This window comes from Hyla sarda, chromosome 3 (genome assembly GCF_029499605.1).
Source record: "Hyla sarda isolate aHylSar1 chromosome 3, aHylSar1.hap1, whole genome shotgun sequence".
Classification (NCBI taxonomy): Eukaryota; Metazoa; Chordata; class Amphibia; order Anura; family Hylidae; genus Hyla; species Hyla sarda.
In genome coordinates, this window is record NC_079191.1 from 132589683 (window position 1) to 132733861 (window position 144179).

The window sequence follows — 144179 nt, forward strand, 5'->3', positions numbered from 1 at the left end:
CTCAATGTAGCGCATATCAATACGGGTAGCCAGGTGGATTAGTTCAGTCAGGGAGGAGGGTATCTCTCGTGTGGCCAGACAATCCTTGATATGGCTGGATAAACCTTTTTTAAAGGTCGCGCAGAGAGATTCATTGTTCCAGGCCAACTCAGTGGCCAAAGTCCGGAATTGTATGGCATATTCGCCCACGGTTGAGTCTCCTTGGACAAGGTTCAGTAAAGCAGTTTCTACGGATGAGGCACGGGAAGGTTCCTCAAAGACACTGCGGACTTCAGAAAAGAAGGACTGGACTGAGGCAGTGGCAGGATCGTTGCGGTCCCAAAGCGGCGTGGCCCAGGCCAAGGCCTTCCCGGAAAGTAGACTGACGACGAACGCCACCTTAGACCGTTCAGTGGGGAATTGGTCAGACAACATCTCCAAGTGCAGGGAGCATTGGGACAGGAATCCCCGACAATTTTTAGAGTTCCCGTCAAACTTATCTGGGAGAGACAGGCGTACTCTAGCGGAAGAAGCAGCAGCTCGGAGAGGAGGAGATGCTGGAGCTGGCGGTTGAGGCTGTGGAGGCAGAAGCTGTTGAATCATGGCAGTCAACTGCGACAGCTGTTGTCCTTGTTGAGCAATTTGCTGGGACTGCTGGGCAACCACGGAGGTGAGATCAGCGAGGCTTGGCAGCGGTACCTCAGCGGGATCCATGGCCGGATCTACTGTCAGGATGACAGTACTGGGGAATGACGCAGGCCGTACTGGGGAATCGGTTCTAAGCAGTTACTGGTGTTCACCAGAGCCCGCCGCAAAGCAGGATGGACTTGCTGCGGCAGTAACTACCAGGTCGTGTTCCCCAGTAGCGACTCGACCTCTCTGGCAGCTGAGACTGGCGCGGTACACAAGGACTAGACAGAGGCGAGGTCAGACGTAGCAGAAGGTCAGGGCAGGCAGCGAGGTTCGTAGTCAGGGGCAACAGCAGAAGGTCAAGGTACACAGGCTTGGGACACACTATAACGCTTTCTCAGGGCACAAGGCAACAAGATCCGGCGAGGAGAGGAAGGGGAAGTGGGTTTTTATAGGTTAGGGAGTGATTGGACCAGGCACCAATTAGGGGTGCACTGGCCCTTTAAATTTAAGCAAGTCGGCGTGCACGCGCCCTAGGGAGCGGGGCCGCGCGCACCGGGAGGAAGCAGACGGGGGCGAGAGGTGAGTGAGACGGGGCGCAATCCGAGGGCGGACACGAGCCGTGCCTCGGATCGCGTCCCCTCAGGGGACCAGAGAGCAGCGCTCGCGGTCGGCAATGCCGACCGGAGCGCTGCAGCCAGAGGAACGCCGTGAGCGCTCTGGGAAGGCAGCGGGACCCGGAGCGCTCGGCGTGACAATGAGTCTCGTGATGTGCGTGTCTTCCGGACATGCGCAGAACGAATGTATACAAACGCTGGAAGGAGGAAGCGGACATGGTGAGTGTATGATTAGAAACTGATAATTCCGCCTATGAGACATGCCCCTAATTAATATAATAATGTTTATAATGGTGAATGGAGCGCACTGACTACATTAAATTGCACATTATAGGAGAGTAAATTCATTATATTGTCATATGTTATGCACTGATGTTGACACTTAAGTTTGATTGTGAGATAATACCGATGTTTACAACTGTATTTTGACATGTTTTCATGAATTATGAGTGATGTCACTGAGGATCCCTCCCATTGGGGGAGGTTACTTGTCTAATTGTCACCCCTATAAATGTGTGTAAAGAATCACTGATTGTTATGCTTGAAAAAGACCTCATGGAGTAGGTTGAAACGTTGCACTTTATACAGATGTGTGAATAAATCATCACCTTTTTTTGGACTTGGAGTGCCGCCTTTTTCCTTTATTTGGACGTCTATCTATATTGGAGGGGTCTCTTGATCAGGACCTCTGGAGTCGGCTGAGCACCCGATGGTCTGGACTTGAAGTCCTTCACAGTGCCACTTATCTTTGTTACATTATATATATATATATATATATATATATATATATATATATATATATGTGTGTGTTTAAAAGTCCCACAGAAAACCCCTCCCCCTTTTAACCCACCACCCAACCTAAACTAAACCCAAACGCAAGGTGGCATCACACAATATATACAGTACATAAAATATACACAGACTAACAATACATACAGTACATAAATATACACATAGACTACAACAATAAATACAATAAAAAAAATACATATAACACTATAACCCAAACAACAAAGAGGCTTTTCAGCCACACAAACCCCTGAAGCTCAAGTTCAGCGCCTGCAAGCCCTATATTACCATATACAGTACCTACAGCACAAAACAAAAAGACTAATGTGCAAGCTTCAGCCCACCACCAGGGGGAGACAACAGGCTAAGGCACTTTAAAGGCAGAGCCCCTCCACAAACAAAGAGGCCCTGCCAGCACCCAGCCTCTTGTACTCCAGAGAACGCACCTTTACCAGGTCACTGAGAATGTTCCTAACCACCTCATCCATAGGGAAGATTTTACGCTGCGTCAACACTAAACACTGTGCGGTCCACATGTAGTACCTGACCACAGAGCTGACTAGGAATAAAGTGCACGGGTCCCAGCCTCCAAGGTTTCTGAATTCCCCATAGGCCTATTCCGCATAGGAGAGACTGGCCAGCCTAGGCCAAGCAATGGAAGCACCCACCCTGTTGCAAACCTCTGTGTTAAAGGGACAATGAAGCAGAAAATGCTCCATGCTTTCCAGCATGCCTCCACACTCCTTTTTGGGACATCCCCGGTCCTCACAGCTCCTGCACTTCAGATTGTCCCTCACACACAGTTTCCCATGGAAGCAGCACCAAGTCAAGTCCTAAAACTTCAAGGGGATCCTTATAAAATTCAAAAGCTCTAAACTCACCTCCAGATCCCGACTTGGGCAATCCTTGAGCGCCAATGGCTTCTGGAAATGAGAAGACAGGACCCTCTTGTCAAGGAATTTCCTCGATAGAGTCATAATCTCCCACATCCCCAGACCCCACGACGCATAACCTTCAGAACCGGGGTAGTATAAGCCGGAAGATGCCCATGTGGTGTGCGAAGATCTTTCACTTGCCCTCCTATCTCCGATTCCTGGAAGAAAGGCTGAAACCATCCCCTACAGGGGGATACCCACGGAGGAGCCCTCTCTTTCCAGAGATTTGCTATATTGGACTTAAGAAAGGTATTCACTGAGAATAACATGGGGTTGACCATACACAACCCCCCTAGTCTCCTCGTACAGTAAGTGACCTCCCTCTTCACTAGGTTCAGTCTATTCCCCCATAACATTTGGAACACACTGTAGACCTGCGTCCAGAGAGGTTCTGGCAACATGCATACACTGCCCAGATATATCAGCAAAAGAAGCAGGAATGTTTTTTTTTTCAAATTCAACAATGATTTTATTGAAACAGCAGAAGGAAACAGAGTAGCATACAATCGATCAAAAGAGGCGACGGCCATGTGGGCCGGTGTAGCTGGGTAAGTAGTTGACATATGACACATATAACAGGAGCATTCCAAAAAGAGAAAAAAACAGCAGACATCAAATGTCAGACATATGGAAGGGAAAGAAAAAAACTGTCAGTCTCAGCTCCGAACTTAACGTCTGGAGGGCACAACCAAAGTGGTGTGTAACATTGTGTATAAGCAAGTAAAAAACATAATTATGTGAAACAAAAGTGAGAACCAAGACAAGTGAGAGATCAGGGCACGGGTAAAGAACCCGACAAAGAACCAAAGAAGAATATAGTAGGGAGTGAAGGAAAGAGGATGAGGGAGACCGAGTGCGAACGGTAGGGGACATACAACAGACAAACGACAAGTAAAGAGCAGAGCTGAGGCCAGACGGTATGTAGCGTAGATCGGGCAGACATCACCAGCGAGGCAAGCTACAACCCCACTAGCCCCTAACGGGCCACAGGGTAACATTACAATGAGTGAAAACCAGGGAGGAGCAGAACTCAGACCACGGGAGCCAGGTCGCCCCGAGTCTAGTCACGTCAGCAGGCTGAACTGCTAAAAGTTCCTCCATGCGGTACACCTGTGCAATTTCGCTAATCCAGTCAGCCACTGAGGGGGGGTCGGGGGATTTCCATTTTCTGGGAATAACAGTTTTAGCTGCCTGAAGGGGATGACAGGCTAGCGACTTTTTATATTTGTCCTGGGATAAGGGAAACATATAAAGGAGAGCAGCTTCAGGGCACCAGGGGATCTGGATCCCCGTAGTGTCTCGAATGACCACGGAAGACTGTGGACCAGAAAGGCTGCAGTCTAGGGCAACCCCACCACATGTGCACCATCGTCCCCCCGCCAACACCACACCGCCAGCAAGAATCCGATACAGAGGGGTACCAATGATGTAGGATCGCAGGTACGAGCGGGACAAGATTTTAAAGCTGGTTTCTTGAAGTTTAGTGGCGATTACTGCCTTATGAGTCAGAAAGAAACATCTGGCCCATTGTTCAGGGGTGAAGGATTTATCCAACTCGGTCTCCCAGGCTTGACAGAATGCGGGGAGGGAGTCAGACCTGGGAGACAACAATAGGCCATAAATGGAGGATATGGTGTGGCGGGGGGGGGGGGGGGGCGACGGGTCCATGCACAGCTGTTCGAAAGGAGTCAATGTGCGGTGTAATGATAAACGGTCAGGATGGTGAGAGTAGAAATGATGCAGTTGCAGATAGGCAAAGGGGGCCTGCCTAGTGGAAGGACGATTGCACAGGAGGGTTTACAGGGCTTTGATACCCGCTCCGGTCAATAAGTGATGGAAACGAAGGGGCTCCAAAAGGGATGCCCCGAAAAAACTATTGGAAGAGGAACCCGGGGGAAACTCAGGATTATCCGTGATAGGGAGCAGAGGGCCCTTACGATCTACGAGGGCCACAGAAGGCCCCGGGCAGGCCAGGCCAGCCAGGGTGTGGCGAGTGGAAAATGAAAAATGGGAGGGGAATTGAGACGGTTGGGACAGAGTCCATGGCAGGGTAGATAGGGCGAGGGGACATATGTCCTGCGACAGACGGACCCACAATTTAGAGGATACATTGTGAAAATAATCCAATACTCGGGCATGGACACAGGCCAAATAGTATGCACGGCAGTCTGGGAGTCCTACCACCCCTTGTAATTTAGGACGTGTCAGGGTGAGCCTATTCAATCTGGGGCAGGCACCGGCCCACACAAAAGAGCCAAAGCATGCCTGAATTTGCTTCCAATAAGAGGAAGGGATATACAAAGGAATAGTTTGGAGTAAATATAATAAGCAAGGCATCAGGGTCATTTTAAGGATATTTATGAGGCCAAACCATGAAAAATCCTTGTTATTCCACGCTGCGAGGTCCGTACGGAAACGAGCCAGCAACAAGGAAAAGTTGAGGGTAAATAGTCTGGAGAGGTCTGACGGGATCACAGCCCCTAAATAAGAAATACTACCCGGGGGCCAGCGAAAGGGGAAGGAGGACTGGAGCATGGACACTGTACGCCCTGGTAATAAGACGTTCAAAACTTCCGATTTGGAGTAATTAATTTTGAAGTTCGACCAGCGGCCAAACTCAGAAAGGCGGGCCAAGAGATTCGGGAGAGACGTCAAGGGATCTGAGATATAGACCAAGAGGTCATCGGCAAGAGCCGAGCATTTATAAGTGTGAGTCCCGATGGTCACCCCATGGATGTCAGGGTCCGCTCTAATACTGGCCAGCAAGTGCTCCATCACCAGAGCCATACAGGAGAGGGGATAGGGGGCAGCCCTGCCGAGTGCCATTATGTATGGGGAAGGGGTCAGAGAGAGAGCCATTAATTTTGAGTCACGCTATGGGGTTACAATAAAGCGCCATAACTTTCCCACTGAATGTAGGACCAAGGCCAACATTCCGTAGGGTACAGATCAGAGAAGAAAGAATGAAAAACGGACCTAATTTCCTCCATGGTGTGCAGCATCGTACCAGAGGGGGATCTAATAGATGGAATGTGTATTTGCGACAAATGAGACCGGACTGCTGGGGAGATCTCGGGACCGGGCGTTTCGGGGCTCCAGAGGACAGCTGAGGCCAGTCCAAGAGGGCAATATCAGGCAAGTCCAAGTCACTTAGGAAAGCAGGAACATCAGCAGGAGAGCGCAGGGTGAAGGTCTTGCCATTCCTCCGGACCGACAGGGCAAATGGAAATCCCCAGCGATAGGGAATGTCTCTTTCCCTCAAGGCTTCCAAGATGGGTTTGAGCGCCGCACTTTGAGCTAGAGTGTGTCTGGACAAGTCCGGAAACAATTGTACCTGAACGTCTTTGCAGTAAACACTGTAAATATCGAAGGATATCCTCCTTTAGGGCGTAATAATGTACCCTGCAAATCACATCCCTGGGGTGCTGGTCATCTGGACTAGGGGGACGCAAGGCCCTGTGTGCACGGTCCAGCTCAATATGAACATCTGGGGGACGTTCCAGCAGATCATTGAATATTGTTGCGCCTATTGCCATTTTCGACATCATCAATATGCTGCTGTAAAGCAAAGATCTGATCACTGTGCTGCTTAACCGTCTCTTGTAAGGCTTGGACTGAAGAAGAGGAAGATACATGTGCCACCTCGACCGCTTCCACTCTAGTAGTTAAGGCAGAGACATCATGGCGCAGTTGAGTAAATTCCTCCTTGCACTCTGCAACTATCTGTTTAGCTAAGGATGAGAGGTCAGTCTTAGTAGGGAGTGAGGCAACCAGAGCTTGGAGGTCAGCTAAAGTAACCGGACGATCCATTGATGAGAATGGAGAGTGTCCTGGGTGCACAGGGGTCCCCCATACAGCTTGGGACAAGGGTGGTGCAGCAGCTGTGGGGGAAGGAGCCCTAAACACAGCTGGAGTTCCTGCCAGGCTAGGAGGGGGCCCCTGGGATGATGGTATGGGGGGCCCGTTGTCTCCTAGGGGTGCATAGGGTGCAGTAGAGGGCGAGGGCACCAACAGGGCAGTTTCCTGGGGCTGATGAACGGGGGAGTCCCAGGGTGATCCAGAGGCCCATGAGGGTGAGGCTGCAGGTACTGCATCCAGCAGGGGTGCAGGGACCAGCATATTGTAAAAGGCCTGCAGCAGGGGATGAGAGCCACAGTGGACATTGGGCCAATCCCCAGGGGCAAGCTCCCTCCCCTGGGCTACTGTAGATGTTGCCCCCTGAGAGGCACTGTGGAGGTGAGGAGCACGTGCGTGGCCAGAGGAGGGGGGACCCACACCACTCGCAGGGCCACGTGGAGGGAAGGCCTGAGAAGCGAATGAGGTCAGACCCTGAGGGCTGACAGATCCAGGCAGGACACAGGTATGTGTGGGGAGGGGAGGCATACCTCCAGCCGCCGGTCCGGGATGCTGCTCTTGCGCCCCGACAGGGGAGCGTACTACTGCAGACAGGCACTCACTTGTTCGCGGCATGGCACCGCCATCTTTAGAGGGGCTGTCAGCGGCTGTCGCCAGCGGTGCATGTCGTACAGGCGCAGCGGTTCCCCGAACAGCCCCAGGATCGCAGGCCGCAGGGTTCACAGGAGGTGAAAGCAGGGACGAAGAACACGCGGCCATAGTGCCTGGAGGCAAGGAGGCGCTCCTGCAGGGCTGCGAGCGGGTCAGGTAGGGCACCAAATTCCGCACAGGAGAAGGGGGTCCTGAGCAGGATTTCCTCCTAGGTTTTTTGGTGTGTCCTCCCATAAATGCAGGGTATAGTCCTCACAGATGGCTGGTGCAGGACCGGAGCTCCAGCAAACACGTCTTCACTCCGCCATATCTAGCCACGCCCCCGGAAGCAGGAATGTTTTGATCAGGTTAACCCTTTCCTGGAGGGTTAAAGACTAACCCTTCCACTGATCCACCTTCTGAGCGGCAATCTTAAACTTGCTGTCCCAGTTTTGTTTGGGTTAATCCCCTTGGCCATATTCGATGCTGAGGACTTTTTGCAGATTCCTGGGGCTCTGAAAGGGCATCCGGGAGATCAAAACCAGGATCTACCCCTCCCAGCATGAGACTCTCACACTTATCCCGGTTGATCTTGGATCCAGATGCCTCCAAGTAGTGGTCCACCTCTGACATCACCCATCGGCCTTCCTCTTGTGAGGAGACAAACACGGTGGCATGATCAGCATACAAAAAAGAAGTCCAGCGCAGGATCTTGTGCAAATAAAAGTAGATTCTTTATTCAAGCCACGAGACAGCAGGATACGTAGTAACACGTTTCAGCCGGTGTAAATAGCCATACTCATACAATAGTACTAATGGTGCAGCCATATTTTTATAGGGGAAAGGAATCGACGGACCGCCCAGGTAAGAACCTGAAGCAATCATTACATATTCATTAAAAATCTGAATTAGAAAACATATTTCAGATATTGCTCATTTCAATTCTTGTCACACATCTTTGGTCACACAACATTGTGCAGAGGTTCATCAGGGAGATTATTCTTCTATGACCCTGTGTGGAATTGAAAGGGTTATTCCCCCGAAAAGGAGTAGTAATTATAGACAAAAAAATCCTTGACCGCGAGGTCTATTGGATTTTGGAACTTGACACTCGCTTTCCTAAAGGGTTAAATCGTAGACAGGATGTCATTCTACACTATTATGTTTCTCTTCATGCTGTCTGTATATATAGACATTCATTATGGGTTTTTATAATGTATAATTTTCTTGTGATTTTTTTCAATGTTTATGTTTTTTTTCTATTTCCCTGTGGGAGTGGATTCGACTGATTGCTACAGGTTACCTGGGTGGTCCATCGATTCCTTTCCCCTATAAAAATATGACTGCACCATTAGTACTATTGTATGAGTATGGCTGGTTACACCGGCTGAAATGCGTTACTATGTATCCTGCTGTCTCGTGGCTTGAATAAAGAATCTAGTAAAATATGTATTTAGGTTTTGTGCAGCTCACAGAGTTGGGAGTACGAGATTAACTGAAAGTTCTCACCCTATGAGAACAAAAATTCGCTAAATAAATCAGTAATATGGATTCAGTCCTCAGCACACCCCTATACAAAATAGTATTGGGTGGGTGTCTGTGTTGCCCAAAGAAAAAAGAAGTATTTAGTACATACCGTATATATTTATTCCACAATAGAATATATAAAAATAAATTTACTTAGAAGTAAAGCGTTTCCCGCAGGGCCCTACGGTAACACAATAAGATATTAAAATTCCAATGAATAAAAACAGATCAGTATGACACTACAGAGCGGTATTCCCATAGATAGGACTAATGCTAGAATTGTGATGCATATGGACACATATATTGACACACTCCTTGATTTCAAGTTATATATATGATAGTGTGTCAAGAAAGTAACACCTGTAAAGAAATACAATAAGTAACCTGTAAGAAAAAAGATGTCCTATGAATAATGACAGTCTTAAAGATGGGATTGTTCCTGTAGAAAGAGATTTGCAAATGTCCTGGAAAGATAGTGCAATATAACCTATAGGCCGTTGAGGTCGGCGATATAGGTGGTGCTGACACCAGTTTAATAGTACCGGTTGGTCTACTCCATACTGACAATACCTGTATAAAGAAATATATGATTTTGGCACTGGTGTGCCACTCACCGCACCGCTGACGGGACAGATGGATGGTAGTCAGATATGCTCCAGCCGGGGCGGCATGATGTTTGTACAATGTACAGCCACTCTCTGCCAGCAAGCTCGGACATGGCGTCTGACGTCAGAGTCAGCTGACGGCAAGTCAGCTGACCAGGTACGGGAGTCCGCGCTGGATTGTAGATTGGGCTCTGGATGCCGGAAATGCAGATAGATACAGGTATTCAGTGGCGTGTTGGTAAAGTGGAACTCCAACCGTTTTGAGGCAATGATCCCACAATGGAGGGTTATATACCGGTCTTGGCTGGTTAGCAGCGGTACAAGAATTCGTGAAGTGAATAGAATAGGTAGCACTATAATAGTTTCTCTAGGTGCAATAATAATAAAAAAACGCTTGAAAGCCGCAACTGTAGTTTAGACTGACGCTAATGTACAAAGTCTCTAATTCAGTCATCAGATGCGTTTCGGGGTGTCAAAGCGCAAATGTAAACCCCTTCTTCAGTGGTGTATAAAAAACTGGACTAAGGGTCTGTTTTTATACCCTTACTAGGGTCACACCCACTGTCCAAAGTAGAATAGATACAAGTTGTGTCATGGATCTTCTCCAAGATTTTACTAAACCATGTACTGGATTTTCTATTATTATACTCCTTAATGTGATGGTGGAAAAAATAAATTAACAGTAAACATTTGTATTCCACATGGGAAAGGTACCAAAAATGGGTATATACATAAATAATGTGTGTTTGTGAGATAACTGAACTAAAAAGTGATAATAATAAAATAATAATATAAAATATATATATATATAATAAATAAAAATAAACATTAAAGATAATGAAAAAAAATCAAAAATCAAAAATATAAAAATAAATAAAAATAAAAATAAAAATAGTAAATAATAAATAATAAATAAAAATAAAATAAAAAATAAAAATAAAGATAAATAAAAATAAAAATATGAAAATAAAAATAAATAATAATGAAAGTGAAAATAAAAATAAGTAAAAATAAAATAAAATGAAATAGAATGAAAATAAAGGAAAATAAATACAAATAAAATATAGATACCGTATTTATCGGGGTATACCACGCACCGGTCTTTAACACGCACCCTCATTTTACCAAGGATATGTGGGTAAAAAAAGTTTTTTACCCAAATATCCATGGTAAAATGAGGGTGCGCGTGTGCGCGTGTATACCCCGATACACCCCCAGGAAAGGCAGGGGGAGAGAGGCCGTCGCTGCCCGCTTCTCTCCCCCTGCCTTTCCTGGGGTCTAGAGTGCTGCTGCCGGCCCTTCTCTCCCCCTGGCTATCGGCGCCGCTGCCCGTTCTGTCCCCCTGACTATTGGTGCCGGCGCCGACAGCCAGGGGGAGAGAAGGGGCAGCGGCACCCATTGCCGACGCCGCTGCCTCGTTGCCTCCCCCCATCCCCGGTGGCATAATTACCTGGGTCGGGTCCGCGCTGCTGCAGGCCTCCAGCGCGCGTCCAGTGCGTCGTTGCTATGCGCCGCGCCGTGCAGTGCATAGCAACGACGCCGGGGACGCACGCCAGAGGCCTGCAGCAGCGCGGACCCGACCCAGGTGATTATGCCACCGGGGATGGGGGGAGGCAAAAGGGCAGCGGCGCCGGCAATGGGTGCCGCTGCCCTTTCTCTCCCCCTGGCTGTCGGTGCCGCTTCTCTCCCCCTGGCTGTCGGCGCTGGCAACGGGGCGCCGGCACCGATAGTCAGGGGGACAGAACGGGCAGCGGCGCCGATAGCCAGGGGGAGAGAAGGGCCGGCAGCAGGGCTCTAGACCCCAGGAAAGGCAGGGGGAGAGAAGCGGGCAGCGACGGCCTCTCTCCCCCTGCCTTTCCTGGGGGTGTATCGGCGTATAACACGCACATAGACTTTAGGCTAAAAATTTTTGCTTAAAAAGTGCGTGTTATACGCCGATAAATACGGTATGTGAAAAATGTGTTGTGAATGTGCTAAAATCATGAATATATCTAAATTAAGTGAAATAATATATACAAATGAACATACAACATATCTCCTTTTTACAAAAACTCCTCCCTCCCCTATAGGAATCCAAATAGCTCCATATTTGAATTGAGGACCTTTGGCTCCAGGCATTCAAACTCAAATATTTTTTGGCTCTCCATCCTCGACATTTTTATGAGAAAGCTGCCCCCTCTCCAATCCTTTATCACTACCTGTATCCCTACATACGACAAACTTTTTGGGTCTCTAGTGTGATATTGTGCAAAGTGATGTGATAGTGGATGTTTCGGGCATCCTTTTTTAATGTTATATATGTACTCAGCTATGCGTACCTTTAAAGCCCTTTTAGTTCTGCCCACATATTGCCCTTAGTTGAAAACGTGATTAAATTAGGAATCCTCCATCTGTAAGAATTTACAGTGGAGTTGACCTCCTGAATTTTTCTTGGTCCTTCCGTAGTGTGGCAGTTGGAACAACTGCCACACCGGAAGAAACCTTGTGTATATTAACACATAACTATTTCTATTTTGAGGATAATTTTTATTTACAGTTGAAGGCAACGGCAATGGGCACCAGGTTCGCGCCGAGCTATGCCAACCATGTTCATGGCAGCATGGGAACAGGATACAATCACCCCTATACTCGGCGCGAACCCGGTGTTCTGGAGACGTTATATCGACGATATCATTTTAATTTGGAAAGGTGCCCAGGGCGAGCTGGAAGATTTCATTGTAGGTCTGAATGCCAACAACCAAAATTTAACAATTAGCAAGGAGAAAATAGAATTTCTAGATTTGGAAATGTTCCCTTTGGATTCCAAAAACTTTTATGAAACCCACAGTCCGTAATAGTTATATTCAATATAACAGTTGCCACCTACCAAGGTGGCTAATAAATGTCCCCAAGGGACAAAACAGACGATTAAAGCGCAACTGTACCTCAAACGTTCATTTTCAGGAAGAAGCTTTAACTTTAACCACTCAATTTCTGGAGAAACAATATCCTGCACAAATACTGGAGAGATCTCTGAATCAAGTCAGGGACATGGATAGGACATCCTTCTTTATACCAAAAGAAAGGGATCAGGAGATCAGCGATCAACAACCAAAGTTAATTCTCCCATTTAACACCAACCACAAAAAAGTTGAACAGATAATTTTCAAACATTGGCACTTAGCACGTAGGGATAAAACAATAGGTGATCTGCTTCCCCCTAGGCCTCAAATAGTTTACAAAAAAGCACCAAATCTGGGATTAACTATAGCACCATCTATTAAGAAACCAAGTGAGAGCAAGAAATCTCAAACCTGAATGTCTACCCAAGGTTTCTTCCGGTGTGGCAGTTGTTCCAACTGCCACACTACGGAAGGACCAAGAAAAATTCAGGAGGTCAACTCCACTGTAAATTCTTACAGATGGAGGATTCCTGATTTAATTACGTGTTCAACTAAGGGGGTCCTATACCTCTTAGAGTGCGGTTGCCCCAAGCAATATGTGGGCAGAACTAAAAGGGCACATATATAACATTAAAAAAGGATGCCCGAAACATCCACTATCACATCACTTTGCACAATATCACAAAAAGTTTGTTGTATGTAGGGATACAAGTAGTGATAAAGGATTGGAGAGGGGGCAGCTTTCTCATAAAAATGTTGAGGATGGAGGGCCAAAAAATATTTGAGTTTGAATGTCTGGAGCCAAAGGGCCTCAATTCAAATATGGAGCTATTTGGATTCCTATAGGGGAGGGAGGAGTTTTTGTAAAAAGGAGATATGTTGTATGTTCATTTGTATATATTATTTCACTTAATTTAGATATATTCATGATTTTAGCACATTCACAACACATTTTTCACATATCTATATTTTATTTGTATTTATTTTACTTTATTTTCATTCTATTTCATTTTATTTTATTTTTACTTATTTTTATTTTCACTTTCATTATTATTTATTTTTATATTTATTTTCATTTTTTATTTTATTTTTATTTATTATTTACTATTTTTAATTTTTTTTCATTATCTTTAACGTTTATTTTTATTTATTATATATATTTTTTATATTATTATTTTATTATTATCACTTTTTAGTTCAGTTATCTCACAAACACATATTATTTATGTATATACCCATTTTTGGTACCTTTCCCATGTGGAATACAAATGTTTACTGTTTATTTATTTTTTCCACCATCACATTAAGGAGTATAATAATAGAAAATCCAGTACATGGTTTAGTAAAATCTTGGAGAAGATCCATGCCACAACTTGTATCTATTCTAGTTTGGACAGTGGGTGTGACCCTTCTATTCACTTCACGAATTCTTGTACCGCTGCTAACCAGCCAAGACCGGTATATAACCCTCCATTGTGGGAACATTGCCTCAAAACGGTTGGAGTTCCACTTTACCAACACGCCACTGAATACCTGTATCTATCTGCATTTCCGGCATCCAGCGCCCAATCTACAATCCAGCGCGGACTACGCCATCAAGCAGAAACTCGGCTCCTGTACCTGGTCAGCTGACTTGCCGTCAGCTGACTCTGACATCAGACACCAAGTCCGAGCTCGCCGGCAGAGAGCGGCTGTACATTGTACAAACATCACGCCGCCCCGGCTGGAGCATATCTGACTACCATCCATCTGTCCCGTCAGCGGTGCGGTGAGTGGCACACCAGTGCCAAAATCATATATTTCTTTATACAGGTATTGTCAGTATGGAGTAGACCAACCGGTACTATTAAACTGGTGTCAGTACCACCTATATTGCCGACCTCAACGACTTTCTACTCATTCCTATAGGTTATATTGCACTATCTTTCCAGGACATTTGCAAATCTCTTTCTACAGGAACAATCCCATCTTTAAAGGGTAGCTCCCACCATCCTATTTTTTTTTTTGCTAGCCCGTTCCCCCCCCCCCCCCCGCTAAGGCACTAGCCCGTTCACTCCTCCCCATCCAGCCCCCCCCCCGCCCCGCATACCCCGTTCCCTCATTACACTTGCAGTTACTGCAGAGTCTGGCAGCGGGCGTGCAGGGACAGCGGCAGCAACAAGGAGGCGGCTGCGGCGATGTGCGGGAGGAGTTGCCTCCCAGCCAGTGGCCCGGGAGCCAATGTGCTCGCTCCCGCCTGTCTGATTCACAGGCAGGGAGCGAGTGCAGCCTAACTGAAAAAGGACTGATTGCCACTCCAAAATCAGTCCTTTTTCAGTGGCTGCTTTTTAAATGTAAATTAAACCTTTTTAATGAAAAAAAAAATTATAAAAGTATATTAGAGATATGTTGTAGTACATAAGTACTACAACATATCAAAAAATAAAGTTGGTGACAGTGCCCATTTAAGACTGTCATTATTCATAGGACATCTTTTTTCTTACAGGTTACTTATTGTATTTCTTTACAGGTGTTACTTTCTTGACACACTATCATATATATAACTTGAAATCAAGGAGTGTGTCAATATATGTGTCTATATGCATCACAATTCTAGCATTAGTCCTATCTATGGGAATACCGCTCTGTAGTGTCATAGTGATCTGTTTTTATTCATTGGAATTTTAATATCTTATTGCGTTACCGTAGGGCCCTGCGGGAAACGCTTTACTTCTAAGTAAATTTATTTTAATATATTCTATTGTGGAATGAATATATATGTACTAAATTCTTCTTTTTTATTTGGGCAACACAGACACCCACCCAATACTATTTTGTATAGGGTGTGCTGAGGACTGAATAAAGAATCTTCTTTTATTTGTACAAGATCCTGCGCTGGACTTTTTTTTATATTGCTTTGGTGTTGGTTCACACCGTACCGTGTGCCAGGGCTGAAAAGGGGAACTGAGGAATTACCTGTTTGCCTATTGTCTTGAACCTTTCTCGTGCTCCCTGCCTCTCAGCAGATTTCTAATAGACTGTGATATACTGACGGATATTCAACATGTCTCATAGCATTTGTTTGCAACCGCTGGAGGATCGGCAGACACGTGCAGAATGTATAAGCCATATTTTCAATGCCACTAACACAGACATGCAGGATACTGTGGATCACAAGATTCACATGGACAATTTGGAGAATGCACATCATCTGAAACCAAAATCTGGTGGGATGTCTCCACCTTAAAAAAATACATGGAGCAAGCTATGATTCCACGGGGACTACGCATCCGTAAATTCCCGACTACTATATTTTGTCAACGTTTTAAAGAGGAGTGGGAACATCTTCCCAAGAGGTGCAAGTAAAAGGATCTGACAACCTTCAGGATCCCTGATCTGGACCTTTTCAAGGATCCCGTACTATCAATCAGTCCTGAGACTACTTTACTACTCACTGACATCTTGCAGTTTCTGTAAGGGTCAGGCGAGCGGTACTTCCCCTAATCCCTCTCAAAAACCAAAGATGCGTGTCTTTCGTACTGGCACTTCATCAGCAAGGACTTCACTCTGGAGATATCATCACAACTACCTCCAGTCGAGACAAGGGGCTCAAGTTTCTTCTTCAGGCCCTGGTATAAGCTGTACCTGTTTAGGCTTCTGAGGCCTGAGAGCTGGCGGAAGAATCTCGCAACCCTTTTTTGAACATCTCCCACTACTGACTTCTACAAAGACACAGCAATGGTACCTGGCTCTGAAGAAAATCCTCAAAGGACTATCTTATCTCCGCTTCTTCCAAGAGAGACGAATTGAGCTTCCAATAACCTCTGCCCATCCAGGGGGTCTCTATCACATTCAGAGAAAACAAAATCATACAGTGGTCGGAGAACTCCACCGCAACAACAGACACTGCTGAAAAGAAGGCTTCCTCCTTTAAATAAAACCTGTCTATTCTGGACCTACAACTACCTCTATGATAGGTGAATCCTGTGTGGCCTGGGGTGTGCCGGATGTGGACATCCACCAGGCGAGCCTCACTCGCTATGCTATTAAGCTATCATAAGTCAGCTTGTCCCCTGTTTTTGGGCCTCGTGACAGCAATAAATTCCCCTCCAAAGACCACCTACCGACTTGTAAAAAGATAGGGCTTGATCCTCGTAAAGAGACACTTCCGGTCCCACTTAGAATGTGGGCCATAGATGTTAATAAGGCGAAGTTCTAGTCCCTTCATGAGGACATCTAAAATAAGTCACCTCACCATTTCTAACTCAATAACCCGTCGGCATTCTACCGCAGTGGTAAAAAGGACCGCTATACGGCTCGGCCGCAAGAGACCAGTATGAGAGCCCATTCCTCCACTCTCTTTTAGCTATATATATATATATATATATATATATGACATGTCTGTTAGCTTGGTCTCCTGCAAAAATGAAATATCAGCATTAATATGGGCAAAAAAATCAAAGGCTGCAAATCTAGCTGGATCAGACTTAATGCTGGCAACATTAATGGATGCCAGAGTCAACGGAGAGGGTGCTGCCATCGAGGGTGATTAAGTTAGACAGCTTTCTTTTTCCCACCATCCTTCCCATTCACCCCACCACCCTCCTCATCAGATGATGGTTTACCCCTTTTTAGTGAGATGGATGTATCCATTTTCCCTTTATATACATTTTCCTCGTCCTCTGATTCTGGACCAGTCCCCCCCCCCCCCCCCAAAGACATAGGTTCCCCAGGGAGAGATGACTTAACGTCTCCTGTGAGCTCCACCACAACATCCTGAGCCTCATCCCCAGCCTCCTCCTCCTCCAAAGAGGAAATGTCGCGAAGGGCTCGAAACCAGTTGGAGAGACCAATCAGAGGGAGGTCAGTTGTACCTTCCTTTGGAATCTGGCAGGTAGGAGAAGATCTTAAATCTACACTTTTTCTTATTCCGTTTAGTGCCCTGCTTTGTTTCTGACCATCTCCCTCTGTCCACATCTGTGCTCTCACCATGGGAGGACAGTGAGGAGACAGCATTCTCCTCTTTGTGAATCCTCCCAATCTCCTCATCCAGTTCACTATCCCCCAGGGCCTCAGCAGTAAGACTGGCTGCAGCGACAGGATCAGAAGTCACCTCAATTGGCTTACGCTCCTGTGACTCCCTCATTTCCCCATCCCTTTGGTGCTTCTTGAGACGCCTTAGTTGGGCAAGCGCTTTCTGCTTTTCGTCCCTGGTCCCTGCACCCCTTCATCCCCGCCAGCCGACCCCCAACAAAATCCACCTCATGGCTTACTCCCCCAGGGCAACAACCGCGTTGACAAAGGAATGAGAGAAGCAACTGAATGGGTGACCTAAGTCACCACACAGGTGACATCTAATCCCTCCACAAGATGCAGCGAGATGGCTTATTTCCCCACATCTGTGACAGAGATTCGGCTGACCCTGGTAGAAGATCTGGATACGATCTCTTCCGAGGAAGGTCGCAGATGGTATATGGGTAACGGTGTTTCCTGAATGCCTAAGCTTGACCATAAACGTCCAGGCCCCTGACCAGATGCCATATTCCTCCCTGTTCTTTTTTGGGACCTCAACCACCTCTCCATTCTGACCTAGCCAAGTCATGATGTTAAAACAGTAACTTTCTTGACATGTTTTGGCGAGACACCGCCTGAATGGCAAAGTCTCCCCAGCCAGGCCCGTTCTTTACCAGCTCATAATTCGACCAGAAGAGCTCAAGCCCCTCTGGCCGAACAAAGCTAATATCGAAATCAGGGGTACCATAAGGATGTATCAAGACGTAGATGTTAGCTGCCTTAAAGCCCAATTTCAGAAGAAGCTCAACAACTTTAGATCTTGGAGAACATGTATCACTGCCTCTCCACCTCAGTTGGGCCACATTCCTTTGGAGACTACCTGGCCTGGCTGTTGGGAAGGACCACACAGTTCCCCCTTTCCTCTTGGAAGGCTAAAAGACCATGTCTCTCTATCCAGAAGGATAGATCAACCTCCCTACCCTCTACATTTATCGATCTCTTCCCTCTTCTTAAAGGGGTATTCCAGGCAAAACCTTTTTTATATATATATCAACTGGCTCCGGAAAGTTAAACAGATTTGTAAATTAATTCTATTAAAAAATCTTAATCCTTCCAATAGTTATTAGCTTCTGAAGTTTTCTGTCTAACTGCTCAATGATGATGTCACGTCCCGGGAGCTGTGCATGATGGGCGAATATCCCCAAAGGAACTGTACAGCTCCCGGGACGTGAGTCATCAGAGAGCAGTTAGACAGAAAACAACAACTCAACTTCAGAAGCTAATAACTATTGGAAGGATTAAGATTTTTTAATAGAAGTAATTTACAAATCTGTTTAACTTTCCAGAGCCAGTTGATATATAAAAAAAGTTTTGGCCTGGAATACCCCTTTAAGGCCCCAGAAGACGCTGCTGCAAATTGCTCTCCTCAGAGCCAGAGGACGAGGAAGGTGCCCCCCTGCAACTGGACCAGGCCCTACATCCCCACCACTAATCTGTGTCACCTATTTTAGCTGATGTGCCCCCCATACCTCCAGACAGATTTTTTTTCCAGATGCATTCACTCCTTCATTCACCCTTACATTAACCTCGTCATTAATACTGGCTGGACTGGTGTGTTCTGGTGCAGATTTTGTACCATCAGCATTGGGTACCAGAGCTGGAGCCACTGCCACAGGACAGGTCACTGGTCCCTTATACAAGGACTGGGAAGCCTGCCAAGCCTATTTATTAGCGGCCCCAGCCCTATTTTTATTGCTCCTGGGTGCCGTTGATCAGGATAAGCAGCGCCAATACAAAATAAAGATTTTAGTCCAGTCTTTTTGGGAGGCGAAGGCATCTTAGCCCCCACAGCTCTTTCACAATGACACCGCTACATTCAGAGCCACGAGAGCCCCCACAGCTGACTCTGGCACAGAGCTGCCCCCTCCTCAACCTAATGTGCCAGAGCCTTTCCTGCCCATCGCTGGGGCAATATCACTGTCCGACCTCACAGCCAATACTTTATCTGCTCCACCACTGTTACTGCAAACAGCGACAGAGCACACCACCACACTAGACTCCATACTCTCCCCATTCTCCTGCACCACAGCAGAACTCAGGCCGGGCTGAGAAATGGGGTTCACACAGTGAGCTGACCCTGCGGCCAGTCCGGGGGCTTAGGGAGGGGCCCACGACAAGGAAATAATCCTACCACTGTACAAATCACTAGTCAGAAAAAAAAGAAGGCTTAGGGGAGACCTAATAACTATATATAAATATATCAGGGGGCAGTACAGAGATCTCCCCCATGATCTATTTATACCCAGGACTGTATCTATAACAAGGGGGCATCCTCTACGTCTTGAGGAAAGAAGGTTTCTACACCAGCACAGATGGGCGTTCTTTACTGTAAGAGCAGTGAGACTGTGGAATTCTCTCCACGAGGAGGTGGTCATAAAGGTGGTAAAAGAGTTCAAAAGGGATCTGGATGCATTTTTAGATAATTATAATATCGCTGGTTATGTATACTAGATTTATAGGGACAGAACGTTGATCCAGGGATTTATTGTGACTGCCATATTTGGAGTCGGGAAGGAATTTTTACCTCTAGTATGAGAGTTTTTTGCCTTCCTCTAGATCAACTCAGTAGGGACTCATTATGAATATAGGTTGAACTTGATGGACTCTGGTCTTTTTTCAACCTTATGAACTATAAGGGTATGTTCACACTGAGGGTTTGGAGAGGAATTTCCGCAAGTAATTCTGCTCGCTTATTCCTCTCCAAATCATTCAGCAGTGAAAAACCCATAGTATGTAATGAAAATTCTGCTCCTCAGTTCACACTGAGGAATTTCCGCTGAATTCCATTCCGCATGAAGAATGAATATGTTCTTTCTTCATGCGGAATACGCATCATAACTCCATAGAAGTCAATGTAAATTTTTTTCAGGCCGTCACACTTCCGTGTGGAATTTGAATGGAAATTGCGCGAATTTTGCGCGGAATTCCCGCAATTTTTTTTTTTTACAATGTCTCCTATGCCGCGCTGAACTCCGCACTGATTTCTGCGTGGAATTCCGCACGGAAAAAAACTGTCATTTCTGAGCGGATTTGTTCAGCGCAAATTCCTCGCACATATTTGTCAGTGTGAACTTACCCTAAATCTTACCTGCTCCTGGAGCTTGGTCTTCTTCTTTCTCCTTCCCCCAGGTGCCTCCTCTGGTAAATAATCTCCAAACATGAAGTCTTGGAGGTGACCTGGGGACTCCAGGAGCTTGATCTGGGCCATCAGCGCCCCTCCCTGGTGACGGGTGCTGCTCTTGTCCCCCGAACCGCCAGAGCCACGGCTAAATGACATTGTCACTTGCCCTGCAGGGAGCCCACTATATGGGGTCAGATGTTGCAGACCCAAGGGTGTATTCAGCTCAACATTATCGGCCTCGGCAGCGTCTCCTTCCTCCTCCACCCGTGGCTGAAGCCCCCTCAGCTGTCTATGCCTTTGTTTTTCCATTGTCACAAAGCGATCTTGATTTAACAGTTTCTCTTTATATGGTCCACTATTCTTCAGAATAAACGATCTTCTTTTCTGCAAGTTTCTGATGTCAGCTTGAAGTTTTTTTTTTATGCCGACAGCTCAGCCTTTTGCCACTTGGGCACAGTGTTCAACAAAGCTTAAACTTCCTCCTGGAGCTTAAATAAGGTGTTTCTTGCATCCTCATACCCATGGAGGTATTCTGCAACCTGGGAGCTATAGGGGGTTCCAGGCTCCCGTGCCCTTGGCATTCCCCAATCCTCCTCCACACCTACATGGGCATTTACCCTCCAGGATGAGTGTCACAGACCACATTTCCAGGGCTTTCCACAGTACCTGTAGCAGAACTTGCACTTACAGTTCCACAGCTTGTAAGAGCAGCCTTGGGGCTACTCTTAGACTCCACAGGGTCAGGAGGGGTTGGAGATACATTGCTGCATCTCCTGGCAGAGCGCCTCAATCCAGTGAGCTCTGATAGGCTTCCTGATGTCAGTCCATCAACAGCTGGTCGCTGGCTTCCCCTGCCCCCCCGCGGACCTGATTCGGGGACAGGTGTTAGGGTTCTCCTCGCTCATACCGGAACACACGCTCTCCCTCTGGGGAAGGAAGCAGGATGTCCAGCACAGATGACATGGCAGAGCTCAGAGCACACACACACACCAAACGATTCACCAAATGACCCACACTCCACACTCAGCAGGCTCACAGGAAGATGCTCCCTCTAGTGGCCACACTCCAGTACTGTACTCACTAGTCTGCTGGTGGAGTCACTGTGTACATACATTACATTACTTATCCTGTACTGATCCTGAGTTATATTCTGTATAACTCTTTCATAAAAGTGACATCCCTGGGAAATCTGCTAAGCAGATTCTGGCTGCTGTGTTTGCTGAGATCAGGCGATGTAACTTCACTCTTTCAAACTTAAATGGGCACTCTCATTAAAACTAACTTTTGCTATTGCACTCCTTATATTAATGTTTTGTGTTTAACCCCTTAACGACGAAGGACGTAAATGTACGTCCTGGTGAGGTGGTACTTAACGCACCAGGACGTACATTTAAGTCCTAAGCATAACCGCGGGCATCGGAGTGATGCCCGGATCATGCGCGGCAGGTCCCGGCTGTTGATCGCAGCCAGGGACCAACCTGTAATGGCGGACATCCGCGATCCCGCTGATAACGCTGATCAGTGCTATGTCCTATACATAGCACTGAACAGCATTAGCAATCGAATGATTGCTATAAATAGTCCACTATGGGGGCTATTAAAGTGAAGGAATAAAAGTAAAAAAAGTAAAAAAATAATGTAAAAAAAATGTGAAAAACCCCCTCCCCAATAAAAACGTAAATTGTCCCATTTTCCGTATTTAACCCAAAAAAAGTATTACATTTTTTTTATATACATATTTGGTATCGCCACATGCGTAAATATCTGAACTATTAAAATAAAATGTTAATGATACCGTACGGTGAACAGCGTGAACGTAAAAAAAAAAAAGTCCAAAATAGCTGCTTTTTTATAACATTTATTCCCAAAAATTTTTATAAAAAATGTATTCAAAGTTTTATATAAGCAAATATGGTATCAATAAAAAGTACAGATTAGAAGGGGGCGTGTCTGGCCATGCTACTGCGTGGACGCTAACGCAGTGAGCTCCGTCCCTGACCGCCGAAGTTTTGGGGAAACCTCCTGCTTCACGATGACCTGACGCACTAAAAAGCCACCAAAGTCTGGGGGAACCCCCGCTGCCTCGGGGACCCCCATCTCTAATTTCTTTACACCACTCCTGGAGGAGCCCCGGTCCCTGGAACACCGCGGCCCCAGCCAGGCGCCATCTTCTTCCCACCACCGGCTGCTTGATCAGACCCTCGCTCCTGCAGACACCTTACCTTATCAGCTGCCTCCCGGAGCGCAGCGAAAAGCACCGAGACCTGCCGAGGGTGAGTCCGCGGGTCCCCGGCTGGATCCCTCCATCCCCCTGCTGGATATAGCATCCCCGGAGTGTCTGGCCCCTGTCCTTCCCTGCATGCAAGCGCCATCTCCTTCTCAGCCTGGAGCGGACCGGCTGACCCCGTCCCCTGTCTCCTCGGTCCCACGGCGGCCATCTCTGCAGGCTTCTCTCCTCCTGCTGAACCCGGAGCTCCCCTCTACAGTGTGCCAGCCTTCTCCAGTGCAGACACCCTCAGTTTTCCCACCTGGCCCTCTAACTGCCCTGGTCTTTGAGGAGCCAACTGAACTGGCCACTGTTGCCCCTGGGTCACCCGTACAAGAACTTTCTGTCTGCCCTGTTGAATCTCTGAGGGGATCCCCACTGCTATTTAGCTCCATGGAGCCCCTTGAGCCCCCCTTTGCCGCTAACTTGGGGCCACAGGACACTTTGAAGTCACCTCATGGCCACTCTCCCGCCGGGGGTCCACCTGCTATGATTGACCCCTTCTGCCCCCTGCCTTCCCCTGTGGCAGAGCGAGCTACATCACCGGCTCCCTCATGGGGGTCATCCAGCATCTCCTCCTGGCCGGCTGTGGAGGGTGAGGGTCTGCCAGGCCCCCCTCCGCCCTGCGCTCCTGCTAGAGACCAGGGTCTTGAACCCTCTCCTGCACCCCTACATGGGCGGGCACCCTCGGCAGCCAGACCCAAGGCCCACTCACTCACCCAGGTGGCGGACGCTCATCATGTCCTTAAGGACCAACCAGAGCTCCAGGCTCTCCTTATGTTGCTGCCATCTAAACAGGACTTGTCCGCCCTAGCGACGGACCTGAAAACTGCCTGGCGACAGGAACTCCAAGTCGTACAGACAGAAGTGGACTCTCTACGCTCCGCTGTGCACGAGCTTCAGGCTTTCAAGACTTCAGTACAACAATCCATGGAATCTCTCAGATCTGACTTGACCACTCATGTTCACCAACAGCAGTCCCTTCACGCACAGTTTGATGACCTAGAGAACCGGAACCCTAGAAACAATATTCGGATCCGGGCCCTCCCAGAGTCGGTCCGGTCTCAGGATCTCATCCCAACTCTTACGGGACTATTCAACTCTATCCTGAACCGCCCAGCACGTGTGCCCATTGAGATGGACAGAGCTCACCGGGCGCTTCACCCTCAAAATCCTGACCCCTCGAAACCGAGGGACGTGATCTGCCGCTTGAACTACTACACGATCAAGGAGGAGATCTTGAGGAAGCTCGACATCTGAAGGACTTGGATGTTGAGGGGACCCGTCTACAACTGTTCCCTGACTTGTTCCGTCATACGGGCCTCCCTCAAACCACTTTTGACTGCTCTTCAGAATCGGAACATTCCTTATCGGTGGGGCTTTCCATTTGCCCTCTCTGTGCGGATGGACGACAAATTGGTGACCCTCCGTCGCCCTTCAGACCTGCCGTTGTTCTGACAGACCTTGGATCTCCCGCCGATGGACTTAACCCAATGAGGTGACCTCCTTGATAATCCCTACCTGCAACCCCAGATTGACCCACTGCAGGGAATTGTTACCTCTATCCTCCCTTCTACTCCGAGACCACAGAGATCCAGGCGACGACCCCGCAGCTCCTCCCGTTCCAGACAAGGATCTCAGCGCTCCCCATGATCATCTCTGTTTCTTTGCATCTTTATACTGATTCCGGTGCTGACCTGGTGACCTGGCCTGTTGCCGTTATTCCAGCTGGGTTACAGCATTCTGCCCCCAATTGCAGTTGGGATGGCGGACACTATGGACCCTGCCTAATGGACTCTGCTACGTGTCATCAGGACTGATGAGTATACCTGCATTACATTGTCATGCTGTTTTCTTATGTGATTTGATATTTGTATGGTTTTTCCCCAATGTATTACCTGCTGTTCCTTATTTTCAGTATTGGCGGTCATACGGGTTAAGTAAGCTTCCTTTTCTTTACCTGCCTCTAGCCGATAGCGGCTTCCTTTACCCGTATCACCCACCATCCTACGCCCACCGTAGGTCGTTGGCAGTTGTAATTACTGCCGCACTCTAGCCTTTGGCTATTTTGTTAATTGTTGGTGCGCTTTTTATACCTGCACTTCTCCTTCCCTACATCCTTTCCCGTTTCATTTCTCCTTTTTCTCTTCTTACCCCCCTACCTTTTTTACTTCCTTTCCCTTCCCATCTTCCCCTTTCTCCCCCCTTACTGAGGTTAGCTGTATTGCTTACGCCCCTTTCCCAGTGGTGTTTTTCTTCCACCCCTAACTGATAGCCCGATGGCATCGCTTAAGGTTTCCTCCCTTAATGTGCAGGGCTTTAACATTACTGGGAAACGGGCGAAAGTTCTGTACCACTTCCACAAGCTGAAATCCCACATTGTCTGCCTGCAGGAAACACATTTCCGTCAGGATCAGTTAACAGGCTTCCGTAATAGATACTACCCCACATGGTTTCATAGTAGTTCTCCCTCCCAGAAAGTTAAGGGGGTAGCCATCTTTTTTCATAAGACCCTGGCGGTACAAATCTTAGACACCCGTGTTGATGCTGATGGCCGCTATGTGTTCGTGAAATGTTCCATACAAGGCCGCGAATATACCATAGTTAATATTTACGCCCCAAACCATGGTCAGCGGTCATTTATGGAGAGGACACTGGAGGACCTCAACACCTTTTCTCAAGGTTTACTTATTGTCTGTGGCGACTTCAATGTGGCCCTAAATCCCCTGGTTGATACTTCCTCGGGCTCTAGTACACTCTCCTTCGCAACATTGTAGGGCATTAAACGTTCTTTACATGCTCTTCAACTATGCGACGCTTGGCGCCTACTACATCCCTCTGAGCGTGACTACTCCTTCTACTCACATGCGAGGGGAGTGTACTCCAGACTCGATTATATTATGATCTCCCACCATCTGCTCCCCTGCCTTAGATCTGGGGCAATTGACCCGATGATTCACTCAGATCATGCCCCGGTTTATTGCACTCTTGCCCTGCCTGCTTTCCCCCGCAGAGAATTTTCTTGGCGTCTTAATGAGTGGCTTTTGCTAGACCCCCTCTGCATTGCGGATATTAAAAAAGAGATTACAACATTTTCCCTCACACACGCCTCGGACACCACGTCGCCGCAGATCCGATGGGAGACTGAAATGCATCCTTCGGGGTACCTTCATCCGACATGGTGCCAGACGCAAAAGAGAAGCATCCCACAAACTTTCCGCCCTCCTATCCCAGCTCCATATATTGGAGACCCGTCATAGATGGATGCTCGCTGGGGAGGACCTTCGGGACTTCCTGAGGGTGCGAAAGGACATACAGGTTCTTCTTGATAAAAAGCATAATAACAGCAATGCTCTGCGTCTCACTATGAGTGGGGCAATAAGGCCAGTAGGTTATTGGCTAGGGCTCTGAGGAACAAGAGAGCTGCTCTCTTTATACCCTCAATTAAAAATACTCAGGGACGTCTGGAACACCTTACCTCCGATATCCTCGCCTGCTTTCACTCCTATTACTCCTGCCTCTATGATCTGACAGGAGTCAGTGGTCTCCCTCCCCCTTCCTCGCTGGCCACCCACTCTTATCTACAACGTTCCGCCCTTCCCTCCCTATCTCCCGACACTGTCGCTGCCCTTGAGACTCCTTTCATAGTGGAAGAACTGGATGTAGCCATTTCCTCTGCCCCCTCAGGTAAATCTCCCGGGCCAGATGGCTATACTGCCCGCTTCTATAAATTGGTCAAGGCGGACCTATCTCCCTTCCTTTTATCGACCTTTAACGAAATTTCCCCCTCCATTGGCTTCCCTGATTCTTTCCTAGCAGCCCATATCACCGTGATTCCCAAGAAGGCTAAGGATCCAAATCTATGCAGAGCTACCGGCCCATTTCACTCCTTAACGTAGACGCCAAGCTCTATGCAAAACTATTAGCACTGCATCTCACCCCTCTTTTGGAGTCCTTGATCCACCTGGATCAGGTGGGTTTTGTCCTCCATAGAGAAGCCCGTGACAACACCCTGAAAACATTCTCCTTACTCCATCATGCGCAATCTACCAAATTCCCCTGCATGGTGCTATTGCTCGATGCCGAAAAGGCTTTCGACCTGGTTGGGTGGGGCTTCATGAGAGGGGTGTTGACACAGTTGGGCCTTGTTCCGTTGGCCCTGAGCCGGATCATGGCTCTATATAGTACTCTCTCGGCTAGGATTAGAATCAATGGTGCCCTTTCCTCACCCCTCTCCATCCACAATGGCACCAGACAGGGGTGTCCACTCTCCCCCCTGCTTTATGTTTTAGTGATGGAACACCTACTGAAAGCGATTAGGCCGAACCCCCTTATTACTGGCATACCGGTTGGTGATCTTCACCTTAAGTACTCTGCTTTTGCGGATGATCTCCTTCTGTATGTCTCTTCCCCTGAGTCATCGCTCCCTGCCCTCTTGTCAGAACTAACTGACTTTAGTGCAGTGAGTAAGTATAAAATAAATTTCTCGAAAAGCGTCGCCATGAATGTCTCCCTAGATGCGGCCAGAGTACAGAGATTACAGAGGTCTTACCCTTTCTCCTGGCACCCTTCTTCCTTCCGTTATTTAGGTGTTATTATCCCCAGAGACCTCAAACATATCGTTGATCTTAACTCCCCTGCTAACTAGATTTAAAAGTGACCTCTCTAGAAGGGACTGTAAGGATTTCTCATGGCTCGACCGCATTAATATATTGAAAATGAACCTCCTCCCTCGCCTGCACTATCTGTTTTAGACACTGCCGGTAATGCTTCCTTGTGCCTTTTTTAAGCCCGACTGCCCTGTTCAGCAACTTTGTGTGGTCGCACAGGCATCATAGACTAAGGATATTCTGGCACACTCTAAAACAGATGGCGGCCTGGCATTCCCCGACCCCTACACATATTACTTAGCCGCAGTAGCTGCTCGTATTCTTGATGGGTTCCACGCCTCCGACACTAAACTCTGGGTTCGCCTGGAGAACACGATTGCTCCCTATACCCTCACCTCCCTGCCATGGATACGCCCTGCTCATTGGACAGCTGCCAATAAACTATCCCTACCTCTATTAGCTCTGGGTCTCCTTTACGCATGCCACCATCACCTTGTCAGGGTGAACCTTTTCAAACCCTTGGGCCCGCTGACCCCCCTAGTTGGTAACCCGGAATTTTCTCTGGGCTCCGCTTCGGGTGACTTTCTCACCTCCCCAACGTGCTCCCCGTTTCCAGTGGTGCAGGTCCTCCAGTCCTCCTCCCTGAAGACTCTATCTGACCTCCTAGATGTTCCACAATCTCCACAGTATGTCCTCCAATACCTCCAACTCCGACATTTCTACAGCATGTGGCGGGTTTCTGGTGATCTTCATAGGGTACCTACCCTGTTTGAGAAATTGTGCCTCACCTCGAATGGCCCAACTCATACAATCTCTCTACTGTACCCCATGCTTAGTTGCCGGGAATCCCGCTCCCCTTTATCATACCAGCAGGGTTGGTCCAGGGAATTGGGATATACTCCCAGCACCATGGAATGGGAAATCTCCTTTCTGCTCTGCCACAAATCCTCTAGAGCTGTAGCGATCCAGAAGACTAATTATAAACTGCTCTCCCGGTGCTACAGGGTCCTGGCCCTGCTCCATCGATTCTATCCCTTAGTTTCCATTGTTTGCTGGAGGTGTGGCGGTGCAGAGGGGACACTCACCCATGTCTGGTACTCTTGCCCTCTATTGACCTCCTATTGGTCTTCTGTAAGAGACTTGGGTCAACAGATCACAGGCACTAGACTGGCTGATAACACCCAGACTCTCCTCCTTTCCATGTTGCTGGGTTCTCCAACATCCCTGAAGAACTTCACGTCCTCACCTTATTTTCTACAGTTTTGCCTCTCTGCATCCCCGGCCCCCCCTGCCCCTGTGCCCCCCCCCCCTGCTTGGCCCTGACCCCCCTTAACCTGATCTTGTCCTTCCTACCCCATCACTGCTATACCCCTGTCTATCCTACCCTGCCCGCCTCTTACTCACTTATATTTTTTTATCCCTCCCTTCCTTCTCTTTGATTATATATACTTTTACATTATGCTGTAGGTACTATTTAACCTTATTTAAGCGATATATTGACACATTTCGGTTTTCCTTTAACCCCTTAAGGACCAGGCCATTTTACACCTTAAGGACCAGAGCGTTTTTTGCAAATCTGACCACTGTCACTTTAAACATTAATAACTCTGGAATGCTTTTAGTTATCATTCTGATTCCGAGATTGTTTTTTCGTGACATATTCTACTTTAACTTAGTGGTAAAATTTTATGGTAACTTGCATCCTTTCTTGGTGAAAAATCCCCAAATTTGATGAAAAAAATGAAAATTTTGCATTTTTCTAACTTTGAAGCTCTCTGCTTGTAAGGAAAATGGATATTCAAAATACATTTTTTGGGGGTTCACATATACAATATGTCTACTTTATGTTTGCATCATAAAATGTATGAGTTTTTACTTTTGGAAGACACCAGAGGGCTTCAAAGTTCAGCAGCAATTTTGAAATTTTTCACAAAATTTTCAAACTCACTATTTTTCAGGGACCAGTTCAGTTTTGAAGTGGATTTGAAGGGTCTTCATATTAGAAATACCCCATAAAAGACCCCATTATAAAAACTACACCCCCAAAGTATTCAAAATGACATTCAGTAAGTGTATTAACCCTTTAGGTGTTTCACAGGAATAGCAGCAAAGTGAAGGAGAAAATTCAAAATCTTCATTTTTTACACTCGCATGTTCTTGTAGACCCAATTTTTGAATTTTTGCAAGGGGTAAAAAGGAGAAAATTTTTACTTGTATTTGAAACCCAATTTCTCTCGAGTAAGCACATACATCATATGTCTATGTTAATTGTTCAGTGGGCGCAGTAGAGGGCTCAGAAGGGAAGGAGCGACAAATGGTTTTTGGGGGGCATGTCACCTTTAGGAAGCCCCTATGGTGCCAGGACAGCAAAAAAAAAAAAAACATGGCATACCATTTTGGAAACTAGACCCCTCAGGGAACGTAACAAGGGGTAAAGTGAACCTTAATACCCCACAGGTGATTCACGACTTTTGAATATGTTAAAAAAAAATATTTTTTTTACCTAAAATGCTTGGTTTCCCAAAAATGTTACATTTTTAAAAAGGGTAATAGCAGAAAATACCCCCCAAAATTTGAAACCCAATTTCTCCCGATTCAGAAGACACTCCATATGGGGGTGAAAAGTGCTCTGCTGGCGCACTACAGGTCTCGGAAGAGAAGGAGTCACATTTGGCTTTTTGAAAGCAAATTTTTCTCTGGGGGCATGCCGCATTTAGGAAGCCCCTATGGTGCCAGAACAGCAAAAAAAAAAACACATGGCATACCACTTTGGAAACTAGACCCCTCGGGGAACGTAACAAGGGGTAATGTGAACCTTAATACCCTACAGGTGTTTCACGACTTTTGCATATGTGAATTTTTTTTTTTTTTTTTTACCTAAAATGCTTGGTTTCCCCAAATTTTTACATTTTTAAAAAGGGTAATAGCAGAAAATACCCCCAAACTTTGAAGCACAATTTCTCCCGATTCAGAAAACACCCCATATGGGGGTGAAAAGTGCTCTGCTGGCGCACTACAGGTCTCAGAAGAGAAGGAGTCACATTTGGCTTTTTGAAAGCAAATTTTGCTCTGGGGGCATGCCGCATTTAGGAAGCCCCTATGGTGCCAGGACAGCAAAAAAAAACAACACATGGCATACCATTTTGGAAACTAGACCCCTCGGGGAACGTAACAAGGGGTTAAGTGAACCTTTATACCCCACAGGTGTTTCATGACTTTTGTATATGTAAAAAAAAAAATTTTTTTTTTACCTAAAATGCTTGTTTTCCCAAAAATTTTACATTTTTAAAAGGGGTTAAAGCAGAAAATACCCCCCAAAATTTGTAACACAATTTCTCCCGAGTACGGCGATACCCCATATGTGGCCCTAAACTGTTGCCTTGAAATACGGCAGGGCTCCAAAGTGAGAGCGCCATGCGCATTTGAGGCCTAAATTAGGGACTTGCATTGGGGTGGACATAGGGGTATTCTACGCCAGTGATTCCCAAACAGGGTGCCTCCAGCTGTTGCAAAACTCCCAGCATGCCTAGACAGTCAGTGGCTATCTGGCAATACTGGGAGTAGTTGTTTTGCAACAGCTGGAGGCTCCGTTCTGGAAACAGTGGCTTACCAGATGCTTTCATTTTTATTGGGGAGGGGAGGGGGGCTGTGTAGGGGTATGTGTATATGTAGTGTTTTTTACTTTTTATTTAATTTTTTGTTAGTGTAGTGTTTTTAGGGTACAGTCGCATGGGCGGGGGTTCACAGTAGTTTCTCGCTGGCAGTTTGAGCTGAGGCAGAAAATTTGCCGCAGCTCAAACTTGCAGCCAGATATTTACTGTAATCCTCCGCCCATGTGAGTGTACCCTGTACGTTCACATTGTGGGGGGGGGGGGGGAGAAACATCCAGCTGTTGCAAAACTACAACTCCCAGCATGTACGGTCTATCAGTGCATGCTGGGAGTTGTAGTTTAGCAACAGCTGGAGGCACACAGGTTGTGAAACACCGAGTTTGGTAACAAACTCAGTGTTTTGCAACCAGTGTGCCTTCAGCTGTTGCAAAAGCTACAACCCCCCAGCATGTACGGGCAGAGGAAGGGCATGCTGGGTCTTGTAGTTATGCAACAGCCGGAGGCATACTACTTTGGCTGGGGATGCTGGGGATTGTAGTTATGCAACAGCTGGAGACATACTGGTTTGCTACTTAACTCAGTGTGCCTTCAGCTGTTGCAAAACTACAACTCTCAGCAGTCACCGACAGCCAACGGGCATGCTGGGAGTTGTAGTTATGCAACCACCAGATGCACCACTACAACTCCCAGCATGCACTTTAGCTGATTGTGAAAGCTGGGAGTTGTAGTTATACAACAGCTGAAGGTACACTTTTCCATAGAAAAATGTGCCTCCTGCTGTTGCATAACTACAGCTCCCAGCATGCCCTTTTTGCATGCTGGGAGCTGTTGCTAAGCAACAGCAGGAGGCTGTCACTCATCTCCTGCTGCTGCTCCACGATGCCGCCGCACACGTCAGTCCCTCGCCGCCGCTCCTGGGGCCCCGATCCCAACAGGGACGCTGGGGATCGATGTCCCAGCACCCGGGGTCTTCTGCCCGCACCCGCTCACGTCCTCCGGAAGAGGGGCGGAGCGGGTTGCGGGAGTGACACCCGCAGCAGGCGCCCTGATTGGTCGGCCGGGAAACCGGCCGACGAATTAGGGCGATGGTGAAGTGGCACCAGTGCCACCTCACCCCTGCTGGCTCTGGCTGTTCGGGGCCGTCAGAGACGGCCCCGATCAGCCAGTAATTCCGGGTCATCGGGTCACTGGAGACCCGATTGACCCGGAATCCGCCGCAGATCGCTGGACTGAATTGTCCAGCAATCTGCGGCAATCGCCGACATGGGGGGACATAATGACCCCCCTGGGCGATATGCCAGGATGCCTGCTGAACGATTTCAGCAGGCATCCGGCACCGGCTCCGCTCCAGCTAGTGGCGGGGGCTGGATATGCTCAGGGCGTATCCATACGCCCTCGGTCCTTAAGGACTTGGAAACGGGGGCGTATGGATACGCCCTATGTCCTTAACAGGTTAATTTCCCGACACAAATAGTATTTTTTTGGTTGCGCCATACATTTTATGGTAAAGTGAGTGATGGCATTACAACGGACAACTGGTCGTGCAAAAAACAAGCCCTCATACTAGTCTGTGGATGAAAATATAAAAGAGTTATGATTTTTTGAAGGCGAGGAGGAAAAAACAAAAACGTAAAAATAAAATTGTCTGCGTCCTTAAGGCCCAAATGGGCTGCGTCCTTAAGGGGTTAAAAAAGCGGCTACTAGGTGTCTCCCTACTTGTCCAGAGCACATTTCCCCCCCATCTCTTGTACAGACTTTAGACCCTTGCTGGCAGAAGTCCAAAATCAGGAAATGGAGTCTGGAGTGCTGAGGGGGGGGGGGGGTGATTGGGGTGTGCAGCCTTAGCCAATCATAACTCATCTCGCTCACTGAACTGTTCTGGGCTGTGTGTAGCAGAGTGAGGGAGGAAGTTCTCCCCTGTATGACTTCAGTTGATGTCACATCTGCTGGGGAATGTCCGTTCCCAGTCTGTGAATCTGACTGAGGCTGAGCAGAAAATACAGAGCAATATCTAGGTAGAAAACTAAATAATAATAAAAATAAAGGCAGGGGGTGGTTTATCATGATGGGGGCAGTGAACTGGGGGGATTATAACATTTAACAAGATCATGACAGGTACTCACAATGCAAGTGGGCACGGTGCACGCTGATATCTTGCTTATCTACCATGACTTGCAAAAGGTCACAGATCGTACGTCTGCTGCAGAAGGTTGTATCAGTTACTTTGAGGATGCCATGCTTTCTAGGGCTCAAAACCTGCAGATACGGGTGGGAACTGAGTTCCTGCACTTTTTCCACAGCAGGAACACTGTTCCAATTATCAGGAGTCCTGCAGCACCAGCCCTTAAGTGGAACACTTGGGTGAGTTCCTGTACTTTTTTTTCCCAGGACTTGTCCCCTGGCCGTAAACCTACATATGTGGAGAGCAGATTAAAAGAACTGTTTGGCACTTCTAATCTAAATTCACTGTAAGCTGTGGAATGGACCCATAGGGTCTCTACTAGACCGTTGGCTCCTGGGGGTCGGCAAAGACCTATGCTTGTAAAACTGTTGCATTATCGTGACAGGGATGTCATTCTCCGGTTGGCTCAGGAGTGGCAACCGCATACTGGGAATGGACATGTTTTATCATTTATTCCTTATTATTTTCTTCAGACGTCCAGAAGAAGAGTACCACATTCCCGGATGTGAAGAAAAGGCTGCGTTCTCTTGAGGTACCCCTATTTGATGCCTTATCCTGCACTGCACCATGTGGTTGCTGTGAGGGACACACTTCTTTGATGGTGTAGATAGTTACATAGTATGGTTGAAAAAAGACATACGTCCATCAAGTCCAACCAGGGAATTGAAGGGAAGGGTGTAAGGGGATAAGGGAAAGGGATGTAGTTTTATAATTCTGCATAAGCATTAATGTTATTTTGTTCCAGGAATGCATCTAACCCTGTTTTAAAGCTGTTAATTGTTTCTGCTGTGACCAGTTCCTGAGGTAGACCGTTCCATAAATTCACAGTCCTCACGATAAAGAAGGCGTGTCGCCCCTTTAGACTAAACTTTTTCTTCTCCAGACGGAGGGAGTGCCCCCTTGTCCTTTGGGGGGGTATAACCCGGAACAGTTTTTCTCCATATTTTTTGTATGGGCCATTTATATACTTATATACGTTTATCATATCCCCCCTTAAACGTCTCTTCTCAAGACTAAACAATTGTAACTCCTTTAATCGCTCCTCATAGCTAAGATGTTCCATGCCCCATATTAGTTTAGTCGCGCGTCTCTGCACCCTTTCCAACTCCGCAGTGTCCCTTTTATGAACAGGCAACCAAAACTGAACTGCCCATGAATCCCAAATACACTAACAAGCTCGCCAGGGGATGTCCTTGCTAGGATCCTGACTGATCTGGAACATTGGTGTAATATGGAGTTTTTATTTTCTCGTTCGCTCTTCATTGGGGGACACCTAACTGATGGGTATATGCTCTTGCCACTAGGAGGCGCTGACACTAGGAAAAAGAAAAGTCGGCTCCTCCCTGGCAGGATATACCCGCCCACCTGCAGTGAGGCAACCAGTTTTAGCTAGTGTCCGTTAGGAGGTACACACAGGTCTGGTGCTCTCCAGACCTGGTCTTTTTATTATTTTCTAGTAAGGGCTGTTTAGTCAGGTGGTTTACTCCTTTTTGTTTCCCTTTTTCAGGTGGGGGTTCAGGAGCATGGCGCTACCTGTTCCCCCATATGCGGCTAAGGGGCATGGGACATTGACGAAGATTCCAATGCACCGTTAACCCCTTCCCGCCAACAGCCAGCGCCTGGGGTTGCACCGTGGGTCCAGGTCCCCCTATTTTTCCTGCTCGTCTTGGGCTGTAGCAGCATGACGTGATGCAGGTGACTAAAATGCTGGCTGAAGACGTCTCTAGGTGAGTATGTAAAAGATAGGTGAGTATGTTAAGATGATCGGGTGAGTATGTTCCCCTCCCTGCACGGAACTTAAGGGTTTATTCCTTTCCTTGTGGTTTTCAGCGGGACCCCGCTCCCGAACGGGGACTCAGAGTCTAGCTCTGCCCCCATCTTTCTTCAGAGCGGGACCCGTCCACTCCCGGGGACTCGGAGCTTTGCTCCGCCCCCAACTTTCTTCTCAGCGGGGCCCGTCCGCTCCCGGGGACTCGAAGCTTTGCTCCGCCCCCATCTTTCTTCTCAGCAACCTTGGTGTGGTGGGGCGTTGCTGGGCGGGGACTGGTACATGTCCCCGTCCTTACAGCAGTGAAGTGGGGGTCTATATTCCCCAACACAGTGGCTCGCTCCCTTTGGAGGTGGGGGAGTGGGCTTAGCTCCACCACCCTTCCCCCTCTCCCAAAGGGCGGAAACGCAATCTTGCATGAGTAATATTTATATTTAAAAAAAAAAAAACTGCAGCTTTTCAGGCCATTTGCTGTAGTTTGGCACCCTCTTGTGGCCAATCCTTGCATTACATTGTATTGGCTTTAAGTTTCATGCCTACAGCCCTGGGTTCCTAGAGTCACTCCTGTAACCAATGGAGTACCTGCGGCTGGCATTCCGGTACCTCTCTACTGTGCGTAGTGTCCGATGGAGTGTTTCGCTGTCTGCTCTGGACCCATATCTGTAGGCCGGACTGTGGTCTGCACAGTTTCCTCTGCCGCCTGCCACATGTCTCACAGCTGATGTATCATTTTACTGCAGTTCCAATACCCCACTGCTGGGTGCGGTATATGGAGAACTGACCGATGTGTCTTCAGGTCCCATACCAGTAAGCCAGACAGTGTTCTGCATGGTTTCCTCTGCCGTTTGTCACACGTCTCACGGCTCATGTATCTGTTGCTTACGGTTCCGATACCCCACTGCTAGTGTGGTATATGGAGGCCTGACCCAATGTGTCTTCAGGACCCATACCAGTTAGTCAGACAATGATCTGCATGGTTTCCTCTGCCGTTTGGCGCACGTCTCTCGGCTGATGTATCTGTTGCTGCAGTTCCGATACCCCACTGCTGGGTGCAGAATATGGAGAACTGACTGATGTGCCTTCAGGACCCATACCAGTAAGCCAGACAGTAGTCTGCATGGTTTCCTCTGCCATTTACCACACGTCTCACGGATGAGGTGTCTGTGGCGGCAGTTCCGATACCCCACTGCTGGTGCGGTATATGGAGATCTGACCTGCTGTGTCTTCAGGACCCATAACAGTAAGCCAGACAGTGGTCTGCATGGTTTCCTCTGCCATTTATCACACGTGTCACGGCTGAGGTGTCTGTGGCGGCAGTTCCGATACCCCACTGCTGTGTGTGGTATATGGAGGACTGAATCATGTGTCTTAAGGACGCTAAGGCTCGTTACGAAGTCTTCTACGGACCCCTTCCAGTAAGCCAGACAGTAGTCTGCATGGTTCTCAGCTGCTGCATCTGCTACTAGAGTTCCGTTTCCTCACTACTGTTGGTGTGTATGGTTGTCTTCCGTGGATCCATGCTAGTAGGCCAGACAGTGGTCTGGATAGTTGACTACACCGCCGGTCATACATCACATGGCTGATGTGTCTGCGGCTGGTGTTCCAGTCCTTCTCTACTGAGAAAGGTACCAATGGGATGAATAGTTGTCGTCGGTGTATCCCTGCCAGTAAGCCTGACCGTGGTCTGCATGGTTGCTTACGCCGCCTGCCATACATCAGATGGCTGATGTATCTGCGTCTGGGGGTTCCGGTCCCTCACTGCTCAGTGAAGTGCCGGTGGTATGGTTGGTTGTCTTCTGTGGATCCATGTCGGCTAGCCAGATAGTGATCTGCAGGGTTGCCTACACCATCTGTCAAACTTCAAACGGCTTCTATATCTGCAGCTTGAGTTCTGGTACCTCATTGCTGGTGAGGTGCCGATGCGATGCATTGTCGTCTGCTTGGTGGTCTACACCGCCTGTCCTACATCAACCAGTTGTTGTCTCTGCTTCTGCAGTTTCGGTACCTCACTTTTGTGATTGGCATCCGACGGAGTGTTCCATTATCTGCTCTGGTCCATGCCAGTGAGCCAGCCGGTGGTCTGTATGGTTGCCTGCACCGCCTGTCATACATCACACGTCTGATGTATCTGAGGCTGGGGTTCTGGTACCTCCCTACTGAGCGAGGTGCCAATACACTGTCTTGTTTTTCAGTGGTCCTCTACCTGTTAACCTGGTAGTGGTCTGCAAGGTTTCCTGCGCCACTTGTTACTCATCACGTCACCGGTGTATCTGCGACTGGTCTTCCAAAACCTCACTACTGGGTGAGGTTTCCGCTGGGATGACTCGCTGTCCCCTAGGGACTCATACCGATAAGCCAGACAGTTGTCTGCATTTTTTCTTCTGCTGACTATTTCACGGCAGATGTTTTTTTGCGGCCAGTGTTCCAGTACCCCCACTGTGGTGCGTGGTATACGTGGAACTGACTGAGCAGTTGCGGGATGTCAGGGATACGTTACTCGGTTCCTCTGCTTCTCTCTGTCTCTCTCCAGGGGGCGGGGGTTCATGGCCTCCCCGCCCTCCCACCTTTGTCGTAGATGCTCAGTTATCTCCGGTCTGGCTGTTCCCCTTCCCTACGGTCTAGGGGGGTTTCTTGCTCAGCCAGACTGCTGCTTTGGGTCATCTACCATGCATTGTCGCCCCGTGGACGGTAGTTCACCGCTGCCATGGTAGTTTTTGTGGGAGTCTCTCCGATTTGCCCCATGTGCCTTATGCACTGCACCACATACTGGTTTACTGGGTAGCCTGCTTGGCAGGTCCCTCTCTGCATGCCTGCTGCTCTGTCTACGGGCCGGTATCTCTCCCCACTGTGTGTCGTCGTGTACGGGACCAGTAATGGCCATGGTCTTTTTTTGCTCTATGGCCAGACTGTGTCTGCTTGGTGTTCCACTCCACCTGGTCACCTCCCACATTCGGCTGCTACTGCAGCTGTAGTCTGGTGCCTCTCTCCCAGGTGCAGTCCCGCAAAGTGTGTGCATGTGGGTTCTTAGGTCCCTTCTTCCTGTAGGTCACACTGTGTCGGCCTTTTTTCCTGCTCCACATCCGTTCTTCTTCTCCTGAGCCTTGGTGTCTAGAACCATTAGGAGTTGGGGTGTGGGTTTTTGTTTTTTTTGTCGGCTTGTTCTCCTTTTTTAGGTTGCCCTCTTGGTCTGCTGTGGGCATAACTCCTTCCTGCTGGTCCTGTGGATGTTTTCACAGTGCCTGCAGTCTTGGTACGCCGCTGTTGTCGTGGGGTCCTCATGTCTGTGTTCCTACATATGCTAGGACCACTTTGTAGGTGTAGAGCCACCTTATTTGCTCGGTAGTGCGCCCAGAGGCTTCCGGTGCTGTTGTACCCGCAGTTTTGGGGCGGTTGAGCACCTCTGTTCTGACATGGGGCCTGCTGGGACGCCTGTCGGTTCAGCCCCTCCCTGTACTTCTGTGTGTTCTTTTCCAGGGTTTCTGTCCGGGTGACTCAGGTGCCTCCTCGTCACTATCTGGATTGACCCTCAACAGGTCTTGTATTTTTTGCCCAGCTTCGGAGTGCGGTACTCCAATCCCTCTTGGATCGCACGGTGGCTCCTCCAGGCGGCGAGGGTTGCTGCTGGAGCCGGGGGGCCTTGTCCACCCAGTATTTGCATTTCCCTGCTCCTTCTGCACCTAGCACGCTTGCCGCTCTCCTTTTCACTTGGGGTGCGGGGATCAGGGTGCTGTTGTAGGCCTCTACTTCAGTTGTCGTCTCGACCTCTTGTTTTTTCCCTCCTGGGGGACTATTTGGTTTTTGCTAAGATGCATTCAACAGTGGATTTTACAGTCTAGGCTTGTGTGCTTTCTGTCCGCTATCGCAGGGTAGTGCTCTGTATGTCCTTCTTACCCTTTTGTCTGAATCAGTCATACTGCATTGACCCCAGGTCTTCTGGGGTAATCCTTCCTATGCCCGGACCCTGGGAGCCCAAGCTGGGCTCTTATTCATTCTCCTCCATTTCCGTTCTGACGGGATGTTTCTTGAGGCTGCTCAGGTCTTCTCGGACCACTCTGTTCTATCACTGTAGGTTCCCTTGTTTTGTACTCTTCCCTGCACTGCTGCGGTGTGCCTTCTTTTCAGGCAGCTCTCCGATTCCTTGCGCCTTGATGATGGTTCAGTTCTCGGACATTTGTAGCGGCCGGCCCCCGGCTCCTCAGTTATCCATGGTCGGGGCAGTATTCCTGTTCTGCTCTCCTTCCTTTCTTTCTGGAAGTTTTTTTTGCAGGAGAGTTTTTTCGCGGGCATCTGCTTCCCTTTTTCCTGTGGTTTCTTGTCTCTCTATTTGACCCAGGTGCCTTGGGTCTCTACAGAGGATGGACCTTTACCTTGGTGTTCTGGTCCTTCTCCTTGGATGGGAGATCTTACGGGAACTCATTGTTCTGGGCCTAGTATGTCTCCGACCTTGGGACTCGTCCATGGACTTTGCGGGCATGCGGGTTGAGTCTTGGACAGTCTCCTTTTCGCTGGTGTTTATTTTTTCCCACCCTAGGGGACTGCTTTGATACGTCCCATCAGTTAGGTGTCCCCCAATGAAGAATGAATGAGAAAAGGAGATTTTTTTGTACTCACCGTAAAATCTATTTCTCGTAGCCTTCGTCGGGGGACACCGAACCCACCCATTTCTTCTTTTTCCGGTTCTTGGGTTGTTTCCGGGATTCCTTTCTAGGGTCCTTCGGATGTATTTCCTCTCAAGCTTCTACTACTGCTTTGTGACAAAACTGGTTGCCTCACTGAAGGTGGGTGGGTATATCCTGCCAGGGAGGAGATGACTTTTCTTTTTCCTAGTGTCAGCGCCTCCTAGTGGCAAGAGCATATACCCATCAGTTAGGTGTCCCCCCCCAATGAAGGCTACGAGAAAGAGATTTTACTGCGAGTACAAAAAAAATCTCCTTTTCATAGCTGTTTCAGAGACTGTCTCTATTTTTTAGGTTAATTCATACTGAAATGTCATATTGCTCTCATTCAGTGGGGTTGGGAGGGCTAGTGACCTCTTGTATTCTGTTATTTACATGACAGGCAACTTTTCTCTATTTGCTCTATGGGAGTTACCTGCCTTCTGTTTTTAGCAGTGGGTATGCCTATGTTCCAGGATTGTATATACATAACTGTTTATTATTCATATTGATGCTCTACACAACTGTTATGTTCTCTCATTAAATTATTTGTGTGTCTATTGGAGCTCCACAATAGTCTATTGCTCTGTTCCTTCATTTAGGTGCGGGTATTTGGATGCCCCCTCTTGCAGCGGGTATTGTTCTGTGTTTTTTCTGTTTTGTCCACCGTCCTCTATTCTGAATTTCTCTTTTTTATTGGGTTCTCTACTATTGCAGTTAGTTTCTTCTGTGGCAGTATGGTGAGGATGTTTTGTTTTAATTTACTTGAGTGGACTGTTCATGTCCTACTAAACATTACACAGTCTTCAACTAAGTAAAACAATTCCACCCGCCATTTTGAGACTCACTAAGACCCATTTGACATGTCATGCAACCTCTTTTTTTGCATAGAACGCAGATTGGTCACTTTTTATTCCATCTTCTCTACACGTGCGAAAGGGGTCAGATTTTTAATACGCAAGGTCATACCTTTCAGGCAAAATCTATGTCAATTGACCAAAAGAGATGTTTTGTTTGCCTCCCATGCAAAGTATTTGTCAGGATCCGGACTGGTATGCGGAGAGGACACTGGTGGTGGATCCTCTGTGTCAGTGCGGTGATGGCGTGGGCCGTACCAGGGGAACGGAGTCTAAGAGGTTACTGGTTTTCACCAGAGCCCGCCGCAAAGCGGAATGGACTTGCAGCGGCAGGTAACCCCCAGGTCGTTCCACCCGATAGCGACTCAACCTCATTGACAGCTGAGACAGGCGCAGTACACAAGGACTAGACAGAGGCGAGGTCAGACGTAGCAGAAGGTCAGGGCAGGCAGCGAGGTTCGTAGTTAGGGGCAACAGCAGACGGTCTGGGTACACAGGCTTGGGAACACACTAAAACGCTTTCACAGGGCACAAGGCAACAAGATCCGGCAAGGATAGGAAGGGGAAGTGGGTTTATATATGTTTGGGAGTGATTAGGACTGATTGGGCCAGGCACCAATTAGTGGTGCACTGGCCCTTTAAATTCCAGAGAGCCGGCGCGCGCGCCGGGACATGACAGCAGGGGAACGAGACAGGTGAGATGATTGGGATGCATCCCGCTACGCGGATCGCATACCAGCCGGCGATAACAGTGCAGCGCTCCCGGTCAGCGGGTCTGACCGGGGAGCTGCACACAGAAGAACGCCGCGAGCGCTCCGGGGAGGAGCAGGGACCCGGAGCGCTCGGCGTAACAGTACCCCCCCCCTTAGGTCTCCCCCTCTTTTTGGAGCCCAGGAATCTGCGGACAAGCTCCTTGTCAAAAATGTTGGCCTCAGGTTCCCAGGACCTCTCTTCAGGGCCACAATTCTCCCAATCAATTAAATAAATAAAAACTTTTACCTCGGAAAATCTTGGAGGCAAGGATCTCTTTGACAGCGAAGACATCAGAGTAGCCAGAAACAGGAGAGGGAACAGTAACCTTGGGAGAAAAGTGGTTAAGCACAAGAGGTTTGAGAAGAGACACATGGAAAGAGTTAGGAATGCGAAGAGAAGAAGGAAGATGAAGTTTGTAAGAGACAGAATTAATTTGATTCTTGATTTTAAAATGACCGAGGTAGCGAGGACCCAACTTGTAGCTAGGGACACAAAAGCGTATGTATTTGGCAGAGAGCCACACTTTGTCCCCAGGGAGAAAGACAGGAGGAGTTCTTCTCTTTTTATCTGCATGTCTCTTCATTTGAGACAAGGCCAGTAGGAGCGACTTTTGAGTCTCCTTCCAGATAGCGCAGAACTTCATCCACGGCAGGAACTCCAGAAGAAGTGGGAATGGGGAGGGGGGGCAGAGGGTGACGGCCGTACACCACAAAGAATGGGGATTTGGTGGAGGATTGAGAATTTTTGAAACTGTACGAGAATTCAGCCCAGGGCAGAAGGTCGACCCAATCATCTTGGCGGGAGGAGACAAAATGTCGCAAGTAGTCACCAAGAATCTGGTTTACTCTTTCCACTTGTCCATTGGATTGGGGGTGATAGGAGGACGAGGATTTTAATTTGATCTTTAATTGATTACAGAGAGCTCTCCAAAATTTTGACACAAATTGAACGCCTCTATCTGAGACGATATGCGTGGGAAGCACGTGAAGACGAAAAATCTGCAGAAAAAATTGCTTCGCCAACTGAGGTGCAGAAGGAAGGCCTGGAAGCAGAATAAAGTGAGCCATTTTGGAAAAACGATCAACGACCACCCAGATGACGGTGTTGCCATGGGATACGGGAAGATCTGTAATGAAATCCATGGCAATTTGGGACCATGGTTTCTCAGGGACAGGCAAAGGATGGAGGAGTCCAGCAGGCTTCTGGCGAGGAGTTTTATCCCGGGCACAAACAGTGCAAGCCCGAACAAAATCAGTAACGTCAACCTCCAGTGTAGGCCACCAATACAGACGGGAGATTAGCTGAATGGACCTTTTAATGCCAGCATGACCAGCCAGGTGAGAAGAATGCCCCCATTTGAGGATTCTGAGGCGAAGGCGTGGAGGAACAAAAGTCTTTCCAGGGGGGGGGGGTTTGCCCCAGTGAGGCTGGAGCAGAGGAGACCAGGCACTCAGGTGGTATAATATGCTGCAGAGGGGCTTCAGACTCAGAGGCATCAGAGGAACGAGAAAGGGCATCAGCTCTGACATTCTCGTCAGCGGGACAGAAGTGAATCTCGAAGTTGAAGCGGCCAAAAAACAACGACCATCTAGCCTGGCGAGGATTCAGACGCTGAGCGGACTGGAGGTAAGACAAATTCTTGTGGTCAGTGTAAATGACAATGGGGTGTTTGGAACCCTCCAAAAGATGTCTCCACTCCTCGAGTGCTAACTTGATGGCCAGGAGTTCACGATCTACAATAGAGTAATTCTTTTCTGCCGGAGAGAAAGTCTGAGAAAAAACCACAAGTAATGTTACGTCCGGTAGCCTTTTTTTGCAGAAGTATGGCTCCGGCTCCGACTGAGGAAGCATCTACTTCCAGGAAGAATGGTTTCAACGGATCAGGTCTGGACAAAACTGGTGCAGAGGCGAAGGCAGCTTTGAGACGTTTGAAGGCCTCATCCGCTTGTGGAGGCCACGACTTTGGATTAGCATTCTTCTTAGTCAGAGCCACAATAGGGGCCACAAAGCGGGATGGACTTGCAGCGGCAGGTAACACCCAGGTCGTTCCACCCGATAGCGAATCAACCTCACTGACAGCTGAGACAGACGCGGTACACAAGGACTAGACGGAGGCGAGGTCAGACGTAGCAGAAGGTCAGGGCAGGCAGCGAGGTTCATAGTCAGGGGCAACAGCAGATGGTCTGGGTACACAGGCTTGGGAACACACTAAAACGCTTTCACAGGGCTCAAGGCAACAAGATCCGGCAAGGACAGGAAGGGGAAGTGGGTTTATATATGTTTGGGAGTGATTACCACTGATTGGGCCAGGCACCAATTAGTGGTGCACTGGCCCTTTAAATTTCAGAGAGCCGGCGCGCGCTGGGACATGACAGCAGGGGAACGGGACAGGTGAGATGATTGGGATGTGACCCGCGGGCGCGCACGTCCCGCTACGCGGATCGCATTCCCGCCGGCGATAACAGTGCAGCGCTCCCGGTCAGTGGGTCTGACCGGGGCGCTGCACACAGAAGAATGCCGCAAGCGCTCCGGGGAGGAGCAGGGACCCGGAGCGCTCGGCGTAACAGTATTTCACTGGTTTCTGGGGTAAATGTATCACTCAGCTTAACCTAGCTAAGGTTCTGCAGGAGGAAGGTCTTATTGATCTCTGGCGACAGCACAATCCCTCACACACCAATGGAAACACCTTAATAAAATGGGAATGGTTGGTGATATTATCTTCCTGTTTGTGGCACATTAGTATATGTGAGGGGGGAAACTTTTCAAAATGGGTGGTGACCATGGTGGCCATTTTGAAGTCGGCCATTTTGAATCCAACTTTTGTTTTTTCAATAGGAAGAGGGTCATGTGACATCAAACTTATTGGGAATTTCACAAGAAAAACAGTGATGTGCTTGGTTTTAACGTAACTTTATTCTTTCATGAGTTATTTACAAGTTTCTGACTACTTATAAAATGTGTTCAATGTGCTGCCCATTGTGTTAGATTGTCAATGCAACCCTCTTCTCCCACTCTTCACACACTGATAGCAACACCGCAGGAGAAATGCTAGCACAGGCTTCCAGTATCTGTAGTTTCAGGTGCTCCACATCTCGTATCTTCACAGCATAGACAATTGCCTTCAGATGACCCCCAAAGATAAAAGTCTAAGGGGGTCAGATTGGGAGACCTTGGGGGCCATTCAACTGGCCCACGATGACCAATCCACTTTCCAGGAAACTGTTCAACTAGGAATGCTCGGACCTGACACCCATAATGTGGTGGTGCACCATCTTGCTGGAAAAACTCAGGGAACGTGCCAGCTTCAGTGCATAAAGAGGGAAACACATCATCATGTAGCAATTTCGCATATCCAGTGGCCTTGAGGTTTCCATTGATGAAGAATGTCCGAACCACCTTAGTACCCCATATAGCACTTACAGTAGGCTGTTGTGGATACTGGGGGTGGTTATATTCTGGATCCTACTGATGTGGTGAGAGAAGAGCGAGCAACTTGATATAAGAAGCACCTAGGAGGTTACTGCTGAGCATAAAAAAAAAAATTCTGCAGCAGTACCTGCATGAGCCTGCATCCCTGCCAGGGCTCAACAGGTGGGTCGCATATACTGGCTGTCTTTAAGATTTAACAACAAGAGAGAACTAGTGATTGTGGCATTCTGAAGGTGATTTTTTTTTTTTATTCTTTACAAGCAAATAACAAAAAAGCTCCTTAGACAGAGGGATTCAATGATAGAATCCTTACCACTAAGAATGAACAAGAAGGCAAGTCTTTAGGGAAGAGTGGGGCGATCAACGTCAACCAGGCAAACACAAAGGAACACCCTGTCAGAGCATAAATAAAAAGCAAACCAAAACTTGGTCTGTATATTACAACAATAAAGGCATATTCCATTTTTTTTTCTACTTGACTGTGCTGCAGGGGCTGTAAAGTTAATGTAGTTCATAATATAGTGTCTGTATCTGTGTTTGATGGCTGGTCTCACAATTCTTATGTGATCTTTACCCCAAAGTAAATTTTTAGCAGCATACAAAATTAGTGTTGTCTCAGCTTTTCCCAGACTGCAGTGCGGCCCATACTTCCTTCCAAAAGGCGGACAACAATGGGCATTCCTAGAACACACGTAGAATGGATCCAAGATGACTGCAACCTCTCCAACAGAGAGTCGAGGTAGAGGGAAACATTTAATGGAGACGAGTCAGTACCCAAGAGCTAGATGCTTAACCCCGTAAAGGACAATGACCCAGATTTATCAAACTGTGTGAGAGAAAAAATAGAGAGATTTTTTTCCCCCCAGCAACCAATCACAGCTCAGCTAATGAGCTCTAATAAAGTGAAGACTGGTGGCTGAAGGAAAATCACAAATTCTTCTCTCACACAGTATGATAAATCTGGGCCAATAAACAAATATTTACATCTATTGCTTGCTCCTGTTATATGAAGTGCTCTCAGGAGGTAAGCGTGCTTCATTGCTATCAGCAACCAGGACCCGCGGCTAATGCCAGACATCAGTGATCGGCCTGATGTCTGGTATTAACACTTTAGACGCTGTGATCAAAGTTAATCGCGGTGTCTAAAACAGGAGAAAAGTTATCCTGGTTAGCTCAGCTGTTCAGGACCGCCACAGTGAAATCACAGTGTCCCGAACAGCTGAGAGGATGGCAGGAGGGCCCTTAGGTGAATCCTCACCATCCGATCAGAGCCTCGATGCTCCAGTCAGCCTAGGCAGGCTGGAGCAGTTGAACACAGATAACACTGATCAATGCTATGGCATAGCATTATTCAGTGTATGCAATCTAAGGATTGCATGTAATAGTCACTAATGGGGGGGAAAAATTGTGTAAAAAAAAAAAGTAAAAATAAAATAAAAATAGATAATAAATGTGATTTAACCCCTTCCATAATAAAAGTTTTAATCACCCACCTTTTGCCATTAAAATGATATATATATGACAAAAACAAACCGATGTGGTAATGTCTGAACTATAGAAATACAATGTTAATTCAACCGTACGGTCAATGGGGTACATGTATAAAAAAAAAAAAAAAAAAATACCAAAGTCCAGAATTGCATTTTTTTGGGTCACTTTGCATACCTTAAAAAAAAAAAAAAAAATATGTATAAAAAGCAATCAAATATTGCCATTAAAACAACTGATACCAATAAAAACTACAGATCACTGCGCAAAAAATGAGCTCTCACACATCGCCGTACGGAAAAAGAAAAAAGTTACAGTGGTCAGAAGGGGACATTTTTAAACATGCTAATTTTCATGCAAAAAGCACCGGGCTGAGAGCCCGAAAAGGAAATCCAATAAATAGTATGATCCAGCAAAAGGTTGCAGTTAAAATGTCTTGTTTTTATTAAATCTTCATATCACCAGCACTTATAGCACATCATTGTTCAAACCACTAATGGCAACATGTTTCAGACACAGCTGCTCCTTAATCAAGGCTACCTACTATTGGCACCTCTCCATATTCTAGAAATTGACACAAGCCTCACTACTAATTTACTGTGTAAGGTTTGGGGTAAAGCCAAAGCTAGGCTAGGAATGACTGGTTGCATTAAATGCACACCATTGCGATTTTCCACATTTTTCATGATTCCAGGTTTTGTAAAGAGTGGGGGATATCGAGATTGGAACAGCTGGGACATGGGAACTTTGCCTGACAAGGAGCGGTCTACGACCTTGTTACTATCTACATTTCTCTTAATTTCTGAAGCCAGAAGTTTGTAACACCTGTTCCTTCTTCTTAGTGTATAAAATCCTAGTACTCCTGCATAGGCCTGGCCTGCGACCTGATTCTGCCTGCCTACGATGTGGACAAATGAATGTGTACTTTTTCCATAGATTGTTCTCTATTATTACCATATAGGAGGGAACTAATGCCACTGATTCATAAGGTTTATGGTTTGTATTGCCATTGGAGCCTAAGCATTGTCTTCAGGGAGTTACAGAATGTGGGGAGGGGGCCTCCGCGATGAAAATAGGTGCACTACATGTCATATCAGGCCAGTAAACTCATCACTTAATACTGGATTAGGGCAACCGCCGAGCTGAGAAGTTTGTGACAAATCGAATTTACTGTAAGTTTGCTCATCTCTAATTGGTTGCACTACTTTTTCCTCCCTTTTCTCTTCTATGGGATGGTACCTATGGACTTGGACTCTTGGTGGACATGGGCGAGGGTTGGGTTTTTGGTTGTATGCATTTATCAAAATTGTTAAAAAGCATTAAAAATAATTTGATTTAAAAAACTTGTGCATTCGTTCAGAACAGTATTGTTGTAAACTGTTGATACATTAGTGGGACTAAAAATAATGATTGCTATGGGTAAATAGAATCTTATGTTTCTATTAATAGCTAGATTAGGACAGAACAAAGGGAGTTGGGCTTAGCATGTGCTATGTGCAGACCAGAAAGCTGATAAAGTCTCTCTGCTTAACCTGTTGGGGACGAAGGGCGTATGCATATGCCCTTGCATCCTGGTACTTAAGGACAAAGGCAATCGGCGCAAATCCCAAGTGCGCAAATCCCAAGTGAATTCCCACTTGCGATTTGCGCCGATTTCGGGTCATAAGGGATCTATGGTGACCCGGAATATAAGGGGGATCGCGGTTGTCTAAGACACCTACGATCCCCCTGAAGGGTGCCACCCCTCCTATTGGTCGTCAGAAGCAACGACCAATAGCAGATCGGGGGTGGGGGGGGTTGACTTTCGTTTTCCCCGTTCTGCCCACCCACAATAGGCGGGGCAGAACGGGGAACAGAAGGGGACCGGGCGCCGAAGATCCACTTACCCATCCGACGGCAGCGGGCGACAGTGATCTGCGGGTGGAGATGACGTGCGGCAGAAGAGGACGGCTCCCTGGATCCTACGGAAGCCGGTAAGTTGCCTAGAATCATCTGAAGGGCTACAGTCTGAGACCATTATACAGATGTTGCAAAACTACATCTCCCAGCATGCCCAGACAGCTGTTTGGGCATGCTGGAATATAGTTTTGCAACAGCTGTAGGGCTACAGTTTGAGACCACTATACAGTGGTCTCTAAACTGTATCCCTCCAGATCTTGCAAAACTACAACTCCTAGCATGTCCAAACAGCTGTTTGCGGTCTGGACATGCTGGGATTTGTAGTTTTGCAACATCTGAAGGGCCACAGTCGGAGATCACTGTGCAGTGGTCTATAAACTGTAGCCCGCGTGATGGTGCAAAACTGCAAATCCCAGCATGCCCAAAAAGCAAACAGCTGTCTTGGCATGCTGGGAGTTGTAGTTATGCAACAGCTGGAAGTACGCAACTACATCTCCCTGCATGCCCTTCGGCCATCAGTACATGCTGGGAATTGTAGTTTTGCAATAGCTGGAGGTACACTGGTTGGAAAACCTTCATTTTGGTTCTGTTACCTAACTCAGTATTTTCCAACCAGTGTGCCTCCAGCTGTTGCAAAAGTACAACTCCCAGCATGCACGGTCTGTCAGTATATGCTGGAAGTTGTAGTTTTGAAACAGCTAGAGTTTTTTTTTTTTTCAATTACACATCCAACTTTAACAAACTCTACAAACACCTGTGGGTAGTTAAGGCTCACTGTACCCCTTGTTACGTTCCTTAAGGGGTGTAATTTCCAAAATAGTATGCCATGTGGGTATTTTTTGCTGTTCTGGCACCACAGGGGCTTCCTAAATGCGACATACCCCCCAAAAACCATTTCAGCAAAATTCATTCTCCAAAATACCATTACTGCTCCTTCCCTTCTGAGCCCTCTACTGCGCACGCCGAACACTTGACATACACATGAGGTATTTCCTTACTCAAGAGAAATTGGGTTACAAATTTTGGGGGGCTTTTTCTCCTATTACCACTTGTAAAAATTCAAAAAGAGGTACTCCGCTGCCCTGTGTCGGAAGCTCCGCTCGCAGCGTCCGGAAGTTTATTGTTCCGAACGCTGTCTGCAGGCTTCTGTGTTCAGGGCCGCCCCTCGTGACATCACGCGCCCCCTTCCCATAGACTTTTGCTGAGGGGGCAGGCGTGAAGTCACGAGGGGCGGCCCTGAACACTGAAGCCCGCACACAGCGTTCGGCACAATAAACTTCCGGACGCTGCAAGCCGAGCTTCCGACACAGGGCAGCGGAGTACCCCTTTAAAAAGGTATTTTCAAATAACATTTTTCGCAAGGCTGGAAAAAGCAGGGGACGATTTCCCAGCTGAGCCCCACATTTCAAGTCCCAATATAGAGGACCACCTCAATATGACAGGACCTCTCTTCCCCCCTCCTGTTAACCAACCTCCTCCATTCTTCCTCTATCGGGGACGTCCGTGGAGGACAAGAGGCCATAGAGGCTCGTCCAGATCCAGGCAACCTTCAGGTAAGTCACTGGTTTAAAAATTTTTTACCATCTGGCAGTGGGTGGAAGGAACCATCATTTTACCAAAAATTGGGAGATGGTTTCTTCTGACCACTGGATTATGAATACTGTCCTAGGTTATCAAATAGATTTCGTCTCTCCTCCATTCCAAGCAATACTTCCTCATCCTATTTAATTTTCAAAACAGGATCAAATCCTGGTAGAATCAGAATTCAAAGATCTTTGCTAAAAAAATGCAATCATTCCAATCACTCTAAATTCTCTGGGTTGTGAAAGCAACCTGTTTCTGGTCAAAAAGAAAGACGTTCTAAACAACTTTGTAGTTTACCGCCATTTCAAAATGGAAGGGATACTTCTTTTGAGAGATCAATTTTTACCAGAAGATTGGTTGATAAAAATTGATGTCAAAGATGTTTACCTTACGGTTCCTATCCATCCTCTATCCCAACCTTATCTACAATTTAAATGGAACTATCAAAAAATGACAATTTACTTGCCTCCCCTTCGGTCTTTCTTCAGCCCTATGGTGCTTTACAAAATTAATGAAACAGTTTGAAGCTTCTCTTCATTCTCGTGGAATTCGTCTCAATCTATTTAGACGATATCCTCATTATGGCAATTATGGAATGGACACTCTCCTATCCAATCTAGGATTTCTAATCAAATCTAGAGAAATCTGTACTCTCCCCATCCAAAGAAGTAGAATTTTTTGGTTTTCTCATAAATACTCACTTTGTTAAGTCGTCTATCCAAAAAATGTAAAACTATCAGAAAAGAGATCAGATCTTTGCTCAACAAGGATCTTCTTTCTTTACGTTCAATTGCCAGAATAGTGGGTCTCCTTTCAGCTTCGATACAGGCATTTTTTTCCAGCTCCCTTACATTACAGGGCTCTTCAATGCTTGAAGATTTTACACTTAAGAGAAGGTCTAGCTTACTCAGACGAAATTCGTTTGTCTCCCGAAGCCAAAGAAGAACTCCTTTGATGGCTTCACCATATGCAAGAATGGAATAGTGATCTTCAATTCCATACCAGATCTGATTCTAGAGTCAGATGCCAGTCTCCAAGGTTGGGGAGCCAGTTGTGGTTCCCTTGCCACTGGAGGCAAATGGTCCAATTCAGAATCCCAGCTTCATATCAACTGTCTGGAACTTTTAGCAGGCTTTTTCGCTCTAAAGAGCTTTGTGAAGGATTTTTCACATTGTTGTATTCCTTTTTTTACGTATGGACGTTCTGCAGTCCAATATATAAATCGTCTAGGAGGCACCAAATCAGAGATTTTTGCCAACATTGTCAAAAGATCTTTGGCACTTTTGTTTGGACAGGAATATGGTCTTAAAGGTGGAATATCTCCTGGGAATTTCCAACACTGTTGCAGATTGGAACTCTCGTTACTTATTGAATTCCAGCGATTGGAAGTTAGATCCTCAAATATTCATATCAACCATCTCTGGGGTCCACCTCACATGGACCTTTTCGCCTCAATCGTCAACTTCCCCTGTTCTTCAGCTGGCGTTCCGATCCAGAAGAATCAGGAGTGGAAGCTCTTCAATTTTGGCCTCCCCAAATTCTTTATGCCTTTCCTCCCATTTACTTTCATTCCCAGAGTACTTCTTCAAATCAATATTCAGAAATCAACATAAGTTCTGATAACCCCGTAGTGGTCAATACAATCGTGGTTTCCTCAAATCATGGGGATGATCATAGACTTTCCAAGACTTCTCCTTTACTCTCCATCACTCCTACTAGATCCTCAACAGAACCCTCACCCTCTTGACATCTTCCTCTAGTCACATGGTTGATTTCGGATCAATCTCATCTGACCCAGAATTTTCTCAATCAACTAGAAATATCCTCTCAGAAGCCTGGGCTCCTGCTACCCGAACTTCTTACAGATCATCCTGGAAATTTGGGGTTAATTGGTGCTCACAACAGGATCTGGATCCCATATAAGCATCTATTCCCCATATCTTAAATTACTTTTCTTCTTTTGATGCCGGTAAAGCATACCTCACTGTTAACCTTTACATATCTGCCATATCCTTTTATCATGATCCTATCAATTCTATACCAGTTGGCAAACATCCTTTAGCCTGTAAACTTCCTAGGAGGTATTCAATTCAAACGTCCTCCTACTCCTAAGTACAATTCTACTTGGGATGTCAATCTCCTTCTCAACATTTTTAAACATAGGGAGTCATTATCTTCCCAAGATGTAAAAAGATTATCTATTAAACTCTCTACCCTGCTTTGCCTTATCTCCATTAGAAGTTTCTGATGTCTGTTCCGTTCAGATCTCAGATGTTACTCCCCTCAAGAAGTTCTTTTTACTATATCCAGGCATACTAAAAACTAATCTTCATGAGGTATTCTATCCTTCCTTCCCTCATGACAAACTTTGCGTTGTTCGTTGTTTAAAAACCTTAGAATTGAAAACTCAAACTTCTTATCCCCTATTGTAAACCCCATCTCCCAGTTTCCTCTGCCACTATAGCTAGATGGATCAGGCAGGCAAAGTCTTCAGCCAACATTGACATCTCACTTTGGAGCTCACTCTACTAGAGGAGCAGTTTCTACTAAAATTATCCAATCTAGAGGTTTGACCTTCTCAAGGCAGCTAACTGATCTTCAGACTCTACTTTCAAATCTTTCTATTTTAGACCTGAATCTCATGTTTCCATGATTCTTTTATCGTGTCTATTGTATATTATTGTACTTTTTAGCTTTGAACTTGCAATATAATGCGAGGCCTCCTGTCTTGCAATAAAATTGGAGATATTCCTAGTGACTGAAAATGTGGATTTTATAAAAGACAGGAGGTGAGCATTATCCCCATTTCCTATCCCTTGTTATCATTCTATTTGCTTTTTCAGCTTATCGATCCTGTTCGTTGGCATCTTTGTGTTCAGATTCATATCTACATGTGCCAAGTTTTCCGTTCTACAGTTCTTCATTTCATTTTTCCTCTTCATTATGGACTTTGTTTCACCCAGATGACGACCACATCCAGAATATTACCGTTCTACATCTACAATTGGCGTTCTCATCGAATCTTCTACATCCCGACTTTATGTCCTGCTTCCATATTATTGTTCCTCCTATACATTTTCTGTTTATTATTTCAAAGAATGAGGCAGTCAATTCCTTTTATAAACTAGGATACCTTACTATTGGCTGTCAATTACTATATGGCATGTTAGGTTGTGTCCTATACCTACAGTACCTACAAGGTTTTTTTGCATATTATAAAAAAACATTTTAATATTTGGCTGCTATTTTATGCAGTAAAGAAAGAAATGCAATATAATGCTCGCCTCCCGTCTTTTATAAAAATCCACATTTTCCGTCACTAAAGGTAGGAAAATCTCCAATTGTATAGTGAACGGCAGAAAAAATAAAAAACACTGCCATGTCTTGCAGATTTTGTGATAACATATCCCATAAAAAGACAAAAAATAAGTATATAATATAAGGGTCAGTATATGGCATTGCAATAATTTATTTAAATGGTTTGTTTGTAAAAGTAGCACAAAAAATATAAATTAGGATTGCTGCAATTGTCCCTAGGACTCATCAAAAATTCATTGTGACAGATACACTTTAAGAATAAAAAACAAGCCCTACAATATGGTCCTACAGATAAAAAAAAATAAATTATTGCTTTTAGAAATCAAAAATGCAAAAACCAAAAACTCACCTGGTCATGTGGAATTTTTTTCAGTTATGGTTAAGTACTGTAGCTGAAATATATTTATGTGGAACAGATCTGCATCCCATGATTGCAAATCTAGGCTAGGGCCACAAATCAGGTCAGAAATTCTTTAGTTATTTGAACTGATAACAACCCTGAATGACAGGTCTTCAGAAAATAAACGTGTGAAATGTCATGATCTTGTTAACCCCTTAAGGACTCAGCCCATTTTGGCCTTAAGGACTCAGACAATTTAATTTTTACGTTTTCATTTTTTCCTCCTCGCCTTCTAAAAATCATAACTCTTTTATATTTTCATCCACAGACTAGTATGAGGGCTTGTTTTTTGCACGACCAGTTGTCCTTTGTAATGACATAACTCATTATATCATAAAATGTATGGCGCAACCAAAAAACACTATTTTTGTGGGGAAATTAAAACGAAAAACGCAATTTTGCTAATTTTGGAAGGTTTTGTTTTCACGCCGTACAATTTATGGTAAAAGTGACGTGTGTTCTTTATTCTGAGGGTCAATACGATTAAAATGATACCCATTATTATATACTTTTATATTATTGTTGCGCTTAAAAAAAATCACAAACTTTTTAACCAAATTAGTACGTTTATAATCCCTTTATTTTGATGACCTCTAACTTTTTTATTTTTCCGTATAAGCGGCGGTATGGGGGCTCATTTTTTGCGCCATGATCTGTACTTTTTTTGATACCACATTTGCATATAAAAAACTTTTAATAAATTTTTTATAATTTTTTTTTAATAAAATGTATTAAAAAAGTAGGAATTTTGGACTTTTTTTATTTTTTTTCGTTCACGCCGTTCACCGTACGGGATCATTAACATTTTATTTTAATAGTTCGGACATTTACGCACGCGGCGATACCAAATATGTCTATAAAAAATGTTTTTTACGCTTTTTGGGGGTAAAATAGGAAAAAACGGACGTTTTACTTTTTTATTGGGGGAGGGGATTTTTCACTTTTTTTTTACTTTTACATTTTTTTTTACACTTGAATAGTCCCCATAGGGGACTATTCATAGCAATACCATGATTGCTAATACTGATCTGTTCTATGTATAGGACATAGAACAGATCAGTATTATCGGTCATCTCCTGCTCTGGTCTGCTCGATCACAGACCAGAGCAGGAGATGCCGGGAGCCGCACGGAGGAAGGAGAGGGGACCTCCGTGCGGCGTTATGAATGATCGGATCCCCGCAGCAGCGCTGCGGGCGATCCGATCGTTCATTTAAAATCGCGAACCGCCGCAGATGCCGGGATCTGTATTGATCCCGGCACCTGAGGGGTTAATGGCGGACGCCCGCGGGTCCCTGGCTGCGATTAGCAGCCGGGATCAGCCGCGCATGACACGGGCATCGCTCCGATGCCCGCGGTTATGCTTAGGACGTAAATGTACGTCCTGGTGCGTTAAGTACCACCTCACCAGGACGTACATTTACGTCCTGCGTCCTTAAGGGGTTAAACAGAGGACCTGACAGAGGGGGTCCCACCCCTTGAAACGTGTAGTCCACAGCGCTAGAATAAAATAATTTACTTTACCCTTTTGGATTATTGGATTTATTTCTATCTTCGGTTGAGCGCCAGGAGGATCGACTTTCCAAGTTGCAATCTGCAGCTTTCCATGAGTGCATTCCTCGACCGCCCTGAATTACCTCAGCGACGGGAACGATCCAGGCTGCTCTCCGATTCCTCACCCGAACATTGGGTAATAAAAGCTACTACAGGTGTTCTGCTCTTAAAGGTGAGCACCTTTTTTTCTCTTGTTGCTAGCGGTTACCTCTGCTCCATCAGAGTGACGGCACATAGTTGCGCTTTTGTCTGTTTTTGTTTTTCATATACCTAGAATTATGATCTTGTTAAAGGGGTACTCTTATGTAAAGGTAAAGTTGCCATGTCCATGCAGCACATGTGTATTTTTTTTCAATAGTAAAGTTTATTAAAGATTTTAAACATACAAAGTAGTAAATGTGCAAGTGACCAAGGGGCCAAAATATGTGGTGCACATGCGCCTAAAAGAAATAGACAGGCAGTATGGCAAACAAGTCATATTAGGAGCAGTAACACTAGTCTTTTAGGACTCCAACATGACAACAATAAACACTTAGGCATACATGGCAGACAAAATATCAGCACCTAGTCTGGCACAAGTGTTCCTACAAGAAAAAGAGAAGAGAAATAATAAATGAGAAAGGGAGGAGGCACCCAGGTAGACCGGAAGAAAGACAGGAGGAGTTGGAAGGAGACAGAAAAACACAGGCAGACAGAGAGAGAGACACAATAAAGAGGACTAACCTTTCAGCACGGGCCATTGGCGAGAACCCCAACATCGGACAGACTGACATCATATGTAAGGGCACACGCTCAAGGCATCAGTCAGTAGACATTTCTTGAGAGTTCAAGTGGAGAGTTCTGTATGTGTCAGAGGAGAGAAAGGATATCCACGGTCCCCATATGAGATAGTGTCTCTCCACTTGCCCTCCGGAGTCTGCCAGCAACTCCTCCATCCTATGTAGATGGGAGAGTTCCTGGAGCCAAGAAGTGAATGTGGGAGCAGAGGAAGATTTCCACAATCAGGGGATGACCGTACGAGCTGCCAGAAGCCTAAAGCTAATTAGTCGGGCGGACCACTTTGGCAAAGAGGGTGGGAGCATGGAGAGAAGAAGGGGGCCTGGGGACACAGGTAAACGGATAGACGTCAATTGGTGAATTACATCCAGTACTTGGGACCAAAAAGGAGTCAGTTTCGGGCATAATAACCATATATGGGACATTGACCCTCCTGGCTCACCACATCTCCAACAGGCATCAGAAACACCTGGGTAAAATTTGGATAAAAGGGTTGGTACCCGGTACCATCTTGTTAGAATTTTGTAATTAGTTTCCTGTGCCCTGCAGGAAATCGACAACTTATGGCAAAGACGGAATGCTTTCTTCCCACTCTTCATCATCGAATGTTGTGGCTAATTCCCTCTCCCAACCGATCCGAAAAGGTAGTGGATCAGTCCGAAGCGTATCAAGAAGAAGGGCATAGATGGAGCTAATTGGACGGAGCGTCCGAGAATTTGAAATACACAATTTCTCAAAGGTGGAAAGGGGGCGGTGTAATTTAAGTGTGTCCCTGGCCTGTACATAAAAGTGACTAAGCTGAGAATATTGAAAGACATTTAGGAAGGAAGCTGGAGCCCCTCCCAAGATGTCGTGAAGTGGTCTCAAAGATGTTGATGCAAGGAGACTAGAGAAAGTGGGGGACTCTGATTCAGAAAGCCCAAGAAAGAGGGAGGTGGAAAGGGCGGGCAGAAAGGATGAGTTGCCAAATATAGGGGTAAGTGGGCCATCGGGAGTGACACGTGTAGTTTTATTAGCCCTCAGATGCTGTGATCAATACAGATCACAGCATCTGCGGCGGTGCTGCACTTAAATGGATGATCGGATCGCCTGCGTAACAAGTAAAAAACTAAACATATTTGGTATCGCCACGTGCGTAAATGTCTGATCAAAATAGGTTAATTATCCTGTATGGTGTATGGCGTAATAGTAAAAAAAAATATCCAAAATTGCTGCTTTGTCAAAATCATAAAACTTTTAATAAAGTTTATTTTTATCTGCAAGTGTGGTATCAATTAGAAGTACAGATCACGGCACTAAATATTTGCCCTCTTACCGCCACATACGGAAAAATTAAAAAGTTATAGGTCGTCAAAAATGGTGTGATTCTAAACGAACTAATTTGGTTAAAAAGTTTGAGATTTTTTTAAAAGCGGTACAATAGAAAAGTATGTAGTCATGGGTATCATTTTAATGGTATTGACCCACAGAAGAACACTTCTTTACAGTTAAGTGTACAGCGTGAAAACAACCTTCCAAAATTTGGGTCTACTTTTTAATTTCGCCACACAAATTAGTATTTTTTTGATTGCACCATACATTTTATGGTAAAATGAGTGATGTTATTACAAAGAACAATTGGTCATGCAAAAAACAAGCGCTTATACTTGTCTGTGGATGAAAATATAAAGTTATGATTTTTAGAACGTGAGGAGGAGCAGTCACGGTGCGATGGGTGGGGCATTATTGGCAAGGTAATTGCCGATACCGATAATGTCCAAAATTACGATTATCGGCCAAACCGATAATTGGCCGATCCCTAGTACAGAGGTGTCAGCAGAGAGCACTGTGGTCAGACCGAAAAGAAATTCCAAGAGAAAAGAACTTTCTGTGGAGTATACAGCAGTTGATAAGTACTGGAAGGTTTAAGATTTTTAAATAGAAGTAATTTACAAATCTGTTTAACTTTCTAGCACCAGTTGATTTAAAAAACAAAACAAAAAAAACAGAGTACCCCTTTAAACCTTGAAGGTTCCATGGACCTCTTCTACGAATCATGATCTATAATTCTTTTCATAGATTTTCTATGGGATTTGAACTCAGGTGATTGGCTGTGCCATTCTAGCAGCCAAATTTTTTTTTTTTTTAATCATTTGAGTTTCCTTGGTTGTGTCTTGCTAAAATGTCCACCATTGTTTCATCATCATGGTAGATGGCAGCAGATTGTCAATGTCTCTAAATTTGCCATTCATCCTTTTTTCAATTGTGAAGTTTGCCAGTACCATTTGCTAAAAAACAGCCCTACACCATAAACATACCACCTCTAAACTTCACTGTTGGTATGGTGGTTTTTGGGTGACTTGCAGTGCCATTTCTTCTCCAAACATGGTATCTATTATGGTATCCAAACAGATCCATTTTGCTCTGATCTGACCACTTTATAGTCTCCCAGTATTTTCACTGGCTTTTTTAAGTGTTGTGCCAACTTTAAACAAGCTTTTTATTCAGCACTGCAGTCTTGCGTGGTTATTGTGCATAAAGGGCGTGGCAGCGGAGTGCATTACTTACGGTTTTTCTTTGAGACACCACCACCTGCTAATTCCAGATTTTTTTTAAAGTCTTCTTTCACACTAGCAAATTACTCCATTTAGCAAGTTCCGTCCTAAAATCAGCTGTCACCGGCAGTAACCGAATCCTATACGTCCGTTAGAAAATCCCATTATAGTCTATGGGATTTTTCTAATATCCGTTTTAATCCATTATAGTCAGTTATTGATAACGGACGTTATTTTGTGACAGAAGATAGTACGGAAGAAAATAGTTCATGAACTATTTTCTTCCATACTATCTTCCGTCACAAAATGGATGTCTTTTAGCTGAGTAACCTCCATCAATTTAGTACATGGCCTTAAAAAGGGGTACTCCACTGCCACAGCAGAACGTTTTGTCAACAATTCGACAGGCCAGCAGCCGTCAGGTCATGGCCACACCCCCTCAATGCAAGTCTATAGGAGGGGCCTGCCATGCCCCCTCCCATAGACTTGCATTGAGGGGGTGACACACCATGAGGGGTGTGGCCGTAACGCCACAACCCCCGCCACTTCCACCCAGCATTCTATACGAATGCTGGGTGCTGTACAGATCGTGCAGATCCCCCGCGATCAGACGACATCTTCTCACCTTCCCAAAATCAGACATCTTATTCCCCCCCCCCTCCAAAAACAATGTTGTGAAGATATTCCTACCTAGAAACATTCTTCTAGAATAACCTAGGAATGTGGCATCCAATGGAACATTCAAAAAACCTTTGTATGTCTCCGTTTAGAAATGTGGGTGTCTTATTAAAGTTCCACGTTACTCATGGACTGTATGGAGACGTAACAGTGTGCATGAGCCCTTAAACGCATATGTAATGCTATATCTCTGTAATTCAGCGCTCTGTGGACCTGGGAAGAGTCGGGTGTAGAAAGCCTGTACAGCTACACCAAAGGCTTTAGGCCCTGTTTAGATGCCAAATATTGAGAGAAAATTATGGGACCAATCCCATTCTGTGAGATAATGAAAGCCTTTCCAGAAACCTTTTTAAAGGCAAAAAGGCAACAGAGAATAAGCACTATGTAAAACCATTTAAAAGACTCATTTGATCAGATGTAAAAAGAAAAATACATTTTTGCAGACAGTTCTGTTTTGACTAAATAAATTCTTTATTTTTACCAGTTGTAACTCACATTAACGGGAAAAATGGGTAATATTAGTTTCACTGTCAAGAAACATCTGGTTAACTGGTTTTTTTTTTTTTTATAATCTGAAAGTTTATTTTTATTTATTTATTTTTAACAAAGTGGCCAGTGGACATCATGGCCAAATTCACTAGATACATCAACTATACACATGATATATTCAGCGTAGATTAAGACAGCCTTCACAAGTATGCTTGTTTCATCAGCATGCCACATTAAAGGTTGCAAGAACCATGCAATTTATACACAGATTTAAGAGTTAAAATAGGGTCATTTATTAGAATTAAAAAAGATTTAGGTGTTAGGGCTTATGGAGGCACGCAAGGGTCTCATACATACTTGACATATAGGAGATGTACCGTATGTCAGTATATTAAATAAGAAACAAGGAAGGAATAGGAGGGGTAAACCACTATGGCGTTAATATGGGGACAGGGTTACTGTGTCCACTCATAGGACTAAATAGAAATATATATATCTCTTTAACCTACTTAACTGATCGTTCTTAAAGTTTCATTAAAGCACAAGCATGGACTGAAAACTATTTCAGCTACACCTGCATCCAACAGTAAAAGCTTACATCCCCACTCTGGTATTCATGTATTCCATCTACACCATCTGGAATCAACAGCATCAACCAACAAGTCGGTAACAATAACTGCAGACAACCAAGTCTGAATGCACACTCCAATATGTATTCTTTTAGAGATGGTCCTTTATAAAATTTGCACACATTCTATTTTCTAACATGTGAGACATTCAGAGAATAGCATTATGCTTGTTTGGGCACGCAGAGTTCCTGTGAAGTCAAAAGCTTTAATAGATTGAGATAGTAAAGTTGAACCAAAATGCGCATGGTGTCCGAAAGCACTTAAGCCCCTTCATATGTGGCTCAGACACACCCAAATTCATCTCTATACCATGTCAGAAGATAGACAACCACACACATCTTATAGTCTACCTAGACTAATAACAGCTTGTTACACATCCAGGGGAAGAGTGGCTGTCTTATTAAATTATATTTTAAGAAAGGTGTCCAGGCCTCTACTCGCCTCGCATACTCATATTACAGTGCCCGATCTCCATTACACTTCACTTCCCAAAGCTGCAGAAAACACATCACATTGCTGCTCAGCCAATCACTGGATGAGGTAGGACGTGTTGTCTGAACCTCTGGGATCTGAAGTGCGGCAGAGACCAGAAACAGCAATAAGGGAGGCTGCAAGAAAGGTAAGTGCAGGCTTTTTAGACACCTTGCAATAAAATAGCTGGATAACCACCTTTAAGCTGTCTTAACGCAACTTAGCAAGGACTCAGAAATTTATGTTCTCAATTTTATTTTTTTATGAAGAATGTCGTAAGCACTAAGTTAACCCCTCCTTCCAATTAAAATCCCCATGTATGGTTTTAACTTTTCAAACAGCTGCTATACAGTTTATATAGTAAATGAACAGCCTTCCCACCCCTTCCAACAGGAACTCACAGCATAATTGCGAGTACCTCTTAGCAACTGAATTTTATCAAATTAGATACAAGGCTTCGATTACATCTGACTGTCTCTGAAAACTGTCAAAAGTCTATCCTGCTTTATACAGCCTCAGCTTTTGGTTAACACCAAGAAGGAGAAGCTGAATTTTTAATAAAATACAAGTAAACATTCTCATCTTGGTTGACATTTCAGTTCACTGTATCAGAATATTGATTTTTGTTTTATTTAACACTTTAAAAGTTCTTCCCACTTTCCCTAACAGTCCTACTGACATGTATTTACATATTCACAGAGTCATGAAAACATATGAGACTATAAAAACAAAAAATTCACAAGTTACTTCCATCACTGCAAACTGCAGCTTGCATATTCCACAAGGTAATTTTGGAATAAAAGCTGTAACAGATTTGGACAGCCCCTCACTAAAAGGAAGCCTTGCAACATATCTGCTTTGTGTGAATATACCCTAATACAAAGCTTTTTGTCACTGTCTCCTAAACCGAGCCTGTGGAACCAACCCTGTTCAGCTTTAGAACTGAAAATCAGTTTCATTTATCTATAAGCAACATATCTGCCATGTGTGAATACACCCTTACTGTGGGCTGCTAATGCCTTTACAAGCAAGGTAAACTTTCTTCTCTTGGATTCACTGTGCACAGGCATGTCTATCTTCCTGGGGCATATAGCAGCATCTGGAAAAGTTATGGAAACATTTTTTACTTTTTTGCACTGAGGATCACCTTGAGGGGGTTAAACTATGACTATGAACGCAACAGAAGTGTTAGCGTAGATCCCATGTGATACGGTCTGGTCACATAATTTGTGCCGGTGCAAGAAGCGTGAACCAAGTTGGGTGATAACATCTATGCAAGCTAGATATACGCACATCAGTAAGGAATCCTTTTGAAGCAGACCATTTCTATAACTGTAAAAAGGAGGTAACATTTATAAACTTCTACAAATACTTAATAAAAATAAAAAAACTTAATGAATAGTACACTACATAAGTAGATGCTCCGATATAAAAGCAAATAAGTTGCATTGTTGCAGGATATTTTTTTTATATAGTTGGAATACTAAAATTCAAAGAATATGCCGATATTTTACTGTGTAAATCCCAGTACTACTATAGCCATAAAATATTTTAGAACTCCAGAGTACGCTAGTATAAGTCAATAGGGCCAGTAAGCATAGTTTCAGTAAGTATATGACAAATTATTTATAATAGGAAACCATGACACTAATGTATACAGAGCCTTAAAATGTATTCAGGTATGTGATGATGACATAACTGCTGTTCAACTTAAGCTATATTTATCCATATACATGAACTATATGATATACAACTTCCCTGGCCCAACTATTGTCCAATATTGGCGTTAACATTTTTTTCACATTATATTTGGCATGAAATGCTCTACACACTTCCTCTATTAATAATATATATATATTATTATATATATATATATATATATATATATATATATATATATATATATATATATATATATATATATATATATATATATATATATATATATATATATATATATTTATATTGAGCAGATATTCCCCCATAACCTAAACTCTTATTGAAAGGGGAAAATAAAACAAAAACAAAAAAGACAAAAAGCAATCAGAAATTGTGTCTTAAGGATTACTCTTTATTTCCCATGACAGCCTCGCTTGTCTTCTACATTAATAAGTTTACAAGCTAGCTATATTCTGTTTCTAGATTTAAACTGTAACCATGTTTAAGATGACAAGGAATGCTGCAAAAATACTCTAATCCGACAAAGTAAGATTCACAAAATAATCTGTATCCATTCTACAGTGTTTTACCAGGTATCTTTAACACAAAAGTAGATATTGATGCTAATGGTGGCTATAGATTTATGTCTTACAGTAACTCGTTCATGCAACACTTTGTGCTCAAAGGGAAGGCACGGCATTTCCTACAATGAGCCACCTTATAAAGAGTTCTGGTACTTCTAGAAATCCCTGTTGCTTTTATTTTGTGTGCATCACCTCACATAGAGGCAGTCTTCCAATTAAAAGTCACTTGCATACAGACAATGCAAGTCTTAAAAAATACAAAGTTATCTCCCTAAAGTGGCTCAAAATAGATTGTTCATGGCTGCCTACATCTATAGATAAAAAGATTCTAAAACAATGTAAGGGCTTAGGCATAGTACAGGTGTTGAATCCATGAATCAATTTTTACATCTACTCCCACCTCCTAATAGTCTGAATGTAGCAGTACAAATGCACCAAATATCATTTTAGAAGTGTCCATATCATTTTCATAGAAAACAAATGTTTTATAACTAATAGGATTAAACACAGCACAGTGTCTACCACAACTGAAACATCTGTACAGGACTCAACAAAATGTATCTAAAAAATAAAAAACTATGCTGTTTTTGCCACATGCAAATATATTCAAGAAAATGAAGGAATTGCGTGTAGCCATTTTTTTTCTGCATGGCATCTCATGGACTGGGGAGAAACAGAAAATATTAAGGGAAATTCTACTTTTCATGCAGATCCTTTTTGTACACAAATCAGCTTCGATGATATGGAACAGTTTGCATAACATCAAACATTTATCTGGTGCAGATGCACAGGGTTGCCTTATCAATATCCTTATTTTTAAGCAACTTAAAATATACAAGCCATACAAAGTTGGAAACTAAAAAAAAAAAAATAAAAAAAAAATAAAGAAAAAAGCACACAGGCTGCAGGAGTAAACCAAAATCTGCTGCTATAGCGGTCTTTGTTTTCATGTCCAGTGTAAGGTAACACTTATGAACTTATTGTTTTCTGGGTTTAGGATCAACCCCCTGAAGGCGATTCAAGCTTGCATGCGTTCACATACAGCACCACACCCATACTCTCGTACACACGCCACTCCTGGACAGGGAGTCTGCTTCATGAGTGAATTGCCTCACATTGGTAAAATGAGCCTGGCTCCACAACACTTGTGTCCAGACATTCATTCAATGCTGTCCATTCATACGGAGCTTCTTAGCAAGGCCTGGGCTTATTCTCCTTGGACTTGTGTGGGCATCCTACCCATATGTTTTTCTTTTATGCTTACAAGGCTTGATGATGATAGTACCACATTTCCTCATTTGCTCTGTTAGATCAATGATCCCTCTCAGGCACTGAAGATCTTTTGACCTGTAGCCCTTTTCCTCTGCACAACCTATATAAGCATTCGGTGTGAAGTTTTCATTACATTTGCCACTCATTCTCACTCGCACCCACTCGCCATCTTGACATCATTTGGTCTTTACTGTCATCCAAATGAAGTCCGCACATTTCTGTCTCCGATTTAATGCAGCAGCAGATCCCATGAGCCAAGCTTGATGGATCAAACCAGTTTTCAGTGCTGCACTGTACCTAACTTCCAACCATTCTTCCTAAAATTGGAACCCTTCTGCTGGTACATTGGCAGCTGAATTGAAGTTGAATGTTCCACCTTGTATTGTCTCAGGAACAAGGCTAGAATCTTCATCAATCTATGGAAGACGAAACAAAAACAAGATTACAGTATGAAGTCTTGAAATGTTTTGGGATGCTACCATTTACAAACTAATTTCATCTATCTCTAGGGCTATGTTCATTTATTGTGCACAATTGAAAGACATCCCTCCTCTTTCAATTAATTGAAACAGGAAAACATCTGTCAGTTTACATGTAATCTAATATTAAGTAATAACAGACGTAAAATCAAGTGCAAGGGACTTTTGGGCCGTTTTTCAAGGGAAGACATGAAATTTGCAGATTAGCATTAGTTGTAGCACACCTTAAAAAAAAGGCTTAAAATGGTCCAAATGGCATAGGGGAAAAAAAAACGCCACACCACACCTAAAGTTCAAGATTACTTTTGCTAGGTAGCTCAAAGTCTACTTTGTGTGCATACAGCCATATTCTTAGAGTGTGTGGACGATTAACTAGTACACTCGTATAATTTCAGCAAGCTTTAGCATCTTACACACAGTGTTTACCGAATAGCCATGTTATTTCATGTGTCACATCAGTGCGCCAGGCTGGCAATATATGTATCCATTGATAGCCATTGGTCTATGAACCCTCCAGCCTAGATACAGGCATGTAAGGCTTACAATTAAATTCACAATGGCCACCATTTATCATTGTAGGTGTAAGTGAAGCATTTTTCTACACTTTTTTTTGTGTGCTGAGAATGTGTAGGAGCACCACATTTATTAAATGTGATAAATTTTGTGCAGGTCACATTTTCTGAAATTTAACTTCACATACACCAAAAAGCTAAGCCAAGTCTGGGCTGGTGTAGTTTTAGAGACTTTTCAGTGGCTTTGTGCCTTTTTTGCACCTTTTCACAAAAAGTCGCAGTTCATAAAACCCTTACATATCTCGTGTATTGCCAAAATCAGTGGATTGCAACTCAAAATCTGCAGAAATGTGTAAACAAAAAGGCGAAAATAAACCCTGCTTGCACCTTTTCTAGACACAAAAAACAGTCTAAAGACAATGATAAAGGTCAGTCATTGTGTGCAAGTGAGCTCCTTAGCAGGAATTTTATTGTATAGTTTACTGGGTATGCAAAGCTGCTACATGACTCCCACATCAGAACAAGACCATCCAGAAGAGTCTTGGAACTTTAGTGGGAATTATTGTGGGATCCTGGAATTTGTCTAGGTTGATGAAGACATCACATCACAGAAATTAGAGAATTAGTATTGAGGTTGACCACTGCTCTCCAGGTGCTACGGCTACTTACATCATCTGAGGAGAAAAACTGGTCAATTATTTCAAATGCCAGTTTGTAGATATCTTCATTCTCGTGACTCTGCAGCTGTTCAATCTTTTCCAAGCCTGTAAAGACAGATATCAGTATAGTAAACTGACTGCGTTAAACCAAGTAAACCACTGTTTTGCTGAAGTAACCATGAGCAAATTCTTGGGAAAAAGGAGAGGAATTTAGAGGGATTGTCTGAATTCAAGAGAGAATTTGGATGTAAGGGGTACAACACAGTTTGTCTACAGTGTTTTGGAACCACAGGACACAGTGAAAAGTTACAAACCTCCACATTCTTCAATAAGATTGGCAATAGTTTCAGCCTCGTCATCAGCCATTTTTAATATGTTGCTCAATCCATCCAACACTACTTGTATCACTTGGGCATCTTTCACAGTCAACAGGTTGCAGAATGGTGGAATTACATTTTGTTGGATAAGATATGCAACCTACAAAGTAAATAAATTCATTTACATTGTCCAATTCAGGAGGAAATGGATTACACTATGGATTTTATGCAAAAAGCACTTTAAAACAGATTCTAAGATCATGCAAACAATAGGCATAGGAAGATTTCAAAGCTTAATAATTTAACTAGAGATAAAAATTTTGATTTTGTTTTATGCAAATAGAAATATACAGCTCTGCAGCTTTAGAAATACAAACAAAAAGAATCCCAAAAGGACACATTTATATACAGCATTCACAGCTACATGGTCTGTTTTGATCCTAAACAATGGTGGAAAAAACTCAGAATTTGAGTACCACACAGAGAAAAGAGTTCACAAAATTCTTAACTTTAAAATATTAATCTTTATTGACCACAATTCATAAAAAATAAAGACAGCAATCTCAAAAATCTGGACTTAAATGAGGGCCACAATGATTAGGCCGGGCAACCAAACAGAGAGCTGATATTCAGTTTTTATATGTACCTGGCAGCACACATTTAGTAAACAATGTTGATGCACTCTTTACATGAGGGGATTAATTGTATTCCATTACTAGAAGCCCCATATACTTATCAGGCTGCTGCATTCCCTATATCACAAAGCTACATGTAAACATATAGAGTGCGCACAATCACACTTACTCTATTCCAAGGTGCCTGGCTAGGGAGTGCTAAGTAACGCTACCTGATGGTAAGGTGCATGAAGAGAGTAGTAAAGTGTCTAGTGCTTACCCATATTGTCGCAGCTCTGTACCCCAACGCCGTTTCATAACCTTTTTCAAGGGGCTGTTGCTCTGCAGCTTTCTAAATTGCAGTACACTTTGACTTTAAAAACAACTTAGTCAACATTTATGATCAGTTAAGGTCTCAGTGCAGAGACCCCCAACGAACTGGAGAATGGTGACCCGCTTCGGTCCCTGGCTCACAGCTATCGCCATTGTTAGTCTATGGAGCCATCAGGAGAAGCTGGATTGCTCAGAGCAAGGAGGGAAGCCTGCTCCGCCCCCGCCCTCCCCAGCCTTTCTCCTAATCGTTGGGGGTGTCGGCACAGAGACCCCGAGTGATCAAAATTTTAGGCATGTTAAAAGTATTTTTTTAAATGACAGCTACATTAAAATCTTTAACCCCTTAAGGACAGTTTTTCTACTTTCGTTTTTTCCTCCTTACCTTTTAAAATCATAACCCTTCTAATTTTGCACCTACAGACACAGATGATGGCTTATTTTTTGCACCACCAATTCTACTTCGTAATGACATCAGTCATTTTGCAAAAAATATACGGCGAACAAAATAAAAAAAACACATTGTGTGACGAAATTGAAGAAAAAAGCCATTTTGTAACTTTTTGGGGCTTCAGTTTCTACACAGTACATTTTTTGGTAAAAATGACACTTTCACTATTCTGTAGGCCCAAACGATTAAAATGATACCCTACTTCTATAGGTTTGATTTTGTCGTACTTTTGGAAAACAACTACATGCACAAAAATGTATACGTTAAAAATTGTCATCTTCTGACCCCTATAACTTATTTTTTCTGCGTATGGGGCGGTATGAGGGCTCATTTTGTGCGCTGAGATCTGAAGTTTTTATCAGTACCTTTTTGTTGTGATCAGACTTTTTAACCACTTTTTATAAAGTTTTTATGGCATAAAAAGTGACCAAAAACATGCTATTTTGGACTTATGATTTTTTTTTGGCCCGTACGCCATTGACCGTGTGGTTTAATTAACGATATATTTTTATAGTTCAGACATTTATGCACACAGCGATTACACGTTTATTTACTGTTTTTATTCTTTTTTTCTTAAATGAGAAAAAGGGAGTGATTCTGACTAATTAGGGAAGGGGTTAAATCCTCTATTAACTTTTTTTGCAATATTATAGCCCCCATAAGAGACTATAACATGCAGTACATTGATTCAATACACTGATCAATGCTATTGCATTGATCAGTGTTATCGGTGGTCGATTGCTCAAGCCTGGATTTCAGGCTTAGAGCAATCAATCGCCGATCGGACACGCAGGAGGCAAATTAGGCACCCTCCTGATGTGTCCTAGCTGATCGGGAGCATCGTGGTGAAATTGCAATATCCTGATCAGCCGGACTGAGAGAGTGTTAATGGCGGACATCTGCCTGAATGGCAATGTCCGGCATTAGCCACGGGTCCTGGCTGCTGATAGCAGCCGGGACCGTGGGGGTAAGATGCGAGCTCAGCTCCTGAGCTCGCTTCATAACCCTGCCATAGTGCCATTTATAAACGGCCTTTTGCAGCAAGGGGTTAAAAGGAAAACTGTCAGCTTGCTCCCCCCCCGCACTAACCAGCGGTACTGGCTGGTACTGCAGGGGACGCTGATCAGTTTGATTCTAACGGTGCTCGGATCTGCCCCACCGTTCGGCCGTAATCTTCTATTTTGGGTATATGCAAATTAAGTGTATTCCTCCCCTCCCTGCGCCTCTCCCTATTCATTACAGAGCGGGGAGAAGAGGGAGAGGCGGAGGGAGGGGAGGAATAGTCATGAGCTGGGCGGTGCTGCGGGCAAAAACGCTGACGTCAGAGTGCCAATTAGCCTGGCCGGTGCAAGTTAGCACCTAATTAGCATATACCGAAAATAGAAGGCTACGGCCAAACGGCGGGGCGGATCCGGGCACAGTAATCATCAAACTAATCAGCGTCCCCCGCAGCCAGTACTGCTGGTTAGTGCGGGGGGAGCAAGCCGACAGTTTTCCTTTAAAGAGTAGCTCCAACCATCTTTTTTTTTTGCTGTCCCTGCCTATTGCCAATCTGCCTTTACATTTTTTTTTTTTACTATATTAAAAATGCCTTTTTGTCTGCCTGGTAGTGTGCTCCCTTACCATGCAGACTTCCCCAGCCGACTTCTGCCCTTAGTTCACCCCACCCCCCGAAAAAGACATATACAAGTGCTGAGTCCTTCCTGAGACAGCAGCAGCATGTATATGCCGGGAGGCGGGGTCGGCATGTGAGGCCAGGGAGCCAATGCGTGCTCAGCGCTCGCTCCCGCCTGTCTGACAGGCAGGGAGCAAACACAGGCTGAATGAATTAGGACCGATTGCCCGGCTGGCATCGGTCTGAATTAAAGCCTGCAGCCGGCCACTAGGAGGGAGAGCCCTAGAGGCCGGTTTTCAAATGTAAATGTAACTATTTTAATGAAAAAAATAAATAAATAATGGATCTATATTAGAGATATGTTGTAGTACATAAGTACTACAACATAAAAAAATTAAAATAAAGTTTGGTGACAGTGCCCATTTAAGGTTACTTTTGTTCTCTGTGGATTAAAACTAGTGGCTGAAAGCCTGTACAGACCTAGCACTAAATAGAGATGGAATCCATTCTAAACAACCCTCTGTGAGCTAAATCCATTAGTAGCACAAATCATTTGTTTTGACCATTTATTGTATCTACATAGAATGCTGATTTAAGTAGGTCAGGATTTTTCAGACTGGACATAATATTTCTCATTGCTGAGAATTTAAGTCTGTAGAGATATTTTGGCCATTTTCAGTATAGGGAAACATTCTATTCTTATATTTTAAAAAACTTATGTCCCAATATAGAGTGCAGATTATTTTCTGCAGCTGGTGAATGGTGATTTGCAAAGACGCATTTACTCATATGGTTCTGGTAATTTTTGCAGATTTACTGAGGTGAACACGAGGCTACATGCACAGCACACAGTTTCCAGCCTTTGCTCTATTTTGCTTTTAATGTTGATCCTAAGTATCAAAAACCATAAGTACATTCCTGACTGAAGGTCAAAACCTTTAGTGTCACAGTTCCTTTATATATATGTCAAGTGCACTGTTTAAAATCGCATATAATAAACCAACACAGAAAATTGCATAGCATCAGTCATGCACAATACTCACTTGGTCTTTTCTTCCACTAATTGTTAAATTGCTTATAGCCCATGCCGCCTCCTTCTGAGTCCCAAAATCCCCCTATTTAGGAAGGAACACACAAAAAGCCATTAGAGCATGATGACAAAACCATGAGATTAATGCTGTTCAATAACTATACATATGCCTTTACCTTATCCAAGAGGTGGATGATCATTGGCACCAGGTTGGCATCAATAACTGCTTGGACTTGTTGTTGGTTGCCCGCTGTGATGTTGGACAAAAACCAAACTGCCTCCTAGAAGAATTAGAAAACTTGTTTAAATGGACAGAAGTGCTTACCTTATATCATAATCACACAGATTAACTTGTAGCAACCATCTAACAAATGTTCATGCAGTTTGCACTACAGGCTATATTCCTCTATTTGCTGTCAGTGAATAGAAACGTTTATGTCCAGAGGCTGAAAACCTAGGTCAATCACATCCAAATACAGATACAGTTTCAGTTGACAGGATCAGGATGGGTTTGAGGACTGACTAAAAACTTCAAATCAACCACAGAAAGCAATAGATCTTAGTGTAAAGTGACAAAACTGAATAATATAAAAAGCAAACATATAAAAAAAACTTAAATGGGTACTCATTAAAAAAAAAAAAAAATTTGTTATTAAATACCGTATTTATCGGGGTATACCATGCACCGGCCTATAACACGCACCCTCATTTTTCCAAGGATATTTGGGTAAAAAAAAGTTTTTTACCCAAATATCCTTGGTAAAATGAGGGTGTGTGTGTGCATGTGTATACCCCGATAGACTGTTTCTGACCCCGCAGAAGCGTGGCTTTTGCGGGGTCAGAGACCGCCATCACTGCCCGCTTCTCTCCCCTGCCTTTCCTGGGGTCTAGAGTCCTGCTGCCACCGATTCTCTCCCCCTGGCTATCCAGAGACTGCCGCCGCCCCATTACCACCCCCCATCCCCGGTTTTATAATTACCCGTTCCCGGGGTCCAAGCTGCTTCTGGCTCCAGAGGAGTCATTAGCTGTCACTGTGCGCCGGGCCACCGACTGACGTCGCGTTGAAGAAGTCACTCATATTGCGCAGCGCATAGCAACAATGCAGGAGACCGCCGGAGCCAGAAGCAGCTTGGACCCCGGGAACAGGTCTTTAAAAAACCGGGATGAGGGAGGCAATGGGGCAGTGGCGGCGGCGGTCTCTGGACCCCAGGATAGGCAGGGGCAGAGAAGCGGGCAGCGACGGCAGGTTTCTGGACCTGCAAAAGCCGCTGCAGTCATTGATTTAAAGCGCCCGCTTTAAATCATTAAACTGTAGCGGCTTATCGGCTTATAACACGCAGATAGACTTTAGGCTAAAAATTTTTGCCTAAAAAATGAGTTATACGCTGATAAATACGGTAGATTATGTAAAAATTTTAATGTTTCTAATATATTTTATAAAAAAATTAAATAAAAAAAACAAACATGTTATATATGTGTTTTTCAGCCAGGGACCCGCCGGTAATGTCGGACATCCGCGATAACACGGATGTCTGACATTAACTCCTCAGATGCTGTGATCAATACAGATCACGGCATCTGCGGCAGTGCGGTACTTTGAATGGATGATCGGATCGCTGCCATGGGGATCAGATCATCCAGCATGGCGGCCAGAGGTCCCCTCACCTGGCTTCGGCCGTCTCCCGGGGTCTTCTGCTCTGGTCTGAGATCGAGCAGAGCAGAAAATCACCAATAATACTGATCAGTGCTATGTCCTATACATAGCACTGAACAGTATTAGCAATCAAATGATTGCTATAAATAGTCCCCTATGGGGACTATTAAACTGTTAAAAAAAAAAAAATGTAAAAAATTGAAAATGAAAAAGTCAAAAAAAAATTTTTAAATCCCCTCCCACAATTAAAAAAAAAAATAAAAAAAAAATAATTTTATGGCAGACAGGAGGCTCGTATCAATTGCATATTCTTTCTTTAATATGCCCAATAGCAGAAAAAATAAATGTAACATGAATGTAAAATGGAAGAAAAAAGATGCAGGTCACCTAGCAACCTGACCGCACCCCTTCCAACATCTCCACCAATCCCATCCGGGCTTGCTCCATAAAAGACAGTGTAGCCTCCGCCTCCTCCTCTTTCTTTCTGCTCAATAGACAGATAAGTACCATTGTGATAACTGTATGTTAAACTATTCATTGTTCACTGTTTCTATATAGACTTATATAACTCTTTCCTTGGGAACAGCTGGGAGTCTTATTCCCACTCCCTTATTCCCATTACCTTTTGGTTTCTACATTTTTTCCTGTATTTTTTCTTTTATATATATACATATTTTCTCCTGGGTGCTGGCGTAGATACTGCATACGCCCGCACCCGCTGTTTTTTCGTTACCTGGTAATTCAGAGCGCTGCCCCGCTTCACTGTAATGCCCACACTTTAGTCCTGTTCCCTATTTGTCCTCTCTGCCGGGCGGCCGCCATCTCCGGTGACGTCACCCTTCTTCAGTTGTTGCGCCGCCCATCTTCTCCGCTGCCAGCGCGCGCTTCCAGCTCTTCGGGAGCGCGGCTGATATCGCGAGATTTCGGGCGGACGAACGCCACGCCCACCCCACCCCTAGTGCGGCGCTCGCGTCGGGATTCGCAGAGGATCGGAGGACTTGTGTCTCCTCTCACACTGTTCCTCCTGCTCTAAGCTGATCACTTAGCTTCTGCCTAGGCTCTGCGCAGTTCCCCTCCTTTTACTTGTGGCCTACATCGCTCCACATGTTTATATAGAGAGACATACATATTTGTATAGGTATATATGTGTATATAATATACATATATATATATATATATATACATGCATTTATGTGTACATTTATTTATGTATATATATTTTTCCTAATGTGTATATATTTATACCATATTAATAAATTTATACTTATTCTATACATATTATATTCTCTCTCCACAGTCCCGAGTTTTTGCTGTAGTTTTATCTACGTTCAGTAGCTACTATGACAGACGGAAAAATGGATTTGACCATGGGGGAAGGCCCCAACGGCTCGCATGACCAGGATCGCATGTCCGCTGAACAAATTCAGCAACTGGTCCACAGGTCGGTACATACTGCCCTTGCAGCCGCCATGACAACGGTTAATGACACCATTACCCGATCTGTATCTATGGCCATATCTCAATCGCGCCAAGACGCACCTATTCCACCAGCTTTAGTGCTGGCAGGTCCCTCAGAGCAGACTCACCCTTCTGGCTCATCGAGACCCGGGAAGTCGGCCCGGAAGAGTCACCATTGTACCGACACAGCGACCTCTGCTATGTTGCCAACCCCATTGAGTGGTGGCCTTTCTCTTGCAGCTGACCCTTTGCCTGAGGGCAGCAACCCGTTTACGGGCAAAAGACCCTCCGCCCGGGAGGAAGTTGATACTAACCGGGTTAAACGGTCCGCCAAGCGGATTAAGCCTGATTCCTATGTGGATAGATCGGATTCAGAGTCCGAATCTGTTTCAGATGATTCTGAACACTCCGCTTTCGATAGCGGGGAGGATGACGGTTGTGATGAAGATGAGGTTCAACCCTCTGGTTCTTCTCACAATGATGACGTTTCCGTCAACGCTGTTCTGGACTCTCAGGGAGTCCCCTTCTTCGACCCGGAGGCTATCAAGCATCCGCGGTCAGGTGAATGGACACCGATCCCTCAAGTCGCTAAATACATTGAGGCATGGTTGAGAAAACCCCTGGACAGGGGTAACAGGAACAAGCTCAGGTCTGAGTGTCCCCGTCCTTCGGTCGCCAATAAGGTGGCAGTGACCCCAGAACTCGATCCGATCTTGGTAAAATACCTGTTGAAATCGGGCAAAAACCCTAGTAAGGGATTGGATAGGTCCTTCAAATCGGTGCAGGATAAACTGCTTGATTTATTAGGTCCGTTAACAAAGATTCTGAACATGGCGGAACAGGCGGTGGCCGCAGGTACGCAAGTGGACGCAGAAGTTCTGAGAGGTTGGGCTCTCAGAGCCACGTGCCTGCTTGGTAATGCCAACACGGCCATGTCATCTGAAAGACGACGTTCTGTTTTGATGAGATTGGATCCTCAGTTGACCCATCTTGCGACAGAGGAACCAGGCCCATCTGCGGAGGGCCTTCTCTTCGGAGATTCGCTCATCAAAAACATTAATAAGTTCGTAGGTCTCTTTTCTAGCCTGGATAAGGCACAATCCTCTTTAAAGAAATCCGCAAAGGTTTTCGGGAAGGCTGGAAGGGGTAGGGGTCGCCCTTCCGGCCGAGGTGCCTATTTCAGACCCCACAATAGGGGTCCAGTGCAGTACGTACAAGAGAGGCCACAGGTGCAGGCGGTCGCCGCCACAGTTCCCGCTACTCCTTTCTTTCCATCCAGAAGTCGGCCCTGGAGGGCTCGGGGAGGTTCTCGAGGTTTCCCTAGAGGAAGATCCACAGGTAGGCCGAAGCAACATGCCGTTAACGAATATCCCTGTGGGGGGCAGACTGAGATATTTTTCCCACGCTTGGTCCCTGATTACATCAGACCCGTGGGTTCTGCAAACGGTGAGGGGATATGTTATAGAATTCGTAACGCCCCCGCTACAAACACGTCGACCAAGACGCATTGTTTTCTCAAACTCAGACAGAACCTTAATTCGCACCGAGATCACAGATCTCTATGCCAAGAACGCTATTTGTCCAGTAACGATGGACGAACCGGGTTTCCTCAGCAACATTTTTCTCGTAAAAAAGAAGGATGGAGGATACAGACCGGTTATAAACCTGAAAGGCTTAAACGAGTGCGTTTTATATCGCCATTTCAAAATGGCGGGCATTCATCTCCTAAGGGACCTGTTGCTCCAGAACGATTGGTTGGCAAAGATAGATTTGTAGGACGCGTACCTTACGGTACCAGTCCATCCTTCTTCCCGCCACTTTCTCCAGTTTCTGTGGGAAGGTCAGAAATGGGCGTTTACCTGCCTTCCGTTCGGTCTGTCATCGGCCCCTTGGTGCTTCACCAAGCTCATGAGACCGGTGGTGTCGGCGTTAAGAAGCCGGGGGGTCCGACTGATCATATATCTAGACGATATATTGATTATGGCCAGGTCAATGCATCAGACCCTGCTACATGTAGAGTGGACAATCACTCTTCTTACAGAGCTGGGATTCCTGGTCAACGAAAAGAAGTCGGTGTTCAGACCAGCACGAATCATGGAGTTTCTGGGATTTCAGGTGGATACCCGATCGGCAACCTTGAGTTTGCCGAACAAGAAACTTGTGGTGCTGCGCAAGGAGATCAGATTGTTGCTCCGCAAACAATTGGTATCTCTTCGGGCGGTGGCCCGCATTGTGGGACTGTTGTCCTCTTCAGTTCAAGCGATTTTTCCGGCCCCCCTACATTACAGGGCGCTGCAGAGACTGAAGATCAGTCATTTGGCGGGTGGCCTAACGTACGCAGATCAGGTTCCACTGTCGCAGGAAGCTCGCGAGGAACTGTTATGGTGGCTCCGACACGTCCAGGACTGGAATGGAAGAACGATCTTCAATTCCAAACCGGACATTATCTTGGAGTCGGACGCCAGCATGAGCGGATGGGGTGCCCGGTACGGGTCCTCGACTACAGGGGGCAAATGGTCCCCAGCAGAATCTCAGTTGCACATCAACTGCTTGGAACTACTCGCGGGTTCTTTTGCTCTCAAAAGCTTTGTGTCTCACAAGACAGATTGTTGCGTATTGTTACGCATGGACAGCATCACGGCAGTGCAGTACGTCAACCGTTTAGGGGGCACGAAATCCCAGAGGTTGACGGACATTGCGAAGAAACTCTGGCTGTTTTGCCTGGGGAGAAATATAGTTCTTCAAGCGGAGTATCTGCCAGGAGTATCCAACTCGGTGGCGGATTGGAACTCCAGACATCTGGTGGATGGCAGCGATTGGACACTGCACATCACAGTTTTTCGTGCCCTCCGGGAATTATGGGGTCCTTTGACTCTGGATTTATTTGCGTCCCGACTCAACTATCGGATTCCCAGGTTCTTCAGTTGGAGGCCGGATCCGGAGGCACTGGCGACGGATGCGTTCAGACAGGTGTGGCCTCAGGACACGCTGTATGCGTTTCCACCGTTCACCATGATACCCAGAGTATTATGGCATGCGGAAGCACAGGGGGCGACTTTGGTGTTGATCACTCCATGGTGGCCGACCCAATCGTGGTTTCCTCAGATATTGGGGATGACCGTAGATTGTCCGAGGATTTGTCCCCTGTTCCCCGAATTGCTTCGCAATCCATCAGGGGAATCGCATCCTCTGGTTTTGTCGGGTCAATTACCTTTAGTAGCCTGGCTGATTTCGGGTCGCCAGGAGTTGATAGACGACTATCACGGTCAACTAGAGACCTCATGTGCGAGGCTTGGGCTCCGGGTACCAGATCGGCTTACCGATCGGCCTGGGGACTATGGGTTCATTGGTGCTCACAACGGCAAATGGATCCCGTTCATGCCCCTGTGTACGGAGTGTTAAATTTTTTGTCGGAAGCGTTCGATGCTGGGAAGGCTTATAGAACCATTAATGTCTATAGGTCTGCGATTTCAGCACAACACATCCCGATGGATGGTGTACCGGTGGGACAACACCCAATGGTTTGCCGTCTTCTGAAGGGAATTAGGTTTAAACGTCCTCCGACTCCACGTTATTTAGCCACGTGGGATGTGTCAATGGTGCTCCGAATGTTTTCCTCTTGGGAGGATAACGGTTCGTTGTCACTCAAGCTTCTGTCATATAAAATGACTATGCTGTTGTGCCTGGTGTCTATTAAGCGTGTTTCTGATGTGCGCGCTTTAGACATATCCAGGAGACAATTTACCCCTCATGGGGTGAATTTTTCTATTACTAGGCGTACTAAGACGAATTTGCGCACTGTGTTCTATCCGCTGTTTCCTTCTCATCCCAAACTATGTGTAGTGCGGTGTTTGAAGGAATATGAGATTAGAACGGCGTCATTTCGTTCTCCGCGTTTTTCTCAGTTATTGATTTCGTTTTGTGCACCGTATCTTCCGGTTTCTTCCCCGACTCTGGCGCGTTGGGTGAAACTGACGATGGCTATGGCAGGAGTGGATGTGTCTCTATTTCGGGCACATTCTACCAGGGGGGCCATGGCTACTAAAGTAGCTCAGGCAGGAGGTTCTTTGATATTTTGAAAGCGGCGGATTGGTCTTCGGAGGAGACTTTCCGCAATTATTATTTTAGACCTGAATCTCATATAGCTATGTCAGTACTATAATGTTTGCCATGTTATATATATATTGTTCCTTGCTTTGAACTTGCAATTGATACGAGCCTCCTGTCTGCCATAAAATTTAGGATTTTCCTAGTATATTGACGGAAAATATAGATTTTATAAAGACAGGAGGCGAGTATCATCCCACCCGATGTTTGGTGCCCTCCCTGTTATGGTGTGTTTTTTCTTTTTTCTAGGATACTAAGAGGATTGTCTGGCGGATCCGCGTGATGTGGGTCATCATCTTCAGTTTCTTCGGTTGAATGATCCGATGTTCTTTTGGAGATCACGATCAAGTTGGAACAAGTGATGTTGTAGTTGCGTTCTTCACTGTTCGGAGACGACTTCGGTGCTCGGCTGCGTTGGAATTATGGTTACAGTCCTGGTGTTTTCGGCATCAAGAAAGAGGAGGAGGCGGAGGCTACACTGTCTTTTATGGAGCAAGCCCGGATGGGATTGGTGGAGATGTTGGAAGGGGTGCGGTCAGGTTGCTAGGTGACCTGCATCTTTTTTCTTCCATTTTACATTCATGTTACATTTATTTTTTCTGCTATTGGGCATATTAAAGAAAGAATATGCAATTGATACTCGCCTCCTGTCTTTATAAAATCTATATTTTCCGTCAATATACTAGGAAAATCCTAAATTGTAAAACATCCGTTTCCCATTTTAGCCCCCCAAAAAAGTTGTAAAAAAATTACACATATTTGATAACGCTGTGTGCTTAAAAGTCTGAACTATTAAAATGTATTGTTAATTATCCCGTACGGTGAACGGCGTAAATAAAAAATTTTAAAAGTCCACAATTGCCGCTTTCTCACATATTCAAAAAAAATAAAAATTTATAAAAAAAGTTAAACCTAAACAAAACTGGTATTGATAAAAACTACAGATCATTTTGCAAAAAATTAGCCCTCATTCCGCCCCATACAGAAAAATTTGAAAGTTATAGGTGGTCAAAATAGGGCAATTTCAAACATACAAATTTTGTTAAAATGGTTTCAGATTTAAATTTTTTTTTTTTTTAAGCGGTACAATTATAGAACAGCATATAACATTGGTATCATTTTAATCGTATTGACCCACAGAATAAAGAAAACATGTCATTTTTACTGGAAAGTGTACAGCGTGAAAACAAAACCTTCCAAAATTTGCTAAATTGCGGTTTTCTTTTCAATTTTCCCATATTATTTGTTTGGTTGCGCCGTACATTATATGGTAAAATAAGTGATGTTATTACAAAGTACAATTGGTGACTCAAAAAACAAGCCCTCATATGGGTCTGTGGATGGAAATATAAGAGTTATGATTTTTTTTTAGAAGGCGAGGAGGAAAAAACAAAAATGCTAAAATAAAATTGGTCTGGTCCTTAACCCCTTCCCGCAGAATGTCATATATAAACGTCGGGTTGTGCAGTGCATTCGCGCATCCCGACGTTCATAAATGACATTCAGTTAACCCGGCGATGCGCAGCATTGCACGGGTTAACCAGCAGAAGTCCCGCTGTTTCCAGCCGGAGACAACTTCTGCTTCACCCCCCAGGACCATCCATTGATGGTCCTGGTCAGCAATCACTGTGATTGGTCCCTGTGGACCAATCACAGTGACCTGGGGTGAAAGTTCAGATCCCGCGCACTGCCCGCCCCTGGAAGTCGGGCAGAACGGGGGAAGACTGCTGCGGGGGCTCGCGGGGACTACCACAAAACAACAAAAAGTTAAAAACACTACATATACACATACCCCTACACAGTACCCCCCCCCCTCCCCCAATAAGTACGCCACTGTTTCCAAAGCAGAGCCTCCAGCTGTTGCAAAACAGCAACTCCCAGTATTGTCGGACAGCCATTGACTGTCCAAGCATGCTGGGAGTTTTGCAACAGCTGGAGGCACCCTGTTTGGGAATCACTGGCGTAGAATACCCCTATGTCCACCCCTATGAAAGTCCCTAATTTAGGCCTCAAATGCGCATGGCGCTCTCACTTTGGAGCCCTGTCGTATTTCAAGTGAACAGTTTAGGGCCACATATGGGGTATCGCCGTACTCGGGAAAAATTGTGTTACAAGGTTTGGGGGGGCTATTTCTCCTTTAACCCTTCATGAAAAGGAAATGTTGGGTTCTACACCAGAATGTTAGTGTAAATTTTTTTTTTTTTTTTTTTTTTTTTTTTTTTACACTAACATGCTGGTGTTTCCCCATACTTTACATTTTCACAAGAGGTAAAAGGGAAAAAAGCCCCCCAAAATTTGTAACGCAATTTCTCCTGAGTACGGAGATACCCCATATGTGGGTACAAAGTGCTCTGGGGCAACAAGGCCCAGAAGGGAGAGTGCACCATGTACATTTGACTTGATTTGCACAGGGGTGGGCTGATTGTTACATCGGTTTTGACAAACGCAATAAAAAACAAAACCCCCACATGTGACCCCATTTCGGAAACTACACCCCTCACGGAATGTAATGAGGGGTGCAGTGAGAATTTACACCCCACTGGTGTCTGACAGATCTTTGGAACAGTAGTCCATGAAAATGAAAACTTTTGTACAGCCCCACTGTTCCAAAGATCTGTCAGACACCAGTGGGGGGGGTAAATGCTCACTGTACCCCTTGTTACGTTCCTCAAGGGGTCTAGTTTCCAAAATAGTATGCCATGTGTTTTTTTTTTTGCTGTCCTGGCACCATAGGGGCTTCCTAAATGAGACATGCCCCCCCCCCCCCCCCCCGAGCAAAATTTGCTCTCAAAAAGCCAAATATGACTCCTCCTCTTCTGAGCATTGTAGTTTGCCCGTAGTGCACTTCAGGTCAACTTATGGGGTACCTCCATACTCAGAAGAGATGAGGTTCCAAATTTTGGGGGGTATTTTCTGCTATTAACCCTTGCAAAAATTTGAAATTTGTGGGGAAACACATTTTAGTGAAAAAAAATATTTTTTTTTACATATGCAAAAGCCGTGAAACACCTGTGGGGTATTAAGGCTCACTTTATTCCTTGTTAAGTTCCTCAAGGGGTCTAGTTTCCAAAATGGTATGCCATGTGGGGGGGGGGGGGGTTGCTGTTCTGGCACCATAGGGGCTTCCTAAATGCAACATGCCCCCCAAAAATGTACTCTCAAAAATCCCTGGTCACTCCTTCGCTTCTGAGCCCTCTACTGTGCCCGCCGAACACTTTACATAGACATATGAGGTATGTGCTTACTCGAGAGAAATTGGGCTACAAATTTAAGTATACATTTTCTCCTCTTACCCCTTGTAAAAATTCAAAAATTGGAGAGTGTAAAAAAAAAAAAAAATAAATAAAAAAAAAATCAAGATTGTGATTTTTCTCCTTCACTTTGCTGCTATTCCTGTGAAACACCTAAAGGGTTAAAACGCTGACTGAATGTCATTTTGACTACTTTGGGAGGGTGCAGTTTTTATAATGGGGGTCATTTGTGGGGTATTTCTAATATGAAGACCCTTCAGATCCACTTCAAACCTTAACTGAAAAATAGTGAGTTTGAAAATCTGTGTGAAAAATTGGAAAATTGCTGCTGAACTTTGAAGCCCTCTGGTGTCTTCCAAAAGTAAATCTCATCAATTTTATGATGCAAACATAAAGGAGACATATTGTATATGTGAACCAAAATTTTTTTTATTTGTAATATACATTTTCCTTACAAGCAGAAAGCTTCAAAGTTAGAAAAATGCAAAATTTTTAAATTTTTCATCAAATTTGGGGATTTTTCACCAAGAAAGGATGCAAGTTACCACAAAAATTTACTACTATGTTAAAGTAGAATATGTCACGAAAAAACAAACTCGGAATCAGAATGATAACTAAAAGCATTCCAGAGTTATTAATGTTTAAAGTGACAGTGGTCAGATGTGCAAAAAACGCTCTGGTCCTTAAGGCCAAAATGGGCTTGGTCTTTAAGTGGTTAAGGACCAGGTTTTTTTTCCGTTTTTGCACTCATTTTTTCCTCATTACCTTTAAAAAAATCATAACTCAATTTTGCACCTAAAATTCCATTTGATGGCTTATTTTTTGCACCACCAATTCTACTTTGTAATGACATTGTCATTTTGTAATGAAATTGTCATTTTACCCAAAAATCTACGGCAAAAAACGAAAAAAAAAAAAAAAATCATTGAGAAAATTGAAAAAAAAAAAAAAAACGCCATTTTGTAACTTTTGGGGGCTTCTGTTTCTACACCGTACGTTTTTCTGTAAAAATGGTGTCAAACTTAAATTCCCACTAAGCAATTTTGTGCATTATTCCTTGCACCGCTACAACTTGATCCCCTTACTTAACCTGACAAAAACCAGGCCAATCAAGCATGTATGTCATTTTTAATGGCAGGTTTTTTTTATTCTTATTTTAACTGCATTTAAATATTCACAAAAATATAAACATATGAAGGCCTGTTTTTGCGGGAAGAGTTGTATTTTGGCGTTACAGTTTATTTAATGTTATTTTTTGCATTCCCATCCTCAAAATAAAAACAAAAAAAATCAATCAAATGTCTGTTTTCTGCCATTAATCATGCAGTTATACCATGTAAACTTTGTTCTACATTGATTTTCATAGCATTGCTATTGACTTTTACACTATGGAAGTTTTAAACTAGATTATAATCCAGGGGATTCTTTTAACTTAAACAGTACGGATGTCAGCTATATCCAAATGGATAAAGCAGTACTTTACTGCACACTACATGTGCTGATTTTAGGGCAGCTGGCACCCAGTGTTCACTGACTGGCTTATACTGAATTGAATATTGGTACAACATTTTTATTCATAAAAAGCACTTACACACTATCTTTAACCACTTATACATGTCGAGACAGCAAATTGCAATAATCTATATGCAAGCTGTACAGTAGTGTACAGAGCAGCAGTGTGTGTACATAAAGCAGTATTTTCATACCTTATTAATCTTTTCTTTGACATGAGTAAGCAATGCTGGAAAGTGAGACAGTGCATCGCAGTTCAACACGACCTGAGTCTGCTCATCTGTTCCAGTGACAATATTACCTACAGCTCTCAAGGCAGCAGTCTAAGAAAAAACACACAAAGTACATTAGAGTAATCTCTGGAATACACAAAGCTAAACAAATTTAGAAAAATTATAATGTAAAGTGATACAGAAAAACATTAACACAAGACAATACTTCAGTTTTCTTAACAAGCAGAAATCTTTTCAGAGGTGCTTTAATTCAGGCCTCCAACCAACAAAGCCAGAACACCCTGCTCTCTACCGACGAGGGGCAACAGCCTAAAACAGCTGTCTGCAGATGGGTCCTCTTCCAATCTGGGGAGAATTCTGGCTTGGCATTAAATCCCAATCAGTTTCTTAGACTAACTGGAGCTAAAGCTGATGTTTAGGGAATATGCTACCTGTGAAGGTGGTGTGATGAGCTGCTTTGCATATTCCTTTTCCAAGAATGCTCAGTGGAATACACACACATATACATATACACATATATACATATATACATATATATACATATATACACATATATACATATATACACATATACACATACACACACACACATACATATATATATATGTGTGTGTGTGAATATGCAAATCAGCTCATTACATCACATTTTCAGGTAATGTTCCCTGGTATCAGCTTAGCTCCTGTTAAGGAATATAAAAAGCTGATCGGGATTTTCCAATCAGCTTTTTATATTTCTTAACAGGAGCTAAGCTGATACCAGGGAACATTACCTGAAAAGGTGATGATGTAATGAGCTGCTTTGCATATTCCCCTAACCAGAATGCCCGCGGATATATACACACACACCGTATTTATCGGCGTATAACATGCACCCCCATTTTAACAGGGAAATTTAAGTAAAAAAAAAAAGTAAAATAAATTACTTTGACTAAATGCCACATCATCCCCAACTTAGTTTTCTTCTGCACCTCAGTTTGGTCCCGCCCCTCCAATACCACATAATTCCTTTGCTTTTATCAGTCCCTGTGCCACATTTACCCCTCTCATCATCCCCCCCATGTCTCATCATTTCCCCGTCATAGACCACCACTAGCCATAGACAAATTAAGCCTTTAGTGCCTCCTCCACCATCATTTCCCCCTGTCTCATCATCCCCCACCCTGTTTCATCATGCCCCCCCCCATAATTCCCTACCCCCTCACCATTTCCCCGTCTCATCATCCCCCCCCCCCCCCCATCATGTTCCTCCCATGCTATTCCTCCCCTCACTCATCATTCCCCTTTTCCCTGCTTTTTCTAGTTTTTATTATTTTCTTTACCTGGCTGCGCTTTGGCAAGTCAGGTCAGGCGGGAGGTCAGGCAGTGGGGGGGGGGGGGTCTGGGTTGGGGAGTCTTGCGGGCTGTGGTCAGTGAAGTAGATGAATGACGTCCTCTCCCGGCTCCTCTGCGCGGCATCAGGGACGTCACTTTTCATTTCCTGCAGCCGTTGCTAGTCAGAGTTCAGAGTGCGGCGACTACAGGAAAAGAAGAGTGACGTCTCTGATGCCGCGCAGAGAAGCCGGCAGAGGACATCACTCATCTGCTTCACTGACCACAGCCCACAAGACCCGCTGCCTGACCTGGCCTGCCGAAGCGCAGCCAAGTAAGGAAAGTAAAATAAAACTATGAAAAGCAGGGAAAAGGGGGAATGATGAGGGATGGGGGAGGTAAGAAAAATTAAAAGCAGAGCGGATAAATACGGTACACACTTTTATATACACCGTATTTATCGGCGTATAACACGCATTTTTTAGGCTCAAATTTTTAGCCTAAAGTCTATCTGCGTGTTATACACCGATAAGCCGCTGCAGTTCAATAATGTTAAGCGGCCGCCGCTTCTCTCCCCCTACTATCGGCGCCGCTGCCCCTTCTTTCCCCCTGACTATCTGTGCCGCTGCCCCTTTGCCGGCGCCGATAGCCAGGGGGAGAGAAAGGGCAGCGGCACCCATTGCCGGCGCCGCTGCCCCGTTGCCTCTCCCATCCCCGGTTGTATAATTACCTGTTGCCGGGGTCAGGTCCGCGCTGCTTCTGGCCTCCGGTGTGGAGTCCCCTGAGTTGTTGCTATGCGCTGCGAGACGCAATGACGAGCTATCACGCCCCCTCCTATAGGCTTGCATTGAGGGGCGGAGCGTAACGTCACACGGGGGCGGAGGCTTGACGTCACACGCCGCCGGCCCTGTAGTCGCCTGTAATCAGACCCGGAGCGAACACGCTCCGGGGACTGATTACAAACGGGGTGCTGCGTGCATGATCCCGGGAGTCCCCAGCCGCGGGACTCCCGCGATCAGGCATCTTATCCCCTATCCTTTGGATAGGGGATAAGATGTGCAAGCACCGGAGAACCCCTTTAAATCTGAAGTTACCCAGTTATCTCACAAAGTTACTGATCTTGAACTTTTTCGTACTACTATGACCTCAGAAATAGATGAATTAAGATCTCACAGGCAACTTCTATAGATGACAGACAACCACAACCGTAGAAATAACATTCGCATCAAGGGACTTCCTGAAACAGTCAGTCCTCAGGACCTCTCCGGAATTGTCCAAAAGATTTTCAATAAGATCCTAAAACAACCACTGGACACTCCCATCAAACTAGATAGGGTTCACAGAGCCCTAAAAGCAGAAGATCCAGACCCCAAAAAACCCTGTGATGTGCTATGCAGAGTCCACCACTATAATATAAAGGAGCGGGTGATGCATAAAGCTAGAGACCTCAAAACACCTTACTTACAATGGAGCAAATATCCATCTTTTCCCTGACCTTTCCTTGCACACTCTTCGCTTGAGAGCAACGTTAAAACCACTTTTACAGGTCCTACAGAATGCCCGTATTGTTTATCGGTGGGGGTTCCCTTTTCGCTTACAGCTAGACTTGGCAACATTACAGCGACTCTTCGTCACCCGAGAGACCTCCCACTCTTCTTAACGACCTTCAAGCTACCGAAGATCAACCTTCCTGATTGCAAGAGAGGTTGTAAGAAAAGCGCTTCCCAGTCATATCTTGCCACCCTGGCTGAACCAAAATCGCCTCAAAAGGATGGACACCACACCAGCTGTACCGCTGCGCCAGAGGCAGAAGCGTAAGACTTGAAAGATCTATGGACTGTTTGACATTGTCCCCCGATTTCTCCATGGTGTGGGTCGCCGTGGACACTACTAGCTGGCCCAGTGTTGGATTACTACATTTAGCCTTTTAGAGATAATCCTGTCAGCCCTTATTAAGCTTTGCTCTACTGTTGAAACAATTGATACGTTTTAGACTGCCCTACCAACCAGTGTTACATTGCCTTTCCACTGAACCCTCAAAATTGTGGATTCAGTTTGAGAGGGCTACTGCCTCACAAGACCCCAAAACACTACTGTGGAATCCAGCCCCCCCCCCCCAGTGAAGGCTCTAAATACGCACCCTCCCGTGATAGCCACCCTACTTCACAGCAAACGTATCCATCTACTCAGCCTTCATCTCTTCACACCTGATTGACCACTGACCCCTATATTCCACAATTCTCTTTTTGCACCTGCTTTTGCCGGGTCCTCCTTCCTTGGACTTAAAAAGAATACGGGCCCCACATTTCTAAACCTCTTCCTAAGACCTCGTCCTTTCTGAAGCCCCTGTCAGATATAACAGAGACACTCACTCCACATTTTACGCACTCATTCCAATAAACCCAATTACAACACTTCTATATAGCTAACAAAGATAACCTGCGATTACACCGTCCACCCTCCCCATTTGAGAAGCTGTGCACCTCTGATGCGGCTTCGTTTAGACCAGTGAGCTCTGTTTATAGCCTACTGCTCGATACCTTAAGATCCGAGCCTCCTCCCTCCAGATGTGGCTGGGAGAGAGAGTTGGGGACGAAACTGGAGGATGGAGATTGGGCGGTGGCAATGCGCTGGTGTAATACATTATCGATTTCTACTAGAGCCCAGGAAACAAACTACAAACCGTTATCCAGGTGGCACCGTGCCCCTACCCCGCTGGCTACATTTTATCCTGGAATTCCTGACACCTGCTGGAGATGCGGTGAGTCGGGTGGTACGCTCTCACATATATGGGCGTCATGCCCAAGACTGGACCTCTTTTGGTCCCAGGTTCTGGACACAATACATAAACTCACGAACACTCGTCTCCCCAAAGCACCTGTCCCATTGCTACTGACTATATTCCCCCCGGGCCTTCCTAAATGGGCTGCAAGGCTGACGAGATTCATGATTCAGGCGGCGCGTACGAGTATACCTAGGCTCTGGAAATCAACTACCCCGCCCTCAATCACATCCTGGTTCCAAGAAATATCTCACCTACATAAAATGGAGGAACTAATTGCAGACTCCAGAAACCAAGTAGAAAAACACCTCATTACTTGGGGTCCCTGGCTTGCCTTCACTGATACTGATGAATTTAGTACCATTCATCCTGAATCGAATAGTGCCCCCACCTCTTGAGCTCTCTGAGACATGTGATCCTTGATGCCACTCTCTACGGCTGCGCCTGGGGGCCCAGTCCCGTCCGCGTTTCCCTCCTAAAGGTCAGTTCACTCAATATTACTGTGATTGCAGCATAATACCTGTAGCCATATCTTCCTGCATTATCCCCTTTTGATTGATGTCCTTTCTCCTCTCCCCCGTTTCCATTTTGCTCTCTCTTTCTTTCTTTCTATCTACTCTTCCTCCCCATTCCCACTCATACACTTTCTCCCTTTCCTTTCGCGTTATTGTTCCTAAAGTGTTCTATATGCCTGTGTTTTACCGCACACCCCGGAGGGGGATATGTGGTTATAAATTGTGATAATGCTCTCCACAGCCTAGCAGATGCCGATAATGATATATATCCTATCTCCAAGCATTCACAGGAGCCATGACATTGTGTGCCGCTTTGGTTTGACGCTCTCAGTTGTCACGGGTCCTTGCAGGCATATTGCATCCGTAATGTGTTATGAGGAACTTAGCTGTTTATATTGTTCGATGCATTGGATTTTCATGCTACTTGTCTAATGAATGGAGGGGCCAGGCTTAGCCAAAGGCGCCTCTAATTGGCGCCTCTCATTGGCTGCAGACGGGCTGAGGAGTCTCTGCAAGCGATATGGCCGGAGCCAGCGTTTGCAGTGTGGGGAGCTGTTGACACCGTGCTGCTGCCGAAATTAAAGTAAAAGGCCCCGCTGAGGTGCTGGCGTTTGTACTGACAGATGCTGAGGGGGGGAGGGGGGGGAATATGCAGTCCTACACCACTGACTACTGAATCCCCACAACCCAAAAGTTGAAAGGGGTTGCCCAATTATACTCCCCAGCTTAAAATAAAGAGGAGTGGGCTAATAAATGAGGGGTCTCCAGAGGATGAAAGTACCTAAAGACCTGCCTCCTACAGACACTAAGCTGAAACTGATTAGCTCTGGTGCCTGTAGGCAGGTATACTCTGCTGGGAGGGGCAGACTTCTAGTGACAGCAGCATATACCCAAAGTCTGTGTCGCCCAATGGAGCTGATGGAGAAATGTATTTTTCTAATGCGTTTATAAAGCTCGAAAGGACATTCAAAAGGCAGTGTGTGAACATAATTTTACAGCGAGATCTACAGTATGAAGTTTGCTGCTTGTGTCACCAGCCTGAGGCTAGACCAGTGCTCTAGCTTTAAAACTTACCTGCACTTTTACTTCTGGGTTGCTTAGAAGGGGAACCAAGTTTGTCACAATCCCAGAGTCTATTACCATCTGAATTTGCTCATTGCCAGCATCTGTTAAGTAGGAGAGCGCCCACACTGTATCCACCAAAATCTAGAGTTGATAAACAACCAACCATAAGAATCATTTTTGCACGTTAAACAAAATTATACAGAAGCTATGGGACAAACCGAGAAACTTACATTTACATCTGTGTGGTGAATGAGAACACAAAGTGCTGGCAAAATCTGCAAGACAAATACCAATACTTATCACAAACAGATAAGGAAAACAAATTCTACATAACTCTAAAATAAATTCAAATGCTGTCTGAATCAGATCACAAGTATGACTTATGCCAACCTGTCAGAGATAAGGGTATGCAGGTTATTTAGGAGACCTAATGTAGGGCTCTAATCACAGGAATTGTTGCTGTAAAGCCCCTTTTTCTTGCAACACTCCTCAGATGCACTCCAAAATCAGCAATACTCCAATTTCAGAGGCCCCTTGTAATAACCAAACTCATTCACACTTACACACAAAACTATCCATATAAAATATAATGGGTGGGGTTTATCATAACCTGTGCAGAGAAAAGTGGTGCAGTTGCCCATTGCACCCAGATTGCTTTTCATTGGAGGCTTTATGAAGGAACAGTCTGATTGGTTGCTATGGGCAACTGAACTACTTTCCTTTTGCACAGGTCTCCCTCAATAACTACACAAACATTCACACCAATACCCTGATTCTCTATTTCGTCATATCCAAAAACAGCAGTCGATTATCTGCAAATTTAACTAGCCCCTAAATAAAAAGCACTTACCTCCTGAATGGTTTCCATAGGTGGTGGAGGGTCTTTATGTCGACACAAGTTTACCATTACCCAAGTGACGTTTCTCAAAAATGTAATGGGTATTGATGGGTTGATGAAGGATAGCAGAGGTTTCACCACACCAAGGCTGATAACATAATCCCTGCATTGTGGCCCATCACCTAAAATCAGAATAATGCATTTTCAGGCCCCACATATTCTCGATAGAATTACCTGGAAACCTCTTTTCCAGAAAAGTATAAAAAAAAATTAAAAAAAATAAAAAACACATTTCAAAAGTTTACCTGCCATGGTCCCCATAGACTTCTAATGGAACAGAAAGAAATATTGCAGAGAACCAGGGAGTAAAGCACACTTCTGCCAACTTATCCCCAATGATCAACCCAGAAAGACCAACAGAAAACTCACCCCCTTTATTTTTTAATGACATGGGACACATAATAATAATAATAATAATAATAATAATAATAATGATCATATTATAATACTAATGATAAAAACCTAATAAAAATACTATGTGAATTTAGAGTAACTAAATCAGACTATAAAAGAGAACAGGAGTTTTTGGGGGGCATGTTGCATTTAGGAAGCCCCTATGGTGCCAAAACAGCAAAAAAAAAAAAAAAAAAAAAAAAAAAAAAAAAACACATGGCATACCATTTTGGAAACTAGATCTCTTGAGGAACGTAACAAGGAATTAAGTGAGCCTTAATACCCCAAAGGTGTTTCATGACTTTTGCATATGTAAAAAAAAAATTTTCACTAAAATGTGTGTTTCCCCCCCAAATTTCACATTTTTGCAAGGGTTAATAGCAGAAAATACCCCCCAAAATTTGTAACCCCATCTCTTCTGAGTATGGAGGTACCCCATAAGTTGACCTGAAGTGAACTACGGGCAAACTACAATGCTCAGAAGAGAAGGAGTCATATTTGGCTTTTTGAGAGCAAATTTTGCTCGGGGGGCATGTCGCATTTAGGAAGCCCCTATGGTGCCAGGACCGCAAAAAAAAAACAAGGCTTTGTTGTGCATCCCCAGAAGACTTTGCGCCCACATATGGGGTATCTCCGTACTCAGGAGAAATTGCGTTACAAATTTTGGAGGCTTTTTTTCTTTTACCGCTTGTGAAATTTTTAAGTATGGGGCAACACCAGTATGTTAGTGTACAAAAATGTTTTTTTTTTTTTTTTTTTTTTTTTTACACTAACATGCTGGTGTAGACCCCAACTTTACCTTTTCATAAGGGGTAAAAGGAGAAAAAGCCCCCCAAAATTTGTTAGGCAATTTCTCCCGAGTACGGCGATACCCCATAAGTGGCCCTTAACTGTTGCCTTGAAATACGACAGGGCTCCAAAGTGAGAGCGCCATATGCATTTGAGGCCAAATTAGGGGTTTGCATAGGGGTGGACAGAGGGGTATTCTATGCCAGTGATTCCCAAACGGGGTGCCTCCAGCTGTTGTTTAACTCCCAGCATGCTTGTACAGTCAATGGCTGTCCGGAAATGCTGGGAGATTTTGTTTTGCAACAGCTGGAAGCTCCGTTTTGGAAACACTGCTGTAGGATACGTTTTTCATTTTTATTGGGGAGGAAGGGGGGGGGGGCAGTGTACGTGTGTATATGTAGTGTTTTACTCTTTATTTTATGTTAGTGTAGTGTTTTTAGGTTACATTCACACTGACTGCGGATTACACTGAGTCTCCCGCTAGGAGTTTGAGCTGCGGCTCAAACTTGAAGCAGGGAACTCACTGTAATTCGCCGCCAGTGTGAATGTAACCTGCACATTCACATGGGAGGGGGACAGAACGTGCATGCTGGGAGTTGTAGTTTTGCAACAGCTGGAGGCACACTGGTTGGAAAATACTGAGTTAGGTAATAGAACCTATTACCTAACTCGGTATTTCCCAACCAGTGTGCCTCCAGCTGTTGCAGAACTACAACTCTCAGCATGTACTGATTGCCAAAGGGAATGCTGGGAGATGTAGTTATGCAACAGCTGGAGGCACGCAAGTACAACTCCCAGCATGCCGAGACAGCCATTTGCTGTTCCTGAATGCTGTGAGTTGTAGTTTTGCAAGATTTAGAGGGGTTCAGGCTGGAGATCACTGAAAGTGGTCTCTAAACTGTGGCCCTCCAGATGTTGCAAAACTACAAATCTCAGCATGCTAAGACAGCAAACTGCTGTCTGAGCATGCTGGGAGTTGTAGTTTTGTAACATCTGGAGGGCTACAGTTTTGAGACCACTGTCAGTGATCTCCAGCCTGAACCCCTCTAAATCTTGCAAAACTACAACTCCCAGCATTCAGGAACAGCAAATGGCTGTCTCGGCATGGTGGGAGTTGTAGTTTTGCAACATCAGGAGGGCCACAGTTTAGAGACCACTCTCCAAATTGTCGCCCTGCAGATGTTGCTAGGCAACAGACTCCCGGACACGCGGCGCCATACTCACTTCCACCGCCGCCATGATCACAGCCGCCGCCGGGTAAGTGACCGCCGCTGCCGCTACACAGTCCCCCCCGCTGTGCCCGGACAACGATGGGTGGGCATAGCGGGGGGGAACCAAACTTTAACCCCCCCGCCCCCAGTCTGCTATTGGTCGGTCGCTCCGCCGATCAATAGCAGGGATAGGAGGGGTGGCACCCCTGCCACCTCACTCCTATCTCTTCAAGGGGGATCGAGGGTGTCTTGGACACCCTCGATCCCCCTTATTTTATCGCGGAACCGCCGTTGATGGGCAGGGGGAAAGCGCTCCCCCTGCAAACACTATAGATGCCGTGATCAGAACTGATCACGGCATCTATGGGGTTAATGCTGCCGGGACCGGCGCAATCGCGGCCCCGGCAGCTGCGGTGGGACTCCGGCTGTGATTGACAGCGGAGTCCCACCTGCGATCTCCTGCGCTGCCCGCGGCAGAGCAGGAGATTGCTTGGACGTATGCATACGTCCATTTGCGCGAACGTGTAGTTCGCCTGGACGTATGCATACGTCCAATAGCGGGAAGGGGTTAAGTAAAGCACTGTCAATATGTTGGCGTTCAACAAATAGTATCAATAATCAACAGTTTTTGTTGCAGAGAACACTTACCAATAATATTCCCCAGGGCCCACACAGCCTGCTCACAGACATTCTGATGAGGAGAATGCAACAACCTTAAGAACAGAGGAACAGCATCTAAAAAAGAAAGTCAAGGGTTAGCTGGATATAAAAAAATTAAAAAAGGAGGTAAAAAACAGCACTATTTGAGTTCTTTATCTGATGCCAGATAAAAGGACAATTATTGAAGTGTAACTATCAGAATCAGTTTGCTAGCGATTGCTGGGGGTCTCAACATCCAGAACCCCCACCGACACAAACTTCTGACTTCAACATGACAGAAGTTTCAGAAATCATAGGTACACTAAGGGCTATGGATGTTTTTTGCAAAAACATTAGCGATTACCCTAAGAAAAAATTGTGAGTATGCAAGCTTCATTCCCTTGTTAAGATTACCTGATGTGCAGTTTGCAGCCTTTTTCTAGATTCTGATTTCTTTCATGTGGGTGTGTCCCTCCTAGACACATTGTGGATGTGAGGTCTGTGTATTTATTCTATAGTTTGCTATTGGTGCTTGTTCACGTGATAAGATTTTCCTCTGAAAGCTGACTTTTAAAAAGGTGCTCGCTCCCTATGTACAGCCTGGGTGAGCTGCTCTTTCTACATGCTTTCCCAACGCTCTTTCCTTGGGCCTATGTACAACTCCCCTCTGCCATCTCTAACAAAAAAGGGTGAGAGGACAAAAATCCTGTCATACACAAAAGAAAACTGTGTGGCATTTGAAATCTAGTATAATCCTTCACTCCTCTGACATTATCTGTTGGGAACAGTTGGGAGCACTCCACAAACTTAAAAAGCCAGATTGTCCACTGAAGTAAGTGGGTTAGGCAGACTTATGAGTCTAATATAGATGAGCCTAAATGACAACCTGCATTTACCACACATACATCAAAAAACAAAACAGGAAAAGTAAGGTAATCGGACTGCATTTTATCTTAACCTGGCAGACGGAGGATTCACTGAAAAGAATACAAAAACATACATGCAACAAAAGATATATACCGTATTTATCGGGGTATACCACGCACCGGCCAATAACACGCACCCTCATTTTACCAAGGATATTTGGGTAAAAAAAGTTTTTTACCCAAATAGCCATGGTAAAATGAGGGTGCGTGTGTGTGTGCATGCGTATACCCAGATACACCCCCAGGAGAGGTCGCTGCCCGCTTCTCTCCCCCTGCCTTTCCTGGGGTCTAGAGCCCTGCTGCCGCCGCTTCTCTCCCGCTGGCTAACGGCGCTGCTGCCCATTCTCTCCCCCGACTATCTGTGCTGGCGCCCCATTGCCGGCACCGATAGCCAGGGGGAGAGAAGCGGCGCCAGCAATGGGGCAGCGGTGCCGACAGCCAGGGGGAGAGAAGGGGCAGCAGCACCCATTGCCGGGGCCGGCGCCGCTGCCCCGTTGCCTCCCCCCATCCCCGGTTGCATAATTACCTGTTGCCAGGGTCGGGTCCGCGCTGCTTCAGGCCTCCGGTGTGTCCCATGCGTCGTTGCTATGCGCTGCACAGCGCAATGACGAGTGAAGTCTTTGCGCCGCGCAGCGCATAGCAACAACGCAGGTGACGCACACCGGAGGCCTGAAGCAGTGCGGACCCGACCCCGGCAACAGGTAATTATACAACCGGGGATGGGGGGAGGCAACGGGGCAGCGGTGCCGGCAATGGGTGTCGCTGCCCCTTCTCTCCCCCTGGCTGTCGGTGCCGCTGCCGCATTGCCGGCGCCGCTTCTCTCCCCCTGACTATCGGCGCCAGCAATGTGGCGATAGTCAGGGGGAGAGAACGGGCAGCGGCGCCGATAGCCAGGGGGAGAGAAGGGCCGGCAGCAGGGCTCTAGACCCCAGGGAAGGCAGGGGAAGAGAAGCCGGCAGCGCTGGCAGTTCATTGATTTAAAGCGCCCGCTTTAAATTATTGAACTGCAGCGGCTTATCGGCATATAACACGCAGGTAGACTTTAGGCTAAAAATTTTAGCCTAAAGTGCGTGTTATACGCCAATAAATACGGTATATATGTTTATGATGTAAAGGCCCATAACTGCAAAACTCCACAATACTCACGGGATTGGACCACAGCTTGTGTCTGCTCAGATGTTCCTGAAGCAATGTTTGTCAGAGCCCATGCAGCTTCAAACTGGAGGGAAGGACTACGAAGAAAAAAAATAAAATCATTAAGTATAAACTCTTTTGCCTCCCTAGAACTTAAGAAAAAAATTAATGAAAGAAAGCTTACTTGTCATCTCTTTCAAGACAATGGACCAAAATTGGCAAAATTCCTGATTTAATAAGATCATCAATTGGTGGATTACGATCACTGGACAGAAGTTTCCTGATGAAGAGAAAAGTTAGTTCAGATGAAAAAAAAAAAAAAAACTTAAGCAAAAAGCAAAGCATTTCAAAAAATGGGAATCATGTCTGATCGCGGTGGTCCCGACACTGGGACATGAATGGAGGGGGCGTGGGCGTGACATCACGTCTCTGGAGCAGCGCCTGACTCAGAATGCCCCAGTCATCCGATGCACGGCGTGAACTCTGCTCTGTGCTGAATGATTGACGACCACAGCCATCACGTCCCCTCCCATAGACATGAATGGAGGAGGTGTGGAGTGACAAACACTGAAGCTCCTATCTTCCTTGTTCAGAACGCCGCGGTGCTGGCCCAAAGATTGCAATCAGACCTCTTATCACTTATCCTTTGGATAGGGGATAAGATGTCTAAGGTCGGAAAACTCCTTTAACCCCTTAAGGACTCAGCCCATTTTGGCCTTAAGGACTCAGACAATTTAATTTTTAAGTTTTCATTTTTTCCTCTTCGCCTTCTAAAAATCATAACTTTTATATTTTCATCCACAGACTAGTATGAGGGCTTGTTTTTTGCGCGACCAGTTGTCCTTTGTAATGACATCACTCATATCATAAAATGTATGCCGCAACCAAAAAACACTATTTTTGTGGGGAAATTAAAACAAAAAACGCGATTTTGCTAATTTTGGAAGGTTTTGTTTTCACGCCGTACAATTTATGGTAAAAATGACGTGTGTTCTTTATTCTGAGGGTCAATACGATTAAAATGATACCCATTATTATATACTTTTATATTATTGTTGCGCTAAAAAAAAATCACAAACTTTTTAACCAAATTAGTACGTTTATAATCCCCTTATTTTGATGACCTCTAACTTTTTTATTTTTCCGTATAAGCGGCGGTATGGGGGCTCATTTTTTGCACCATGATCTGTACTTTTTTTTATACCACATTTGCATATAAAAAACTTTTAATACATTTTTTATAATTTTTTTTTTAAATAAAATGTATTAAAAAAGTAGGAATTTTGGATTTTTTTTTTCGTTCACGCCGTTCACCGTACGGGATCATTAACATTTTATTTTAATAGTTCGGACATTTACGCACGCGGCGATACCAAATATGTCTATAAAAAATGTTTTTTACACTTTTTGGGGGTAAAATAGGAAAAAACGGACGTTTTACTTTTTTATTGGGGGAGGGGATTTTTCACTTTTTTTTTTTACACTTGAATAGTCCCCATAGGGGACTATTCATAGCAATACCATGATTGCTAATACTGATCTGTTCTATGTATAGGACATAGAACAGATCAGTATTATCGGTCATCTCCTGCTCTGGTCTGCTCGATCACAGACCAGAGCAGGAGACGCCGGGAGCCGGACGGAGGAAGGAGAGGGGACCTCCGTCCGGCGTACTGAATGATCGGATCCCCGCAGCAGCGCTGCGGGCGATCCGATTGTTCATTTAAATCGCGAACTGCCGCAGATGCCGGGATCTGTATTGACCCCGGCACCCGAGGGGTTAATGGCGGACCTCCGCGAGATCGCGGGCATCGGCCATTGCCGGCGGGTCCCTGGCTGCGATCAGCAGCCGGGATCAGCCGCGCATGACACGGGCATCGCTCCGATGCCCGCGGTTATGCTTAGGACGTAAATGTACGTCCTGGTGCGTTAAGTACCACCTCACCAGGACGTACATTTACGTCCTGCGTCCTTAAGGGGTTAAGATATTGATTTGTTTTTAGTTGTCAAACCCTTGCTATCTAAACACTACAAAGCAGTCAACAAGCTCTTCAAACAGGTGATATTTAACCCCTTAAGGATTGAGCTTTTCTTCATTTTTTTTGCACTTTCGTTTTTTCCTCCTTACCTTTTAAAAATCATAACCCTGTCAAATTTGCACCTAAAAATCCATATGATGGCTTATTTTTTGCGTCACCAATTCTATTTTGTAATGACATCAGTCATTTTACCCACAAATCTACGGTGAAACAGAAAAAAAAAAAAATCATTGTGCGACCAAATTGAAGGATAAAAAAAAATCCATTTTGTAACTGTTGGGGGCTTCAGTTTCTAAGCAGTAAATTTTTCGGCAAAAAGGACACCTTTATTTTATAGGTCCATAAGATTAAAATGATACCCTACTTATATAGGTTTGATTTTGTCATACTTCTGTAAAAAATCATAACTAGATGCAAGAAAATGTATACGTTTAAAATTGGCATTTCTGACCCCTATAACTTTTTAATTTTTCCGTGTACGGGGTGATATGGGAGCTCATTTTCTGTGCCGTGATCTGAAGTTTTTAGCGGTACCATTTTTGTATTGATCTGACTTTTTGATTGCTTTTTATACATTTTTCATGATACAAAAAGTGACCAAAATACGCTATTTTGGACTTTGGAATAATTTTTTGCGTATACTATTGACCATGTGGTTTAATTAACAATATATTTTTATAATTCGGACATTCAGGGTTGGAGCGGTAATGGGGGCCAGGGAGGAGCAGACTTTTTTCCTAGTGTAAGCGTAAGTATAGGTGTCCCCCAATGAAGAGCGACCAAGAAATGTACGTCCATTGTCCTTAAGGGGTTAAATAGAGTTCCTTGAACACACCCCTTACAGTTTGATACACCCTTCTGTTCCCAAGATATCTGGGCTTCTAGTGTGTAAGACAATTCAGGGAATCAGTCAGATGGGCGTGGATTTAAATGGGCACTGTCAGATTCACAAACATTTTACATCTTGGCAAAACATCAACCTTTCTAATATAACTCGAATTATAATCATGGCTTTAAAAAAATAAAATAAAAATAAACACCACGACCACTAGGGGTCCCCATACCATCCAGATCAAAATGAGGTCTACCTGCAGCATCATCTTTGTTCCAGCTGAAGCACAAGCATGGACAAAGTCCAGTAAGTGAGGACAGGACTATCACTCCTTTGTGCTCATGCCTGTCTTAGCCGACTGCAGCAGAGAGGAGGGGGTTACAGAGCAGCCTGCAGTAATTGGATGAAGAGACATGCAGAGTGAGGGATACACCCCCTCCAAAGTACAGAATGACAAAGCAAGTGAGCAACAGATAAAGGTATTTTTAAAGAGAAATAAAAAGGTGCTAGACAATTATAAGCCCTCCTATCTCAGGAATGGAAGTGTGCATAAAGGATCTATAAAAAGGTGTGTGAAGAATACCTTAATGGGTACCTCTCATCAAATAAACTTTTGATATATTTTAGATTAATGAATGTTGAATAACTTACCAATAGCATGTTAATGAAAAATATGCTTCTTTCTATTGTATTTTTCCCGATCAGTCCTGTCAGCAAGCATTTCTGACTCATGCTGGAGTCCTAAACACTCAGAGCTGCCAGCCTGCTTTGTTCACAGCCAAACAGGCTGTGAACAAAGCAGGCTGGCAGCTCTGAGTGTTCTTTGTGAACAAAGCAGACTGGCAGCTCGGTAGTGTTTAGGACGCCAGCATGAGTCTGAAATGCTTGCTGCCAGGACTGGTAGGGAGACCCCTAGTGGTCATTTCTTCAAAGTGGAAAATTAAATAGAAAGAAGCATATTTTTTAATAACATGCAATTGTAAAGTTATTCTGCATACATTAATCTATAATATATCAAAAGTTTTTTTTGATGAGGAGAGGTACCCTTTAAGCTATTTAATGACAGTAAAATCACAATTTTGGGGGGTTAACTACAGGTCCACTTTAATCTCTAGAAATAAATTTTACCTTGCAGCCTGGACAGCACTGAGTTGAATACCTTGATGGTCACTGGATGCATTCTTAAAATAAAAAAAAATGAAAAAATGTAAGATAAAACACATAAGAATCCAGCTCAGCCAAATGAACACTTAATAGATTTCACATTACCTGCACAATTGCTTCCAAAGATGTGTTTTGCTATAAAGGAAGAAAAAGGTTTTTAATAGGGTGTATTGTTGTAGTTTTATTGCCTACAAATAAAAGGTAAGACCTTAAATATATCATTGCTACCTATGAGCAAAGCCCTGCACCAATTTCCACAATAATAAGGCCATGACAATAGAAAGACTTTTCCTAGAATGAAAACATTATCACTTTGCCAATACAACTATTGGAATCTTTGGGGGAGAAGATGACTGATCGCGATCTTTGGGCCAGCACTACGGCATTCTGAACGTCGAAGCTTTGAGCGTCCATGTTTGCGACGTCACACCCCCCCCCTCCATTCATGTCTATAGGACATGATGATTGTGTCCGCCCACCATCTGGCACAGAGCAGAGATCACTCCGTGCACCGGAGCACTGGGGTGGCCAGCAGGAGATCGCGGGGGGGGGGGGCCCCAGTGGCCGGACCATCACAATTCGACATCTTATCCCCTATGCTTTGGATAGGTGTTAAGATGTTTAGGGGCGGAGTACCCCTTCTAATGCCACTTCATTTACCGGGTTTTCTTCATGTTATGGGTGCTCCAGCAGTCAGACAACTTCTCACTTATTCTGTGGATGGGTGACATTGTTTGGTTAACCCCTCCAACCACCTAAACCTCTATAGCTCGTTTTTTGGCAACTTGACAACAAAGCTCCAATGATTTCTGTGGGGTAATTTTGCACAATGGAACTTTGGTGTTGAAAATAGCTGAGGATCCTAGCTAAGGCCTGCAGTGATGTTACTGCACGGCATACCAAAATATAATTAACGTCGGCATATGCCTTTATTGCTGGGGTCTCCAGTTACAATCAGCTTAAGTGTGACTGCTACATAAGATCACATAAGTGATAATTTGTTGCAACATGACATTCACCTGGCCAAACACTCCTATCATTCCACGTGAATTTAGAACTTGCATTGCAACAAGAAATAGTAGGAGCACAATAATACAGTATACATTTCCACTGTACTCACCACTTTGAAATCTGCATCCACATCAGAGTCCTCACAGACATCATCATGGGGAACATTTCGTCTTTTTAACAGATGCTCATCCCTTTTATTCTATATTAGAAAGATAATACATTTCCGGTTATCATTGTGTGGTTACAAAGACTTACATTTAGCCTAGATGGTAGAAGTGATGATGGATACAAACCAAAATCTATTTAGATTTTCTAAATGCACAAAGTAAGCCAAAGTTATGAAATATTACAGCACAGCTCTGTATTAGCACCAAGAAAGAGAAAGAGGGTCTCTGGCTGTTCAATAATTCCGCCCCACAGAAAATAACTGATAACGCTAGTCAGAAAAGTAGAGCCCGTACCAGTAGTTTTCATTTTTGACCCGACATTTAACTATAACTATATATATTTTATAATTATTACCATACCTTTCTTAGCTCCACAACTACTTCATTCCTCTGTCTTCTCATGCTCTGAAATAAAAATAAATATTTAAAGCCTTTAAAACAAAAATCACTTGTAAGTTTATCTAGCAGGGTTTAATACTGTGGTCTGCTGCACTAAATAGACCTGTTAAATAAATATATATGGAGTCACAGTTTACAATGGAACACCGATGTATAGCTAGGGCACACTGCCTTTAAAAAGTGAAAATGACAGCAGGTTAGGGCATCCTAACCAGCTAATAGAGGTAGTTACCACAGCAAATATTGTGCTCCAATGCACCATTTATCTATTTCAGTATGATTGATGTTCCTTTATGCCTTGATACACAGATACCGGTCCACTCCTGCAATTTGGGCAGCATAAAGCAGGCAACAGGTTGCTCTTAGAAAGTAAACTTGCTAGAGTTTACCATTCACACACATGCTTTAGTCTGGGGCTATATAGAGAGCATGCACCAACAAGTCAACACTGCATTTACTGAAAGTCAAATCTGAAAAACCTTGTTGCCAGTAAACTTTTTGCCTCCAAAATGTTAAAAAGTGCATCTGTTGTATGTTAATTGTGTGTCTTGACTCACGTTTCCAAGGCACAGTGCAATGTGAATGCTATGAGGCTGGAGTTTGATTAAGTCATGATATTCGGGGTCCACCCATCCTCACTAACCGGTTACTTCCTATATGTGGCAATATCGGAATTGTAAGGAAGAGCAGCAAGTGTTCTGTGTAACCTGCTATGCAGTTTTGTTAGAATAAATGTATGGTATGAATTTACAGCAAGAATGGCGAATGCCATGCTTTGCTTTCTTGGCAATCTCGGAATGCTGTCACTCTGATATTTTTACTCAAACAGGTCACATGGACAAAGGTGTCAGATGAAATTGTGCCTAAATTGTGATTTTACAACAAGGCATATTGTAAGAATTAAAGGGGTATTCCAGGAATTCTTTTTATATGACTATGCAACAGGGGCTGTAAAGTTAATGTAGTTTAGAATCGTGAGACCACCATGAAACCCAGGTACAGGGGTGTGGAAATAAAAAAAAACTACTAAAAAAATGGAGCAATATCTACTTGTCCCCCATTTACTGGGCAGACTAGATGGGTCAAATGGTTCTCATCTGCCAACACATTCTGTGTTTCTATGTTTTCATGTCGATCCACTTGGTCTGGGCCAATTTTCGCTTTTACGATCTCGTTTTTTCCTCCTCGCCCTATAAGAGCCATACCTACCTACTATAATGATACCTTTTAATTTTTCCATAACATTCTCCGAAACAAAAAAAAAAAAAAATATATATATATATATATATATATATATATATATATATATATATATATATATATATATTGGTGAAGTGAAAGTGAAATAGTAAAAGATAATTTTGCAAGTTAGGTGGTTTTCTTTTCTACACCTTGTGGTTGAGCTAACATGTTATTTTGATACTTTCCGTCTTTAGTTTTACAAAATAAAAAATCTGAACTTTAGATTTTTCTTTTAATTGCAATTTAATGACCCCCGTAGCTTTAAAAAAAAAAAAAAAAAAATGTCTGCATACCAGACTCTATGCAGGCTCATTTTTTGCGCCATAATTTATCGGTACCATTTTGGTAGTCCACCCCACCAGGGAGCATACACATGTCCCTTTAGACACTGCTGTAAGCTTTGGCTATTAGCGGCAGCCCCCAGCTACTGAAATCAGCCGGGGGCTGCAGAGTACGGAGCGGGATGGAGTCGGGAGCCCACTCCATACTCCCCTGTGAGCGCCGCTGTGCTTGTCGGGGGCTTTGCGGTCCATCCCTGCTTGCCCGAAGCTGCATGTCCTGCCACTCAATGCAAATCTATGGGAGGGGGCGTGGCAACCCCCTCCGATAGACTTGCATTGAGGGGGCGGGGCTGTGACGTCACAAGCTCCCGGCTCATTCGTTCGGAAAAGTTTGTTCCAAACGCTGGGAAGCAGAATACCCCTTTAAGGCAAACACAACAGTCATGAGAGGATTCTAGAGGGTGGACAGCAAACCTTAACTACGCAGACTCCATGACCAGAATACAACAGTCACTGCTAGTAAAGCTAGTGAAATAGCAAACACTCCCATAAAACAAACAAGAATTCGCTTTGCTAATATGAAAAAGCAGAGGTAGTTAAAAAAAAAAAAAAAAGTTATATTATATTGTATGTATATATATATATATATATATATATATATATATATATATATATATATATATATATATATAGTCATTAAACTGATAAGTTGGGTACAGTGCACAAGCTATTTAAAGGTGCATGTGTACATATATAAGGTGCACATCCATTATATGTATTGACATCCTTAAAAACTGTAGCTACAAGGAAAGTTTTCCCATATTGGAAATAAATGTTCAATTCAGTAGCACTGGATAAGTGCCATGGTCCCCATGTACACAGTGTCCTACAACAGAAGCCAGGCACAGGAGGCATGAGTTTGCAGTATAAATTTAGACAGACTTTGAAATCTGATAATGCAAGGCAAGAGGCTAAAATAGACAATTGTATTAAAACTACATCAAATAGACAGTCCTTAAAACATCGGTAGGCATTGGTTGACATTCCACATGCAATTCTTCAAGTGTCACACACTGCTCAAAAGAAATAAAGGGAACACTTAAACACCACAATGTAACTCCAAGTCAATCACACTTCTGTGAAATCACACTGTCCACTCAGGAAGCAACACTGATTGACAATCAATTTCACATGCTGTTGTACAAATGGAACAGACAACAGGTGGAAATTATAGGCAATTAGCAAGACACCCCCAATAAAGGAGTGGTTCTGCAGGTAGTGACCACTTCTCAGTTCCTATGCTTCCTGGTTGATGTTTTGGTCACTTTTGAATGCTGGTAGTGCCTTCACTCTAGTGGTAGCATGAGACGGTGTGGCTCAGGTAGTGCAGCTCATCCAGGATGGCACATCAATGCGAGCTGTGGCAAGAATGTTTGCTGTGTGTCAGCATAGTGTCCAGAGCATGGAGGTGCTACCAGGAGACAGGCCAGTACATAAAGAGATATGGAAGAGGCCGTAGGACAGAAACAACCCAGCAGCAGGTCCGCTACCTCCACCTTTGTGCAAGGAGGAGCACTGCCAGTGCCCTGCAAAATGACCTCCAGCAGGTCACAAATGTGCACGTGTCCACTCAAATGGTCAGAAACAGACTCCATGAGGGTGGTATGAGGGTCTGACATCCTCAGTTGTGGGTTGTGCTTACAGCCCAACACTGTGCAGGATGTTTGGTATTTGCCAGAGAACACCAAGATTGGCAAATTCGCCACTGGCTCACTGTGCTCTTCACAGATAAAAGCAGGTTCACACTGAGCACGTGACAGACTAGTCTGGAGATGCCATGGAGAATGTTCTGCTGCCTGCAACATCCTCCAGAATGACCAATTTGGCAGTGTGTCAGTAATGGTGTGGGGTGGCATTTCTTTGGGGGGGGGGGGGCGCACAGCCCTAAATGTGTCTGCCAGAGGTAGCGTGACTGCCATTAGGTACAGAGATGAGATCCTCAGACCCCTTGTGAGACCATATGCTGGTGCGGTTCCTCCTAATGCAAGACAATGCTAGACCTCATGTGGCTGGAGTGTGTCAGTAGTTCCGGCAAGAGGAAGACATTGATGCTATGGACTGGCCCACCTGTCCCCGTGACCTGAATCCAATTGAGCCCATCACGTCTCGCTCCATCCACCAACGCCACGTTGCACCACAGACTGTCCAGGAGTTGGTGGATGCTTTAGTCCAGGTCTGGGAGAACATCCCTCAGGAGACCATCTGCCACCTTATCAGGAGCATGCCCAGGCGTTGTAGGGAGGTCCAATACTACAAAAACCAATGGAGTCATTTATAGAAAATACAAAATATACCGTATTTTTCGCCGTATAAGACGCACTTTTTCTTCCCCAAAATGGGGGGGGAGTTGGTGCGTATAATCCGGCGAATATACGCCAGAGGCTGCTGCGGGCGAGAGCGGGAAGTCAGCGGTAAGTACAGAGGCTGCAGCGGTGCGGTACAGCGCTGACTACCCGCTCCCCGCAGCCTCATGTCTGTATGGTCATTGGTGCATATTAGGTCTCATTAGCTCCTATTTGGACCTGAGGGGTCAACCATGTTTGCTATTCTTTCCTCCATCTGGGTGGAAGTCCTCCATATTTATATATTATATGTGTTACTAATAAAGTATATTTTCTATAAATGACTCCATCGGTTTTTGTAGTATTGTATGTTCATGGAAAAGCATTATATTGGCACATATTTTTGGGCAGGTGTAATAATTTTTGGAGGATTTTAGATCTCATTTTAGAAATGTAATTTATACCTGCTTTTGTTAGTGTCTGTAGCATTTATTATGTTGTAAGTAGGTCATACAGGCGCGTGGAGGCCACACACACACACACACACACACAATACTGGGCCTCATTTTGACTTGCTTTAAAGGCTGACCTGCCTTCCGGAGCGCCGCTCAGTGTCCGGAAGTTCATTACTCCGAACACTGTGTGCAGGCTTCCGTGTTCGAGGCCGCCCCCTCGTGACGTCCCGCTGGCCCCCTCAACGAAAGTCTATGGAAAGGGCTCGCGACCGCTGTCACGCCCCCTTCCCATAGACTTGTTGAGGGGGCGGGCTCGAACACGGAAGTCCACACACAGCGTTCGGAGGAATGAACTTACGGACGCTGCGAGCAGAGCTCCGGAAGGCAGGGCAGTGGACAACCCCTTTAAGGACATCAGCCTGTAGTGTTTTCCACTTTGATTTTGAGTGATTCCATATCCAGACATCCATGGGTTGATAAATTTGATTTCCATTGATAATTTGTGTGATTTTGTTGTCAGCGCATTCAACTATGTAAAGACAAAAGTATTTCATACGATTAGTTCATTCACTAAGATCTAGGATGTGTTATCTTAGTGTTCCCTTTATTTTTTTTGAGCAGTGTATTAACATTCAGCAACGTGTTTAGATTTAGCAATGTGTCATGGTTTAAACTTTCTGCCTTTTAAATTGCCATTGAGGCAAGTAGTGTCTAATATAGAAATATAGGGGGAGATTTATAAAAGGATTTAGACTGTTTTTTCCTGTCTAAATTTGTCGCACAGAAAGTCGTAGTCTAAATATGTGCGACTTTTCTGCAACTTTTGCTTTAGAGGATTTTTAAAACATGATGCATTCTAGTCTATTTTAGATGGAAAAAATGCATTGGTACTAAATTTATCAAAAGCGACTTTTCAGCGGCAAGTCGCATCGGCTGAAAGTACACCGAAATGTCAGACCATAAATACATTAAATACAGTCTTAAGAATAGATCCCGAAGACTGTACGCAGAATCTATCAAGAGCCGTGCGCCTTTTGATAAATTAGGCGCACAATAGACTGGCCTAAACCCTCTGTAGTTTGGTCTATATTGATGCGGGACATAGACAACTTTGATAAATCTCCACCATAGAGTTTGCCTCCAACAGTATGGGGTGCAATAATATTAATTTACCTTGGCAGTTACGCAGATTTTTGTCTTAAAAGGGATACTTTAATGGAAAATACTTTTACAAATAAACTGGAGCCAGAAAGTTAAACAGATCTGTAAATTACTTCTATAAAAAAAAAAAAAAAAAACACACCAGTACTTCGCTGCGGTATGGTCCACAGGAAGTTCTTTTCTTTTTGAATTTCTTTTGCCCTGCCACAGTGCTCTCTGTCGACACCTTTGTCCATGTCAGGAATTGTCCGGAGCAGGAGAGGTTTGCTATGGGGATTTTCTCCTGCTCTAGAAAGTTCCTGACATGGACAGAGGTGTCTGTGGTCAGACTGAAAAGAAATTCAAAAAGGAAAAGAACTCCCTGTGGAGCATACATCAGCTGATAAGTACTGGAAGGTTTTAACTTTCTGGAGCCATTTGATCTGAAAAAAAAAAAAAAAAAAATAAGTAAAAGTTTCCCACCGGAATACCCATTTAACCACTTTGGGACCCAGGGCATACAGGTGGATGACACAGGGGTGGATGATTTTACAGCAGTTCTGACAAAAACGCCAAAAAAAATACCCACGTTTGACCCCATTTTGGAAAGTACACCCCTCGCAGAACGTAACAAGGTGTATAGTGAGCCTTAACACCCCACATGTGTGCCGAATTTTCATTAAACTTGGATGGGAAAAAAAAATTAAAATAAAGATTTTCTCACTAAAATGCTTGCGTTACCCTACATTTTTCATTTTCACAAGGGAAAATAGGAAAAAAGCCCCCCCCCAAATTTGTAACCCAATTACTTCCGAGTTAGAACATACCCCATATGTGGATGTAAAGTGCTCTGTGAGTGCACTACAATGCTCAGAAGAGAAGGAGCGCCACTGGGCTTTTAGAGAAGTGAAGGCCACGTGTGTTCACAAAGCCCTCATGGTGCCAGAACAGTGGACCGCCCCCACATGTGACCCCATTTTGGAAACTACACCCCTCATGTAATGTAATGTAATGTAATAAGAGGTACAGTGAGCATTTACACCACACAGGTGTCTGAGAGATTTTGGAACAGTGGTCCGTGAAAATGAAAAATAAAGTTTTTCATTTGCACAGCCCACTGTTCCAAAGATCTGTCAAACACCAGTGGGGTGTAAATGCTTACTGCACCCCTTAGATTCTGGGAGGGGTGTAGTTTCCAAAATGGGGTCAGAGTGTGTTTGCCCACAGATCACTTTACATCCACATATGGGGTATTTCCATACTCAGAAGAAATGGGGTTACAAATCTGGGGGGGGGGGGGGGGTTTTCTCCTATTAACCCTTTAAAAAAGTAACATTTGGGGAAAAACCAGCATTTTTGTGAAAAAAATAAATATGTTTTTCATTTACACATCCAACTTTAACGAAAAGTCATCAAACACCAGTGGGGTGTTAAGGCTCTCTGGACCCCTTGTTACATAGTATGCAATGTGTTTATTTTTTTTTGCTGTTCTGGCACCATAGGGGCAACATGGTACAGAATAACTTCAGATCACGGTGCAAAAAGCCATCATATGGATTTTCAGGAGCAAAGTTGAAAGGGTTATGATTTTTTAAATGTGAGGAAAAAACAAAAGTGCAAAAACTGAAAAACGCTTGGCCCTTAAAGGACAACTGCAGCGCAATATACACTTGTCCCCTATCTACAAGATAGGGGATAAGTGTTTGATCGCGGGGGGGTCCGACCGCTGGACCCCCCACGATCTCCTGTACGGGGCCGCGGCTGTGCCGTGGCTCTCCCATGCAGGGGGCGTGCCTGCCGCAGCATGACGTTGCGGCCGGCACGCCTCCTCCATGCATCTCTATGGGAGAGGCGGGGAGGTAGTGTTCGTGCCTCCCCGGCTCCCCCATAGAACTGTATGGGGACGGAGAGGAGACTGGGAGTCACCGTTGACCTCTAGGTCAACTCTACGTGCCTTAGCGCTCACTATGAGTGCTAATGGCGGCGCCCCGTTAGGGAGCTCTCGGGGGGTACCAGTGGTCGGACCCACCGTGATCAAACACTTATCCCCTATCTTGTAGATAGGGGATAAGTGTATATTGCGCTGCAGTTGTCCTTTAAGCGGTTAAGGTGAAAATGGACTGAGTCCCTAAGGGGTTAAGAAATTGGACAGCTGTAAATTACCAGTCTCTAGGACACAAGGAAAACCTCTTGCAGCACCCCTACCCCTCTATTGACTTCAATGGCACCAGGAAAATGCAAAAACTAAGGAATCTCCTGCAAGCAATTCTAAAAGGGGGGAGAAAAGTGACTGAGCACCACAGTAATCATAAGCCTTTATTGTCTAACCATATGACCAAATTGGAACCAGGGAATGGTTTTGTTCAGCTATACATAATGGGAGTGTATTGTTGACTTACACTGTACCATGTCCACAGTGTAGCTCTGCAGAGTCATTTTATATTTACCAAACACTTGTGTCACCATAAAGCTGGTCAGTCTGCTAAACTGTATGTGTAAACATCGTATCAAGATAATATTACGTCTATTGCTAATGTGTTCTGTTTATCACCCAGTAATAAGAAAAGATTACATCTGCTGAACTAGAGATTATACACAGTACACAGAGGCCATATGGCTCATAAGGAGACACACAGCCTCCACACACAGCTATACAGGCTCTGTATGTGCTGAGCTATTTCTGTGCATACAGAGTTCACATGGAATAAGGCAACATTCTTGTTTTCTATTTGCTATTTACAATCCAACCTCCCTATGAAATCAGAAGTATTGTAGAGATCCCACAGGAACTGTATTATCTCTGTACAGTAAGGAGACAAGCTGACAGTGACTTCAGTATGGTCTCTAAATGTCACTGAATAGTTAGTCAGGCAAAACATGCCAAAGGAAAGGCTATCCTGATGTCTCTGATAGGTTCAAGAATATCTGACTACATATATTACCCATGGAGAGGGGCAGTAGTCTAAAAATCATGTAAACTAAAGTGGCTTTTGGTTGCCAGAACAATTCTTAAGAACACAGCATTGAGACCCAGATGGTTTAACTCAACAGGGCGGCACCTGAAAATTCATAACCTATTACAACTTTACCAATTATCCATTTTGGTAATTGTGAAATAGAAAAAGAACAAAGTTGAAGAGTATGGCAGTTGTGTTGTAGTAACCTGGTGCCACCACTACACAATGAGTGGAGCCAACTGTTTCTGGCCCTGTTCCTGTATATTTTCAAGCTGTGACTGTGCCATAAAACTGGTTGACAGTGGTGCTGGCACCCTGCCGAGGAGACACTGATGTGCTATCCTGGGGAAACCCCTTTAAAACCACAAGTTTTTCCCTCATCTTTAACCCCTTAAGGACCAGAGTTTTTCCACTTTCGTTTTTCCTCCTTACCGTTAAAATATCATAATTCTTTCAATTTAGCACCTAAAAACCCATATAATGGCTTATTTTTTGTGCCAAACAATTCCACTTTGTAATGACATCAGTCATGTTACCCAAAAATATATGGCAAAACAGAAAAAAATATATATAAATCACCATGCATCAAAATTGAAGAAAAAAAAATGCCATTTTGTAACTTTTGGGGGCTTCTATTTCTACGCAGTACATTTTTTGGTAAAAATGACAGCTTTATTCTGTAGGTCCATACGATTAAAATGATAGGTTTGATTTTGGCATACTTCTGTAAAAAATATAACTACATGCAGAAAATTTATATATTTAAAGTTGTCCTCTTCTGACCCCTATAACTTATTTTTCCGCGTACGGGGTGGTATTTTGCGCCATGATCTGAAGTTTTTAGTGGTACCATTTTTGTATTGATCAGACTTTTTGACCGCTTTTTATTCATTTTTTTATGATCTAAAAAGTGACCTATTTTGGACTTTGGAATTTTATTGTGCGTACGCCATTGACTGTGCGGTTTAATAAACAATATATTTTTATAATTCGGACATTTCCGCACGTGGCGATACCACGTTAATTTTTATTTACACTTTTTTTTTAATGGGAAAAGGGGGGTGATTCAAACTCATTAGGGAAGGGGTTAAATGATCTTTATAAATTTTCTTCACTTAGGGGGCGATAACACTGCACACACTGATCTTTTACATTGATCAATGGTTTTCTATGGGATAACAATGATCAATGATTCTGCAGCTTGACTGCTCATGCCTGGATCTCAGGCACTGAGCAGCGAAACACGTTGCATTCTGTGAAATAAACCCGTCTTTACCATTTTGGTCCTGTGGTTCAGTCAGCGCTCAATAATCCTGCCATTTGTTTCCTGTGAAGCAGTTTCTCTTATCCTACGATTTTAAAGGAGTACTCCGGTGGAAAACTTTTTTTTTTTAATCAACTGGTGCCAGAAATTTACAGATTTGTAAATTACTTGTATTAATACATCTTAATCCTTCCTGTACTTTTTAGCTGCTGAATACTACAGAGGAAATTCTTTTCTTTTTGGAACACAGCTCTCTGCTGACATGACCACAGTGCTCTTTGCTGACACCTCTGTCAATTTTAAGAACTGTCCAGAGTAGGAGAAAATCCCCATAGAAAACAAATGCTGCTCTAGACAGTTCCTAAAATGGACAGAGATGTCAGCAGAGAGCACTGTGTTAAAAAAAGAAAATTTTCTCTATAGCATTCAGCAGCTAATAAGTACTAGAAGGATTAAGATCTTTTAATAGAAGTAATTTAAAAATCTGTTTAACTTTCTGGCACCAGTTGATAAAAAAAATTAAAGTTTTCCACCGGAGTACCCCTTTAAAGCTGGAAGCTGCAGACGTGACCCACACTGATCTTACTACGTGCATATCATTGTTGTGTACACAACCGCCCAGGGTAAGCGGTACATGACTTGCGATTACTCTCACCCTCCCTCTGGTGTTACGCTATAGAGCGCTTTCCTCTCTCGTTCTAGATTGTTTAGAGTTATGACCTGTAATCCAGTTTACTGGTTGAGCATGCTCAGTTCCAGCACTAGTTATACAAGGGTGATCTGCGTGTACATGAAGGAGCAAAGAATGGAAGAGGCTGCAACTGGGAACTAATGTTAGAGGCTCAGTGGTGAAGGAGAACAATTAAGAAGTGCACGGGGGGGTTGCTCTTCAGCTGAAAGGGGAGTACAGAGGAAGGAGCAAAAACCTGGCGTACCTGTCAGTAATGCATGATGGGATCTGAAGCTCTTCTCAATATTGCTACATTGAAGGGCAGTGCATAAACAGTAAGATAATTAAAAGGTTCATACATGTTTAGTATGTAGGATCAGGGGTGTGGAAATTTAACTACTTGTCTACGGGACTAAAACGGAGCAAAATGTACTTGTCCCTCACGATCCACTTTTACACTCATTATTTCCTCCTCGCTCTATAATAGCCATAACTACCTACTATAATGATACCTTTTAATTTTTCAATAACTTATTCTCTTATTTATTATCTGTGAAGTGAAATAGAAATAGTAAAAGATAATTTTGCAAATTTAGTTGGTTCTCTTTTCTACGCCATTTACCTTGTGGTTGAGTTAACATGTTTTGATACTTTAGACCGGCCTGATGATTTCAGCAATACCAGATTTGTATAGCTTCCGTCATGTTTTACTAATTTGAAAAAAATTCTGAACTTTTTAATTCTTAATTGCCATTTTTGACCTTGTAGCTTTATTTTTTTTATATATTTTTTTGCATTCCAGGCTGTTTGAGGGCTAATTTTTTGCACCATAATCTGTTTTTGTATCGGTACCATTTTGGTATTGATCTGACTTTTTAATCGCTTTTTAGCTCTTTCTGGGATATTATAAAAATTGCAATTCTGAGCCTGGTATGTTTTTTTACATTTACGTCATTTACCATACGGGATACATAATGTTCTATTTTAATAGTTCGTACAAATATGCACGCAGCGATACTAAATATGTTTATATTTTTACATGTTTTTATATAGGAAAAAGGGGGCGATTTGAACTTTTAACATGGAAGGGGTTAATGTGTGACTTTTCAACTTTTATTAAAAAAACTAAAACACTACCACTTTTTTATACTTTTAGGAGGAATCACTAGATTCCTCATACAGATCAATAGAGTTCTATTGAACTCCATTGATCTGTGTGCTCTGCGCTCCATTGATAGAGCCTGGTCCAGCCAGGCTCTATCAATAACAGAGCCACGGGACAGCAGGGAACGGAGGTAAGCCCTCTGGCTACCTCTATGCCCCCCCCCCCCGCAATCCAGCCCCCTAGCCCACCAGGGAGCATTCACATGTCCCTTTAGACGCCGCTGTCAGCTTTGACATCAGCGATCTAAAGGGTTAATAGCCGGCCGCGCTGGCTATTAGCGGCGGCCCCAGGCTACTGAAATCAGCCAGGGGCTGCAGAGTATGGAGGGGGCACGAGTCCGGAGCCTTCTCCATCCACACTGCTGAGCGCCGCCGTGCTTGTCAGGTCCGGCCCTGCTTACCTGAAACATGGGCTAAGGACCGGAAAAATTCACCTGCCTGGAACTGCATGTCCCGGGCAATAGGAATTCCACATCCCTGTAGGATAGTGTAACACTGTTGCTTTTTGTGTAACGGCCCAGCATCTATCCTTCATTTTAAGTCAGAATGCCTTTAGTATCAGGTGAAAGTCTATGAATAGCCATCAGCTTGAATGACATTCCAAACTGTAGTCTAAATACCAACACTTGTCACTAAGATTTACCCTGTATAAGGCTGGGTTCACATCACGTTTTTACAAATACGGCCAGGAAAAGCTAAAGACTTGCGCTCCCGTATCCCGGACCTTGCCGCCCATATGTAATTCATTTCAATGAGCCGGCCGGAGTGAGATGCTGACTCCAGTTGTCTCATTTTTGTCCTGTATGCGGTTTTCCACCGCATCTCAAACCGTGGTCTACTACGATTTTCGGTGCCGTAGGAAAACGAGGCAAAAGTGAGCCGACCGGAGTCAGCGTTTCACTCCGGCCAGCTCATTTAAATGAATTACTTAAGGCAGCGCAAGGTTTTAGCTCCCCCCCCCCCCCCAGCTGGTATGCGGTCCTGCATTGGTAAAAACGTGATGTGAACCCATCCTAACAAAAGTCCTGTGCTGTGTGCTAATAAACTTCATATAGGTCATTTGGACAGCCTAGGCATGGCCCAACATCATCGCTGTTCTGCGTGAAACCTCGCACTTGCGGAGAAGCAACATTATACCTTGGCATTAGCACTAGTGTCCTAGGAATGCCACGCCTCTGTTCTCATACCGAACTGCATAAGGAAAGGTCCCCAGGCAATGTTTCTTAGAATAAGTGAGGTTTCGTTCTGAACAGTGATGACGTTGGGTCATAAAACAAGCCACAATAGGCCCGATTACTGCCCCGGAGAACATGACTGCTTAACCAAGCCACCCCTTCAAATGACTACTTAGCCAGGACATAAAAAAAAGTTGTTTATATACCATATTTATCGGCATATAACACACTTTTAAAAATTAAATTTAAGGCAAAAAGCCTGCCTGGGTGTTATACGCCGATAAATCTTCTGGTCACTGATTTAAAGCGGCCGCAGTAGCTTGTGAAGTATTAGCAACACGGCCGCGGCCACTTTAATCAGTGACCAGCAGCAGCTCCTCCCCGCTCTGCTTTAAATTTTTCTTACCTCACTCATCATTCCCCCTTTTCCCTGCTTATCATAGTTTTTTTTATTTTCCTTACCTGGCTGTGCTTCAGGTCACGCGAGGGGGGGGGGGGGGGGTGTCTTGTGGGCTATGGTCAGTGAAGCTGATGAGTGACGTCCTCTGCCGGCTTCTCTGCGCGGTATCAGAGACGTCACTTTTCATTTCCTGTAGTCAACGCACTCTGAACTCTAACTCGTGGCCGTTGCAGGAAATTAAGCCGGGAGAGGACGTCATTCATCTGCTTCACTGACCACAGCCCGTAAAGAAAAAAAGAAAATACACCAGTATACGGAATGAATAAGTTTACCGCCAAGCACTAATACAACCTTCCGTTCCAATGACTGGTTTAAAAAGTTTTATTGCTCAGGGAATCAGTCAAATGATTAAGTTTTAGTAATATGAGGCGATTGGCATGACACACACCCAACTGTATAACCTCTTAAAGGAGAACAATCTGCAGTGTTAGACACTTATCCCCAGGATAGAGGATAAGTGTGTGATCTCGGTGGGTCTGAACGTTGGGACCCCCGACCCTGCACAAGAGGGCCATGGCAGCAAGTGTGTCAGCTGCGGCATTACACACCTCCACCATGTAACTCTAAGATAAATAGGACTTATTTTTCCATATACATGAGGGCTCACTTAGTGCTTGATCTGTAGTTTTTATCGGTATCAGTTTTGCATGGATGGGACTTTGATAGCTTTTTATTAGAATATTTTTTTTTACATGCATACTATTATCTTTAGATCGCATACACTGTTCAATGCTGTGCCATAGCACAGCATTGATCAGTGTTATCTGCGCTCCATTGCCCCAGGCTGCCATGGCTTCCTGCAGCACCGAGTGGTGCCAGACCCTCTGTCTTTCCCGTCAGCTGATCATGACCCCGCAAGTGTCCCAATCAGTTCCACTGAGCTGCAAAGATCAGATTTTCTACTTTTTAGAGGCTGCAATCAACTTTTTGATCGTGTTGTCTAAAGAGTTCATGCCATACACCACCCTCATTTTTTCTTTTATTAAATACACGTCTACAAGACTGCGAAAGAAACTATAAACCATATGTCAAAAAGCAGGAGGCTGTATCAAGAAACTAAAAGGTGTGTTATCAGGGCATTCTAAGCTATTTAATGACCGTAAAATCTAATTTTGGGGGATTGGCCAATGGTCCTCTAAGCACAGACACCTGTAAAACTACTCACTTTTTATGCTACTAAGTAGTAAGAACCATAGCCCAAGTATGAATTGCTATGTACACTGCCATAGCTTGCAGCAACTTCATCTATTTACAGTAACTAGAATCAGATCTCTGCAACCCTGCAAACACTTTCACACTGAGTCAGACACATGATAATCTTTCGAAACAGGTCCTTAACAGTTATCAATTACATGAACAGGCTCACACATCACTGTAGGGAACACATTAAAGGCCATGGGAATAAATGGGAACACATTAAAGGCCATCTGCGGCAGGAAAGGGGAAAAGTGCTTGATCGCTCTGCAGCGGCTCTCCTGTGCAGGAGGCGTGCCGACCTGAGCATGATGTTGCGGCCGACATGCCTCCTCCATGTAGTATGGGAGAGCCAGCGATCATGTCTCCATAGAGCTGTATGGGCCGGGGGCACCTTCCTCCCCCCCTGAGGAAGATGCCAATGGGGCGATGGAACGCATGGGGTCTAGGGGTTTAATCTTCATCTGCTGTCCTCAGGAACAGTGTAATATTGATGTACAGACAAGCAGGTGCACTGGGAGGGGCTCTTTGGAGGTTCCCCCTGTTGTGTGGTGGCCTTTGTACCTTTTAAATGTTTTGTCTGGAGTGTATGGTTTAAGAATTTTTGCAATAAAATACATTTTGGTAATAAAACTTATGGGTGTGCACTATATGGTGTATCCTCTTGTTGTAATGAATCTAGGAGCCAGCAACATAATTTAGGAGCCAGGATGCTGCACATAATGTCACGCAACATGACGTCATATGGTCAGTCATTACTGTTCCATCATTTTCCCGTTTCACAGTCATTTGTGTCCCCACCGCTCTTCCTGTGTGTCAGTTATTACTGTCCCCTCGTCTCCCCGTGTGTCAGTAATAATTTACACGCAGGGAGAAGATGAAACGACAGTAATTAAACACAAAGGGGAAATGACTGCCAGTCATTACTGTCTTCATCTTTTTAAAACAAGCCGTTTTACTTCAGCCTCCGTTACCACGCTGCTGGCCTATTCTGCCTCTGGTTTTCAGCATCAAATGTCTTCAGTTGGCACTCAGCAGCAGATGTCTTTGCTTGGCGCTCAGGTATGACATCACTGCTGCAGCCAATCAGCAGCCTCGGTGGTAACGCTCGATACTTCTGAGTACAGACCATCAGCACTGATGCTGCTGATTGGCTGCAGCAGTCATGATGTCCGTTACTACTTTAACACTAGCGCACAGACCGCAGGCGGAACAGAGGATCAGCACATGAACGGAGGTGGAGTTTTTTTTTTTTTTTTTTAAAGGATAGACACTGGTTATTGGCTTAATCCTTTATGTTTTTACACTCCTTGCATCTTATACTTTTAGGCTATGTTCACACGCCAGAGATTCTTGGTGCGGACATTCCGGAGAGTGCATAATCTGCCAGTGCTAGGACCGTACGGGAATGCACAGTCTCAGACTGCTATGCATTCCGTGCAGTCTCCGCATAAAGAAAGAATGTGTTCATTCTTTGTGCGGACGCTGAAAATGGAATTTGTGTGCCGGAAACATCAGCGCAGCAGAATCCTGTTGAATTCAACGGAACTCTGCTGCAGCGGAATCTACGTGCCAGATTCCAATGCAGAATCCAGCACAAATTCAGACGTGTGAACATGGCCTTATGCTGGAAGATCACTCTATACATCATGGCCTACAAAACTGTCCTAAACCAGCCAGACAGGATGTGAATGACTAACAATTATGCCATCTTCCTAGCTGACTTTGTGTCATGTAATCTTTCCTTGTGCATAATTTGGCCACCACAATTCCTACATTTATTTAAATTTGACATTGCCACAAAGGGACATGTCATCACTAAGTGCAACTTTTAAGTCAGATTTAAAATTTGTCACAAACCATTTTAAAAATTGTTTAACAAGGTAGAGCCAAAATGACCACAGTACATGTGCTACAATAGTAAATACTCTACCACTTAAAGTGCACAAAAATAATGGAAATATAATGCACACGCCTACCATTCATTAACTGCTTAGTATTAGGATCTCTTAGGCGAGTTTATCAGATATTTTTTATAGTATGTATCTGGCCTTGTAATGCTTGGGCAGCCTAGGGTCCCAGTGCTTTGTGAGGCGGACAGCCCATCTAATCGAAGAACATGAGCACCAGAAATAAATAAACAACATAGTGCACTACATGTTATCTTAATGGAGCTCTTGGTAAGCCTTTACCTATGTGCAATTATGCTAAGCAACTAACCCCCTAACGAATGGTAGGTGATGAGTATTTCGTTGGTTGCCAGTATTTAGCACCTGAGCAGACTCCCCATATAGCATTGGCTGGTCCACATCATAGTGGGAATAAGTACTTCATACAGCTGGTAATTTGCTACAGTTGCATTCAATGTATCCTCAGTGAACTAAGCAGAACTACTCAAGGGTGATACAATCTATTGTTGTAGGCAAAATGTAACAAAGTGTCAAAACAAAGATTTGTGTTCATGTAGCCCAGACTAGACAACGGGGAGATGAACCAGTGTACTGTCCATAGGAGCCAATTACAGTGTAGCTTTTATTATCTATTCAGGTCTTGAAATATGAAAGCAGCGCTGTGATTGGCTTCTATAGGGAACAGACAGACTTATTGTTTCCCCCATCTGCCTCAATGAGTCCAGATCTCAGCTGACAGCAGGCCAGACTGTATAAAGATTATCAGCCTCTGGGAGTAAAGGACAATAGTTTTATCTCAGAACCCTGATCAAAAACAAACCGTATACTGAAAAGCTACATAACTTTACACATGGTGGAATAATGTTCCTGTTAGGTCACTGAAAGGGCTGGGCGGTATACCGGTTCATACCGAATACCGAAATTTTTTCCTTGCACGATATGAATTTTTCCAATACCACAATACGGAGGGGCCCCTCCTCCCCTCGAATTAATGAATTATCAGCCAGATGAGTTGCGGCGGCGGCGCTTTAAATGAATGAGTTTGCGGCCACCGGTGCTTTATATGAATGACTTGCGAGCCGCTTCAAGCGCTAAAAGCCTGGCTTTTAGCGCTTGCAGGGGGAGCTGACAGCTTTCAGCTTGCAACTTAAAGGAAAACTGTCAGATATTTTCTCCCGCACCATCCACAGGTACAGATGGATTGTGCGGGAGACGCTGATTCCAACGAGCCCTACCTCACCCGGATCCGCCCGCAATTGTAGTTTTATTCTATGTGTATATCTTGCATGGGCGGGGCTTCTGCAGTGACATCAGCGCCGCTTATGAATATTCATCCCCCCTACCTCCAGTTAGGAGCGGCGAAGAGAGGGAGAGCTGGAGGGAGGGGGGATGAATATTCATAAGCGGTGCTGACGTCAGTGCCAGTTAACCTGCAGAAGCCCCGCCCATGCCAGTTACAGCAAGATATACACATAGAATAAAACTAAAATTGCGGGCTAACGGCCGGGCGGATCCGGGTGAGGTAGGGCTCGTTGGAATCAGCGTCTCTCGCACTATCCATCAGTACCTGTGGATAGTGCAGGAGAAAATATCTGTCAGTTTTCCTTTGTTTCCAGTGGCGCGGCCCACAGGCCATTCATTTCAAGTGCGGGATGCAGGCCATTAATTTTAAAGTGCAGCGGCATGGAGGAGGGGGTGTTAGAGAAATACCATAGAACCGTCATAACTTGCAGAAATACCGTGATATGCATTTTTGGTCATACCGCCCAGCTCTAAGTGAAAGTATAGATCACACAACCATACTACCCTGGCTATACATTATATATACTGGAAACAGGCTCAGTGTGACCAATTAACCCATGCATCCACTAGAGTAGCCTGTCTGACCAACTGACTAATAAGAAGACTTGGACACCTGACCTCATGATAACTACAAGGCAGTAAACAGCACAAAGGAAGAGATATGACCCAAACCTACCGGTCTCCAGGTGTTGCTAAACTACCCTAGCATCTATGATGGCATGTTATGAATTTTACAACCACTGAGGAACCATAGAATGGCAACTACCCTAAATACCCTAGAGGGTTTCCCATTTAGAGTATGTCCACATTGAGAATATTCTGCGCATTCACGACAGCATTTATTTTGCACTGAATTTGCAGCAGAAATAAAGCCACGAAAAAGCAAGTCCCAATAACTAAATGGCCTTTACTAGCAGATTCCAACAAACATGTTTATTCTTTCCGTATCAGAAGTTTTGTTGTGTGAACTAAGCAGCAGCCTGGATGTCCCAATACCATTTTTTAAAGACGGTATCTGTGAGTACTAATTACTTTTTATTTATTTTTTTTAAACATCTGAGTTTTTTTTTAAGTTGGTTTGTTTTTTTATTTTATTTGAAAAAGGGGGATGTAGTTTTTTTTTATTTTAACAAAAAAACAAAAACACATTGGCCCTTATTTACTAAGAGAGTGGAGTGTAGGTTTCTTTGTGGGTTTTAATTCCCTATAATTTACTTTCACTGTATTTACTAAGGTTTCCCTACATTTTTTTTTAACACACACATGCTCTGATCTGTCTGGTTTTCCTCAGCTGAAATCCACCACATTTTCTGTGGAAACTTTAGTAAATATGTTGGGGTTTTTTGTGAAAATGTTGGGAACACGCCCCTTTTTGTAGCCCATGCCCCTTTTCCCGGGGACCACACCCCTTTTTCAGGTTCTCTTAGCAAAATGGAGTGTTGGTCAGGGTTCTCAATTCTGGCGCAAAATCTGGCGCAATGCGACAGAATCTGGCACACAACATGTCGGGTTTGCAATAGTAAATGAGAGCCATTTTATTTAATCTTTTTCAAAAGGGGGTGATTCAAACTTATTAGGGAAGGAGTTAATTCACATTCCCCCACTACATTTTAGTCCCCATAGGGGACTATTACTTCCCATCTGTAGATTGCATACACTGATCTATGCCATAGCATTAATAAGCGTTATTGGCGCTTCTTTACTATTGCCTGCCTGACAGGACGATCACGGAGCACAGTAAGGGACCTCCGGCCGTCCTCTCAGCTGATAAAGACACGGAGAATTGTGGTGAAGTATCCCTGAGCTTAAGAGGCAGTTATATCAGGACTTTTAGACGTTGCAATCAGCTTTGATGGCGGCGTCTAAAAGGTGTATGGCAGACATTACCACAATCTGTGATATTCGGCATTAGCCACAGGTCCTGTCTATGACACAGGCTGCATAGCACAGGGCACCTCTCTTAAATCTGCCGGCAGGGCTCCCGCCATCAGGTATCAGATAAAGTATCGGGGACTAGTACAAGTACTCTTGCAAATGTTCCGTATCGGGACATCCCCAATTGAAAGTAACGGGAGATATAGTTTTGCAACAGCTGGAGCCAGGCTCTTTGGAAAGCACTGCCATAGGTGACTGTACCCTAAAAGGGTTATCCATGATCTGCCCCACTCTTGCCCTCAGTTTACGTGCAGTACTGCCGCTCAGGTCCATTGAAGTTAATGGAGCCAAGGTGTAATACCCAACACAACCTGAGGACAGGTGTTGGTATTTTTTTTCCCCAGAAGTAGCTATGGTTTTTCTAATCCTGCATATCCCTTTTATTATAAACTACAGCAGCCCAATCCACAGACATTACTTGCAGAAAACATGTTAGGAAAAGCAGAGTGTTTACTAGTGATATTATTATCTGGAGTGAACCACATGCTATTCAGGGGGTGGTGACACCAAACAGAAACCAGCCATATGGATCTCCACACAATAAGGAAGGTGTGATGGTATCACAGCTAAAGACAAGTCAGACAATAGTGGTTATCATAGAGGTAGGACGTTTTCTGGACATTAGGAATCCCACTGAGGAACACTACAGCCTTTCCTTAGAATAAGGCAGCTGAAAACAGCGAACAGCCTGCATTCAGGTGCCTCCTCCATATACATTGTGATCAGTTGGTGGCCACACAGAGATATACACTACTGATAAGTGACCCCTCCCCCCCCCCAGGCGGGAGACAATGGACGAGTCCGGTACGTGCCCTAAGGCCTGTGCTGAGAGCGGGCGCACCTATTCTATTAGGAGGGGGGTAGGCCGAGGCTTCAGGGTTTCGTACGTCACCGCACTGAGGAGACACCGGGAGCCGCCCTCATGTAGCACGGTACAGAACCGGTAGTGATCACGCCACCGCCCCCTGTGCACCTCCGGGCCTGGCCCCCACATTCCTCCGCCAGGCCCCGGCGGCAGCGACGTCACAGCTGGGCCCGTCAGCGCGGCACCTCGGCCCGGGTGGCGGTGAGCGCGGTGCTCGGCTAGGCAGACTCGGGATAATTACCTCTAGGTCGCGGCCTTTGTTCTTGAAATTCTTTAGCCGCTGATTATCCAGCTTGTCGTTGTCAGCCATGATGGGAGCGCCGGGGCCTCTCTCAGCCGCCCGTCTGTCAGAGAACGAGAAGCGACTCCGCTGGGTAGAGCGCGTGTCACCCCGGTAATGCCTCTTACGGCCTGGACGAGGAGCGATAAAGCACCAAGTCTTCTCCGGTAAGCGCCGCGCACTACAGCCGCTCGTCTGGGCGGAATGCCGGTAACAAGAAAGCCTCGAACTGGTGAAAATGACTCAGCCCACACACAGGAATCCCCGCCGCTGATTGGCTGAGCGCTGACCCGGGGGGGGGGGGGCAGAATTGCGCAAAGTTTCCGGCTGTAGGTCAGTCCGCCCACCGGAGAGGGCGCTATATCTGCTCCAGGCGGGCATGGTAAAGGGAAGGAATGGGAACGCTCTAAGGTGTGATCACAACTTCCGGAGATGTTGCTGCGCATACTCAGATGTGGTCCGCGACTAGTCATGTGACTACTAGCGCCTGGTGTGAGAGTAGAATGTGATGACCTCAGAACGTTCTATGGCTGTGTGTTCTGTAGAGATGGTTTGGAAACCACGGGTTAATGAAAACTGTGCGCGCTGCTGAGCTCAGTCACGTGTCTGCTACTACTGAGGGGTCCATGTTCCTGAGCAGGCTCAATACAGTACCTTTACTGACCATACAGCAGCTTAGCCTATTTTCTACGGCAGTGCTTCCTAAACAGGGTGCCTCCAGCTGTTGCAAAACTATAACTCCCATCATTGGTTCACACTGCTCTGTCCCATTCTGCGTCTTTTCCATCCTAGGGCTGCAACAATTAATCTATTTTATCGATAATATTTAATAACTGGATTTGTTGTCAACGAATACCGTTATCGAATAATCGGCCGATTCGTTGGAAACATGCAGCATCAGCGGTCATGAGGCTGCTGCGGGTGTTGAAGCGATATGCCGGCGGGTCCTGCAAATCCCGCACCGCCGCAGCCTCTGTAAGTGAAGTCTCTGAGTGAGGGGACCCTGACTTTCAGTCCCACTCTCCGCTTACCCACTGCTCACCAATCAGTGATTAGTCAGCGGAGGGTGGGACTGAAAGTCAGGGTTTGCCTGCCTGGCGCCTGGACATGCAGGTGAATTTTGCTGACATTTAGCCCTGCTTCGAGCTAGTAGAGCTGGCCAGACAACCTGGCGGTGCTAAGGGTGTATGGAGCGGCCACGGATAATAGCCCGGCATGTGCCTATTAACCCTTTAGATCACAAAGTTGACAGCAGCGTCTAAAGGGACCTTTTAAACCCCCCCACATGCATAATTGTCCCAACTATTAAACAATATATATCCTGTATGGTCAATGGTCAAAAAAGAAAATACCAAACCATACAAACAATAGTCAGTACTACAGACACTAGGATGCAATGCTCTGCGCAGCCTGCACATACGTGTATAGTAAGAGTGTACAGACTAGTTTTATTAAAATGTAAATAAGCCCCTCCCCCAATAGAAATCAGCCCCCTTTTCCTATTGTGTTAAAAAAAAAGCAATTTTTTTTTTTTTTTTTTTTTTTTTTACATATTTGATATTGCAGCATGGGTAGCTGTCTGAACTAAAATAAAATGTTACATTCAGAGAAGGAGAACGGAGCACTGCCTATTCAGTACTGCAGTCGTGTAAACATTCACTGTGTCCTGATTCATCTGGGTCTGTCAGGATGGCATCAACAGGTGGTAGATGGTATCAGGCAGGGGAGATAGCTGGACACTGGGTGAAAGCCCTTGAGAAAGCGCCAGATAGGCGCGAAACACTCTTGCCCGGTGTCCAGCTATCTCCCCTGCCTGATACCATCTACCACCTGTTGATGCCATCCTGACAGAACCAGATGAATCAGGACACAGTGAATGTTTACACGACTGCAGTACTGAAGAGGGAGTGCTTTGATGTTTTATATGGACTGGTATCTTTTGGCGTGAGCACCATTAGTGTACTGACAGCACCTGTGACTGGCATCTTCTTGGCTACTTCATCATTACTATATCGGACGTTTATTTATTAGCAGTGCCAGTGCTACTCTTCTATGTTTGTAAAATAAAATGTTAGTGATCATGTACAGCAGCCGACGTAAATGTTTAAAAAAAACCTCACAGCTAAAGAAAGTTAAACAGATTATTTAAATTACTTCTATTACAAAATCTTAATCCTTCCAGTACTTATCAGCTGCTGTCTTCTCCAGAGGAAGTTGAGTGGTTCTTTTCTGTCTGACCACAGTGCTCTCTGCTGACACCTCTGTCCATGTCAGGAACTGTCCAGAGTAGGAAAGGTTTGCTATGAGGATTTGGGATTTGCCCCTACTCTGGACAGTTCCTGATATGGACAGAGGTGTCAGCAGAGAGCACTGTGGTCAGACAGAAAAGAACAAGTCAACTTCCTCTGTAGTATACAGCAGCTGATAAGTACTGGAAGGATTAAGATTTTTTAATAGAAGTAATATACAATTCTGTTTAACTTTGGAGCCAGTTGATATGAAAAAAATATTTTCCGCTGGTGTACCCCTTTAAGGGGAACAGTGTGACAAAAGAGATGCAAGTTCCACCTATCCGGTACATAAGCATTGGTGTTCTTTAGTTGTGGGTTGACCCCACACCTTAGCACCCCTGCACATAAAAAGTGCATCCTTAAAGGGGTTCTCCGGTGCTTAGACATCTTATCCCCTATCCAAAGCATAGGGGATAAGATGCCTGATCACGGGACCCCCATGATCTTGCACTGGCACCCCGTTTGTAATCAGTCCCCGGAGCGTGTTCGCTCCGGGTCTGATTACTGTCGATCACAGGGCGGGCGGCATGTGACGTCACGCCTCCGCCCCCGTGTGACCTCACGCTCCGCCCCTCAATGCAAGTCTATGGGAGGGGGCGTGACAGCTATCAGGCCCCCTCCCGTAGGCTTGCATTGAGGGGCGGAGCATGACGTCACACGGGGGCAGAGGCGTGACGTCACACGCCGCCCTCCCTGTGGTCGCCGGTAATCAGACCCGGAGCGAACACTCTCCGGGGACTGATTACAAACGGGGTGCCGCGTGCAAGATCACGGGGGTCCCCAGCGGCAGGACTCCTGCGATCAGGCATCTTATCCCCTATCCTTTGGATAGAGGGTAAGATGTGTAAGCACCGGAGAACCCCTTTAATGCCTTTCTCTCATTAATAGTGCCTGTTGCGCATCCCTGACCTGTAATCATGGAGGTATCTTTCTGGGCTTCCTGATGCTATTTAGAGGGCGTCACAATGTTCATCTGCATTTATTATAACATTTCCCTTTAGTATAATAAACTAGCAGGAGGATGTAAGGTGAAGCTTTCTAGCACAGAAGGTAGAGCGACAAAGTATAAATATTTACTGATTTCTGTAACACACAATGCATTTTGAGCTTGGACTGTTTACTGCTCACACTTGTGTTGTGGTGTTCTTTCATAGCGTAAACCACAAAACACTGCTGAATAGATTGCACAACAGATAGCACTGGTGTATGACAGATGTAGATAATTTTATTTTGACCGGAAAAATTGTGGTGGTATTCTTCCCATCATTTGGTGAAACATTCTTGGTCCTGTGGTGAAGTATTTGGAACAAATCTGAACACAGCCTAATATATACAGAAGTTGTTACATTTTAAAGGGAATCTGTTACCAGCATCACCCGCACTAACCTGCTGCTACAAGGTAATAGTGAGGGTGATGCTGATTCAAATGCTGTTTACCCTTTTCCTTGTGTTGGCCCACTCTTGAGTTATGCCTGAAAACCTAAATATGCAAATCAGGTGCTTGGGTGATCTGCTCCACCCACTCCTTTCACATGATCATCATCCCCCACTTGTACTGGTCACATGATTGTAATGTCATCACAGGTCCTACACCTCCAGCCTGTAGCAGATACACAGCAGGTTCTGGTTGGACAGTCACTGTAACTTTTGGGGAAAGAGCTCAGAAGTGCAGGATAAAAGAGAATGCGGCTGAAGGACATATAAAGATGATGATCATGTGACAGGAGTGGACAGTGTGGATGTACAGTTAGCTCAGGTCCATGAATATTTATGAATATTTTTGGATTTTCGTGCTTTACTTGGGAAATAGGTCATGGGGGGAAAAAAGGTTAAAGGGGTATTTCGGGCAAAAACATTTTATCCCCTATCCAAAGGATAGAGGATAAGATGTCTGATCGCAGGGCGGCCCGCCGCTGGGACCCCCCCCCCCCCCCGGGATCTCCCTGCAGCACCCGCATTCTATGCGGGAGCTGCGTCTCCAGTTTCGGAAACTTCCGGGTTTCTGGGACTGGGGACGTGATGTCACGCCACGCCCCCTCCATTCATATCTATGGGAGGGGGCGTGATGGCCGTCATGCTCCCCCATAGACATGAATGGAGGGGGAGTGGCGTGATGTTTCCTAGGACTGCATCCACCTTTTCCACCCCACCGGAGCACCGGAAAGCTGAACTAATTTATGCAGGAAAAGTCAGCAACCGCTGAGCTGAGAAGTTTGTGACGAATCGAATTTACTGTAAGTTCGCTCATCTCTAGTACTACCTAAAAAATGTAAAAAAAAAGTTAGAAACACACACACTTTATTATTTATTTATTCATTATTAAAATACATTACTAATAAAAATTTTAATAACATTAATTTAAAAAAATATATATTATTTTTACATTTAAATGACCCCTTTCTACATTTTTACTATTGTCATCTACATTTTTAGTTCCCTGCCCGCCCACATAAATTGATCCCTGTTTAAAAAGTAATAAAAATTTAATTATAAAAAAATATAAATTAAGTTAAATACAATTTTTTAATTTTTTTTATTTTATTTTAGATATATCAATTTACAAAACATTAAATTACAAAATAGACTACAAGTTGAGCCTTATATGCCAATTAATAAAGCCTATAAATATACCCAACCCTAACCCCCCTCTCCCTCCCCCCCCCCCCCAGGGAAAAAAAAAATATATTTTATAATAAAATTAATATTTCCTCCTCCCCTCAATACTACCAGACCTATACTGTGTTTTTAATTGCTTCCCTCCATTCGTATATGGATGGAGTATCAGGGGCTAACCATTTTCGAATAATTAGTAATCTGGCAGAAAAAAACCTGGACAACAGTTTCCTCTTATCCCCCTTTGGCAGGTTTACATTACTATCATCCCCCATAAGAGCCAGGGCCAAGTTATCATTTAGCTTGTATTTCCCTTTTTCCTCCACCTCTGAAATTATTTGATTCCAATATAATTGTATTAATGCACAGTCCCACATTATGTGCAGGAAACCTGCGTCCTCCATACCGCATCTCGGACATCTGCTATCTTTACGTCTACCTATTTTAAACAGAAATTTTGGAGTGTAATAGAGCCTATAAATAATATTCAGCTGAATGATTTGATGGTCAGCATTAGGGGAGGCATATCTCACATTCTTAAATATTTTGCTCCAATTGCATTTATTTACTTTGCCCAATTCCGCCTGCCACTGACGTAAACTTTGATGTTCTAAAAATCCTTGGTTATTATGTTTCATTAATTTATAACAATATGCCATTACCCGTCTCTTTATTAAACCTAATTCTAATTTCTTAAATTCTGCGGTACTTGTTCTTATTACATTTCCCCCCTCCCTCAGCATGGTTTCTATGGACTTCTTTACACTCAAATACTCCAGCCACATAGAGTCAAACAATCCGAATTCCACTTTTAGCACTTCCCATTTTTTGACTTTACCATCTACCCAAAAATCACTTATTCTGTTACATCCAAATAATGATAACCTGTTTTTCCCCAGCCCCCTCAGTTCTATGTTCCACCAGACTGGGGCAGAGTCAAGAATCCCTTCTAGTCCTAGTTCTTTTTTATACTTGTTCCACGTCCTATCCAGACCTCTAATCATTGGATACTTCCCCCATTTTTTCTCCTTAAGCTGCCCTGACTCCAATACCTGGAAGATGTCTGCGTATCTGCCTTTCGTGTTATCCAAGATATGCCTAAACAGGCCAAACTTTTTCCACTCCACTAGAAAGTACATTTGGCTGGCTATAAAGTACCTGTGTACATCTGGTAAATCAATACCGCCCCTGTCTTTTGCCTGATAAAGATATTCGGCCTTTATCCGTGTCCTCTTCCTCCCCCAGATGAGTGCATTAAATATTGCAATAATTTTCCTAAAGGCATTTTTCTCGCACCATACAGGTGAGGAACCGAACACATACAAAATTTTCGGAAGCATAACTGATTTAATAATAATAATTTTTTCTGCCCTAAAGAGTCTCATATTGTTCCAAATTTCTGCTTTTTTTTTTAATTTAATGATCAGTGGCTTAGTGTTCAATTTATGATAATCTACTATATTTCCTGATACTTGTATACCCAAATAATTAAATTTATCCCCCCTTTCTAATACCCTGACTACTTGAGTGGGGTCAACTTCCCTACCTCCTATGGGCAACATTACCGATTTACCCCAATTTATAGCCAGTCCTGCGTATGAACCATAATCTTCAATTATCCCTATCACTCTATCTAACCCCACCTCAGGTTTCTTTAAGAACAACAAAATGTCGTCAGCGTATAAAGAAATCTTGTCCCCACTCCCCCCAGCTCCGAAACCCTCCACCTGGCGATCAGATCTTATTTTAGAAGCCAAAGGTTCAATCACCAGTGCAAATAGCAGGGGCGAGAGGGGACAGCCCTGTCTGGTTCCACGTGACAGAACAAAGCTCTCCGAGACACCCCCCCCCACCCATATCTTGGCCTCCGCTCCCGAATACAGTAACTTAACCAAATCTATATACCCACTCCCAAAACCCATCCTAGCAAGAACTCCCCAAAGAAAATCCCACTCCACCCTGTCAAACGCTTTTACGGTGTCTAATGACAGGATGGAGTGGGATCCTGCACCTCCCCCAAGCTGAATATTGGAAAACACCCTGTGAATATTGTGTTTTGTCATCCTACCTGGTATAAAACCACACTGGTCCTCATGAACCAGTCCGGTGATCACCTTCTGTAGTCTCAACGCAAGGGTCTTGGCTAAAATCTTTGTATCCGTATTTAACAGTGAAATGGGCCTGTAAGACTCCATTAAGGTTTTATCCTTATTTACCTTCAGTAATAGGATTATCTCTGCATCCCTCATAGATCTAGGGAGTTTCCCCTCTCTACCAGCAGTTTTAATTGTTCTCAGCAGTGCGGGGAGCAGAACTTTTCTGAATTTCCTGTAGATTTCAAATGGAAATCCATCCCCCCCGGGGGAAGTATTTCCCCTAACTGAATCTAGTGCCAACTCGAGCTCCCTTAGGGTCAGTGGTTCTTCTAAAGAAATTTGACATTCTTCTGACACTGTTGGGAGGGCTATGTTCTCCAAATACTTTCCTATGTCTTCCTTTGACCTTATTAATTCTGATGTATAGAGTTTTTTATAAAATAAAGCAAATTCCCTCCTAATCTCCTCAGGCTCCCTGCACATATTACCCTGTCTACCTTTTATTTCAGAAATATGATTATTTTTTTGTTGATTCCGGATAATATTCATTAATCTTTTATTGGGTTTCCCTAGTTCTTTCACTCGCTGCTGCCCATAGAAATTCATCTTATTTTTGCTTTTCTCCCTTAAATATCTATTTAATCTATCTTGGGCACTTTTCCACTTCTCCTCCAGCTCGTCATTTGTAGGGTTCCTAATAAAACTATTCTCCAATACTGCCACCTCCTCTACTAACGACTCTTCCTTTATTTTAAATTCTTTTCTCTTCTTCGATATGGCCCATAACAGTTCTCCCCTGAGAAATGATTTAGCAGTATCCCATACAATCTGATCTGGACCAGAGTCCCAGTTAATACAAAAAAATTCCTCCATCCGCTTCTCAATACTGCTGGTGTCTATCAACTCCAACCAATACGGATTAATTTTTCGCATTTTCGTGTCTAAACCCTTATTTAGCCCAATTATAATTTCTAGTGGGGAGTGATCCGAGATACGTCTAGTCAGATACCTAATTTTTTTTATTTTATTAACACTTTCCCTGTTCCCAAACCCAAATCAATTCTTGACAAAGTGTGGAATGATTTGTTCCAGCACGAAAAAATCTTTTTCCCTTGGTTTCTAATCCTCCAGAGGTCCACAAACCCCATTTCCCTACACAGTTTTGCCAAAGGGGAACCCATACCTCTTACTACTTTACTCCCCCTTCTTAATCTGTCCATACTTTCTTCCATAACACAGTTGAAGTCACCCTGGATGAAAACCGGACAATTCTCCCTACTCAAACAGTACTCATATATCACCTCTAGAACCCTAGGTGAAAACGGGGGCGGGACATATACGAAAGCTAAAATGCACACTAACCCCTCCACTCTCCCATGTAAAACGACAAATCTGCCATATGCATCTAGAAATGTATCCAATGTTTCCCACTTCACCTTCCTGTGAATAAAAACCGATACACCTCTTGAATGTGAAGTAAAGACTGAGTGGTAACAGTGTGACCACCAATTCCTATTCAAAATATTTTTACTATCATTTGTAAAATGTGTCTCTAAAAGACCCACAATCCCAGGTAAATAATTTTTTACAGCATTCATTACCATTAATCTTTTAACTTGATCCCCCAACCCCCTAATATTCCACGTGATTATTCGTGTATTCATTCAAAATTCTTAAAATAATAAACACACCATAAAACATTTCTTCTAACAAATATTAAATATACCAAGTGATAATTAACAACCATGTAGCCCGTAATGTAATCCAACACGAGTACCATGCGCCCTGGTGTCTGAGGTACATATCTTGTGGACCCCTGCTTTCTGATTCAGAAACATCCCTATGGATGTTAAATGAGGGGCCATCCAATTTGTCCCAGGGGGACAAAACCAGAAAAAGAGGAAAAGTAAAGGTAAAAAAAAAAAAATAAAACAACAAAAAAAATAAAAAATAAATAAAAATTAAAAAAAATAAAAAATTTTGGTGACCGACCCCCCTCCCAACCCCCCCTCCCCCCCCCCCCCCGTTACAACCTGCCCCAAAAACAACTGGCAGATCTCTATCCAAGCATTTAATCCCAGCCTTGATACCTACATAGCCCCTTTCCCATTAATCAACATTAACATTTTTCAGGCCCTTATTATCCATCCAGGTTGTGGCGTCACCTGCATTATCAAAAAAAATGGTCTGATCATTATAAATGATCCGCAGTCTAGCTGGAAAAAAAAGCGCAAATTTGATCTTGTTATAATATAGTCTTTTCTTTACATTCCTGAATAGCACCCTTTTCTTCTGAGTCTCAATAGCCTAGTCCGGGAATATCATTATCTTGTTATTATTAAACTTTGTTTCTTTTTTCCCCCGGATTATGCGCAAAATTGTGTCTCTGTCCTTCGCGTTCAACAGTTTCAGGATCATAGCCCTTGGTAAACTGCCAGGAGGGGGCCTGCGGCCTGGAACTCTGTGGGCCGTAACAATGTTAAAAAAAGGGGATAGATTTTCTTCCCCACATACAGAAATCAACCAATTCTGTACAAACCCTGTGGGGTCCTCTCCTTCCACTCCCTCTGGTAACCCCACTATCCGAAGGTTGCCCCTCCTGGACCGATCCTCCAACTCTGTGACTTTTTGACTCAGCTCTTTATTCACCGACAGAATTTTTTTAACCTCGTCCTGAACCAAGAGCATCTCATCCTCTACTGTCGAGATTCTTTGTTCCATTTCTGAACACCGCTCCGTAATTTTCGTTAGATCATCTCTTATTAGCGTAATATCATTCCCAATTCCGCCAACCTGCCCTGCCAAAGTATCTATTGAGTTATTGCATTTATTTATCGCCTCTAAAATGGTGTCTAGTGTAGTTGGGGTTGCATCTTTACCCGACTCACAACTGGAGTCCTTGTTCTTGTTTTGCCCCCGGCTCCTGGGTGCCACCCCAGGGGAGGCCAGGTATTTATCCATCTTTAGCCATATTTTGGCCTTTAACCAGACTGGTTGAGTTCCGCTTGGGGGGCATGACTATTTGATTCCAAAGTTATTAACTCGTATAACCTTTATCCTAAGTGGAAAAGCTCGTAACTTCACAACATACTATTCAGCGCACTACCAAACAGAATTTTTTTTTTTTTTTTTCGCAGGACAGGTGGTTAACTGGACTCCACAGAATACTTCGTGCAGCCCCCCGCACACAGGACACAGTCTCAGTTAGAGTGTCTCTTAAGGCTGATACCATATACGTCTTTACACATCAAACATCAGTACCACTCAGGTAGATAGTTTTCTTTAAGCCGTTGTAAGGGAGCCCACAATCCAGGCAGTCTTATTTAATTGACTCTGGGACTGCTCCCAGATGGCCCTATAGCCCCCGTCAGACTCTCCTAATTTCCAGTAGCTATATTAGCCCCTGTCAGCCTTATGTGTACTTCAGAGCGGGCACATAAGCTGCAAGTCACTACAAGTATAGCTTTATCTCACCAATTGTCCTCTCGCTGCCGTACCACGCCGCTATCTCTCTCGTCCACACCGGCGGTATCCACAACTCGCTCTCCAACCACCGCACCGCGGTCTCACCGACGTCTCCAGTCACTCAGGGGTCACGTGTGGCAGCACGTCATCCCCGCCACGTGACCCAGCACTTAGCTGACCCGCCGACCGAAGGCAGAGTGTTTCCGCCGGGATCCTTTCTTCTCCTAACCCCACAGCAAGCGCCAGCGGAGCAGGGGGATAAATAATAGTCCGGCTGACAGGGGCACAATGTATCCGACTGCAGGTGACCAAATCCGGCCTTCAGGGTAAAGCTCGCAGCCCCATCTTGGAGCCGCTACCACGGGGCTTCAGAGCATCAAGGCTGGTAGGAGGAGCTACCTTCCACTTCCTCCCGTCATGCTCACTCGCCAAATACAATTTTTTTTTTAATGGTACCCTACAACATTTTAATTAAAAAAAAGGGTATCTCCATCCCTTTTTTGGATCACTAAAGCCAAAAAAATTTATAAAAACCTCCTGCAAAAACGCCAAAGTTAAAACCCACATGGTGTCTTTCTTTGTGTTTTTTCACTCCCATAGACTTCTATGGGAGGAAAACGTCAAGATTTTCCCGAAAAAAAACACCAAAGTCTCAACAAGAGGTTGTTTAAAAAAAAAAAAAAAAACTGCCAAGGAGCCAAAAATAGCTGAAAAACGCCAAAAGAATAAAAAAAAAAAAACACCAAACTGAAAAATGCCAAGTGGATATGGCATTTTGCAGTCCCCTATTGACTTACAGCTAACATCTAGCCGCTGCATTTTTTCACTGAAAAAACGCCATGCGGCAGAATGGGCGTTTTTGTGTGAAAAACCTTAGTGGAATTCCAGCCTAACAGTGTTAGAATCAGCATCATCTGCACTATTACCCTGGACTTGCAGGTTAGTGCAGGTGATGCTGGTGACAGATTCCCTTTAATAGCAAACAGGTCAAAAAAGTCAGGAACATAATTAGCATATTTACATAATAATAATAAAGAGTTTGAAAAAGTAGTTGTGGGTGGGTGGGTGTATGTAAAGTGGGTGAATGTGATGCATATATAAAATAAATAAAACTGAAATGATGAGCATGCATCAAATAAAGGGTAGTAATTGAACCCCACCAGAGCGGCAATGCTGACAGAAAGTAAAAAAAATGCAAATTGTCATAAGGTATGACTAATGTTATAAAAATAAATAAATAAATAAATAAAATATCAAGTGCTTGGGATAGAGGGTGGTGAAGGGCCTTTTACATAGGACAATTATCGGCTTGGCAAGCTGATTATTGCCGGATGTAAAAATAAAAGCAATTAAAAAGTGGGGACAATTGTGTTACGATGAGTCCAGAAGGAACAAATCTAATCTGTGCTTTCCACATATTTATTTATTCATTATAGGCTTGTTTACCGATCCAGCATGATCACACTGCAGAATTCCTGCAGCAGAATTCCGCCTGCCGAACAGACATCTGCCAAAAGAATGAACATGTTCATTGTTTTGGAGGAATATCGCTGGACTGTATTGCTGGCTATGGAAACTGTCTATGATTATTGCAGCGACTACCGTTTCAGATTCAGCAGTGTGGACTAGGCCTATTGGTTACTTTAATATTTTCTAGATTTTGTAAAGGAGTAAAATGTTTTCCTAAAACACTGAGCTCTATACTACTCCACTGTACTGTACAAAGATGCTACTATTCGGCCAATGTACTTCAGTAATCTAAGTGTTTTACCAGTAACATACCTGCTCTGAGTGGTCAGATCTTCCACCTGTTTATACGTGGACATCAGGACAGTCTATGGCATGGTATGTTGAGCATGGTTTCAATGTACAATGGTCCAGGAAAGACCATTGTATGTTAGAAATATTGTAGCTTGAGAAATCCCTGTATATGTACTGTCTGTAATGTCCTGCAGTTTGCAATTACATGTGATGATATTTTCTAGCTGAAAATCAGCAGATTACTGTGGATGAAAATGGATGATTCCAACCAAAGCAGTCAATTGTCCGGTGAAATTTTATATAGATTTATAGTTGTAGGCGACAGATGTGTATGGCTTTATTTGTAAAGTGATTCTTTATCAGATGGTTTTGTTCAACGATTGTTGAACATTTAACTTACTTTTATCTAACTTGTATGACTATCATTAATCTTCAGCCACATATCTGCACCAAATTCTGCAGATATTAAAGGGATACTCCACCCCTAGACATCTTATCCCCTACCCAAAGGATAAAGGTTAAGATGTTTCATCGGGGGGGGGGGGGGGGGGTCTGGCCCCTGGGAATCCTCTGTGATCTCAGGGCCTGGCACCCCGGAATTCTGAACATTTATGTTCGCTACGCCTGGTTCAGACTGCCATGTGGTGAAGTCACACCATGCCCCCTCCATTCATATCTATGAGAGGGGCATAACAAGCGATCACAGAATGCCAGAGATTCCGGGGGGTGTCAGTGGTCGGACCCCCACAATCAGACATCTCATCCCCTATTCTTTGGATAGAGTATAAGATGTCTGGGGGTGGCGTACCCCTTTAAAGTAGATTTGTTTTGATTTGCCTCTGCAGGTTTTGGTGCATATTATGTAAATAAAATAAAACAGTAAATAGCACAGATTTATTAAAACCTAATTTTTCAACAGTGTAACCTTAGACAATTTACAAATGTGGCTCAGTTAAACAGGGTAGGTGGATACAAGCAGGCTGTGGGGTGAAAAAGAGGACATGGCCTGGACTTAACTTGGCTCTTGCCGTGTTGGTGGACATCCCCATTGGGCCGGGGGGTGTAGAGCCAAGGTACTTTTTTGCCTCGGGAGTGGTGTCCCTGAGGTGTCAAAACTCACTTGGAGAATGGGGCCCTCTAAATTTAAGCACTGCACCATTTACTCTTCACCTTGGCACTCACCCTTTGTATCCCTGCCTTCTGGCTAGAATCAGGGAAATTTTTATAGATCCAGCCGGATCACTGGGCAGTAACTCATTGCATCATCTACTGATTTATTTGTATCTTTTCTTTTTTTTCACTGTGCCATGTTTGTTGTTCCTATGTTCACTAGGATGGTCAGGGTGTAGTAGCCCTTCTGGTGGTCTAGGGGAGGTGTGTGTGGCCTTTTGGTTCTGGAGCTCCGACCGTGAGCGCTCACCTCCCCGCTCTCCCGGCCGGGCCGCGACTGCCTGGTCCTTCTGCCAGGTTATTTAAGTCAGCTCCGCCCCTTCCTCCCTGTCGGATCTTCAGTGCCCACTGCCTGAGATTAAGCATTCTTTTGTCTGTTTGCCTTACCTGTGTTCTAGACCCTTGAGCTAAGTTTTTGACTTTGCCTTATCCTTCCATACCTCGCCTGCCCAGCTACCAGTGTGGTTGAATCGTATCGGGGGTAGCGACCTGGGTTTCGCCTGCCGCAGCAAGCCCATCCTGCCTTGCGACGTGCTCTGGTGAAGACCAGCAGCACCTTAGACTCCACTCTCTGATACGGCCCATGTCATCAGCCACACAGGTCAGTAGATCCACATCCAGCATAGTTACAAAAGGTACATTAGTCAATACAATAACATAACCCTTGGGGGTTAGAAGAAACCTATATACACATCATAAAATTATAAATTAACTTTTATTTGTAAAACGTAAATCCCCAATTGCATATATAATGTACATATCGTATTGATGCCACTAGGGTTAAAGTATTCCAGGAATTTTTATTTATTTTTTTATATCAATTGCCTTTAGAAAGTTAAACAGATTTGTAAATTACTTCTATTAAAAAATGTTAATCCTTCCAATAATTATCAGCTGCTGAAGTTGAGTTGACTTTTTTTTGTCTGGCAACAGTGCTCTCTGCTGACATCTCTGCTTGTCTCGGGAACTGCACAGAGTGGAAGAGGTTTGCTATGGGGATTTGCTTCTACTCTGGACAGTTCCCGAGACACGTGTCATCAGAGATCACTTAGACAGAAAAGAACAACTCAACTTTAGCAACTCATAAGTACTGAAAGGATTAAGATTTTTTAATATAAGTAATTTACAAATCTGTTTAACTGGAGCCAGTTGATATGTAAAAAAAAGTTTTTTCCTGAATAACCCCTTTAATACAGATCCAATATAGGAGTGTAAAAGTTGTTGTCTCCAATCAATATCCATTCAACAGCATGCTGACATATGCACACCCAGGTGTGCTCCACTAGTGTGTATCAACACTATATCATAACACAATTGCCCAATCACAATGGACTCACTAGTCACTTTTAGATACAGTAATATATATATGTTTATTCACTAATGGATGTTTGTTCACTAGTGTGACTGATCAGAGATAATTATGCTAATAATAATGGTAATATTTATTTATTCACCTGTGAAATAGGTATTTATTGATCACCAGCAGGATCAACTATATATTATATTTATAAGAGTACATAGATCTCTCTCAATCAAAACACTTACTACCTATTCTAAGAGATCTGTAACTCATCTACCTCAGTTATAACACTCACTACCTAAATAAGGATCTGTATTTTAAAATTGTATTTAATACCATCCACCTCACTATTGTGCACTACAGGTGCGGACAGTGAAATTGTGGCCAGCCGGCCACTAATCTATTGCACAACTCACAAGGTGGTCATCACGTTTATTTCCGATGCTGACGAAAAGTTTAAACTGCTACACCCCTGGCCTTCTGGTTCCTCACCTCCCTGCAACCCCAGGCATCTCAGCTTCGGCTGAGATGCCACTGGTATACAGCTTCCAGGCTGACACTCTGGTTAACTCCTAGGTTGATGCCAGGAGCACTTGCGGTCCCATAGTAGCTTCGGCGAAAAGAGACATCGAACACGGACCCTTGCAGCAGCCTTCTGGCCCAAAGGGAAAGGGTAGGTTTGTTGGGAGGCGCCTCTCCTTTCGAAGAAGGGCTTGAGATGCACCACATCCTCGTGCAAGTTTTTTTTTTTTTAGTGTGACACATTTGCACTTTTTTTTGCATTTGGGTGATAGAGAGCATGTGCGTCGGCTCCCCTAGACACTTGAGCCTCAATTGCATATTAACAAAAATACTTCTATCTAGCTGTGGGTTTATTTACATTCCTGTTTTACTGCTGAAAATTCAACTTGACAATGTCTATAGACTGTCATGTGGGAGGTCCCCATTGCATAAACCTGGTCACGCTCTATGTCAGGAGTACATTTCCTTGAAATCAATCCTAAGATCAATGACCTTATAATGGGAAATATTTTAAAAGGTGTGCGACAAAAACACTAAATAAATCAATATGTGGTTACACCAGAGAAACGTCTCCTGATTTTACACTAATGGACTTATTGAAACATGTATTTTCAATGTACACTGCTCAAAAAAATAAAGGGAACACTAAGATAACACATCCTAGATCTGAATGAATGAACTTATGGTATGAAATACTTTCATCTTTACATAGTTGAATATGCTGACAACAAAATCACACAAAAATTATCAATGGAAATCAAATTTATCAACCCATGGATGTCTGGATATGGAGTCACACTCAAAATCAAAATGGAAATCCACACTAAAGGCTGATTCAACTTTGATGTAATGTCCTTAAAACAAGTCAAAATGAGGCTCAGTAGTGTGTGGCCTCCACGTGCCTGTATGACCTCCCTACAATGCCTGGGCATGCTCCTGATGAGGTGGCGGATGGTCTCCTGTGGGATCCTCCAACTCCTGGACAGTCTGTGGTGCAACGTGGCATTGGTGGATGGAGCGAGACATAATGTCCCAGATGTGCTCAATCGGATTCAGGTCTGGGGAACTGGCAGGCCAGTCCATAGCATCAATGCCTTCCTCTTGCAGGAACTGCTTGCACACTCTAGCTACATGAGGTCTAGCATTGCCTTGCATTAGAAGGAACCCAGGGCCAACCACACTAGCATATGGCCTCATAAGGGATCTGAGGATCTTATCTTGGTACCTAATGACAGTCAGGCTACCTCTGGCAAGCACATGAAGGGCTGAGCGGTCCCACAAAGAAATGCCACCCCACACCATTGCTGACCCACTGCCAAACCGGTCGTGCTGGAGGATGTTGCAGGCAGCAGAAAGTTCTCCACAGCGTCTCCAGACTCAGTCACGCCTGTCACATGTGCTCAGTGTGAACCTGCTTTCATCTGTGAAGAGCACAGGGCACCAGTGGCAAATTTGCCAATCTTGGTGTTCTCTGGCAAATGCCAAACATCCTGCAGGGTGTTGGGCTGTAAGCACAACCACCTCCTGTGGACATCAGGCCCTCATACCACCCTCATGGAGTCTGTTTCTGACCATTTGAGGTCATTTTGCAGGGCTCCAGCAGTGCTCCTCCTTGCACAAAGGCAGAGGTAGCGGTCCTGCTGCTGGGTTGTTTCCCTTCTACGGCCTCCTCCACGTCTCCTGATGTACTGGCCTGCCTCCTGGTAGCGCCTCCATGCTCTGACACTACCCTAACAGACACAGCAAACCTTCTTGCCACAGCTAGCATTGATGTGCCATTTGCATGAGTTGCACTACCTGAGCCACTTGTGTGGGTTGTGGACTCTGCCTCATGCTACCACTAGAGTGAAAGCACCGCCAGCATTCAAAAGTGACCAAAACATCAGCCAGGAAGCATAGGAACTGAGAAGGGGTCTGTGGTCACCACCTGCAGAACAACTCCTTTATTGGGGGTGTCTTGCTAATTCCCTATAATTTCCACCTGTTGTTTGTTCTATTTGCACAACAGCATGTGAAATTGATTGTCAATCAGTGTTGCTTCCTGAGTGGACAGTGTGATTTCACAGAAGTGTTATTGACTTGGAGTTACATTGTATTTTTTCAGTGTTCCCTTTATTTTTTGAGCAGTGTATTTCTGTAACTAATGATGTGTGTATTATGTCTCATATTTTTCATCAATAGCAAGTATAAACACTGATCCTCTCCGTATGAAAGTTTCTGCATGGAGTCGGTACTTACAACTATGGCATGTGAACTTATCCCTAATTGATGGACTCAGCACTTTTCAGTGATCGTGTGTAACACATCTTTGCAAAAGAGAGTTGATGCGAATTTTGTACAATATAAATTGCTACATAAATGGTTGCAGATATATTCGGGAAGATTTAATAACAAAATGAGGGATTCTGTTTGATACACAGAGTTACAGCCACATAAATCATGAATGACATACCTTTCTATTGTATTCATCATTAACGTTATCAGCAGTATGCAATAGAGTAGTTCTTCTGTTGGATAAGACCAGATGTGCTAGCCTGTAGGAGGGTGGTCGAGTGTTCACACTTGAAATTCACTGTGAATTTCCGGTGGTATAGGTATCACACTATAATATCATGTCTAAGACGTGTGGCAGCAAAACACATACAATGGGGATATTTATCGAAGTTGTCTATGTCCCGCATCAATTTAGACCAAACTACAGAGGGTTTGGCTGGTCTATTGTGCGCCTAATTTATCAAATGGCGCACGGCTCTTGATAAATTCTGTGCACAGACTGCATGATCTATGCTTTAGTCTATATTTAAACCTGCTCCAACATGGTCTGACATTTCAGTGTACTTTCAGCCTATGCGACTTGTCGCTGAAAAGTCGCTTTTGATAAATTCAGCACCAATGCATTTTCCAATGCATTTCAGTCTAAAATAGACTTGCATGCATCATGTTCTAAAAATCCTCTAGAGCAAAAGTCGCAGAAAAGTCGCACATATTTAAACTTTCTGTGCGACAAATTTAGACAAGAAAAACCAGTCTAAATCCTTTGATAAATCTCCCCCAATAGGTGTATCTTGAACATATAGGGCATAGTGGGGGTACATATACATATATATTGTAGTGTCTTGTCAGCATAAAGCAAGGTTTTTACTAACCACTGGGATATGAGCTGTTAGGCTGCTGAATGCCTCTCTCCTCTGATGTCCCAGTAAGCATGTAAATATAGATGGATGATCATTCAGATCATGGTTGGCCTATAGTACTTACTGTTAGTATAGGCAGACCAGCAGATAAGGTATATGTTCCCTGCTATGGAGAGAAATGCAAAGTGCTTAAAAAGGGCGGAAAGTACAGTTCAACCAACACATAACCCTTAGACAATGAATCCCATGGCTATATTTACATTTTTCATTGTCTCTGTTGTTTGGGATAGTCTCTCAGTGCCTTATCCTTCATGTTAGCGTAGCATAAAATTGTTTAATTGTTAAATAGAAGAAGCTTGTAACAAACAAGACTGTTCTTATAGCAATCCCACCAAAATCAGAAGAGACAGGCCTCGGTAAGAGAGGTGACCAAGAGAGGTTCCAGAAGGTCACCCATCAGAATCCTGAATTCTCTTTTGCATCTCACTTTGCCCTGCTTAATTACAGTCCCTCCCCTGCTCCCCCTCCCCCTCCCCCTTTTTCTCATCCTTATCTATTTAGTCTATGTTCCGCAGGACAATTTTTGGCCTATCTTAGTGTGAATTCTCCACATCTATTGTCTGAACCCCTGCATATTTGTGAGATGTAACCTGTGTCTTCTGCTTGTGAGCTTAGATTTGCTTTGGACTTGATAAAGGGAGGAATCCTGAAAGCTTGTCTCTACAAAATTCTGTTAGTCCAATAAAAAAGGTATTACAACATACTGCAACATTTTTTGATTTGCATATTTGCATAACAATAAGACCCAGCATGCCCTTCCGCTGTCGGTACATGCTGGGGGTTGTAGCTTTTGCAACATCTGAAGGCACACTGGTTGCAAAACACTGAGTTTGTTACCAAACTCAGTGTTGCAAAACTACAACTCCCAGCATGCAATGATAGACCATACATGCTGGGAGTTGTAGTTTTGCAACAGCTGGCTGTTCCCCCCCCCCCCCAATGTGAATGTACAGGGCACACTCACATGGGCAGAGGTTTACAGTAAGTATCCGGCTGCAAGTTTGAGCTGCGGCAAATTTTCTGCCAAAGCTCAAGCTGCCAGCGAGAAACTACTGTTAACCCCCGTCCGTGCGACTGTACCCTAAAAACACTACACTACACTAACACAAAATAAAATAAAAAGTAAAAAACACTACATATACACATACCCCTACACAGCACCCCTCCCCAATAAAAATGAAAAACGTCTGGTACGCCACTGTTTCCAAAACGGAGCCTCCAGCTATTGCAAAACAACTACTCCCAGTATTGCCAGATAGCCACTGACTGTCCAGGCATGCTGGGAGTTTTACAACAGCTGGAGGCACCCTGTTTGGGAATCACTGGCGTAGAATACCACTATGTCCACCCCTATGCAAGTCCCTAATTTAGGCCTCAAATGCGCATGGTGCTCTCACTTTGGAGCCCTGTCGTATTTCAAGGCAACAGTTTAGGGTCACATATGGGGTATCGCCGTACTCGGGAGAAATTGTGTTACAAATTTTGGGGGGTATTTTCTGCTATTACCCTTTTTAAAAATGTAAAATTTTTGGGAAAACAAGCATTTTAGCTAAAAAAAAAAACAATTTTTTTTTTACATATACAAAAGTCGTGAAACACCTGTGGGGTATAATGGTTCACATTACCCCTTGTTACGTTCTCCGAGGGGTCTAGTTTCCAAAATGGTATGCCATGTGTTTTTTTTTTTTTTTTGCTGTTCTGGCACCATAGGGGCTTCCTAAATGCGGCATGCCCCCAGAGCAAAATTTGCTTTCAAGAAGCCAAATGTGACTCCTTCTCTTCTGAGACCTGTAGTGCGCCAGCAGAGCACTTTTCACCCCCATATGGGGTGTTTTCTAAATCTGGAGAAATTGGGCTTCAAATTTTGGGGGGGTATTTTCTGCTATTACCCTTTTTAAAAATGTAAAAATTTGGGGAAACCAAGCATTTTAGGTAAAATTTTTTTTTTTTTTACATATGCAAAAGTCGTGAAACACCTGCAGGGTATCAAGGTTCACATTACCCATTGTTACGTTCCCCGAGGGGTCTAATTTCCAAAATGGTATGCCATGTGTTTTTTTTTTTTTTTTTTTTTGCTGTTCTGGCACCATAGGGGCTTCCTAAAGGTGACATGCCCCCCAAAAACCATTTGTCGCTCCTTCCCTTCTGAGCCCTCTACTGCGCCCGCTGAACAATTAACATAGACATATGTTCTCTTTTTTACCCCTTGCAAAAATTCAAAAATTGGGAAGAACATGCGAGTGTAAAAAAAAGATTTAGAATTTTCTCCTTCACTTTGCTGCTATTCCTGTGAAACACCTAAAGGGTTAATACACTTACTGAATGTCATTTTGAATACTTTGGGGGGTGTAGTTTTTATAATGAGGTCTTTTATGGGGTATTTCTAATATGAACACCCTTCAAATCCACTTCAAAACTGAACTGGTCCCTGAAAAATAGTGAGTTTGAAAATTTTGTGAAAAATTTCAAAATTGCTGCTGAACTTTGAAGCCCTCTGGTGTCTTCCAAAAGTAAAAACTCATACATTTTATGATGCAAACACAAAGTAGACATATTGTATATGTGAACCCCCCAAAAATTATTTTGAATATCCATTTTCCTTACAAGCAGAGAGCTTCAAAGTTAGAAAAATTCAAAATTTTCATTTTTTTCATCAAATTTGGGGATTTTTCACCAAGAAAGGATGCAAGTTACCATAAAATTTTACCACTAAGTTAAAGTAGAATATGTCACGAAAAAACAGTCTCGGAATCAGAATGATAACTAAAAACATTCCAGCGTTATTAATGTTTAAAGTGACAGTGGTCAGATTTGCAAAAAAACGCTCTGGTCCTTAAGGTGTAAAATGGCCTGGTCCTTAAGGGGTTAAAGGGGTACTCCAGTAGATATATATATATATATATATTTTTTTTTTTTTAAATCAAATGGTGCCATAAAGTTAAACAGATTTGTAAATGACCTCTATTTAAAAATCTTAATCCTTCCAGTGCCTATCAGCTGTTGGATGCTCCAGAGGAGCACTGTCTGATCACAGTGTTCTCTGATGACACCTCTGTCCATGTCAGGAACTTTCCAGAGTAGGAACAAATACCCATAGCAAACCTCTCCTGCTCTGGACAGTTCCTGACATGGACAGAGGTGTCAGCAGAGAAAACTGTGGTCAGACAGAAAGTAACTATACAACTTCCTCTGTAGTATACAGCAGCTGATAAGTACGGGAAGGATTAAGATTTTTAAATAGAAGTAATTTACAAATCTGTCTAACTTTCTTTTCAACCGGAGTACCCCTTTCAAAAGCTGCCCCCCCCCCCCCTGAAAATCAGCAGATACATTTAAATTGTCCTAATTGGACATTCTTTTTCAATTTTCATTATTGGTCTCAATACTGAAATGTAATCAAATGTTGCAGCAGTCAACAGAGGTCATAGAGATTCTTCAGATAACAGCTTTTATTATATAAAATGGAGGCTTGTTCGCATCACAGTAAATAAATAGTAAGCTCCTGGATTGGCAAACCTTGTTATCAACTTATCACCAGGGGATCCTAAGGAAAAGGGGTTATCCAAAGTGGACAATTCTATAGTAGATGTAGATATAAAAAGCATTATTTTACAATACAATACAGTGCAAGTTAAACTGTTGTAAAATAACGAAATCCAAAAATCTGTGTGCTGCTAAAAAAAAAAAAAAAAAGGAAAACTACTACACGACCAAAATCAAATAAGAAAAATAGGGATTTAATAGAAAACAGTGAAGTAATTACATTTGGTAGTCACATTGATGATATATATAATTTTGATGAAAATTAAATATAAAACAATGCATAACTTATTTTATCTATCTAAAATACTGATTACAAATACTATTAGTGGATTGCAGATGACATGCTCATGATATTTCCTTACAGTGTTAATATACATATCCAATTGTCAGCAGTTATTTAATATGTTTCGTCATACACATCGCCCACTTATCCAGAAGATCTCATATGTCCCAAATATTGGCCCCTAATACTGATGGACATCTTGTTCAGTAGGTATGTGAGTAGGTGCATGCTTTTAGTCTCATATTAATTCGCAGAGATATATTGCATTCCTGTAAACGTACTGACAATAAATAACACTTCACAGCTCTTTTTATGGCTCTTTCCTCATTTCTATCTTGCAGCGTGATGAACCTGCCACTGTGCTGGGATTCACATTTAAGGTGCGTTAAGTTAATTGTCCATGAGCTGTAGGAGAACATTCATACTTTACGCGAAGTTTTAAGTATTACGCTCTGCTTGGTGAACCGTAAAGCTTCTTCTTTAGATTTCTTTACAAATTCACTCACTTTGTTGAAACCTTCAGCTAGTCCCTGCCCAGTAATGGCGCAGCATGGCTGGACATACCAATCCCGGTCACAGCAGTACTTCTTCATATTAAACTTTCGAGTAATTTCATCTGCATTTAGAGCTCCAGGCAGGTCTTGCTTGTTGGCCAATACAACCACTGGCACATTTTTTATCAACTCATTCTGGAGGATGAACTGAAACTGTTTCTTTGATTCATCCAAAGTTTGCTTGTTGGTGCTGTCCACAACATAGACCAGTCCATCTGTGTTTTCAAAGTAGTAGCACCAGAAGGATCTCAGCTTCTCCTGTCCTCCAATGTCCCAAATAGTTAACTGCAGGTGCTTCTTCGCCTGAATCATCTCCACATTAAATCCAACTGTTGGGATAGTGGAAAAGGGCTCCTTAAATTTGAATCTATACAGAACAGTAGATTTCCCTGCAGCGTCCAAGCCAAGTAGCAGGATTCTGGCTTGTTTTACTTTGGAGTGCATAGACCCCGATAAGCCCATATCTTGTATTTACTATTGGTTTAGGAGAAAAATACATTAACATGGTGAATTGAAGCAGTGGTAGCTGTGTACTTATAGGCTTCCTTATCAGTAAGTAGAAAGGTGTATTGTTTATGAAGGTTTAATGTCCACTACTTGTCACAAAGGTAGGACTGTCACGAGTAATAAAGCATGATCGATAAGAAAATCAAAGTTCAAAGTATGTGAGAATGCAATGATGTATAAAAATTGTACTCATAAATGGGTGAGTTTACTTTAAATAACTAGGTTAAAATAACATGCTTCTGGTTACTGTTCAGGCTGATCTATATAAGGATTCATTGTGAAGCGATTGGCCGTCCATCTCCTTTTCAATCTTAGATCATTTGTACATGAAGCCTGTATGAAAGCACGAGTCAGTACTACAGAACCATAGATAGTCTACGTACCAATCCTCCATATGAAATTGGAGGTGGAGATCATATAGTTGTATACATAATATTTTCAAAATTGCCTATTAACAGCAAATATTATATAATATGTGGGCATGTACATATTATTATAATCACCAGTACATATGTGATCAACAATTAATTAACACAGCAAGAGGAATATTTATTGCTTGCACATATTAATGTATAAGCAAATGTAGGGAAACTAATGCACTTCTTTATACTTAGTGAAGGTCTAAAGGGCAGAATAGAACACCGCAATGAACTATTTGACAAG

General features: G+C 44.1%; 2 protein-coding genes and 1 non-coding gene across 3 annotated transcripts; all 3 read right to left on the reverse strand.

Annotated features, from left to right (window-relative positions):
- Window positions 1-62622: 62622 nt before the first annotated feature.
- On the reverse strand, window positions 62623-120689 carry KPNA4 (karyopherin subunit alpha 4). Its single transcript, XM_056565070.1, has 17 exons — window positions 120179-120689; window positions 99543-99587; window positions 99125-99214; window positions 98110-98139; window positions 97969-98021; window positions 94154-94249; window positions 93982-94067; window positions 91919-92005; window positions 88830-88999; window positions 88210-88254; window positions 87989-88120; window positions 82271-82399; window positions 70271-70375; window positions 70108-70179; window positions 66052-66214; window positions 65748-65842; window positions 62623-64503 (listed from the first exon to the last, which is right to left on the reverse strand). The coding sequence occupies exons 1-17, from the start codon at window positions 120245-120247 to the stop codon at window positions 64405-64407; spliced, it is 1566 nt and encodes a 521-aa protein (XP_056421045.1). The 5' UTR covers window positions 120248-120689; the 3' UTR covers window positions 62623-64404.
- On the reverse strand, window positions 88337-88640 carry LOC130363477 (small Cajal body-specific RNA 7). The gene has a single exon (XR_008891878.1). It is a non-coding gene; the product is annotated as a small Cajal body-specific RNA 7 (non-coding RNA).
- Window positions 120690-142874: 22185 nt separating the features above from the next.
- On the reverse strand, window positions 142875-143471 carry ARL14 (ADP ribosylation factor like GTPase 14). Its single transcript, XM_056563189.1, has one exon. It carries the CDS (start codon window positions 143469-143471, stop codon window positions 142875-142877), a length of 597 nt encoding a protein of 198 aa, XP_056419164.1.
- Window positions 143472-144179: the final 708 nt, after the last annotated feature.

Excerpts from the sequence above, each read along its gene's own strand:
- ARL14 (XM_056563189.1), bottom strand. The coding sequence starts at position 143,471 with ATGGGCTTATCGGGGTCTATGCACTCCAAAGTAAAACAAGCCAGAATC.
- KPNA4 (XM_056565070.1), bottom strand. The coding sequence starts at position 120,247 with ATGGCTGACAACGACAAGCTGGATAATCAGCGGCTAAAGAATTTCAAG. Across the intron at positions 98,140-99,124 it reads TGGATGCAGATTTCAAAGTG|CAAAACACATCTTTGGAAGC; the intron begins GTGAGTACAGTG and ends CTTCCTTTATAG. Across the intron at positions 70,180-70,270 it reads TCATCCACCTCTTGGATAAG|GGGGATTTTGGGACTCAGAA; the intron begins GTAAAGGCATAT and ends CTTCCTAAATAG.